At 41.9% G+C, this 144179-nt stretch overlaps 2 protein-coding genes across 3 annotated transcripts; one reads left to right on the plus strand and one right to left on the minus strand.

The window, feature by feature from the left end:
* The first annotated feature begins 240 nt into the window (after positions 1-240).
* On the plus strand, positions 241-16394 carry Inka2 (inka box actin regulator 2). Its single transcript, XM_004658989.2, has 2 exons — positions 241-368; positions 12033-16394. The coding sequence occupies exons 1-2, from the start codon at positions 312-314 to the stop codon at positions 12867-12869; spliced, it is 894 nt and encodes a 297-aa protein (XP_004659046.2). The 5' UTR covers positions 241-311; the 3' UTR covers positions 12870-16394.
* A 7172-nt stretch (positions 16395-23566) lies between these two features.
* Positions 23567-65180, minus strand: Rap1a (RAP1A, member of RAS oncogene family). Of its 2 annotated transcripts, XM_004658990.3 has the most exons (8): positions 65162-65180; positions 49318-49401; positions 43477-43545; positions 40839-40895; positions 38065-38205; positions 35303-35446; positions 29926-30041; positions 23567-25280 (listed from the first exon to the last, which is right to left on the minus strand). In XM_004658990.3, the coding sequence occupies exons 2-7, from the start codon at positions 49372-49374 to the stop codon at positions 29955-29957; spliced, it is 555 nt and encodes a 184-aa protein (XP_004659047.1). In that variant the 5' UTR covers positions 49375-49401; positions 65162-65180; the 3' UTR covers positions 23567-25280; positions 29926-29954. The 2 variants fall into 2 exon arrangements, with proteins under 2 accessions (XP_004659047.1, XP_044994574.1); XM_045138639.1 differs by lacking the exon at positions 65162-65180 and having other exon boundaries at positions 49371-49391.
* Positions 65181-144179: the final 78999 nt, after the last annotated feature.

The following is a 144179-nucleotide window of genomic DNA, read 5'->3' on the forward strand; positions in this document are numbered from 1 at the left end:
AGGCGGGGGGCTGTTGCAAACGCCGGTGGTGGCTTATTCACCTGGGTAGCCCAACCCTCGCCGCCCGCTCCCCGAGGCCGCTCTTCTCATTGGCTGAAGACATCTCGCCCCGAGCTCTCATTGGCTGCCGCGCTCTTCCCCCGCCCCCAGCCCTGGCGGCGCGCGGCAGCGGCGGCGGACTAGCTCGGGGTCCCGGCAGACGCGCGGAGAGGCTCGGCTCCGGCTGCGCGAGGCGGGGAGCGCGCGGGGATCACCGCCGAGCGCGCAGCGTTCCCGACGCGCCCGTGCAGCCGAGCCCGGCAAATGGGCGCATGGAGGAGGAGAGCGGGGACATGGACTGCTATCTGCGTCGCCTCAAACAGGAGCTGGTAAGGAGTGCCGACGGGCGCTGGGGGACCGGCGTGACTGCGCGGCTCCACCCCGACGGGTACCTGGCCGGTGCCCAGACTCCGTGCAGCGGGCGGGACTGGGGAAGAGTGGATGCGGGGGATCAGGCCGGGGAGGGCGTTCAGGGGCAGCGGTCCTGGGGAAGACTCCAGCAGAGTTGTCATGAGAAGTAAGTAGAGAGAGGCAGAGCTGCCAACTAGGCTGAAATGTGACAGCGCGACCCAGAAAGAAGAGAAGGGAAGGCACAACACCCGGAGAGGCTCAGGTGCCCGCGGGCGCGGACGCCCATGCCCGGGGCTGGGGTTGCGCTGCGCTCGTGCAGCCCGGGGCGGGAGGTCACCCGGGACCGCTCGCTTGCTTGCCGGGAGCTGGCACCGCCCCGGGTCCCCAGTTCTGCTGGGCCTGGTAGAGCTGGCGCGGCTGTGGGGGTAGCTTGGCCGGCTGTCTGCCCGGGCTTGTCTGCCAGCAGGGAGGGGGCTGGCAGCTGTAAGGACGGAGGAGGAGGGGAGCCGCCTGGCAGCTCGCGAGCGGGAGTGGTGGAGGCCACGCCAGATGTCAGGTCTGGGCTTGGGGAGCGCGCTGGGAGCGTGCGGAGCTCACCCCCCCACCCGCCGCCCCGGGGGTACTGGGACGGAGACGAAGTGGCCTGATCTGGGGAGGGGTGTCAGTCACCGAAGTGGGAGGAGTAGTGACTCCGAAAGCTGTGTTGGAGAGGCCAAGTTGACTCTGGTGTCATACACCTACCTCCCTTGCCCTAGCCCCACCCTTACTTAATATTCCTTCAATACCTAAGAACTCTGCACCCCATTCTCTTCTTCAGTCAGCCTTTCCGTCAGGCCTTGGCTTCCTCCTCTCATTTGTCTCACGTGGAGTGAACTTTTCTGTCTCACTGTTTCCCTCTTCGTTCTTGTTTTTAGAGCCAGGGCACCCAGGCATAATGCAGACCGGATCCAGAAAGTGCCAGGGTATGGCTGTCCACATGCTGTGATGGCCTTCCCACTACGGTGGGCAGAAGCTCTGCTCTTCCTGTTTTGGAGGGAACTTGGCAGTGTGTTAGGGGGTAGCTTTGATAATGGGGCTGGGCAACCAGCCTGAAGTAGCAAGTGTTTCATTGATGCTCTCTCACCAAGCCATCCTGGCCCTCATCCCGTCCGTCCTATTCTTAGGTTAGCAATTGCTTCTTTAGTCCTTCCCTCCAAAAGGTGGGGGGGTTCAAGATAGATAGGGTCTCGCTTTAGCCCAGACTGACCTGGAATTCACTCTGTAGTCTCAGGGTGGCCTTGAACTCACGGCGATCTTCCTACCTCTGCCTCCCAAGTGCTGGGATTAAAAAGGTGTTCGCCACCACATCTGGCTCTGAAACCCTTTCTGTGGGGACACTCAGATGTGAAAGTCACTGGCCAGGAGAACCACTTCTTTGGGGAGAGCTGAAGTGTACAGTTCTGCCCTTCTGAGATTATATACCATGCCTTTCCTCCTGCCAGTTTTCATACACATCTCATGCCAGTGTAGGACAGAAGTCCCAGCCCACAAATAAGCAACTCGTGTGCAGTACCATAAAGAAAGGTCAAGTTCATCACAGATAATGAGGCCTAAGGCCCATGCTGAGAAAAGAATCTAATAGAATCCTCCTCTTTGTGCTTGGAAACTAGGACCACACCACCCACATCAGGATCTGCCTTTATGGAGGATTTGTGGGTGTTCCTGGCATGGGAAGGAATTTAAAAACCCTACTGATTTGCATGTTTCGCAGCACCCTAGGTGGGAGGTGGTGAGGGGAGGAAGACAGTCTGTGATGCCAGCAGCAGAAAATCCGCTCGGAGCACAGCTCCAGATCTGGATGCGCACCCTCTTCTGCCAAGACCCCAGCCCCTGTGCCTGGGGGTGGGCAGGAAGGGGAGAGGCTGAAGTCACCCAGCTCCCCATCAGTTTTCATTTGGCCTTTTGTCTGAGCAGCTCCAGCCTTTGACTCTCTTGGAGAGGAAGCCAAATGCCTGGCCTGGGGCCCAGAATGACACTCTGAAGGGAGGCCCCCCCCCATGGTGTTCCACCCCCTCCCCAATGCCAACTTGCTGGGAGAGGAGACAGAGCAGAGTGACAGGCAGAGCTATTTGAGTCTCGCTCACTCCCTGACACTTCAGCCCAAGGCTTAGGAAACTCTATCAAGCTCTGGGCCGAGTGGGTACTGAGCACAGGGGAAAGCAGAGTTCACTTAGCCCAGGGCTCACCCCTCCTTTACCTCCTCATAGGACCGTGGATTGAATTCGGTGACGCCTGACTGTAGCTGGGATAGGAAAACTTGGGTTTCTTTACACATCGGGGTGTCATGGGAAGGGCAACACTTAACAACTGATTCATGCTGTGAATGGGCGGCTTTTGCCCTGCTGAGAGTTCAGTCTAGACAGAATCTCCCATGCCACCCTGGAGGACTGTATTTTACCTGGACCTGCCCTAGATTGGTTTGTGCCTAGGAATGGCTTCATGTAAAACTGGTTAAGTTCCACATTCACTTATTTCACTGAAGCTCCCTCAAGAACCAGGCAACTTGAAGACACCGTGGACAACCCTGCTGCAAAAGGCAACATCAGTGGGCCGTGAAATGCCCCTTATCCAGGATGTTCTGCACTCCCCTCCTGCATCTTGCCCTTGGCCCAGAAAAAGAAATTCAGCCAAGAAGAGTTTGTTCCTGAAAACCAAAGCAGCTGAATGTTTCCAATTTCCTAAAGAAAAAAAAAATTGCATTGTAACCAGCGAACCCTGGAAGGAGGTTAAGGATTCAGCTGGAATACTGGCCCTTTCTCCCTGCCTCGAGTGGAAGGAGAGTCAGGTTTCAGGGATGAAACGAGGCTGGAGGAGTAGCAGCAGCTGACACGCTTCTTCATGAAGAAAGAGCCCTGCTACAACGATTCAGCAGGGAGCACTTCCTCTTGCCTCTTTTAGCCACCAAACAGGGCCCATGCCTGCATGCAGGCCTCAGGACCAGCTGTTCTCTACACGGCTCCCTTGCGGACCTCCAACAAATGGGGTAGACATAGGCACACCATGGAAGCCGACAGAAGCTGCTCTCAGACCATTCCTTGTTGAAGCCAGACCAATGTGGGACGCATTGAGTGCATAAAGGCTGAGTGATCAGAGCTTTTGAAGTTCAGCCAGGAGGAGTATCAGGTTAGAGGAGGCTGTCTTCTGGAATGTTCTACCTAGCTGAGACATAGGGAAGCAACTTCTTATTCTAGGGAAGGTTCTTCTAGGGAGCCTGGTGTTTACAGAAAGCAATTCTGTCGTTGCTGAGTAGTCGTAGTTCCAGAGGTGTTAGCACACAAGAAAAGAGTGTAGCCTAAAGGCAAAATAAGGATAAAAGAAGGGCTAGAGAAGCCATGGTAGGTGCTTTCAGAGCTTGGGTAAAATAGCAAGAACCAGAAGAAATTTTTTGCTAAAGCATCTTACACTCTGCTTCTTGATGTTTGAAACCAGTGGGGGAGAGAGGCCATCTGGGCCACTTAGTCTGGGTCGATTGATAAAGCATTAGGCATATGCTTTGGGGTAAGGCCAACTTGAATTCAAATCTTGATTCTATCTGAGCCTAGCATATTACTTAACCTCCATTAGTTTTCTCATCTATAAAATGGGTTCTTAAGGTCAGGCGTGGCTTTAATCCCAGCACTCCAGAGGCAGAAGTAGGAGGATCGCACCAAGTTTGAGGCCACCTGAGAATACATAGTGAATTTCAGGTCAGCCTGGACTAGAGTGAGACCCTACCTTGAAAAACCAAAAATAAATAAAATAAAATAAAGTAAAGATACCGACTTCAGGTTGGCGAAGTGGTTCATCATTTAAAGGTGCTTACTTGCAAAGACTGACAGCTTGGCTTCAATTCCCCAGTATCTATATAAAACCATATGTGGCAGGAGACCCTGGCATATCCACATTCTCTGTCTCTCAAATAAATAAACATAAAAGTTTAAAAATACCTACTTCATATAGCTATAGTGAATAAAAAACAGTAAGTAAAGTGTCTCCAGATTGTAAGTCCTTACAACAGTGTACAATTTAACAGTGCCTGATGTGTTACAGGAACTTAGTAAACTTTTTTTGTGTGTGAGACAGAGTCTCACTGTGTAGCCTAGGCTGCCCTGGAACTTGCTAAATAGCCCAGGATGGCCTGGATCTTGAGATTCTTTCAAGTGCACCAAGGCTACCTTTTTAGTAAATTCTTGATGTTGGGTTTACCTAACTAATTTCATAGAAGATGTTTACTGAGTTCATGCTATGTTTAAGGCACTATCCAGACATCAGTAGTATTAATACAAAAACAAAACAGAATCCCAGAGCAGATTTTATATTCGGGGAAGCTACCATTTAATAGAAAGGTAATAACATTGATATTCCAGGGCTGAGGTTGTGATGCAGTGATAGGGTGCTTGCCAAACATGTTACAGACAGGATCCTGGGCTTAATCCTCTAGTACCACATAAAAACAGTTGATATGCCAGGTATACAACATATTATGCACAGTTTCCAAAAATAATCCAAGAAGTTGTACTTTTGCTACACTCATATTTTAAAGCAAGCAAACAGACAAAAGGGAAGTGACTTGGCTGAGGTCATAGTGGATAAGCAGCAGAGGTTGGATTCAGACCTAGTCTGCCTACTGCAGAGCCTCCACTCCTGTCAGTAGAGTATGCTGTCCATGCACAGTAAAGGGTACAGGCTCAGCACTCTGACAAGGGAGAGGTGACCTCCAGCTGTGAGATACAGACAATGTCCTGTCCTAGGAGAGATAGCATGTGAGCGCGACCTGGGGGATCCGTGGGGATGTGCACAGGAGGAACCAGCATTCCAGGCAGATAGTGAAACATGGGTGAACAGCGGGACAGTGGTGTGGCTGTCTCAAGACCAACTTGAGTTCGGCTGGAACACAGAGTATGTTTGGAGAAATAATGGGCAGTGGGGGCTGAAGTGAGGGCCGTGGCTGTCACACTGGAGAGTCAGGCACACTGAAGAGCCATATGGTAAGAGATACACTCTGATAAGGAGTAATAAGGAGGAAACTGACTCAGAAGCATGAGAAGAATCCAGGCAAAAGAATATGAAAGCTTGAACCAGGGAAAAAGAAAAAGGAAGGTAACTTCTTGGGGGGGGTCTCTTGGTAGACCATAGGGAAGAGTAGCTAAAGCTGGTCAGTGAAGAGGACTGGTTGAGACCGAGAGGCCAGCTTCTAGAGGAGGCCACATTAGGATTTCTGTCTGTGCCTCTGGACCCATCATGTGACCCCCAGTAGATGGTTCGGTTGGGACAGTGGCTCATCATTTCACATCCTTTCCTCCTCTTTCTACCCGCCTCCATCCCGCAGCTTTTGGCACAGTTTCCGTGTTACCTTCCTGTTGACAGTCCCAGCCAAGAGCCAAGAAGGTCCCTATTCACTGAGCTGGAGAATGGGTCACTTGGCAAAAGTGGGGCTTTTCCCATTTCCGGCCCTGAGCCTCCTCCTAGCTTCCCCAGGGCCTGAAAGGAACTGTGTGGAGATTTTGTGAGTAATGGGAGGGGGGGGGGAGGGAGGCAGGGCACTCGGCCAAGTCCATGGGCAAAGCTGAGCCTGTGTCAAAGGATTCTGGCTGAGCTGGGAGAGGGCGTGAGATGGATGGATGGAGACAGAGCACAGCTGCAGGATCAGCCGCGGGCCCAGGGCAGGCCTTGGGACCGGGGCCGAGGATGCTGGCATCGCCTTGCAGAGTTCCTCCTCCCGAACCACAAAGGGCCCAGCAAGTGCTGAGGGGGAGGGGGCTGTCTATGGACAGCTGACCCCAGACCCTCCCCCAACAGGACTTGGGGCTTGGGCTGGTAGGATCTCCTCCCCAATGGCAGGCAGTTGCTCTTCCCTCTGAGGAGCCTTCAGCAGGGAGGAGCTGAACTGGACCTGGAAGGCCTTCAGAAGATGGTCTCGTGTGCTCTTCTTCCTCACCTGGTTGTAACTTCCCTCGCTCTTCCTGCTGCCTGGACTGGTTCCTCTCAATACTCCATGGTGCTGTGTGGTCAGAATTTTGGCATTGACCTAGAGGCCAGGCTTGGGGTTCCAGTCCTCCCACCAAGAAGCCTTTGAACCTGAGGCAATAGAGCAGTGTGTCTCCTGGGGCAGGGTTCATGATACCGGTATGCTTCTAGCTACCATCTGTGTTGATGGTGCATGCCATACTTTTCATGCAAACCTCTTTATAAACACATTGATTCGCATAAAGTGCATAGCTTTAAATAAGCTATTAATAGGAATGGCAATCATGTGTTGATACTGTGAAAATAGTGAAGTCCTAGGGAAGAATGCGTGGACAACACTGAGGGACAAGACAGTTTGAGAGGATCCCTGGCTGCCTTGCTAATCCATCAAGTGAGGCTCCTTTGAGAGACAAGGATGGGCGATGCCTAGGAAAGGGCAGATGCCCCCCACAGAGGAGAGGTGACACTTCACAGATTCTCCACCTAGAGGACACAATGGCCAAGTGCTGAGTTCTTCAGCAAGGACTGCAGGCCAGGTCCAGCCTAGTGTCCAGACTGTCTTGTGGGGCTCGTGACCGCACCAGAAGGGCACTGGCAGCATGGACAGGCTGGAGCAGATGACAACTGGAGAGCTTAAAGTTGTGCTGGAGGTGGGAGATGGACCAGTAGTAGTGTGGAGCAAGAAGGTGGGTGAGGAGACCCCTCAGAGTCTGTCTCAGAAGAACTCATGTGTCTTTCACTGGGGTATGCTTATTAAAGATTTTGCATTTAGTGGTCGGTACTTAGTTCTCTCATTCTCATTTTCTCTCTCTGTCTGTCTTTCTTCCCCCCATCTCCCTGCACTGGGAAGAGAGAGACAGATGCTGTAGGATCCATTCTTACACGGATTAAGACCAATCAGATCCTGTGGGGAATCCCTGGGAGCAAGTTGAGTTTGACTTAGTCCTTGTCCGGAGGAAGAAGTGAAGGTGTCGTGATAGTTCCTGGGAGGCTTCTAGCCTGGAGCCTGGGATTCCAAGTGATTCACTTCTGGCCCAGCCTAAGCTGCCTTCCCCTTAGCTCCTACCCCAGCCAGGAGAAGCCCTGGGATCCAAGAAGGTCCCACGCTCTGGGTGAAGAGAGCAGTTGGTCTTTGGCTCTCTCTGCATGGGTGACATCATCCCCTTGGGATTGGTGGGAAAAGCTGTCCTGCTGGCTCCCCTTGCGGAGGGCCCGGCGGATGCTCCTGTTCCCACTGGCCCTGGCCCCCCAGCTTCCCACACTTGGCTTCCTTCTGTGTCTAGCCCTCTCACAGCTGCCTTCTGTTCATCAGCATGCTGGTGCTTCTGCTGGGCTTGAGGAGGGCAGCGTGAGTGCGCAAAGGGAGACTTAGGCGTCCTTTTCCTCATCTCCCCTTCCCCTGAGTGGGGCAGGACTGGGGCAAGCAGCTGTTGGACAAGAGATAGGGACTTTGGTTGGACAAATGCAATGCATTGCATGTTATGAAATTTCACAAGAGAAGAAACGTTCTGCAAGTACACAGGAAGTCTGAACAGCCAACATTCACCTAATGTTCTCTTTGTGCCACGTAGATCTATATTACCTTATCTAACCTGCACAATAGGTGTCAGGACTTACGCCTCCTTTAAAGAACTGAGAAATTGAGCCTGGTGCAGAATAGAATAGAGTATGCCTGTAATCTGAGCACTTGGGAAGCTGAGGCAGGAGGATTGTGATTCTGAGGCCAGGAAGGGCCACATAGCATGCATGACCTTGTCTCAAGAAAACAAAACAATAAGCAAGGAAAAACTAGGGAGAAATTGAAAAACAGAATTTAAATAACCTGTCCAAGTCAGAACTACCCTGTGGCAGGGCTGGGATTTGAACCCTCTTCCTTTTGTTGCCAGAACCTAAGTTCTGAACCACTACAGAATGTTATTTTTAATATGGGTGGCATTTCAGCCCTTGTAAGTTACAAAGGGCCTCTGTTTTGTGGACAGCCCCAAATTCATGCATTCCCACACATTCTCACTGGAAAATTGTATAAAAATGTCAGCATTATTTCTTATGGATTTTTCCACACTGGAAGAGACTGAATGGGGTCACTTCATTCCTCCCACTGCCTCTGACCTGAACTGCGTTTCTCCTTCTTGTAAGGAAGCCTGCCAGCTCAGACTCCTCGCTGCTCGGTGAAATGAAACCTTGGGAAAAATGGCCTCACAAGCCTAGCGAGTGACTGAAGGTAGCAGACAGACAGTCTGGAGGGAAGATCTATCAGTCAGTGGCCAGACAGGCTCTGAGGTGAGACACTGATGTATAGATCTCACTGTCTGCCTTGAAGTCATAGATGCAGCAGCTGAGCATTTGAACTCCTCTGGGGCTTGGGGCCAGTGCATAACTATGGCTTCAGGGTCCAGCATCTCAAGGACCCAAGATGAGCCCCTAATAGGAGCATAGTGGGGATGCATAAGGGGCAGGGATATGCCTGGGATTCAAAATCCTGCCTTAAGTCTCTACTACAGGTCCAAATAGTTTGCATTTGACTCTCTTGGACAGCAGAGAGCCACCGACTTAGGTGGTGGGATGGAGGTGTGCATCGTGGAGGCTTCTGCAACATTTCTGGCATGGAAGGAAAGACTCGGGACATCTGGGGGAGGAAGACTCCAGTCTGGTACATGATTAAGTTAGACAAGAACTGGGTGATTCAATAGAGAAGCTAAAAATGAACGAGTTTCCAGGTGGGAGTGGCAGGAAAGAGGATTGGACAGCGTGGAAGAATAGGCAGTCGGAGGCAGAAGCAATTCGACAGGAAGGAACTGAGTTGGGTTTGCATCCCAGAGTCTCTGGTTCCGTTCTGGCTCTTAGCAGCTGCAGCTGAGTGTTCATGAAAGGAAGGGGTCAGGGAAGCAGAAGCGAAGAGGTCAGAGCCAGCAACGACAGGCACAGCTACCCCCACGGGGCTCCGGGTCCTCTCTACTGTCACCACCGCCACGCAAATGACATATACGAGCCTCTAGCAAGCCCTAGAGCTGTGAGAAGTCACTTCTCAGCCTGTCTCAGTAAAGTCTACAAAGCAAGGGCAATCACTGTAGCCCAGTATAAGCCTCTTGGCCCTCTAGGACAGCCAGTCCTCCACTGACCCTTAGTGCTGCTGGCTCACAGGGAGCCAGGATGGATCCTCTCTCCATGCCAGGCCAGGCTTGGCAGAAGATTTGACCCAGAAGCCTGAGAAGATCAGCTGCCAGCCAGCCCACCCTTGCTATGCCTCTCTGTCCCCCACCACTGCTGTTCCCCCCTACCCGCCCCTGAGCTTAGCTCTGGGCATTAAGACAAGCCTGGGAGGTAAGATGATCCCGTGGGTCTCTGGGGGGGCTTAAGAAACAGATGGTCCCTGCGTACTGAGTAACTTGATCAGGATCTGGGGAGGGAGCTGGCAGGCACAAGGCGGCCTGGGCCCAGGGGCTGGAAACCTTGTGAATGTTATCAGAAGTAGCCTCTTCTCTACAGCTTCCAAGTGGGGCCTTGACCCAGGTCGGTTCCATAGCCCCTTCCAGATGGTAGCTAGGACTCAGGCCCCAGACACTCCTGGAGAACTGGCCCAAGGATCCCATCTCTAGCATGACACAGTGACAGAGCTGGTAAGGTTAAGAAGTTAGGAAGACTGTTGGAGCCAAGTATGAGGGCAGCTGAGGGGGGACAGGTGCTGGGGAGGGAGAGATTGAGAAGCAGGGACTGGACAAAGGCTTTCAGCACACAGGAGTTTCCTGATGGCCTGCTCTCTCTCCTGACCAATCAGATGTGAAGGACAGATAAAGGAAGCCCAGGCCTACCCTCATCTATAGTGGCCCTTTTTCCCCCTCTCCACTGCCCTGTCGAGGACAGAGTAGACTTCAGGCCCAGCCATCTGCAGGCAGTGGCTTACTAGTCTGAGTGATAGCATTTGGAATGAGGCTGTCCTGGGCTTGAGTCCATAGAGCTGCCTAACCTCAGGTGACTTCCTCCCTCCCTTCTTCCCTTCCCATCACAATTCATTCACTTATTAAAGTGAGCATACTGACCTCCCGGCTTCATACGGACTGAATGAGATGGTGCAGCTAGAGTGTGTAGCATGACTCCTGTTACATAGTGAATGCTCTCACTGGTTACTGCTACCAGGGAGCCAGGACATGAGGAAGGACAGCGATGGCCACTGCCACTTTGCGCATCTTCAAGCTGATCTCAGCTCCACTCTTTATTGTCTGATCGAAGCAAGTCACTTATGCATCTCAGTTTCTTCCTATCTCAAGTAGAAGTAATAAGAGCAGCTGGGGAGACTATACATAATTTATAAAGGTAGATTGAATATGTACATATCATATATGTATATATACATACGGGTATGCTTATGCATATGCATGCATGTGCATACACACACAGAATTCTGATTTAATGATATTGGGACTTTACTATGGTGCAAAGGCAAACTATAAAACCTTTTTGGGATTGTTGGGTTTTTTTGTTTTGTTGTGTTTTGTTTTTTTAGATAGGGTCTCACTCTGGTCCAATCTGGCTTGGAACTCATTATGTAGCCCAGACACATGGAGGTCCTCCTGCCTCAGCCTCCCATGTGCTGGGAGGACAAGTTAGTTCTGAAAATCCAGGTCTGGATTACCATGCTTGGCTTACCATTCTGATTTTTGCTTTAAATCAATCAATCTATCTATCTATCTATCTATCTATCTACATATTTTTTGAGCTGTAGTATCACTGTAGTCCAGGCTGACCTGGAATTCACTATGTAGTCTCAGGGTGGCCTCAAAGTCATGGTGATCTTCCTACCTCTGCCTCTCACATGCTGGAATTAAAGGTGTGCGCTGGCATGCCCGGCTTTGTTTTCAGTACGTTATATGAGATAGTCAACACCTCATTATAATACAATAGACTTTGTGTTGGATGGCTTTGCCCACCTATAGATGAATGTAAGTTTTGAGCACTTTCAGGTAAGTTAGACAAAGCTGTGATGCAGGTTAGGTATATTGAGTGTATTTTCAACTTTTGAGAACTTCCCAACATGCCATAGGGTTTACCTGGCGTATTAGTTACTTTCTCATTGTTGTGACTAAATACCTGACTAGAAGAAACTTGGAGTAGGGTTTATTTTGGCTTACACTTCAGGATTACAGTCCATTTGGGTGGGGAAGGTGAGCTGGTCGCACATTGTCAGTAATGCGGGAGCCGAGAGTGATGAATGCCAGTGGTCAGCTCACTTTCTCCTTTTGATTCTGTTTAGGACCTCAGCCCACGGCATGGTGCTGCCCACAGTTAGGGCACCCTGCTTGAGACAAACCCCTCACAGGCATTCCCAGAGATTTGTTTCCATGGTGATTCTAAATTCCATCAAATTGACAAGATCACCCATCACACCTGGCCACGACCCCCTCATAAGTGGAAGAATATTTGTATAGCTTCTCGGCCAGAGCGCTCCTTGATTACTTCATTCCCAGTAACAGTCTCCTAGCCAGTCACAGCGGTGTTCGGCTTCCTCCACTGGCGCGGCATGGGCTTGCCCTGTAGCGGGCTGCAGCGGCCAGGTTCCAGAGCGGCGGGCTGGATGACCCTAGGACTGTGTTTTCGGGCTGCCAGGGAACCCTTCCTGCTGCTCTGCTGCTCACTGGCCCTGTGCTCTCTCTCCCCTGCAGATGTCCATGAAAGAGGTGGGGGACGGCCTACAGGATCAGATGAACTGCATGATGGGGGCGCTGCAAGAACTGAAGCTCCTCCAGGTGCAGACGGCATTGGAACAGCTGGAGATCTCTGGAGGGCCTCCTGCTCCCAGCTGCCCTGGCAGTCCACAGACACATGCGCACCCTTGCTGGGAGGGTGGCGGAGGTCCTGCCGGGCCTGCAGCCCACCCCGCCTCCAGCCAGCCTTCTTTTGGCAGCAGCACCAAGCTTCCATGCCAGAGGAGGGTCTATGGGAAGGATGTCACTGCTCTGTCTAGGACACAGCTGCAGGACTACCAAAGCTGTGCCCAGCAGGGGCCAGAGTGGGTGGAGCCCGATGACTGGACGTCCACGCTGATGTCGCGGGGAAGAAATCGGCAGCCCCTGGTGTTAGGGGACAATGTTTTTGCAGACCTGGTGGGCAACTGGTTAGATTTGCCAGAACTAGAGAAGGGTGGGGAGAAGGGTGAAACTAGGGGATCAGGTGAGCCCAAAGGAGAGAAAAGTCAGCCCAGGGAGCTGGGCCGCAAGTTTGCTCTAACAGCAAACATCTTTAGGAAGTTCTTGCGTAGCGTGAGGCCTGACCGCGACCGGCTACTCAAAGAGAAGCCAGGCTGGGTGACACCCATGGTCTCCGAGGCCCGAGCTGGACGCTCCCAGAAGGTTAAGAAGCGAAGCCTTTCCAAAGGCTCTGGACGGTTCCCCTTCTCAAGCCCTGGGGATCCCAGACACGAAACCCCGGCCACAAGTAGCCCCAAGGCCATGGACCTCTCCCGCACGCACTTTGACATTAACACAGCTGTTTGGGTCTGAATTCTAGATGGTCTGGCTAAATGTGAAAGGCCAGTCCTGATGCTGGGCCCCAGGGGAGGAGGGAGGGCAGGTGATAGGGCCTTCAGAAGCCCAGGTTCAAGTTTGTTTCCCCCAGAAGAAGGGAGAAACCAAAGTTCTCAGGGAGGGCTCACCAGAAGACGGGCTGGTGGAGGCAAGAGTTTCTGGAGGAGAGAGAGAGAGAGAGGAAGAGGTGTGTGTGTGTGTGTGTGCATGTTTGTGTGTGTGTTGTATTGTGTTGAGTTCTCTTTGGAGCTGGAGGTGACAGTTGCTGGGAGAGTCAGGAGACCAGGAAATGTCTCTGACAACATCCCTCTACTACCCTCCCAGACCCCAGTTTAACAATCTTATGGAGTGGGGCCTTGGGGTCCTAGGTTCCCCAGAGATGCTCCCAATAAAGATTTGTTTTGGGTGCCCCCAACCTTTTAACTGTCTGCTTTCCTTGGAAGGCACTGCTGCGGGCCCAAGCATTGACAGGCAGGCCTCCCAGGCTAGAGGGAAATCTCCACCCTGAGCCCCTCCTGGTGCCAGGGAGATTTCAGCCCATGGCAGGGTTCTGGGAAAGAGGCTGAATAAGGAGGGTAGTGTGCAGAGTAATGGGGAAGATGGGTACATGCCCATGTGCCCTGTGCTTCACAGGAGATAGGCGATGTGAGGGTCTGGGTACATATGTTCAAAAGCTACCACCATGCTGTTTTGTAAGCGGGCCCCAGCCCTTTTCTACATGACACAGCAATAGGCTCATAGACCTCAACAGGCCCAAGAACTCAAGGCTGCCAGAAGGTGAACAGTCCAGGCCGAATGCACACAGTGGTTGGACCCTGAAGTTCACACCGTCCGACCCGAGCAGCTCTGAGCATCTCTGTCCTGCAGGGGCGTTGCCATGCAGTTTATAGGTAAATACTCCAGCGAGGCAGGGGTGAACCCAAGAGAAACACCCACTCATTTTAAAAATTCCCATCCCATGGCCCCTCTGCCCTGGACAGAGCCCAGGGCTGCCTCTGCCCTCTACGTCCCAGAGTCAGTGGAGCCAGCCGGGGCTCTGGTTTCCTTAAAGCAGCACCCAGGGCCGCCGCCTCAGCCCATGGAGGTCCATCTCTTCCCTCAATCCCCCAGAGGGAATGCCTGCTGGCAGAGAGGGGACAATGCAGGTCCCTGTTAAAGCCTTACTCCTCCCTCATCCCCTCCTAAGGCCACAGCTCAGCCTGATGGGGTGTGACAGCTGCAATTAGAGGCAAACTGCCTGCCCGCCCCTGGAGCATTAAAAACAAATCGGGGAAGAAAAATAACAAGAAAGGCTCTTCTGCCTGCAGACTGGACCCCTCAGGGGACGGGTGGAAGGAAGGGCTTAGAGCCAGAGCTGGGGGTATTGGCCCAGCGGAGGTGGTGAGGGTCAAACAGTCAAATGGTAGATGGTCAGTTTGGGGTGAGGTCAGCTAAGGAGGGGAAGGAAAGATTTTTATTATTCTGCTTTTGAGCTGTCAGGATTGCCAGGCAGTGTATCAACCCTAGGATGCCCCAAGAAAGAATTAGTTTCCAGATACATCTGTGGAGGTTCTTAGAGGGTCAAAGGGTCATGCCATACAAGGAGCCAGCAAATGAAGGGAGTGCCGTTTGAATCTCAGGGTTCTGGGGCTCCCAAACCCCTGCTGGCCCCGTCTCTGCCTCGTGTTTGCCCACTGACCTCCCTCCTTCTGCCCAGGCAGGCCCTTGCCCATTCTGTCTCCCTAAGCACTCTGACATTGCTGTGCTATGAAGGACTGGGACTGTGGCCCCTTGGTGACACTGGTGATGTGTGTGTAGACATTGAGCATGAGAAGAATCCACACTGTCTCCCAAGAGGAGGGAGCCACCCAGCAAGTCATTCAAGAGGACACTAGCAATGACATTTCATGTGGGAAATCAAGCCAGCCCTTTGGTCATTCATCTGCGACCCATCTGTTTTTGTGGACTGATCATAGCAATTCAGCTGAACAAAACGATAAACCCCACCCAGGGCCAGAAAGAACACTGATAGAAAAGAACCTAGCTGCTGACCTCAAGAGGATACCATGGCAAAGAAGTCAGACTCAAGGGACTAAGACTCATTTTAACTTGGGACAGGGCAAAAACCACTGGGAAGTGACTTTGGCTCCCAGCGTAACCCATGGGTGCCAGCCACCTTTGCTAGCCCCATTTCCCTTTTCATGGCCCCCTGGAAATGATCTCTGTTATCTTCTTTTACCTAGATAGGCCCAGAGAAGTTAGCTTGTCCAGCTTTCACACAGTACAGGCTGGGATTAAGACAGTGCTCTCTGACTTCCATCCAGTCTTGTGCCTGCCCGTAAACTGTTGGTATCTGCTCCACAGCAAGCCAGGGACTACAAAACCTCCCATGCTACCCATATCCCTGCATAGGTAACAAAGGGCGCGCTGAATACCTGTTGGAGGAACTTTGCCTGTGCCTTGAAGGGGCCAAAATAATGTCTCAGCCACTATGTCATGCTTAGCTAGTGAAAGAGTATGGTAATTCACTTACCCTCCTATAATTTTTATGTCTCTTTCCCCATCTGGCCTCCTGTTGAGACAATGTGGAGATTTTTGCTGAAGCTGAGTGAGGCGGTGAGTGAGAACGCCTAGGGCTCAGCTCTCACGGGAGAGGGCAGCGTGTACTGGAGGACAGTGAAACTGAGCAGAAAGAAACTGACAGCTGGATTTTGCCTCTGGGGCTCATTTTATAGTTAATTAGGACATGCAAATGAACCGGAAGCTCATTTACTATCTTCCCTGGCAAATAGCCCCCCCCTCCCCCCCACACCTGGCTTAATTCCTGGGCAGGTCCAGGTGGCCTCTGCCTGGACCAGGCTCAGAGCTCTACCTGCTTCCCGGTGGCTCCTGGGAGTTCATAGATGCTCTAGTACAGACACTAGAAGACTGTTGGACTCGATTGGTGGATCCTGCCTCCTGCTTCCTTTTGCCAGCCTCGCAGAACAGGGGTCTCTTCTCCCCTCGTTCACATGTCTCTGCTGCTCAGTCTTTCGGAGCCCAAATTAGGCTCTGAGGAACAGAAGCTCAGCCCTAGTCATCATCCCACTTGCTTAGGAGGACCTTGAGGGCAGAGTCTCCGGGATTCCTCAAGGACATGGTCAAGCAGGCGCCTAGCACAGCTGGGGCGCCGCAGCATACTCAGCTCCTTCAGAGCAGCCCTGCCTCGGGTGACCTCCCCACAGGGCACCTCATCATTCCTGCCAGTGTTGGTACAGGACCTCCTGATTTGAAACCAAACAGGATTTGAGACCCATTCCTGTCACGGTGTGAGCTTGTAGATGTGGTGTGATCTCTAAGCCTGGTTTTCTCATGTGGGAAGCAAGGATGATGCAAGGCTGCTATGAGGAACGGATCACAAGGCACCCAGGGGTGAAGCACACTGTGACACACAAGCCCCTCCCAAGAAAGACTGGCCCCTCAGTGCCGTACGAACCATGTACCCCAAGGGACAATTCTGAAAATAAACACAGCACTATCTGAGCCTTGGTGGGTTTTCTGCTTAAAAAAAAAAAAATGCACTGAATCTATTACCTGGCAGGGTTGGGGTGAGGATCAGTGATGACAGGTGAGAATGTGGTTTCACACACTGCAGGAACATCGCGTAGTTGTTTTGTTTGCCAAATGGCTTGTGTGCTTTTATAATTTGAGAGGAAGAGGCAGAATTTAGAATGGGCATGCCAGGGTGTCTAGCCACTGCAAACATACTCCAGATGCATGGGCCACCATGTGCATCTGGTTTACATGGGTAGTGGGGACTCGAACCTGGGTCCTTAAGGCAGGCAAGCATCTTGACCACTAAGGCGCCTCTCCAGCCCCACATAAACTTTTCGTGGAGAGGACAGGACAACAACCTGGGCCACACTGGAGAGGTGCTCAAGGAGCCTCCTGCCTGAGGACCTGCTCTGGGTGGGCTCCCACTGAGCCACACTCCAGCTCTCCCTCTTGGTCAACCTAGGGCATCCGTGCCAGGCCAGACATAGAGTTGGATGAGCCAGGTCCTGCTGATTTCCAGAAAAACCGGCTTCTGGTCTCTGCTGCTTCGGCCTGGTGGTGCTAAAGTCCCCTGCCAGACCACATCTCTCCCTTCCTCCCTTGTTCCAGGCACCCTGGAGGCCTTCCCTACGGAGGGAGAGGTCTCCAGACTCAGGCAACTCTGAAACCTCACGCTGTGACTCTCCCTTCAGATCTATGGTGAGGGTGGCCCTAACCTTCCCCATCCTCTGTCCGGCCTCTAAACCACTGGGGAAGCCCCTTGTTTAGGTCCTATGTCAATCTGACAGGCCCTCTTGTCCTTCCCCGTAACTCCTCCAGTTGGTCCTGACATGTTGCCTGCCTCTTTCACCTCCAAGTTGTTGATACACACCCACAACCACATAGCCATTATAATGGAGCTAGCCTTGCTGACGGCCCTGACACAAAGTCCTCATTCTTACATTCCAATCCCCCACTGACGTCCCCCCCCCCCCCCAGTGCTCCCTGAACGCATCTCTGTGCTGCTGGTCAGAGAGGCCACTGTCTGAACACGGCTTGGGGCAGTAAGGGCTGACAGAAAGCCATGAATCAGGAAGGCTTTTTGCTCTGCATCTCAGGCAGGATCACTGACGACTCCCCCTTGTCCGGAGGAGTCAGGGCTCCGCACCTCTGCTATCTGGTTCCCAGCTTCCTCACACAACCCAGCTCTGGGCTGTCTGCCTGTCTCTTGGTGTCCCCTCCCGCTGTGTCCCCTCTTCCTCCAAATGCCAGGGAGAGGTATTTCAGGCATTTAGTGGGAAGCTACATGTGGGTGCTGGCTTGCAGGGGAAGCTGTCCACATCCAAGTTCTTGTTGTGTGGATATGACCCACCCCCCTCATCCATCTGTCCATCCCGAGATTCTCTTTCCTGACTCCCTCTCCTTCAGTCCTTTTCCACACCTCTTCTGGAGGTTGTTGCCTGATGCTGCCAGAAAATGTCATCCAGGGGCTGCAAGGACACACGGGGGGGCATAGGAGCTGTCTGAGCTCCTGACCTCTTTCTGTCTGCCCTAGGTGCCAGAGTCCTAGCCCTGCCCAAGCAGACCCCAGATGACTTCCTGGGCCTTGTTTCTGAAACTTTTCACCCACTTTATCTTCCAAGGAGATGGATTACTGTGAACACTTCATGCTCAGGTTTTGGAGGCCACTGTCTGCTTGTGCCGTTTCCCAAGGCATCAAGTTCCTGCCTCCGATGGGCCTTTCCTTCAGTGTGCATCCTGAAGGTCATCTACCCCTGAAGTCCTCCCAGAGGCCTTGTGTGTGTCTGTACAAAATGCAGTACTACTTGGCAAGTCACTTCCATGTATGCGTCCCTTCCCCTCCAGGCTCTGAGCACAACCAGAGCAGATCAGGCAGCGTTTCTGTCTGTAGCGCAGGGCTTCCCGTGTGGCCTCTATTCCTGATAACCCTTGGGTAGAGTACACCTCTAGCTCCTCCTGCTTCAGCGTCGTCAAGGCCTCCCTAGCCCAGTCTGTTCCCCAGGAGAGAGAGGAGTGGCTGCCGAAGTCACTTATCAGAGCAGGAAAACTCAGTCCCCTGTCCTTAGTGGCCTGGCTTCTCAGGCCAACTCTATTTTAGTAAATCCCTCTGGGGAGCCGTAAGCCGTCCCCACCACCTCCCTGTCCCTATTGTCCTGCTGTCACTAGGCTGCTCTGGGTTTCGGGTCTTCAGATGATTGACACTTTTTCTGGTGCCTGCTCAATCCCAATCACTATCCTGGAGGTTGTTGGGTTTGTCCCGGTCCCTAAGTTTTCTCCCTTTCTGGTCCCTTTCCACTGCCTTGCGCTGGCTCATCTCCATGTCCATTTTTGCCAATAACATCTGGTACCTGACTTCCTTACTCTAGGGTTTCTTTTCTACTTGTTCTATGGAGGCCCTTCACACTTACTGCTAGGTTCTCCTCCCCTCATTGTGACTGTTGAGGGAGGGGTGGGTGGGCAGGGCAATAGGGAAGGAAGTTGAGACTTGGGTGGTTAGCACCCTCTCTACCTCCAGCCCACGTCTGGCCACGCTCCAGGCATTGTCCCCCCACCAGGCGCTGCCGGCCAGCAAGGCGGTGTGTGCTCAGCCACTTGTGGACAAGTTGTGGGAGAGGAGAGGACACAGGGCATTTACACAAGTGATTATTATTTTGGTGGTGCTAGGAATGGAACCCAGGGTTGGGCAAAGACTACCACTGAGTCAAACTTCCTGCTCTGGCATTAGACACATAGAAAAAAAAGGTTGTTCCAAATGAGGCAAGCATGGCAACTGAACCCCTGCACAGACTTGGCTCTGTGAGCAGGAGGGCAGAGGCCATGTCATCACAGACCACCCTCATGTGAGACTCCCACATCCACTAGTCTAGGCACCTTGTTCATGCAGTACTGGGCCAGATCGACTGGAGCAGCTGTTGAGACCCTGGATTGGTGGGTCTCTCACATATACACAGGAAAAAAAGAATCAAAGTAGGACTAGCTGTGAAGAAGGGGGTTCAGTGGAAGGGGAATGGGAAGAGAGGACAAAAGAAGATAATGGGAGGGGATTATGATCAAAATACATCATATATGTATAAAACTGTCAAAAAATAAAATTTGCCAAAGGAAGGACTTTTAAAAATATTTTTATTTATGTGAGGGAGAGGGAGGAGAGAGAATGGGCGTGCCAGGGCCTGTAGCCACCGCAAACAAACTCCAGATGCATGTGCCACCATGTGCATCTGGCTTACATGGGTTCTTGGGAGTTGAACCTGGGTCCTTTAGACTTCACAGGCAAGCTTCTTAACTGCCAAGCCATCTCTCCAACCCCACAAAGGACTTTTGCCTGAGGTTCCAAGCATCTCTTTAGGTAAGTCAACTCATATACTAAAAAGAAGGGATTAGCTTTGCACCAGTGGTTCCACCCGCCCCCCCCCCCATGCTAAAGCTTTTGGCATGTGCTTCAAGACCCTAATAGCAGCATATGGACCCCACAGCTATAATCTTTAAACTTCTCCATTGTGTACTCCTGCCCCAAGGAAGGTAGGGCCTGAGAGAATGCTTACTATCTCTTTAATTCTGGCAGCTCTTTCAAGCGTCCACCCATTCAGTTGCACAGGAAGATGTCCATGATGTTTAGGGGCTGCATAAATAAGCACAGCCTGGCTGTGGCCTTCTCACCTGCAAGGCAGGCCTGATGGAGGGCTCTTGGTGGGAAAACTGATGTCTATCTGATAGGGGTGGTGGATTAGTTCCAAGCATTGGTAGACTATACAGTAGGACCTCAGAAGGGCTGGAGAGGCTGCTGCTTCACCGGCAGAGTAAGGCTAGACAGAACTAGAAGTTATCAAATGTTCAGTCAGGCCCTGTGCTAAGTTTGAGGGGTCTTGTTAGATACAGCAGGAGTAAGAGCAAGAAAAAAAAAAAAAAAAGCTCTCTCTTTAGTTTTCAGTATGGGGAACTCTACTCCTACTATAAATCTCTAGAACCTGACACACTTGCCATTTACTTCCTTGTTCCTCTTCCAGTCTATCATAATCTTCGAAACTTAATAGCCCCAAACCGTAGTCAACCTTGAGCACTCTCTATCCCAAGCATCTGTCAGAAAATCTTGTTGGCTCCTCCTTCCAAATAGACTGTGAATACCCACAGCTATCAACAGTTCACCGGACTCAGTCTTCTAGCTTCTGCTTCTTCATTTGTCCCTAACTAGGTAATTGCCAGCAGTATTCTGGTTGAGTCAATCATGCCCTACCTCTTGCTGAAATCCTTTCCCTGGACTCCAAACAGAAGAAATGCTGAAGGGAATGTCCGTCTGCATTCAGCTCCCCTACTTTTACTTAGGTTTTATTTAGCTCCCTTCAGTTGCACCTCTTGGCAAGGCTTCCCACACGACTGGCATCTGCACTGACCCCTTTGCCGGGTAAAAACCCTTCTTTCCCCTCTGTAGTTGCACGGGCTCCCCACTTCAAATGTTTCTTTAAATGCCCAAGTAGGGAGATATAAACTTTCACCCACTTATTCCTCTTGCCCTTTACCCTACATAACTTTCTCACAGTCATGACCACCAATCTCACTTTCTTTATCTCACACCCAGAGGTCTTTTCAGTTCTGTAAAGGTTCTAACTCTATAAGGCAAAGCTTTGCTAGGCTTTCTTCACTCAACATCTGGATCAGCACTTGGTATACAGCAGACACACAGTAACTGTTGTTAGACCTATAAAGACCATGTGTTATTCTGCTCTGAATACATGCAGCCTAAGAATTTGGATGTGGCTAAGCTTAAAATTGAAAGCAACAGTTGAAAACAAGTCACAAGACTGTTTAAACTGGTAAGGTTTATAAGGTTTTTCCTCAGGAGGAACAGCCAGTCTCTTACTTCTTAAGGGAAGCAATTAGCAGGAAATGTATGTCACATCTTGGGCCCAGAACCATAGAAGGCTGCCTTTCTTTTCCCCCTGAGGTAGGGTTTTTACTGTAGTCCAGACTGACCTGTATTTCACTAGGTAGTGTCAGGGTGGCATTGAACTCACAATGATCCTTCTATCTCTGCCTCCTGAGTGCTAGAAGACCGCTTTTTAACAAGCCAAAGAACTTACAACCTCAATATCCTTTTAAATGTGTTGTCTGTGAAATAGACCTAGCCAGCCCATTTAAAGCCTCTAGCTGTTCTCACAGAATATTTAAGCATGGATAGGGATAAGAGGATAGCACACTGAGTAAACCCAAGATGAAACTGCAGGGAAAAAAATTCCTGGTTTCTGTAGCATCTGCACTGCACTTGCAGGAAGAACTTCCAGCGTTTATGCTTCTGGAGGATCTAAATGCTAACAGCCGGGTGGGAGACGGTCTCAAAGCTCACATTCCCCTCCCTCAGTGCAAGACAGGCCTCTTCAGACTCTGGAAAACTCAAACCACCTTACCTTTTTATGTTTGGAGCTGGCTCAGCGGGGCTACTGAATTACGTATTTAGCACCTTAAGTAATTAAGCACAAGACCCAAATGAGAGGCTATTTTACAAATCATTTTTCTCCTCCAAGTTACCTGACAATTTCTTTATATGTTAGTTTCAGCACACAATTTATAAAAACACATTTTGTAACACCCTACAAAGATTGTTCAGAAAGGAAAACATTATGGTCTTCATTAATTTGCTTTCTGTTTCTCAGTCCCTAAAACAAAACTTACACATATGAACTGACAAACATGTGTTTCCCCAGGAGGGTATGGAAGAAAACTATTTAAAACAGTTCAGGTACAAAACATATGGAATGTTTTATTACTATTCATATGTGGAAAAAAATAACTAGAAAACCAAGTCATTTTTTTGATGAAGCTGATAAAAGTAGGCATTTTTCCCAAGCATTACCTGTCCAAGTACATTATGACTGATTCACTGAGCAGAAGGGATTCACTGATGATGGCTGATGAAGGGGCCAAACACAAATTTCAGAGAGGAGAGAAGATTGGCAATACACCACCTACTGTTTCCCCAAACATCAAGAGAACGAAGATGGCCAGCTAATTCAGAAAGGCAATGATATCCGTTATCTTTAATAAATTTTGTTTGCATACCCTTCCTGCCCAATTAGACTGTGAACTGCCCAGGAGGAGCGTTCATGGCTCTGTACGGAATGTGCATAAGGAGATGGCCAGAAAGAGCACTTGCAAGGGACTGTTTACAGAAGCATCAACTGACGCTGAAGCTCCCCCTGCTGGAGGGCATGATCTCAGTTAGATAATGTATTTACTGTCAATTCCAAAACTTGACTGGGGGCACTGACAAGTCATTTGTGCTTTAGTTGAAAGAAAAACTGTCGATTGTGGCACGAAGCTACCTTTAAATTGTTTCTCATGAAAGCAAAGCTATTATACATGAAATGGTACAAACACTACTATTAGTTCCTACATATTTATCATATGAAATTCAAATGAATACTCCAGAAACATTTTTGTTACCTTTTTCTTCTTTCTCAGCTACAAAAATACACCTTGTCCTCATGCATCTTTTCCACTAGAGCAAAAATCAAGGAGTTCACACGAGGACAACATAAACATACACCTCTAACAGGACACTTTTCCAGCTTGCTCAGCAGGTGCAGATTGCCCACAGAAAACATTGTCCATCTCTGATATCAGCCAGTCCTACCCTGGATACCAATGGGTGCCAAAAAGGTGTTTTTCTTGGTGGTTTCACCTCTAACCCAAGTAGACTAAGATGTAACAAAGGAATGGATACAAACCACTGTTCTCCAGGACATTCCCAACAGAACAGTGTGCAACTAGTTTTAATACAATTCCTATGTAATGTCGCAATTAATGACACAACCATGTAACAACGTGTATAGAAAGTTTCCCTGGTTTATGAGCTGTTTATCTATGATGTGAAGTCCTAGTTAATGTGAGAGCACTATTTGAAAGTACAAAGATGTGTTCCTATAGCTTTAGCTACTCGAGAGGCTGAGGCAAGAGGATCACCTGAGCCCAGAAGTTTGAAGCCAGCCTGGGAAATATATCAAGACCCCGTTTAATTTAGTTTAAAACAAAACAATACAAAACAGCAATAAAAAACCTCTCTGACTTGGACAGACTGGCATTAACATTTCACTTATTTTAAAATATTTATTACATATTTTTGCACCTCAATTGCAGACATATGTATAACTGGATCAGGAGAAGGGAAGTGTCATATCACTAAGTTTATTAGAAACTCCAAAGAGTACAATTTCCAAATTTTTCAAACAGTATCTTTAACATGTCCTCAGGTTGGTCAGCTCTCACATATGAAAGCTGACTTTTAAATTCCAATTTAGAAACTGATGGGCTGTCCACATGCCTGGCAAATTTCAGTGAGGCATGAACACTTCTTTACACATAGCTGCAACGAGACAGTATCTAGATCCCTGAGCAAATTATTGACTTTCTAGGACTGGTCTCCTGAATATTCGGGGACAAGGCACAGGGTTTCCTAAGCTTGCAAGCTGCTTTCTTCTCCAGCATGTGATTGGCTAAGAAGCCATTTGCTCTACCTCTATGAAGAACATATGGTAATGACACCCTGGGTCTATGTCCTACCTACGCCCTACCTTTTGTAAAAATGCAAATACCTGGGAAGGAAAAGAAAAGCACCACTATCTAGCCAGCTAAAATATTAACTTAGCAGTCTTTTTCATATGATTACTATTATACTATTTCATATACAATCAAAGCAAAAGTAACACACCCCTTTGGGTTTTAACCTTTACTTGCTTCTCTCAAGTTCTTTAATTTATCATAAAGCAAGGTAAAAATTTTCATATATACTTCATTGGTGAACCCATACCAAGAAATTAACAATGGCCAAGGATTCCCTTGATGAAATCACAAGCTATGGAGGATTTGAAATAGTAAAAGTTAAACCCTGATACAGTATTAAACTATCATTTTACATATAAAAATAATACACAATGGGATATTTTATTCAACAAGATACAATCTTAAGATCGAGAGAATATACAAAACTATTCTATGAAATCTGACGTATTTCACTGTGATCTAGAACAGGAAGTGCGAGGTCTGCTCCTAGAGGAATCACCAGTAGGTGTGGGTAAAGCCAAGGGTTCTGTAGGTTCCAGGCAGAGGAGCTACTGCTGCATTTAAACAGTGTGGTCATTATAAAAGAAAGGCGTTAAATCTATAAACAATAACAAAAAGACACAAACCAAATGAAAATGTACTAAAATTTAATCATCCATAAAAGCTGTAATTTAATCTGACAGTAAAACACAAGAAGCAATATTAGAGTTGGTTTAGTATATTATATATTTTAGCTTTGAAAGCCATAGAAATCAGTTATCCCAGTTTTTTCCCTATAAAAGACCCATTTTTCCAAAGCATTATGCACAACAATTTTAATTAGAATATAATGACAGATGATATTTCATAATTTTTAAATATAAAATGAAGTCAATGACTTGAAAAAGTTATCTGCTGCAATGAGTTTGACGGGAAATTTCATAATCTATATCATTTACAGATATAAAGTATAATGGTTTGACTTTTTAGTGCTTGACAGGGAGGAATCATGATAAAAAGGTCAATATGAAATCATTTGATTATAGTAGTAATATCTAATGTTTGAAATGCATCCATGCTCTTTTGTGTAATTGTATTAGAGTCAAGTATATTTATTTTCACATCTGTTATAACTGCTATTGCAAAGGAGAAATACTATTGTCTTATTTTCCAAGAGATATACACAGAGCGATTTTTTTTTTCTCCAGGGAACTTGTGCAAACCAATATAAGATCTAAATTCTTCACATAATATATAAAACAGGAGAAGCCTCTTCAGATGTATTTTTTGAAGTCTGGAATGCTGGCACTTCCCAATTAGGCAACAGTTCTTCATTCCTGTAATCTAGAACAAGAACAGGTACAGACACACATACAGAGTACATTACGCCAATGTCAGAAGATGGCAGTAATTAAGCAGGTGTCCAGCAACTCCAATACATGCAGACAATGATGTCCTTTGATCATTACTAGGAAACTCAATGATACCGAACAACGGCACCAAAGGGTTCTTTGATCTTTAAAATGATCGAGCTGGGCATGACAGATGAAGATCAGGAGTTCAAGGCTGCCTGTACTACTCGATGAGTTTGAGGCCAGCTTGGGGAATATCTCAAAAAAACCAAAAGTTCCAAATGACTGGGTTCACAGGGAGTCTATTAGTCAATTTTTAGCTTATCCTTGGTGGTTTTTTATTATATCCAACAGTCCTATTTACAAAGAGGAAGATAGTGATATTTCATTTATATACCCCATTATCATATTTTCCACTATGGAAATGACATCTGCCTACAGAAACTTTCTGTGGGTAATTCTTTATTCAACCATTTTCTGATACCACATGTGGGAGACTATCACTTCTAAAACAGCAAAGGCAAGAGGTGGTACACAGAGCCCACTCAAAAGGGCAGAAGAATCCAGTATCAAGTCGTCAAAAGCCAGTTTTTTTTTTTTTTTTTTGAGGAACAGTTACTTTTTCTTTTAAAACAAAAAAATTATTTATTTATTTGAGAGTGACAGAGAGACTATATGGGTGCTCTTACCACTGTAAATGAACTCTAGATACATGTGCCACTTTCAGCATCTGGCTTTATTGTGGGTACTAAGGAACTGAACCCACACCAGCAGGCTTGGTAAGAAAAGAACTCAGTCTTCTAGAACTTTTTCTTTAAACTTTATTTTTATTTATTTATTTGAGAGAGAGAAAGAGGCAGAGAAAGGGAAAGAGAGAATGGGTGTATCAAGGCCTCCAGCCACTGCAAATGAACTCCAGATACATGCACCCTCTTGTGCATCTGGCTTATGTGGGTCCTGGAGAATCATACCGAGGTCCTTTGGCTTTGCAGGCAAATGCCTTAACTGCTAAGCTATCTCTCCAGCCTGAACTTTTTTTTTTTTGAGAGAGAAGTTGGCCTCAAACTCACCATGTAGTACAGACCAGTCTTGACCTCCTGATCTTCATCTGTCATGCCCAGATTGATCACTTTTTAAATTTTTATTTTATTTTGGTTTCTCAAGGTAGGGTCTCCCTCTAGCCAAAAATGACCTGGAATTCACTATGCAGTCTTAGGGTGGCCTTGAACTCATGGTGATCCTCCTAACTGTGCCTCCCAAGTGCTGGAATTAAAAGTGTGTGCCATCACGCCTGGCCTGATCATCCATATATATACATACACACACATATGTACATATAATTTTTATTTATTTATTTGAGAAAGAGAAAGAGGGGGAAGAAAGAGAATGGGTGCATCAGGGCCTCCAGCCACTGCAAACAAACTCCAGATGCATGCACCATCATGTGCATCTGGCTTATGTGAGTCCTGGGGAATTGAACCTGTGTCCTTAGGTTTTTCAGGCAAGCACCTTAACCACTCAGCCATTTCCCCAGTCCAAGAGGAACAGCTTCAGATGATAAATTTCTCTCACAGGTCTTTAAAAACTGGGGCATATAAAAGAGATTAAAATGCTTTAATACAATTCTGCTAAAGGCTATAGACAGATAAGCTGCCCTTAAGCTCATGTGCTCTTACTAAAACACTTGTGACTGTTATTTAACTCAATCCTGTGATGTTGGAACTTTTCATCCAGTCTTACAATGCTGTCCAGGCCAATCTCAAAACTCCAGGGGTCAAGTGATTCTTCAACCTCAGTCTCTTAAGTAAGTTTAGACAAGCATGTGCCACCATTTCAAGTCAGTACTTCCGAAAATACAGGAAAAAGGATGAGGATATAGCTTAGTGGGTAAAGAACTTGTTACACCAGCATGAGGACCCACATTTGGGTCCCTAGCACCCACTTCAAATGCCAGGCAGGTGTAAAGGCCCCTTTGTAATCCCAGTGCCCAGGAAAGGTAGAGATGGGATTCCCAGTGCAACATCACTAACTAGACTAGCTGAAATGACAAGCTCTGGGTTCAAATGAGACTTTGCCTCAATAAATAAGGTGGAGGGCTGGAAAGATGGCTTAGCAGTTAAGGAGCTTGGCTGCAAAGCCTAAGGACTCATGTTCAACTCTACAAGGCCCATGTGAGCCAGACACAATGATGGAAGCATGCAATGTTGCACGTGTACACAAGGGGTGCACATGTCTGGAGTCTGCAGTGGCTGGAGGCCCTGGTATGCCCAATTCTATCTCCTGTATAAAAAAAAGGTCAGTTTGTTGGGCTAATAAATAAGTAAATAAATAAATAAGGTGGAAAAGTTGAGGAAGACATTCATTGTCAGCTTCTGGCCCTTACACAGTCGTGTACACATGTGCAAGTGCACCCGCACATGCCCATACATGTGTGAACATGCACACACACGTGAAATAAAGAAAGTACAGAAACAGCACGGCACTTGATTACTAAGTGTTTCTATTATAAACTGTCCACCAAGATTTCAAGGGGACTATTGTAATAATTGATGCAACCAATATGAAAATCTTATTTCTAGATCTAAGCAAGACTCTCCTCTAAAGTAAAACTCAAGAATAAATGAATTTTAAAATCACAAATGGCCCACAGATGACATCTTTTCTTTAAGCATAAGCTAAAAGGTCATTTTCTTTCTTCTTCTTCTTCTTCTTCTTCTTCTTTTTTTTTTTTTTTGTTTTTTGAGGTAGGGTCTCACTCTAGCCCAGGCTGACCTAGAATTCACTATGTATTTTATGTATTCTCAGGGTGGCCTCAAACTCATGGTGATCCTCCTACCTCTGCCTTCTGAGTCCTGGGATTAAAGGTGTGTGCCATCACGCCCAGCTAAAAGGTCATTTTCTGAGAATGAAGAGTAAAACTACGGTTTGCTAAGTTAACAGTGTCAATGAGCCAGGAGTAAAATGATATATTTATGAACTAGAGTTCTCATTTTCCCTAGGTTTGTACCCCCCTAAACAAACAGCAACACCAGCAATCTTGACAACACTCACTTCTACGGAACTACTAATTTAAAGTTACTAAATAGAATCTCACTCAAAGCCAGAAGCTGACTTTCCAAGTCTAAGTCTCCATCCATGCTCCTTTCTCCTATTTTTCCTTTATTCCCACTTTTAAAAGGGTACAGTTATTCAATTGTTTTCTTTAAGAGATATTTATTCACTCCTATCTCTAAGGAGTACAGATTAGTTAATTAGGAACTCTGGAAGAGCTAATCTACTAAATCGGCCCAAGAGACAATAGTTAGTGTAACCAACTCCCAAGTGGGAAACACTGGCTTTCCTATGACTCTATAAGGTTTAGTCACATACATATAATTAGCATCAAACTACATCATAAATTTACTATACAAATACATTCTGTCAGGGAATTACTTATAGTTTACATAGGAGAAACTTCAGGGGACTTAAGTATATAATTAATAGAAGACAAATACTTGGTCCCACAGGCCTGGTTTTTCACCTGACAGGCAGTATAAATGCTGCCACTAACTTCACTGCAGTGGGCTCACTTAATGAAAACTTAAATGCTGTCTGAAGCCAACTACTGTTTGGATGCTGACTGGTGGATCAGTTATCAGAAAGAAGTCAATCTACACAGTTAAGAAATAACCACAAAATTACAATGATACGCCATCACACGTCCCTCAGAATGACTTAAGTTAAAAAGTCTGAAAATAGCAATCTTGGGAAGGATGTGGAACTCAAAAATTGCTAGTGCATGTACCCTGGTGCAACCACTGTGAAAAGCTGTTCAGTAGTATCTATGGAAGCCTTCCAAATGCACAGTGTATGAGTTGGTCACTGCTGAGAGATACACACCCAACAGCAACTCATGCATGTACAGAAGGCATTACACAGATGAGCACAGAATCATCTATGGAATTTCCTTAAAGTCCCTCAGTAATAGAACATATATATTATTAGTTTATCATAAAATACTGTCACATAATAAAAATAAATTGTTGCTTCATGTAACATGGATACTTCTCAAAAACAAATTTTCGTGTGAAATAAGTCAGATATAAAAGAACATATACTTCTATTTAAGTTCACAGAGAAGCAAACTAGTCCATGGTATAAGAAATCAGAGCAGGGTGCACTTGAGGAGGAGAATAGATATGTGTTAAGATAATCCATCAAATGTGTATTCATGCCTTTCATTTTCCAGAGGAACCATCATCTCACTGTAATTCAGCATGAATTTGGAGTCAAACAGGAAGGGATTTTATTCATTCAAGTCCTGTGCATATGTTCTCTGGTGACTGAACAGAGCTGTGCACATTACAGTCAAGCACTCAACCTCAGTCCCCAGCCCTATCGTTTTGCATGCTGATTTTGTGGCAGGTGTTGGGGACATGGAGGTAAGCAAGCCAGTCCTCACTCTCACAGAGCTTAGTTCTCATGGGGAGATGTCAAATTATCCAACACATGAATGCATATTTACAAGCACATGTCACACGTACATGTTACAGAAGCTCAAAAGTGCACCAAATAAGTAAAATGGGAAGTGGTGAAAGTTGGGGAAGAATCACAATGAGAAGACAAGACAGACTTTTGCTCTGGTTTCCCCATCTTACCTGGCTCAGAGCTGCTGCGGACTTCAGGTCTAGAGCAGCAGACATGATTTCTTTTTAGGCTTCTTCTTTTCCACTGGTGTTTTCCTATTTATCTGTCTGACCAGGTCATAAAATATCTAAGTAAAAACAATACAGGAGTACTTACTATTTGTTCCACAATAAATTCTAGTTGTGTTGATTATTACTCTATTATTGGATATCTCTGGGTTTTGCAGCTTTGAAGTCAAGTTCCTTATAAGTCTCAGCTGATTCAGTCAGGGTAAAGCAAGACTTACCTACTCACGATGAAGCATTTATACTTGTTCTTGGACATTCGATGTTAAATAAAAAATATAGATAATGAGAACTTAAAAATTATAGAAATATTCTTCCTAGACCCACAAAGTAGTAACATTTTTCTACTTTATGATTTTTTCTTTCTCCACACATTTGCTTTCTGAATCATTTGAGAGCAGTATATATATACCACAGGACTCTTGATAGTTGAGTATATGGTTCCAAGGAACAAGGATATTCTCTTATGTTATCATAATAGTATAGTCAAGGCATTTAAACATGGATATATTTCTTTGTATTATCTATAGTACAGAAATCCAATTGTTTCACTTAGTTCAATGAAATTCTAAAGAGTAACTTTCATTTCAGGGATAGAATCCATCAGGATCACATATTACATTGTTTCTTAATCCTGTAGTCTGACTGTTTGCTTAGTTATCGATTATTAAAATGGGGAGGTGAAATAGGGACTCATGTACTGAGGCTGGTTTTGAACTATGTGGCAAAGGCTATTCTTGAATCCTGATTTTCCTGCCTCCACCTCCCAAGTGCTGGGATTATAGGCATGTGTCACCATACCCAGCTGATTTTAGCTGTTTAAAATCAGGAACAGTTCCTTTAGGGAACTGTCATTTGTGAACAATAAAGGCTGGTAACCTTACAACATTTCTCTCAATTTGAGTCTGTCTGATGTTTCTTCATGATTAAATTCAGGACATACATTTTTGGCTAGGAAAGGGAAAAGTTTGTCTTCAGGCATCACATGGACAGGCCCATGGTATTTCCCTTTTTTGGTAGTTATTTTGGTTAAAGCAAAAAAGAAACAGAAAAAAAAAAAAAACCTCACTAACCCTTGGTTTGAAATAACAAATAATACATTAATAAATTCTGTAGATTCGTCTATGGAAAAGTATAAACTATTAAAGACAAAAATACAATACAACATATTTGATAAACAGCTTTTTTTAAAAGTTCTGGTGTGTTTATATATAGGTTCACTGTGCTAAACACACCAGTGTTAAAAAAAAAAACACACCAGCTAAATTTGGTTATTTGCTACAAAAATGGAGGTTACTCACTTATTAATGACATAGAATAAAAGTGAATACAGAAATAAGTAGTCTTGTGGAGCTGGTTAAAAAATGCACTGGCTTTAAGGAGCACTACTGGGACCAGCTGGAAAAACGTGAACATGTACCAGACAAGCTGTGTTGATGACAATTTTCCTGATGCTACTTTTTCTTTACTTTGAAGTGTGAGCACTGAGCCCAGTTTTTCTGATTTTAATAGCTGTGGTTTTGTTAGAGAATGTCTTTGATCCAAGGTTTTATACTAAAATATTCAGAAGCAAAGGGATGTGATTTTGATTTTGGCAGTTAGGTAGCAAAATGTTAGCAACTGGTATATCTGAGTGAAGAAAAAAATATGTCTTTTAACTAAATTTTAAAAGTATTGTCTTTTTTTTTTTTTTTTTTTTTTGGTTTTCTGAGGTAGAGTCTCACTCTAGCTCAGGCTGACCTGGAATTCACTCTGTATTCTCAGGGTGGCCTCAAACTCATGGCAATCCTCCTACCTCTGCCTCCCGAGTGCTGGGATTAAAGGCGTGCACCACCACACCCAGAGAAAAGTAAGATATTTAAAATTATTGAACTCAAAGCCTTGTACATGCTAGGCAATGCTCCTCCACTGAGTTATATATAGTTCCAGCCAAATTACATTTAAGATGATAATCATCTATTGCTTTTTAAAATGGCTCAAAGGTTCCAAGACTAAATTGTTGAAAAGAAAAAAAAATGGATTTATTATAAAGCTATAAGTACCTCTAATATTCTTTTCTTTCTGCCCCATCAACCTGACACCTATGTCCTAAAAACCACTTAAGTCTATAATAATATTCTTTCTCAGGTAAGTTAGAAAATAAAATTTATGAACAAAATGGTAGGCGTTTTTACAACCCCAAGGCTCCAAAGTTAAAGTTGTCCTACAACTCTGAAACCTTCAAGACCTTAATGTGCACAAGGCATGAAGGAGCTGTCACTAGTCCCCGAGGCTCAATGTGAAAGCTACAATACAAAAACAACAACAAGAGAAAGCAGAACAGTGAGCTCATCAAACACAGACACAGGTTCTACTTCAGTTTCTTCATGCCAGGCAGTTTCTAGTTTCTGGTACACCTTTTAGAGAGAGGCAACTATTTTTGTAGATTATTCTAAAGTACTTCTTTTGAAAACATTGCCTACCTCACAGCAGCAGATGTTGAGTGATGAGGGCAAGTTCGAACTATAATATTTGGTTAGAAATGCTGAATGTTCCCAGCCTAGGTTCTTCCTCATCTCTCTGAACTATAGAAAAATCTAAAGGGAACACAGAATAGAGTTTCTCAATCCCTCTCCCATTCCTACATTGGGATGTCTTGATTCCAATTACTACTCCAGCCTGAGCAAAGAACAAGTAATTCTTGATTCAAAAGGATGAGATTCTGTCATAGCTATTGCTACTTACAGAACACAGGAAAAGTGATATAGAAAAAAAGCAAGTCACAAAATGAGAGGCTTTGGGGCCAGGCACTGCATCTTTATGTCTTTACAAAGTTAAGGTCAAGAGCTGAATCTCGTGAAAATATTATCCCTCTGTCTTCAGGCACTCAGAAATCATACATTTGCAAGCTTAAAAACTGTCCGAACAACTATAAACTATTCAAAGAATCCCATAGCTCAATTATTAGACTATAAAGAGGGAAACCTTAAAAAACCCTCTAATTATTATACTCTCATGAATTTTTCACATGTAATCTTTTTTGTTTTCCAAAAAGTAAAGATTGTGAAGATGCCTACAGCAGTTCATTTTTATTTCCTAATCCCTCATGTTAAGTTTGGCACTACACAGACCACTGTGAAAAAAGCCAATTCTACTACACTGGAAACTGCAACCCAGGGAGGTTTACTAGCTTGTACAGGTTGCGGCAATCTGTAAAAATGAAAGATGAGGAACACTTCTGCCCCCTGAGCTCTAGCCCAACTCAGCCCAGCTGACTTGATAAAGGGTGAGACAGGCTGGGTGTGGTGGCACACACCTGTAATCCCAGAATTCAGGAGGCAGAGACAGGAATCACTGTGAGTTCCAGGCCAGCCTAGAACTGCAAAGTGAGTTCCAGGTCAGCCTAGGCTATAGAGTAAGAACCTATCCTGAAACAACAACAACAAAAATGAGGCTGGAGGGATGGCTTAGCAGTTAAGGCACTTTCCAGCAAAGCCAAAGGACCCATGTAAGCCAGCTGCACAAAGGGGCACATGCATCTGGAGTTCATTTGCAGTGGCTGGAGGCCCTGGCGTGCTCATTCTCTCTTTCTCTCTACTTGCATACTTCTCTCTCTCTCTCTCTCTCTCAAATAAAAAAATTAAAAAAACATGGTGTGACAGGGATAGTAAGGAACCAGATCCCCAAGCCAGCCACCCTACCTAAAGTGACCTTGAACCACTGTTGTGCTACTCAAGTACACTCACCACGGTAGGTAAAGTATTCTTCATATTCTTCGTCAAAGTACTGTTTGGTTTAGACATGGTATTGTGATGCAGCCCAGACTGACCTGGAACTCATAATTCTCTTGCTTCCGCCTTCTGAAGGCTGGGATTATAGCTGTGTGGCTCCCCCTCCCCCCAAAGTAGGGTCTCACTCTAGTTCAGGCTGACCTGGAATTCACTATGAAGTCTCAGGCTGTCCTTGAACACATAATGATCCTCCTACTCCTACCTCTTGAGTACTGGGATTAAAGGTGTGTGCCACCATGCCTGGCTCCTTGTTCTTTTCTTTCCCCTCCCTCCCTTATTTCCTTTCCTTCTAAAATAGACTATTAAATATCAAAATTTTATCTCAGTCACTTTTTTCCCCCCAAAATAAGTTCTAGGCAACTCTGACTCTACAATAGAGAAAGTTGAAGCTGGAGGCATATCGAATGTCCTCTCATTTTTCTGGTGGTGGCTGAGAGGTGGAGGCAGGAGAATCATCAGTTCCAGATCAGCCTGGATTAAGTGAGACCCTGCCTCCAAACCAAAAGAACAGAAAAAAAGGAAAGGAAGGAAGGAGGGGAGGGAGGAGAGGTTGGTTTATAGTAAATGGAATTTTTTTTCCTGATGCTAGTGTTTAAAGTAATTTGGTTATTTGAAAAGTTTGATATTATCCTTGTAAATTATTATCCATCAGGTAAAACCAACACAGAATCAGAGTTCAGAGAGGAATGGCAAGTGCAAGCCAGGTCTCTGGTGACCCCGCAGACTCTTACTGTCTAATCATCTGTGATGTGTGTGATGGGATGCTACAAATATCAGGTAAACAGGCGAGGGAAGGAGAGAGGCTCACTCTTCCCTTTTGTTTTTAAAAACCCTTTCTGTTTTCAAGGCTTTTGATAACAGTAACAAATGCAAGGGGAATCTCAAGATTTTACTTGATTGGTGGGAGCAACTGGGAACTGCATTAATATTTTAGGGGCCCTTTATGCCCAGGCGTGAAGCAGATCTATAGTTAGGGTCTGAAGATGGCGGGCTGCTTAGTTTAGTCCTGTGAACCTGGCCTATCAGGCCACAAGGACTGAGAGAGAGAGTTACATATCCATGCTCAGATTACCCACTTTCAGGCATATAAAAAGTAAGGCAAGACTCACCACCAAATTCTGTAATATGTAACATACCTAAAGGTACTAACAGCTCTCTGTAACAAAATGTTCAGTATATCTACTTAGAGGTTTTATATTTTCCTATGGAAGTTTACCACCTGGATAAGTAACTTTTACAATATAAGGGTGTGGTGACAAGAGTCACATGCTACTTCTGGAATGTTACTTAAAGGGGGTTAGCAGGAGTTTATACAGTTGTTAATTTTAACTTCCCATTGGAAAATAAGGTAAAATTAAATGTCCTCATCGAGGTATCAGAGTGACTATGCAAGCTATGGGCCATGGTTTCTAGAAATCACTTACTGTTTTTTGTAAAGTAGTAGAATTTAGGTTGTTATAAAAGACAGTATTTTTCTTTAAAATCTTGGCTATTAATGTAAAACAAAGAAATGAAAAAGTCACTTTTTGGTCCATCCAATAGTTGTATGTTACCTCATTAACGTTGATTTTTGACTTTGCAGAAGATTCTAAAAAGGCACAGTTACACCACTGTCTTGCTAAATTCTGGCCTTGTTCTTTGCCAACTACTCGTTCATCTTCCAGGTCACATTTATTGCCAACCAAAATCATTGGAACCTGTGGGAAGAGAACAGCAAGATGAACAAGATACTCATTGCTTATACTTTTTCACAATAAGCAATTTCCTGCTTGCAACTGAAATGTGCTAGAGCTGATAGCTTTACTGAGTGCTTAAGAAAGGCATTCTGTGTATGTCTCTTGGTAAAAGAGAGGAAAGAAGAGAGAAAGAAAAGACTCAAATGAAGAAGAAATTCTACTAGATTCACATGTCAAATCATCTGAAGATCTAACCCATAAGTTCTCATGTGAACTATGACAAACAGTCCAATTCCAAGTAGAAAAACCCAAAGGAAAAAGAACTTCTTATGACAGAGAGAAATGTACTCTCTGGGCATCAGTGATTTTGACGCTTCTTCCCCTATGTTTAGTAAATGCCCAAAGTACTGATAAGACCAACATATTAGTGGCTTCTGCTCCTGTTTAGACATTTAGACCTTGAGACTATTTAGGAAAGTTAGTAAAGGATTAAGAATAAAATTATGGGCTGGAGAGATGACTTAACAGTTAAGGTGATTTCCTACAAAGCCAAAGGACCAAGGTTCAATTCCCCAGGACCTAAGTAAGTCAAATGCACAATCATCTGGAGTTTGTTTGCAGTGACTGAAGGCCCTGGTGTGTCCATTCTCTCCCTCTTGTATATATGTATGTATATGTGTGTACACACACACACACACACACACACACACACACACACACACACACCCCTAATTCTCCCTCAAATAAATATTTTTTTAAAAAGAATAAAATTACAGGCATAAAACAGCTATGTCTTCCCTTTCCTTTATATCATAGCTGCTTGGGCTTGTCCCAACACAACTCCCTACTTCCAGTAAGACATATAACTAACAAGCTAAATGTTAACTTCTTCCATTACAAAGTGTTTAGATGAGCCAGGTATGATGGCGCATGCCTTTAATCCCAGTATTTGGGAGGCTGAGGTAGGAGAATCACTGACAGTTCGAGGTCACCCTGAGACTGCATAGTGAATTTTAGGTCAGCATGGGCTGGAGTGAAACCCTACCTCAAAAAAAAAAAAAAAAAAAAAAAAATCAGAGCCAGGTATAGTGGTATACACTTTTAATTCCAGCAGAAATAGGAGGCAGAAGTAGGAGGATCACTGTAAATTTGAGGGCAGCCTGGGACTACATAGTGAATTACAAATCAGCCTAGGCTATAGTAAGATCATACCTTTAAAAAACAAAAATATGGTTTAGTGATTAAGTGCTTGCCTGTGAAGTCTAAGGACCCTGGTTCAAGGCTCAATTGCCCAGGACCCATGTAAGCCAGATGCACAAGGTAGCACATGCATCTGGAGTTCATCTGCAGTGGCTGGAAGCCATGGTGTGCTCATCCTCTCTTTCTCTGCCTCTTTCCCTCTCTCTGTGTCACTCTCAAATAAATAAAAATTAAAATTAAAAATAAGAAAAAAATAAAAAGGCTCCATGACCTTGCAGTACCTGAAGAAAAAAAAAACCACACTGGGTCTATTTACAACTCCATTTTTTCCCCCTTTATTACACGGGATAAAGAGATCAGCACTACTAGGACTCAGTGTACAGGACTGCCTATGAAAACAACTCTCTTGGATAAATTAGTCACAGGAAGGAAGAAAACTATTCATTAGGTTGCAAGAGTCATGAGTCATATGTGTAAATCCTTCCTACCTACAATGTTATCAAGATTAAGGTTCTGAACAGATGAATATGGTCCCATTGATAATTAAAGAGAACACACAAAAATAGAAAGTTATGATTGAAATTTATATCCTAATTTATATTCTGAAAAGGAATTCCCTGTAGCCCAAAAGTGAGGTAAACATTTAAATCATATACTTTATTTTTCAAAAGACCAGAAATAAGGAATATACCACCAACAAGGTACTATTTGTAGTGGTGTGTGCCTATAATCCTAGTACTTAGGAGGCTGAGGTATGACGCTTAAGTGTTCAAGGCCAGCTTGGCTACATAGTAAGACTCTGGGTCAAAAACCAAACCAGGGCTGGAGAGATGGCTTAGCGGTTAAGCGCTTGCCTGTGAAGCCTAAGGACCCTGGTTTGAGGCTCGGTTCCCCAGGTCCCACGTTAGCCAGATGCACAAGGGGGCGCACGCGTCTGGAGTTCGTTTGCAGAGGCTGGAAGCCCTGGCGTGCCCATTCTCTCTCTCTCCCTCTATGTGTCTTTCTCTCTGTGTCTGTCACTCTCAAATAAATAAATAAAAAAATTAAAAAAAAAAACAAACCAAACCAACTATATGAATATAATTTTAGGGACAGAAACAAAACAGTTATTGTTCTTAGCAATGCTCTGTGAACACTCAGTTTTTGATACAACCAGGCTCAAGTGGAGTTCCACTTCTTCCATGAAGCACTTTTTGAGTCCTCTTCTCTGCTACACTTTTTATCCATATAGCCAGTGTGTACTTTTCCATGTGTCCTCACTGTCTAAACACTCCAGCATAAAGTCTTTGGGTTAATTTTGAAAGCTAACCTTTATTTTGGTCAGAGGGGCTCTTTTTGGCACATGGCAGATGTCTTTCAATTCTTTTACTGATGAGAAAGCACACTTTATTTGGCTGCAGAGAGATGGCAATATGTCTAATAAACAGAAAAGTACTTACATCTTCTGTGTCTTTAACCCGTAAAATCTGTTCTCTCAAGTCCTGTAAGTCATTAAATGTAGACTGAGCTGTAATTGAATATACTAGTGCAAACCCTTGGCCATTCTTCATATACAAATCCCTCATTGCTGTAAATTGCTCCTATAATAAAAAAATGCAATTATAAATATATATTTTTTGAATTCATATTAGAATTATTTTAAAGAGAATAATCACAAGTTAGATGATACATTTTTTTTTATCACATGTTATCAGATATAATAGAGTCTAGCAACTCTGGGGTGAATATTTATGCTTGCTACAACCAGGTGACTAGAAGCAATGATAAACTATATAATTAGGAGAAATTCTGAACTGCCTCAATTTACTTCTGTGATTTAGTAGACCATTATAATTCCTTCTTAAAAAAATCATTTTATTAATAATTTTCATACTTTTATATCATGTATTTTAATTATAATCACCTACCCTTATTTTGTTCCCTACCCAATCATTCCCTTTCCACTGAACCCCTTTTTTCCAATCAGTCCCTCTTCTATTTGATGTCACTTTTTTCCCCTCTCCTCTATCATACATGACATGTTAGTAGACTCAATACTGCACAGACCTGGTGTACATGATGTAAGCCACTATGAGGTCATGAATGCAATGGCCACGTCAGGTCTCAGAGACAGCATTCTAAAGCATTCCTCCTCATTCTGTGGCTTTTACATTCTATGTATGTAGAACTATATAGATTCCAATTGATTTTGTTTGAAAAATTTATCATACTACTGCCTAAACAGAAACAGAGCTGCAAATCCAGTACTGAGCTCTATCATCCAGCATGGTCAGTCTCAACTCTTTCTCCACTAACAAAACTTTATCATCCTGATAAATCATTACAACCTTAGACTGGACTTTTATAAGAGCGTTTTCATGTATTTTACACCCCTCTTATCAATTTTAGACACTTAAGAATATGAGAATAATGCAATGACTGTCTCCTTCAGTTAGATTCACTAATTGTTAACATTTGGTCATTGAGCCATAGTCACATTAAATTAAAAGTACTTGTTTAGGTTTTAAATCCATTTATCTTACTTGGTGACAATCATTACTATGTAAGTGTAAATAACATTTAAATAAAGCAGACTCTTATTTAAAAGTCTTTGTGTTTTACATTTAGTAAGACTTAAATCCACAAGGTTTTATGAACTTTTTGCTTCTTTGGTTGGCTGCCTCCCACCTCCCACTACCTCTAGTCTACCACATCCGAAATCGTCCTAGCTGTTTCATCATGGCTGATGCAATGAACTTGTATTCCAAGGAGTTGGTCCACTCAACCATTCCCTTAGCCTTAAATTCTAGTCGTTTGTGTGCTTGGAACTACAGCGAGGCAATACAAAACTGTTTCTTTTGGTCTCATGGACTTTATTTATAAACTTGGCTAGAAACTTAGCACTAGTATTCCTACAAGTACTCTTAAGACTACGGTCCTTATTATTCATTAATACAAAGTGCAAACAGACATAGGTAACCTGGGGTTTGAAAACTCAACCTAAGAACAGCCTTTTCAGAACTGCTGTTGATACTGCCTCTCACCAAAAATCCCAACCTGCTTCCTTAAGGACACGCTACAAGATTCACCCACTCAACAACTACTGTAGCATGGGGATATGCTGGCAAATATGAGGGGGGTATACACAGGGACAAATAAAGTATGAAGATCAGATGGTAATGCTACAGAGGAAAATGGAACAGGGAAAGGGGAAGAAGGTCAGAGTTTCTTTGGAGTGGGATGGAAGTTTTGTAATGTAAGAGGTGGCTCACAGGTCATAGGAGGGTTTCAGGAAGAAGGATGAGGAAATAAGCTCTTGTGAGGATGTGGAGAGAGAATGGAGACAGCGGAGTGACACCACTGGGACTCGCTGACAGCCAGACCCTCACTTGAGTGATCGTGGCTGAGGCGACAAAGGCCATCAGTCCCTTCAAGATCCTCCTGGCCAGTGGTTTTGTCTGGTCACAGTGAAGGTGCACAGAGTCCGGGATGGGGGCTTGGGGAGAAGGCCTGAGGGAGGCGGGCAAATTAGGACTCTCCCAGCTCAGAACTGGGGACTGTGGGACCTAGAGAGGATTGGGAGATTTAGCTTACTGGTCAGAGTGCTGGCTTAGCAAGCCACAGGACCAAGATTCAATCCTCCCCCACCCCCAGCACCTCAATAAGGGGGGGAAAAAGGCTGGGCGTGGTGGCTAACACCTTTTAATCCTAGCACTCAGGAGGTAGAGGTAGGAGGATCACTGTGAGTTCGAGGCCACCCTGAGACTACACAGTGAATTCCAGGTCAGCCTGGGCTACAGCGAGAGCCTACTTTGAAAAGCCAAAAAAATAGTGTGTCCCAGGGTAAGGGAAACAAGTGGACAATAACTGAGAAGCTGTACAAATCAGTTAACTAGTGTGTGAGAGTGCAGCCAAAGAGGGAAATACCCCATCTTAACTAAAAGTCTGAATTCAAGTAACTTTTTAAAAATAAGCATTTACAGCATATACCTCACTTCACTCTAAGATCCTTTCCCCAAAAGATAATGATGCTGCAAGTGAACACAATATCTGATTCAATCATGATATGTGGGTATTAAATGCATCACCAAACAACTTTATATATCTAACAAAATTTAAGAAGCCCTATATTCAGAGAACTTAAAAACAGTCAGATTCATCACTTTTACACAGAGAATTATTTAGATGATAGAATTTGCTCACAAAATCTGTCTTAAAAAAAAAAAGTTCTTACTGTCCCTGCTGTATCCAGGATTTCCAGCATACACTGTTGGCAATCTACTTCAACTTGCTGTGGGCAAGAAGGAAAGAAACAAAAATGAAAACATAACATCAAAATATCATTCTCTTTCCTTCTACCTCTTTACCCAAAGTACCTATTAACAACTACAAAGTATTTTTCTGATCATATGCTACATCTGCAGGGCTGAACTTGGAGTTACAGTATAGAACAGGCCTCTTCAAGTATACTCAAGTAGAATTACAGAAGCCAGGTGGTTAATGTTAATTATATTTTCTGACAGTTGTAATGATACTCATTTGCTCTGATTGAAAGGCTAAATTTAGGACAGATTTTATAATTTAAGAAAATAAACAGAGTTTTAATATAAAAATACATAATATGTATATTTGTATTACCTTCATGGAAAGTAAGGAATTAAAGGGTTGAGGCCCAATATGGTAGAGTGCATGCTTATAACCTGAGCACTTACTGGGAGAGGCTGAGGCAGGATAATCTTGAATTTAAGGCCAGTTTGAGCTACACAGAGAGGCCTTGTTTCAAACAAAAACAAAACAAAACAAAACAAAACCACCACCACCAGAACAGAGGCCAGGTTTCCCTGTGCCACCTTAAATGAGTCAAAATGCATACAAAGGTTTCAGAGAACATAAAAATTTGCTACAAATTTGCTAAATTAGTCACAAAATCTGCAACATAAGGAGAATACAGAAGTGATAAAGTATTACTGAGCTCACACATTATTCAAGACTTTAAGGGTCTTCTTTAAAAAAATTGTATAAATGATGAAATTTAATTTAATATATTGAATTCTATTTCCCACTGTCTAATAAGAGAAGACTGGCTTAAATAAAGTATCAACTATTGACTATGTGGGATACTTTTAATAATTAAGGTATTTAGAAAGTTAGTTCCTTGCTGGGTGTGGTTGCTCACACCTTTAATCCCAGCACTTGGGAGGCAGAGGTAGGAGGATCAAGGCTACCCTGAGACTACATAGTGAACATAGAAAATTCCAGGTCAGCCTGGACTAGAGTGAGACCCTACCTCAAAAAAAGAAAGTTAGTTCCTCAGCATTTTAGCTTCTGACCTTTCTCAGTGGTTAAAGATTGAACTAGCAAGATATTTAGGGAAGTGTCAGTACAGCAACACTGAAAATAATGCATTGCCCTCCAGCCTGTTTTGAACCCTGCCCCCGTGTCAGACAGGGATTGATGAGGTGAACCTCTGGTGGTGCCGCAAGCTTATCACTCCACCAGGCATGGGCAGATGTGGTAAGCAGTGTAATGCAAAGTTAGACCTGGAATTCTGCATGGATCTGTAATCCACGTTTGTTTCCATTTTGGAGACAGTGAAATTGTTCTGCCGTACTTCCTAAAAGGCTCAATTCAACAAAAGCTATAGTACTATTAAAGATAAATTCTAAAAAAAGATCCATAACAAAACCTTCATTTAGTATCTTTTTCCTGGGAGCGGGGGGAGATCGTAGCTGATATTAGTCTTTTATAATCCCTAATATACTTAGAACATAAATCATGAAGGTTTTCTATAATTCTAGCTAGTCCTATAATGAAGTATTAATTTCTGTCAGACCAAGTATTTAGTTATCTTTTTAAAAATATACTTTACTGTTTAAGAGCCAATTTTAGGTCCAATACAAACCAAAAGGGAAGTTCAGAGACACTCTCTTTGCACACAGAATGCACAGCTCCCTCCTCTTAATAACATCCTGCAGAGTGGATGTTTGTCACAACTGACAAACCTACAGTCTCTGTTTGATATTAGGCACTCTACAGGTTTTAAGAAATGTGTGGCATGGATCTCCATTATATTATCATGCAGATTATAACTAATTTTTTGATAACTGAAAGGTAAATATCTTTATTATATAACAAAAAAAAAATCAAAACGTTCATTCACTAGATAACTTCAATCATGAAAGTGTTTTTAACTTTTGCTAACAAACAGTACTTGAAGATACACCTATTATTCACAATGAAGTTTTCTACTTAAGTTCTTCACCAGGAAAATGTGTACATTAAAGAACTAATTAGTGATCAGCAGCAGAACATGGGAGTTCTCTGTACTTAGGCAGGGTTCTGTAAGAAACATGTTGTCTAGGTGAAACTTCCAAAAACAGATACAGAGGCTGAAGAGATAGCTCAGTGGTTAAGGTGTTTGCCTGCAAAGCCTAAGGACCCAGGCTCAATTCCCCAGTACCCATGTAAAGCCAGATACACAAGGTGACATATGCATCTGGAGTTCCTTTGCAGTGGCTGGAGGCCCTGGTGCATTCATTTTATCCTTCCTCCCTCCCCTCTTTCAAATAAATAAATAAATATTAAAAACAAAAACAGTCAGGCATGGTGGTGCATGTCTTTAATCCCAGTACTCAGGAGGTAGAGGTAGGCAGATTGCCATGAGTTCAAGGCCCCCTTGAGACTACAAAGTTAATTCCAGGTCATCCTGGGCCAGAGTGAGACCCTAATTTGAAAAATGAGAGAGGAAAAAAAAAAAAAAGACAGGGTCACAGGACATTTCTATCATCTCTAACAAGCAATTCATTGCATGCATCAAGTGTGAGAGCTACCAGAACTACTACTCACAAGGACGCACAAAGTGTTACATTTACCTTTCTGTAGGAGTCTTCTATCGTTGGGTCATATTTTTCAACAAAAATTCCCTGAACAAATTGAACTGTCTGTGGGGGGGGACGGACAGAAAAGTTAAAAGATTTGAAAGCAAAGCCAAACCTTCCTGAATATTATTTATTTAACCTCACAAAATGGTAACGATTAAAAATAATCATGTTGAAATTCTGGGTAAACACATGAATATAAAGTAGCATTCTTATTTTCCAATATCACTTATTACTAGAGGTGCTCATGTTAACTGTTTAAGTACTGCTATAACACTGTTGAGTTTCCACATCAAAGGTATAGACTGGGCATGGTGGATTACACCTATAATCTCAGCAGGAGGCTGAGACAGGTGGATTGCTGTGAGTGTGAGGCCATCCTAGGCTAGAGTGAAACCTGCCTCAAAAAACAAGAGTGTAGTCAGGCAATGGTGGTGCTTGCCTTTAATCCCAGCACTGGGGAGGCAGAGATAGGAGGATTGCTATAAATTTGAGGCCACCCTGAGATTACATAGTGAATTCTAGGTCCGCCTGAACTAGAGTGAGAGCCTATCTTGAAAAACCAAAGAGCACAAACAGTGTAAGATTCTAATTCATTGAAAAGTAAAAAAAAAAAATCAACTGCATTTAATTTCTTGAATACTTTCAAAGGAGAGAAACAACAGTTCTAATTTTTCATCTTTTTAACTGTAGGAGAAAAGGGAATTTAAATTTATTGAATACCTGTTTGTTTCAGATACTGAACTCTTCACTTTTAGTTTATAATCACATGGAAGTTTCACTTTCAGTCCAGACATACTTTCCCCATTTGCCAGCTGAGCTTCAAATATATCATCTTTCTGGTTCCCAAGTCTTAAGTCTTTCTACTGAAAACATTACCTAGGCATCTTTTTCAGGTGATACTTACTACTTATAGTAGTCCTTCTCCTCTACGTTTTTATTTTTCACAATACTTACTTGAAGTCAGCTATGACCCAAAAATATTAAATGAAAAATTCCAGGAATAAACAATTCATGCTTTAAACTGCAAAACATTCTGAGTAGTGTGATGAAATCTCACACCATATGGCTCGGTTACACACAGTGTGAATCACCCCTTTGTCCAGGGTGTTCATGGTATGTGCATGACTCTCAACTCACCAGTCACTCTGCAGTCCCGTCAGTTAACACATCAACTGCTAGGTATCACAGTACTTGTGTTCAAGTAACCCTTAACGTACGTAGTAACAGCTCCAAGTGTAAGGGTAGCAATGCTTGCAGTTTGATGTACCAAAACAAGGCTGAAATGTGTTTTCTTTAAATAAAATGGTAAAGCTCTCAAAGAAAAAAAAAAAAACTTTGTGGTAAATTACTGTTCTTAATCTCTTCCCATGCCAAATTTATAAACTAATCATTGCCACAAGTATGTGTATATAGGGGAAAAACTACATATTGAATTCAAACTATCTATGGTTTTAGGTACCCACTGAGGGGCCTTGGAAAATATCCTTTGTATATATGAGGGGAGGGCAATAGTTTACTTTATCTGTAAAATTCTTATTATTTGTCATTAAGTAAGTGAGAAGAAGTGAAAATGATGGCCCTGAGGTATTCCTTTTATGGCTTTACAACAGGGATTAGAATATGACTGCCTAAGAGCAAAGGTCAGATTGTAGACTGAAGTCATCTATGATTACATTACTCAAATAAATCTTCATATACTTGAGATGAGAATCAACTTAAATATAGTAAACCTAAAGCCTCTTTCCCTCACTAAGCTTTTATTATTCCAAGAAAATTCAAGACATAATCACACCAAAAACTGTTATCATTAGTTCTTCCCTATGCTTACCCATCTGCCTGCCCTGCAGTGTTGGAGCATGACCTAGGGCCTCACATGTTAGGTGAATATTCTACACCATGCATGCCTGCCCTGCAGTGTTGGAGCATGACCTAGGGCTTCACATGTTAGGTGAATATTCTACACCATGCATGCCTGCCCTGCAGTGTTGGTGTGTGATCTAGGACCTCACATGTTAGGTGAATATTCTACACCATGCATGCCTGCCCTGCAGTGTTGGAGCATGACCTAGGGCTTCACATGTTAGGTGAATATTCTACACCATGCATGCCTGCCCTGCAGTGTTGGTGTGTGATCTAGGACCTCACATGTTAGGTGAATATTCTACACCATGCATGCCTGCCCTGCAGTGTTGGTGTGTGATCTAGGACCTCACATGTTAGGCGAATATTCTATACCATGGTTGCCTGCCTTGCAATGTTGGAGTAGGACTTAGGACCTTACATGTTAGGCAAAAATCCACACCACCAGGCTATACCCCAGTCCCTTTCTTTCACCTTTCCTTTCCTCCCTTTCCATGGAGTCTGCCTGTTTCCCACCACCTTAATTAATTAATTAATTAAGGTAGGGTCTCACTCTAATCCAGACTGGCCTGGAATTCACTCTGTATTCTCAGGGTGGCTTTGAACTCACCACTATCCCCTACCTTTGCCTCCCAAGTGCTGGGATTAAAGGCATGCGCCAACATGCCCAGCCACTTCTTTTTTTTTTTTTTAAAGAAAATTTTATTTACTTGCACATGCAGGGAGTGGGGCAGAGTCTCTTGCTGCTGCAAATGAACCCCAAATATGTGTGCCATTTTTTTTTTTGCATCTGGCTTTCTGTAGGTGTGGGGGAACTTAACCCCATCTCCATAGCTTCTCTCTTGGCTTCTTCCAGGCTGGGATTATAAGAGCACACAACCATAGCCATCATCTCTGTGTGGGTTCTGGAGATAGAATTCAGGTCCTGATGTGTGTGAGGCAAGTACTTTTGCTGACTGTGCTGCCTATTCAGCCCTATCCTGGTCTTCATCGTTTTTGCTGAAGGTTTAATCACCTCATCTTTATATTATGAGGTAAGTAGAAGAGAGCCTGAGATGGCTCCCTAGTATACTTTAGACTAGCGCATCAGGTCCATGAGCTTCCAATTTCTTAGTGATTCTCCTCCCTCTGTAAACTTATATTACTTATACTGGGGTTTCCAGAAGAATATAGAACATGCTACTGCAAGAGCTTCGGTACAGAAAATATGAAAATGCAGGCACTTTCTATAAGCTGCACAGTAATGAGACTTTCAAAAATGACAATCTACCTGGCACTTATTACTGCTTTTTCACTAAATGTAATCTTTCACTATTCTTCTGAATTCTATTTTCTCACTTCTCAGAGAACAGTTTTAAAACTTTTAAAAAGATTTATTTTATTAAAGAGAGAGACAGAGACAGAGACAGAGAGAGAGAGAATATGAGAATGGGTGCTCCAGGGCTTTCAGCTGCTGCAAATGAACTCCAGACACATGTGCCGCCTTGTGCATGTGGCTTATGCAGGTGCTGGGGAATTGAACCAGGGTCCTTTGGCTTTGCAGGCAAGTGCCTTAACTGCTAAGGTAACTCTCCAGCCCCATCCATATCAATTTTAATTTTATTCTTTTGGTTTCCATATGGATCTGCTCCTCTCCCTTTGTGGTTCTTAATATTGAATTGCCAACTTTGACAAGTTCAAGAATCACCTAGGAGACAAATCTGTAGACATTTCTATGAGGGAGCTCTAAACTAGGTTGAGGTGAGAAGACCCACTCTAACCAGGGGCAACACCATTCCATGGGCCAGGGTTCTGGACTGAACAAAAAGGAAAATGTGTGTTGAACACCATTATCACTTTCTGCTTCCTGACTTCAGACTGAATGTGGCCAGCAGTTTTGCACTCCTGTCACCATGCCTTCCCCCCATGACTGTACTTTGGGATGTTAAGTTGAAATAAACCTTTCCTCCCTTAGGTTGCTTCTTGTAAGGTATTTTGTCATAGCAACAATAGTAATTAATATGTGCTCTTTTGCCATCATTTCCTCTCCTCTAGACTGCTGCCAAGATACAACATGCTTTATTACCTCTAATCCCTAAACAAAAGTCTCCCTTTATGCCATCATCACCCAAGCTTGGCCCTCTATTCCCTCTCATAATCAAACTTACTCAGCTAGGCTGGTGAGATGGCTTAGCAGTTAAGGTGCTTGCCTGCAAAGCCAAGGACCCAGGTTTGATTCTCTAGTACCCATGTCAGCCAGGTGTACAAGGTGGCACATGCATTTGGAGTGGCTCTTGTGTGCCCATTCTATCTGCCTCTCTTTCCTAAATAAAATATTTTACAAAAATCTTCATCTATCCAGATGGTGGTCCATGTCCTCAGCTCTCAGTTACTCAGTCTCAACTCTCCCCAGCATCAGCAGACCAAAGGTGCCTCTTTCAAAATGTGCATCAATCTCCTTGTTCTAGTCTTCTTTCTCACTGGACTTGAGCAGTCAAGTAAACTTGTTCCTTTTTTCCCAGTTTATGCAAAGTTTTATTTTGGTCAGGATCCAATCTAAGTCTGCATTCTTCATTTGATTACATTTCATACTACCTCTTATAGTCATTGCACTCAAAATAACACAAGATAGCTTCTTTGATGCTAGATCTTCCAGTCCTCCCGATTTTATACTAGTTGACACATATGTTTACATTTGGGAAATTTTCTAGAAAGGGAACTGAAAGCTATATGCAAAGCCAGGTGTGGTGGTGCATGACTGTAACCTTAGCATATGAAGCTGAGAAGCAAGAGGGTTATAAATTCAAACCCAGCCTGGGGTGATAGATCCTATCTCTAAAAGCAAAAAGTTACATGCATTTGAAAAATTATTTCCACAGAGGTACTAATTTATGCTCACCACCTAATGGTAATGTAATTGTCATGAAATTAAATCCATATAATGATGACACCTAAAATCATACCACAGGCTTCTCCTTTAAGTTTGATGATCCACTTGTTTATTTGATGTATGTATTTGAATATCTTGTAAATGTTCAGATTTGGCATGTCTGTTCCTTCTTTCCTCCTCCACATACCAATCTAGCACTAAGTCATTTCAATTTTAACTCCTACTGAATCATCAAACATCTGTATGTCCCTTCTTTACTACTATAACCCTAATCCAAGAGTCCATGATCAATACCTAATGGACGTAAAATATACATCCAATTCAACTGCCCCCTTTCCCAAGAACTCTCCATTGTCTTCTCACTGTTATTAGAAGTTCCAAACTCCTATGGTCCTTCACATGATCTGGCCTCCTGTTACCTCATTCCTCCCACTTCTCTACCTTCTAACTCCTGTCACAGCTCTCTCGCCTTCTTTGCAGTTGTTCAAATCTAACAAACTCATTTGTCATGGGCTCTCCTTTAGCAATTTGCATTTTTATTTCAGAGAATCTCCCTCACAATTAGAACCAAGTAATTGTGTATTTATTATTTATTATATCTCTTCCTCCGCTATAATGTAAGCTCCATGAGAGACTGTTTCTATTTACTGTTGTGGCCCCAGAGTCTGGCATGACTGAGGTTCAGTAGTTATTTCTGGAATGAATTCAGCATATATGAAAAAATAACTTTTATTTCATGTAACTTTGGGTTGGAGGCATGGAGGACCTACTTACTAGAATCTATAATAAGCACTTCCCTCCACTGGAATGCAAGCTTCCTTGAAAATGAGAGTACTCACGTTCTACTGTGAATTATGAAACTGGTGCCTAACATACAAGGTGGCCAAGAAATAACTGTTTTTTTTTTTTTTTTTTTAAGTAACCACTAGTATATATAAAACAGTAAATTTTTGGTTACTGAAGGATTCCCTGGTCCTTGTGGTCTAAACACCAGGTCTACAAAATAGAATGTCACCTTTTTTCTTTAGTAACTAAGTCTGAAAGCAAGCCAAGGCCAACACTGTCTGAGCTACGCTAATTCATGATAGCTGGTACTGACTTACCAGAGCAGACTTCCCCACGCCTCCTGAACCAAGGACCACTAGCTTGTACTCACGCATGATGTGCTCTGTTAAAATACTGACAATCTGAAAAACAAGAAATAAAAACTAATGAGCAAACATACAATGAGCAGCCCAAGACTGTATTATCACATGAAATACATAGTTTTTGCTTAGTTTTACGCTTTTTCCTTCAACATTACCATATGGACATCAGAGGCTATCCATTGAAAGTCAAAGATTTTAATGTAGGCTTATAGGACTACTACCTGACATTTTAACTTGCTGAAGACAGTGTGTGTGGGTGGGTGGGGGCGTATACGTGTGTATGTATGCACGCATGCATGCATGCATGTGTGTGCAACGACCAGAAGTTGATAGTGGGTATCTTCCCCCATGGCCCTCCACCTTTTTCACTAAAGCAGGAGTCTCTCACTTGGATCCAGGGCTCACTAGTTTGGCTAGTCTACCTATGCAGATTGTCCCAAGTGATCACTTCTCTACCTCCCAAGCACTGTGGTTACAGATAGGCCACTGTGACACAAGGATTTACACAGGGATCTGAATTCTGATCCTCGTGGTCAGGTGGTAAGCACTTTATCCACTGAGCCATCTCCCCAGCCCCACAGAAGATGATCTTTGATTAGGTACCAACCTGTTCATATTGCTTCTAAAAGTGGCTAGGAAAACAAGATGGCAAAAGCAGCACTTTTCAAATAATAATTATAAACCCTCCTCTTTGCAAAAACCATAATTTAAACCATCTGTACACTTTCTCAAAATGTCCACACATGAGCTTTAATATATTATACATGCTATTTTATTTATCTAAAATATCATATAGTAATTCTATATTATTTTGTCTGTTGTTCCATTATAGCTGAATCATGTAGAATGTCACTTTGGAAAATTATTAGGATACAAATAGAAGATTAAAAGAAATTCTTAAACTTGTACTGGGAGGCAGTAGTAAAATACTCCATAAGGTCAAATTTGATACAGAAAATAAAAGGAATATAAGCTTTTCAATTTCCATGGCTAAAAGGTAAAAGCTAGAAAATAATCTCTAGTGGAAATTATGGCGTAACAAGAAGGAGACTTTTCACTCCATGACAAACTGCTAGAACACGGAGGGGAAAAAACAGCAACTATTTGAGACACTGGATAATAAGCAATGTAGGACTGTGATTTCTGGGAGATAGAACAGAAATGAAATGAGACCTACAAGCATCCTGCCTTTCTGCCTGAAGATACTTTTCAGGTTGTGGTATAGGAAAAAAAAATTCAGACAAAGTTCTGGAAATATACTAGAGAAAAGGGAGTTATACACAGAAATTTGAAAAGGGATTCACTTGAGGCAGTGACCAATAGTAAGTCAAGCATGCAGGTTGAAACTCTATGAGATAAAGCAAGAGCAGAGACCTATAAGCTAAAAAACTCCCAGAGTCTATGCAGTTGGGAAATGTGGTTCTGAATAGAAGTCTTTCTTGTTGGAAAACAAGGGACTCACTAGAAACCTCAAAAGATTTATACTTTAGTAGTGGAGCTAAACAAGCACTGAGATAATGAAATTCATGATACTTCCATACAAAACTAAAAATCAAGCCACATGTAATTCAACTGCTTGTCCAAAACTCTTTAAAAATAAGAAAAAGTTCTACCACCCAACAATATAAAATTAACAATGTTCAGCATCCAATCAAAAATTAACAGAGGACTCGAGAGATGGCTTAGTGGTTAAGGCCTATCAAGCCAAAGGACCTAGATTCAATTCCCCAGAACCCATGAAAGCCAGACACAAAAGGTGCTGCATATATCTGGAGTTCATCTGCAATGGGTGGCTAGAGGCCCTGGCATGCCCATTCTGTCTCTCTCAAATAAATAAATGAAAATAAAATATTAAAAAAATTAACAGAGGACTGGAGAGATGTAAATGAGGAAACCACTTAACAGAGTTGTAGATTTAGAATGCCTATGCTCAGAATAAACTTCTTTCACCTAACCTCTTGTCATGGAAAAATATAACTTTTTTCAGGGCTCAGTTCTAATTTCTCTTTTCACTGAGTATCCCTTAATTAAGTTAATCTACTGTTGTGTTTTTTAAAAAATATTTTTTATTTTTATTTATTTGAGAGCGACAGAGAAAGGGGGGGGGGAGAGAGAGAGAGAGAGAGAGAGAGAGAGAGAGAGAGAGAGAGAGAGAGAGATAGGGCACACCAGGGCCTCCAGGCACTGCAATGAAGTCCAGATGTGTTCGGCCCCTTGTGCTAATATGGTCCTGGGAATTAAGCCTCGAACTGGGGTCCTTAGGCTTCACAGGCAAGCGCTTAACCGCTAAACCATCTCCCCAGCCTTACTGTTGTGGTTTTAATTGCAACCATTTCTAAACAAAAATGCCTTCCTTTAAAAATTTTCTCTCTCTTTTGCAATCAAATGCATTTAACCACTCTCTCTCGCCTCAACAATGCCTTCTGAGTTTGTATGTCCAGTCCATTGCTCTTCCACTCTCAGGTTTTAAAAATGGTTATTAAAAGGGGGAGATGTAGGGATGGCTTAGCGGTTAAGGCACTTGCCTGCAAAGCCAAAGGACCCAGGTTCGATTCCCAAGGACCCATGTGAGCCAGATGCACAAGGTGGCCATGCGTCTGGAGTTTGTTTGCAGTGACTGGAGGCCCTGAGACACCCATTCTCTCTGTTTGTCTGTCTCTCTCAAATAAATAAATAAAGAAAACTTAAAAAATAACATAAAAAACACTTATCAAATTCTGCTACATGCTTTTCTCATAAGGATCTCTCACACTTAATCTCCTCAAGAAAGTGTGATCTTAGGCCTTTCTGCTTTAACTGCCTGCATTTCCTATTCATTGTAGTATGCTCAAGCTTGATACCTAGAAGGTGTGCTTGACTTTTCTTTACAGTGATCTCTGATCAGTTACAGAATTCTGTCAGTTTTACTTCAGAAAAGCACTGTCCCCTCCTGATCCCTAGTGCCTTCCGTATAGTTCCTCATCTTCTCTCATTTGTACTCCTGTCGTAGCTTCCTAACTGTTCTCCATTGCCATTGGTCTCTCCTTCAGTCCATTTCATGCACTACAATCAATTACTTTTCAAGAACATAAAAGTACTCATCATGACTTTATTTTTATTTATTTATTTGAGAGAGAGAGAGAGGCAGATAGAGAATGTGGGTAGCCAACAGCTCTTGGATTGGCTAACAGATCTGCTCGGTGGAAAGGGACCCATATATGGAACTGGGAAGCAAGTCAGAATCATATATAGATAATGATTTGCTTTCCAATATCAAGTTCCCACTAATCTTGGGCCATAAGAGGGTATACACCCATTAATTTCTCTCTAACTTAATAATGGTTAACCCATTTATCCTGTGCTGACTTCACTTCCTGTTGGAGAATCTGCTTCACATTTTCAGATGGGAGCGGGACCTGAAGAGAGAAATGACCCATTGCACTTCACCCTGGCCCCAGCTGAAACCACAGATAAATTGTGGAAATGAGCAAGAGTGCTGCTTTCTCAATGAACCTGATATCAGCACAAGGGTGAAGGAGGTAAGACACTGAGGATACTCAACACCTACCAAACCAGAGAGCCAGAGGCTTCTAAGAGGCCATTACTGAAGTAGACTTAAAACACACCCAACATGGCTCAGGGAATTTTGCGGGAGAGGGGGCGGAAAGATTGTTAGAGCCACAAGTTGGGACACTAAGCACAGAGACATTGCCTCTCCACCATAACTGACTGCTGCCCCCACAATGCATGACCCACAATCTGCATGGGGATGACCTGCATCCCCAATGAGGAGGGTCCATTTGGAAAAGAGACAGGAATGAGGGAAAGAATGGTACCAACATATGCTGTTTACATACTAAGTATGTCCATAACTAATAAAAAAAATTCTGACAGCTAAATATAAGAGCATAATATTTCTTGCACAAAGATGGTCCTATCCTTAACCCCATTTCCTGGTCTCTGGAACTAAAGGTTGCTGTCATTATTTACAACAGTATGTGAATTCATACTAATTACAACATGTGTATCTTCAAAAGGTAGTCTTAATACAGCAAACTTATTTATATTCCCCAAATGCCTCCAGCTTTTCTAGGGTAACATGAATTGGAAAAAGAATTCAGAGATGATCAAATCATTTAGGGTATCCTGAAACAACAAAATTCCTGGCCTCTGTACTTTAACACAAGTAGTAAGATGTGTGACTTCCAAACATTTACAAACTGCATATACAAAAAAATTCTTTATACCCAACATGGGTTATGACTGTGCACATATAAGCATATTTATAAAACACAACAAGGTAGCTCATGCAACAAAACACACTAATTCTCAATGAGAATAACAGGAGTTAATATTTTCTAAGGGCAGTTAGTTGTAATTCATTACCGCCAAGTTAGAAAACCATTGTCTCTTCCAAGCAAACTCTATGCCTTTTTATGGAAATTTCTTGTGCCCTGTACTCCCAACAAAGCATCAGAAAATTTCTCCCTCTGGTTAAGATTTCTTGACAAATATGGGGGCAGGAATAAACATTACCGCATGTTCAAACTTTAAGTCAATCTTAATATTATGGTTCAATATTAAAAGTCAATATAAATATTATGGTTCAAGTTATGACAATTTCTTCATTCTTCCTTCAGCAAAATTATTATTTTATAAAACAACATAACTTGGTTGTCTGTATGAAACAAATGAATCCTAAATTTGTTTTCTCAATTTTTAAAATCCATAAAGAACTATAAAAGTTTTTCTTGTACAAGTGAACCTAAAATACGAAAATCATTAAAGAAAATTTAGCTGCAATGAGAAATTTTAGAGCAAATCCTTTGACAATAACAAACACCATAGACACTCTCATAACAATATTGTTTGTTCTCTTTCAATATTTACAGATGAAAAATTATTTTAAAACTGACAGGTAGGGCAGGGGGTGTAATCAGTGGTGGAACACAAGACATGAAGCATGTCAAAACAAAACTGAACAAAACCCTGACAAATGACAACATGCTGAGAGGACAAGGAAATGCAAAGAGAAGCCACGGTAAGACTTCACTTGACGCTGATGGGAACATGTACAGGTACCCCTGGTGCAAACACGGGATTGGTTCCAATGCTAGCCCCTCACCACAGATGCCAAGACCCACAGAGGCTCAAGCCCCTCATATGGTATATAGTTTTTTGCATATGAACTATGTGTATATCCCATATATTTAAATCATTTCCAGATTACTTATAGCATCTAGTATAATGTAAATATGATATAGATAGTTGTCATTACTGTATTATTTATGGCAAACTGCATTATTTATGGAATGATAACATGCATGTTTAGCACAGACACAATTTTCCTTTTCTGAGTATTTCTGACTTACAGTTGGTCAAATCCATGAATGCACAACCTGAGAACAGAGTGTTGACTGTTTGATTCAAAGACCACATGGGCCCTAAAACCTCAAAAAATGGATTATCTGGATGCTTAAGAACATGTTTGCTAATCCCTGCTCTAGTTTCTTAATTTAAATATTAATTTCTCAGAAGGACTGGGAAAGAAAGAGTAGAAATGTTAGAACAGAAAACCTAAGAAAAAGAAGAAATTAGTTGTAATGATGACTGCCTACTTGCCACATTCAAAATACTATTTTGAGCACTTCATATGTATTAATATTTTTAATTCTTTTAAAATTATCATCCCCACCTTTTATTTTTTTTTTAATGGGAGCAGAGAATTGGTGTGCTAGGGCCTCCAGCCACTGTAATTGAATTCCAGATGTATGTGCCATCTTGTGCACATGTGTGACCTTGACCTTGCATCACTTTGTGCATGTGGTTTACGTGGGATCTAGAGAGTCGAACGTGACTCCTTAGGCTTCACAAGCAAGCACCTTAATACTAAGCATTTCTCCAGCCCTATCCTCATTTTCATAGATTGAGTCAGAGAGGCTGAAACTAATCCAGCTCAAAAGAGGAGAGGTGACTAGACTAGTAGTTACATTCCACAAGTTAGTCGTCATACTTCTAAAAATTTTTATTTACTGGGCTGGAGAGATGGGTTAGCAGCTACGGCACTTGCTTTCAAAACCAAAAGACCTTGGTTTGATTCTCCAGGACCCACATGAGCCAGATACACAAGGTCCACATGTCTGGAGTTCATGTGCAGTGGCTGGAGGCCCTGGTGTACCCATTTTCTCTCTCTCTTGATCTCCAATATAAATAAATTAAAATAAAACTATTTAAAAATTAATTTATTTGAGGGGGAAAGGAGAGAGAGAGAGAAAGTGTCAAGGCCTTTTGCCATTACAAATTAACTACAGGCTCATACACTACTTTGTTTTGTACATTTGGATTTACATGGGTACTAGAGAATAGGACCTGGGTCAGCAAGCTTTGCAAGCAAGTGCCTTTAGCTGCTGAGCCATCCCTGGAACCCAGTCTTTATACTTTACAAAGCAGCAAGGGGCTGGAGAGACGGCTTAGCTGTTAAGGCACTTGCCTACGAGGCCTAAGAACCCAGGTTCAATTTCCCAGAACCCACATAAGCCAGATGCACATGGTGGTGCATACGTCTGGAGTTTGTTTACAGTGGCTAGAGGTCCTGGCATGGCCATGTTCTCTCTCTCTAATAAACAGTAAATAAAAATAAAAAATATTTTTAAAAAGGCAACAAGGGCTGGAGAGGTGGCTTAGCAGTTTAGGCACTTGCCTGTGAAGCCTAAGTAGCCAGGTTTGATTCCTCAGGACCCATATAAGCCAGATGCACAAGATGGCATATGCTCTGGAGTTTGTTTGCAGTGGTTGGAGGCCCTGACACCTACCTACCTACCTACTTACCTACCTTCCTTCCTTCCTTCCTTTCTTTCTTCTTCTTCCTTTTTTCTGAGGTAGGGACTTACTCTAGCTCAGGCTGACTTGGAATTCACTATGTAGTCTCAGGGTGGCCTTGAATTCACAGCAATCCTAAGTGCTGGGATTATAGGCATGTGCCACCAAGCCCAGCTTCGTTCTCTTTGTTTTTTTCTTTCTTTGATCTGTCCCTCTCCCTCCTTCTCTCTCTCAAAAAAAAAAAAAATAAGTAAAATTAAAAATTCTTTTTTAAAAAGGAACAAGAATGCTCTCACCAGAAGTTAAGCAGATGCTACTACTGTGCTCTTGAACATCTTGGTTTTCAACACTGTGAGCCCAAATAAGCTTGTTTCCTTTACAAATTACCCAGTCTCATGTATTTTGTTCTATCAACAGAAAACAGACTAAGACAAAAGTTTTAACCAGCTACTTGAACCCCAAATCTGAAGCTTAAATACTTGAAAAGTTTTGGGTGTTAGAGCATTTTTGATTTTCAAATTAGGGATGCTCTACCTGTATTACTTTTTGCTATCAGTCTCACAAAAAATAGAGAAACTGCGCCAGTACACCTACATTTTCCCTAAGCTGTCTAGTTGAGCTGAATAGCATATATATTTAATATTTCAGAGAAGCTGATAACGCTTGTTTGACAAGAGAAAGAAAATGTTAAATTGTAGCTTATTTTCAGCATGGTGCCTTACTAGAAGTACTTTTTTAAACAAGGCACTTTTATTTTCATTTATTTATTTATTTTTCATTTTTGGAAGTAGGGTGTCACTCTAGCCCAGGCTGACCTGGAATTCACTATGTAGTCTCAGGGTGGCCTCAAATTTAGGGTGATCCTTCGACCTCTGCCTCCTGAGTGCTGGGATTAAAGGCGTATACTACCACACCTGGCCTAATAAAGCACTTTTAAAATCATTTTCCATTAATTTCTCAGGCTCAAAACGTATCTTCCACATCTTCTTTACATACACATTAAAAAAGAACACAAACTTTACTGTTCTAAAGAATTGTACCCAAATTCACTAGAGTATCCAAATCTTTAGCATTATATTTATTCCATTCACTGATTCCTCAGAATTCTTCAAGTATTCAAAGATTTAAAAAAATCAGTACTTTTGGTAGTAAAATTTCAGGAAACTCTGACAAGGGTTCTTGAAACTTTTAATATACTATCATGGCAACAGATGAGATGATCTACCATTTGAATTTATTCCCTGAACAAAACTGTTAGTTTATGAATTAATCTGTCTCTGTCTGTTTACCTTCCTCCCCCAACTCCTTCTCTCTCATTTTTGTTGGAGACAAGGTCTTTCTGTATAGCCCAGGCTAGCCTTGAACTCACAACAATCCTTTTGTCTGTTTGGTATTAGGATTACAGGCCTTTTTTTTTTTTTTAGTAATAAACTTTGTAGCATATTTAATTATGTCTCTTTTCATTATCTGTGCCTTCTCATGTTTTCTTTAGGTCAGTTTCACCAGGTTGATTAATTTTACTAATTTTTTTATGAAAGCAATTTTGACTTTGTTGATGTTTCTTTGTATGTCTCTTTTACATTTCTCTAATTTCTACTAAATTTATCTTCTAGAATTTTTCTCTGGTATGTCCATTGGTAAAAGCTTCCAGTTTTGTTTGAAAAGTTTCTTTGTGTTACTTTCAGTTACTATCAATCTTGAAGGACATTTTAGCTTTAATAGTTACTTTTGGAACACTGTAGTTAATGTCTATTGTGTCTTGATTTCTAATTTCCCTTCAATACAGTAGTTGTTGGTATAATGGCAGAGCTTTAAAAAGTAATTTGTAAAAAGTAATTTGTGGGCTGGAGAGATGGTTTAACTTCATTCCCCAGTACCCATGTAAAGCCAGATGCACTATGTGGCACATGAGTCATTTGCAGTGGCTAGAAGCCTTGGTGTACCTATTCTCTCTTTCTCTTAAATAAGTAAATATAATAAAATAATTCAGAAAATTTAAAGTAGTTTGTCTTCCCTTCTGGTTATTTAAAAAAAAAATCCTTATTAATTTTTGTCTGTCCCTCCTCCCCAGAGGTAGGGTCTTGCTCTAGCCCAGGCTGACCTGGAATTCATGATGTACTCTCAGGGTGGCCTCAAACTCATGGCAATCCTCCCTAACTCTGCCTCCCCAGTGCTGGGATTAAAAGCGTGTGCCACTATGCCCAGCCTTTTTTGTTTGTTTGTTAATTTCTGGCTGTTTTGATTGTGGCTTTAAGTACAACCTGTTTAAGCTTAGATTTCCATTTATCTTGCTCAGGATCTGATTTTTAAAACATATTTTATTTATTTATTTGAGAGAGAAAGACAGACAGACACACAATGGGCACTCCAGGGCCTCTGACCACTGCAAACAAACTCCAGATGCATGCACTATACTGTGTATACAGCTATATGTGGGTATTGGGGAAATCACAACTAGGTCCTTTGACTTTGCCTGCAAGTGCCTTAACTGCTAAGCCCTTCAGTCCTGATTTCTTGAATTTGTGTCTTTTTGTAGTTTGGGAAATATTCAGGCAATCTCCTTAAATATTCTCTCTGCCTGACTTTTATTTTTTTATTTTTTGGTTTTTCAAGTTAGCTCTCACTCTAGCCAACGTTGACCTGGAATTCACTACATAGTCTCAGGGTGACCTTGAACTCACAATGATCCTCCTACCTCTGCCTCCCAAGTGCTGGGATTAAAGACGTACACTACCACACCTGGCTTTTCTTTACATCTGATATTTGGTTAGACAACTGCTAAGTCTCTTCTTGTTTTAGGATGTAGGCTAGGCTACTGTAATGTAATTAATACTGTAATAGAGTATATACTAGCTTAAACAATATTTAAGCCTTTTTCTTCTCAGTAACAGTTGGATAGGGTAGTCCACTGCTTGTTTGGAAGCTCAGCAATCTGACAGCCAAAATTTTACACCTTACTGCTCTGTGGTCCTTAAAATACTGCCATACACACAGCTCGAAACATCTTTCCAACCATGCTGTGTCCTTGTCAGTCCATGGGAAGAAGTATATACCCTTTCCCCTTCAGGCATGTTCTACAAGTTGGACTTGCACCTCCAGTTGCTAAAGCCTTGTCACACAGTTGAAGGCAGTGAAATGGAGCTCTTGCTGCCCCAATATACCCATTCATTACTAGAAGGAGAAAGGGAAATGGGGAAAACCAGTAGCCATAATTTCAGATCTTCTCTTTTCTAAAAAATTTCTATTCTTCTCAATTGGTTTTAGATTATCTTCCTGTTCATTAATATTCTAGCATAATCTACTGCTAACCTGTCCATTTAACCTAATCTTTACTTATTTATATTTTATATAATAAATTCATATATATTAGATATTTCATTTCTAGAAACTGTTTTCTGAAGCTAATTATAATCTTTCTTCTTACTTGCTTTTTTCATTAGTATAGTAAAACAGTCAAACACCTGAACCTAACATCCACACTAGCTAGCTAAATTCTAGCTTAGTGAATTTATCTCCTCATTCTGTGCTTCAGTTATTGCACCTGTAAAATGGGGATAACACTAGTTCCTGCTTGATGAAACTGCGAGAATTAAATAAATTAACACGTATAAAGAATTAGAACACTATGAAGTTCATAGGCACCCCTATAAAATGCTAGCTAACATACTCCTATCATTGTTATAATTCTCAAATTTCTAGACATATTAATTTTAAAATTCTGTATCTAATATTCTTAAATATGGAATCAATGGGGTCCAATTCAGTCATCTGAACTGTTTGGATTGGTTACTGTTTGCAGTGAGCACCTTTTCTGTTTCTGAATTGTACTTAAAAAAATATTATTTATTTATTTATTTGGGAGAAAGTCGGGGGTGGGGGGGGGGAGAGAGAGAGAATAGGCATGCCAAGGACTCCAGCCATTGCATACAAACTCCAGATGCATGTGCCTCCTGTGCATCTGGCTTACGTGGGTCCTGGAGAGTTGAACCAGGATCCTTTGGCTTTGAAGGCAAGTGCCTTAACTCCTAAGCCATCTCTCCAGCCCATGAATTCAGTACTTTTTAATTATGATATGCATCTGCTTCTGTCAGATGCTTGAGGCCTACCACTGATCAGAATTACCTTAAATCATATTTTTACTGTAAGATATCTTGGGAATAATCTATAATGTGTGATTTAGACATACAAATCTCACACAGAGACTGGGTTGTGACTATATAATATCAGAGAGTAACTCTGCCTCCTACACCTGTACCACCACTTCCACTCAGTTCCAAAATTTGAAATAGTAAATTTTCCTTGTAGCTGTTGGGGTTTAGAGTTCACACAGACCTTGGTAAGCTGTCTATTAACATGCTGAACTTAGTCTCCTATCCCCTACCTCTCTCCAGACAATAAAACCACAGTTCATTAAATAGCCTCAAATCAAAAGCTGTGGTGTTTTTTTTTTTTTTTTTGAGGTAGAGTTTCACTCAAGTCCAGGCTGATCTGGAATTCACTATGTAGTCTCAGGGTAGCCTCAAATTCATGGCTATCCTCCTGTCACTGCCTCCCAAGTGCTGGGATTAAAGGCATGTGCCACCATGCCAGGCTCTTGCTTTCAGCATTGAGATACCTGTTGCAGTCAGGTTCGCATTGCTGATAGAAATCACCCAACCAAGAGCAGCTTGTGGGAAAAAGAGGTTTATTTAGGCTTACAGGTTTGAGGGGAAACTCCATGATGTCAGGGGAGACTGTGGCACAAGCAGAGGGTGGACATCACCCCCTGGCCAACATAAGGTGGACCATAGCAACAGGACAGTGTGCCAAACACTGGCAAGGGGAAACTGGCCATAATACCCATAAGCTGCCCCAACAATACACTCTCTCCAGGAGGCATTAATTCCCAAATCTCCATCAGCTGGAGATCTAGCATTCAGAACACCTAAGTTTATGGGGGACACCTGAATCAAACCACCACATTCTGCCCCTGGTCCCCATAAATTGATACCCATACATGATATAAAATACAATGCATTCAGTACAACTTTAAAGAGTCCCCATAGTTTTTATCCATCCCAATGATGTTCATACATCCCCATAGTCCAAGATCTTCTAACTGTGCCTTAATACCAAAAAATCCCCCCAAAACCCATAATGGCACAGAATAAACATTCACACTGCAAAATATGGCACTGGGCATAGCAAATAAATACTCAAGCAATTCGTGATTTAAAGAGGGCAAACACCAAACTCTGTAGCTTTCCAACAACTCTAGTTAGTGACAAATCTTCCAGTCCGACAACTCTAGCCAGCAACATGTCTCTGGACTTCCAATTCCGTTCCTCCAGCTAGGTTACTCACAGTCCTGGGAAACTTCATCTGGGGCTAGCAGCTCCTTAGTAGCCATCTCATGGTCCCAGCGTCTCCACTGCAATCCACAGTTCATCCTCATGGCCCTATGGGGTCTCCATACAGTCAACCAGCAAACCTGCTTCACACTGCCCATGACCATTTCCAAAACACATGACTGTGTTGCAAACTCAATGACCCTCTCTTTCCTGCATTTCTAATACTCCACGATACCAGGTAGGGTACCAATTTGTTAATCCAGGGGAGAATAAAGCAGACTTTGAAGAACAGGACACTTGAGCCCTCAGGCCCCTTCAAAAGAGTCTACGTTCTTCCTGTTGACCCAGTGCAGGTCAGCTGGCCCAATCTCAAAGATTGTAATCTCTCAAACAATTTTCAGGTGAACGGGCAGCAGTTTAGGCCCAGAGATTTCATTTTTTTTGTGTCTGTGCCATATCCCTCTGCTCATACCAGTCCATTTCCACGCAATGCAACCCTCCACAGCTTCTCAGGACATGGGCATAACAGCAAGCTTTTCACATAAACTGCTAGCCCAGTACAGGCAAAGCTCCTTCTCACCTTCATAAGCCAAACCTCACAGTCCATAGTTCTTACCACATTTAGGTCTTTCAACTCTGACCAGAATAGTCCATCAAGCTGTACTTCAGCACTGCAAGGCATCTCTTAGGCCAAGGTTACAAATCCTTTCACATTCCTCTTGAAAATCAGCTCCAAAAAGGCCACAGCCACACAGTCAGGTGTCTAGCAGCAATACCACTCCTTGGTACCACTTTACTGTTGCAGTCAGGTTCACATTGCTGGTAGAAATCATCCAACCAAGAGCAGCTTGTGGGAAAAAGAGGTTTATTTAGGCTTACAGGCTCGAGGGGAAGCTCCACGATGACAGGGAAAATGGTGGCATGAGCAGAGGGTGGACATCACCCCCTGGCCAATACAAGGTGGACCATAGCAACAGGAGAGTGTGCCAAACACTGGCTATAACACCCATAAGCCGCCCCCAACAATACACTCTCCAGGAGACATTAATTCTCAAATCTCCATCAGCTGGGGATCTAGCATTCAGAACACCTAAGTTTATGGGGGACATCTGAATCAAACCACCACAGTACCTTATATCTGCTGTAGGGCGAAAGGTTTGCCTCAGGAGAATTCTTGCCTAGCATGTGCCTGAACCTAGGTTGGATCCCCAGCACTACAAAAATTTGAAAGAATTTAGATAATAAAACAGAAGTTTTTGATATATAAAAAATGTTCTTGCATATCTTCCTGTGATTTTCATCTGAAGATTAAAGATACTTTATCCCTTGGCCAAAAATGAGTCCCCTGAAGTTTTCCTTCAGAACCCTTATTTTCAATTTGTAGAAAATCAAGATTTTCAAGTTTTTCTAGAGTGTAGGCAATGAAACCCATGTATGTTTGTTCCTTATACTAAATGTTATAATCAGGTCCTGTGATGTTTGTCAGATCTTAATGCTAAAGGTAAATTTTTCTGGTGAAGAATACATCTTAAGTAGTGGAAGAATTAAGATCCTCCTTATAAAAAAGAATCTGCCAGCTAGGCATGCTGGCACACACCTTTAATCCCAGCACTCATGAGGCAGAGGTAGGAGGACTGCTGTGAGTTCAAGACTACCCTGAGACTACATAGTCAATTCAAGTTCAGCCTAGGCTAGAATGAAACCCTACCTCGAAGGAAAAAAAAAAAAAAAAAGAAAGAAAGAAAGAAAGAATCTATCAAAAACATGTAACTTCAGAGTCAGGGAGCTCCCAGATGCCCCCCAAACATTATAAGCCATAGCCAAGGCTCTTAGTTTCCTACTAGAAACAGATAGTAAGAACGTATTGCTGAAGACTCCACATGCTTGCTTGGGCTACAAGGTCACTGAGAAATCAAGCTGAAGCCCATGGATCAGCTGACAAAGAACTGGAAAAAGTGATAAACAACAGTGGATATTACAAACCTTAAATTTAACCAGGCTGAATGAAACAACAGGTGCAATAGTGGCATGTCTGCTTAGGGGGAAACTAATTGCTCTTTAAAATTTTTATTTTATTCATTTTATTTTATTTATTTGTGATAAAGAAAGAAAGAGGCAGAGAGACAGAAAGAGAGAATGGGCACGCCAGGGCATTCAGCAGTCATATGCGAACTCCCGATGCATGTGCCACCTTGTGCATCTTCTTGCTTACGTGGGCCCTGGGAAATTGAGCCTGGATCCTTTGGCTTTGCAGGCAAATGCCTTAACCACTAAGCCATCTCCCCAGCCCCTACTCGCTCTTTAATTGGGCTGGAGACCTGCTCCACGGGAAGAAATACATGCCTGGTACTGAAAACCTAGTCAAAAGCCAATGGTGAGCCAGGCGTGGTGGCACATGCCTTTAATCTGAGCACTTGGGAGGCAGAGGTAGGAGGATCGCTGTGAGCTCAAGGCCACCCTGAGACTACAGAGTTAATTCCAAGTCAGCCTGAGCTAGAGTGAGACCCTACCTCAAAAACAAAAACAAAAACACAAAACAAACAAACAAAAAAGCCAATGGTGGAGGAGGTCATGAGCCCTAGGGGAGTAATGTCTGCTGTTGTCTGGTTAAATACATACATTATGCTAACCAAACTGCCCTGCAATCACTTTTCTTAATGTTCATTCCCATTTATTAACCCTTCTCTCACTTTTGATTAGAGAAGCTTTTCTTTTCTGATGGTAAGACCACTTGGATGACTCAAAAAGCATCACAGTGCTGAGAAGAACTGACAGAGTGCTCAGCACTGAGACTTCTCTATCTCACCTTCCAAGGCTCAGGATCCATTGCAGAAGAGGTGTCAGAAAGAATATAAGAGCTGCCGGGTGTGGTGGTACATGCCTTTAATCCCAGCACTCGGGAGGCAGAGGCAGGAAGGCTGCTTTGAGTTTGAGGCCACTCTGATAATACTACATAGTGAATTCTGGGTCAGGCTAGGCTACAGTGAGACCCTACCTTAAAAAGAAAAAATAATTAAAAAAAACAAAGAGCTAAAGAAGGGTAGGACTGTTTACAATGCAGTCTTCCAAACACAAAATGGTCTGGATATCCATGACCTCACAGTGCCTGGTACTATCTACACAAGACCATCATAATAGGAGGAAAAGATGACAACACCAAAATAAAAAAGAGACTAACTGAGAGGTGGAGGGGATATAATGGAGGGTGGATTTGTGAAGGGGAAAGTGGGGGAGGAATGGGAATTATCATGGCTTATTGTCTGTAATTATTAAAAAATATATATACAGCTTTCATTCTAATAGTGTTATTGAGTTTAGACTTGCAAAAGTATCATTTTTTAAAGATTGTTTAAATTTTTATTTACTTGCAAGCAGAGAGAGAGAGAAGAGCGACCAAGAGAACGGGCACAGCAGGGCCTGTAGCCACTGCAAATGAACTCCAGACACATGTGCCACTTGTGTATCTGACTTATGTGGGTACTGGGGAATTGAACTTGGGTCCTCTAGCTTCACAGGCAAATGCCTTAACTGCTAAGCCATCACTCCAGCTCCATAAGTATCACTGTTTAAAAATCCATGTGTCCAGAATGTACATTTTCACAAATGACCAAAAAAATTTCATATTTTTGGTAGGTTATTATAGGAAAATACCAGTTCTAGGGATAGGATACCTGCCAGTGAGCTGTTGGTCAGGGAGGCCTGTATGGTCTTCAAAACAATATAGGCTATTGCCATTGCTCTTGATTGCTGAAATTAAGCTGGAAGCTTCCTCCCTGCTGGCTAGCTGTCATAGTGCTGAAAGGTGATAGCAGACTGTTGGGGAAAAAAAGTTATGAACAATATCACTCAGTAGTGGACCTGTGTATTATACAACCAACCAACCAGGCAAGAGGCATCCACTGGTTGAAGTAGCAAGACTGTTAGGAGAGTAACCAACTGCTCTCCGATTAGATTTGAGACCTGATCCACAAGAAGACATTCATATCTGACACTGAAAATCTAGTCAAAGAGGCTGTGGCCAGGAAGGTCATAGGCCCTAGGAGGGAAGCCACTGCTATTGCTTGGTTAAATGGATATGTCGTGACCATCAAATTGCTCTCTATTTATGTTGATACCCATAGATTAGTGCTGTTCTCACCACTGGTCAGAGAAGCTTTTTGCAGCTGGCAGTGACTATGGAGTGTTCAGTGCTAAATGTAGTATCTGTATCAAGCCTTGTAAGGCTCAAGGAACACTGTGGAAGAGGGGACACAGGATGAGGTGGAGTGCTGTGGAACACTCACCATTTTCTGGACATGGCTTTCAGGTTGTATTCATGGCCTCACAGTGACTGTTGTCACTTGCATAAGACCCATACATTGGGTTGAGGATTTAGCCCTGTGGTAGAGTGCTTTTGTCTAGCAAGTTCAAGGACCTACATTTAGTCCCCAGCACTGAGGGGAGAGGGGTGGAGGTGGTGAGGGGAACCTTCACAATATTGAGCCCATCAACATTTTATAGTGGATAAGGGAAGATATGATAAGGCTCCTATTCCTCCTTGAGGAGTTACTGGCACTTAATGGTTGTTGGACAGAGCAGAAGGCATGTTCTGCTGTGGTTTAGCAAATGGTAAGTTGCACATGCTCTGGTATATAATACTACCTATGCACAAGCAGGTAACCTTAATTAAACTCAGTGGGTCACATAATACACAAAAGGAAAAAAGTGGAAGAGGGACTAGTTGGGAAGAAGGGCTTCAGTGGAAAGGGGAGGAGGAACATGAGACAGTAATGGGAGGGGATTATGACCAAAATACATTACATCTGTTTACAAAAATGTCAATAAAAATAAATTTAAATTTAGCATTCATATTCAATGGAAATTTCCTTTATTTTATTATTATTATTATTATTATTATTTGTTTTTTTGAGGCAAGGACTCACTCTAGCCCAGACTGACCTGGAATTCACTATGTAGTTTCAGGGTGGCCTCAAACTCATGATGATCCTCTTACCTCTGCCTCCCAAATGCTGGGATTAAAGGCATGCACTAACATGCGTGGCCTTTATAATATTTTAATGATGAAAGAACACATATATAACCAGTATTATAAAGAATCCCACTTCAAAGTGATAATGTAGTCAAGACAATGCTTTGTATTTTGCATCACTTTTTTTTCAAAGGAAGGAGGAACCCAGGGTTAAAATCCTGAGGGCAGACTTTACTCCCCAGTTACAAAATTCAACCATTCCTTTTCCCTGTCAACAAGCTATCTAACCACCACTACTGCTCTCCTAGGACTACTGAAACCCCTCTTAACTAGACCATCATTGCTACTCTACATAGTTCACTGGTGCTACCCTGCAGCCAGAATGGTCTTTTCAAGATAGAAATCTCACCATGGTCACCATCCTCTTAGACAATTAAATGGTTTCTTTTTGCTCTTCAGAAAATGATTAAATTGCAGAGCAAATCTTCAAAGCTTTTAGTAACCTGGCCCCTTCCTACTCCATCTTGTTCCATACCACTATTCATTCTATGCCAGCCAGCCTAGCCCTCCTTTCAGTTCCTTAAACCTGGCATGCTTGCCTCTGCTATAGGGCTTTTATGCACAAGCTATTTCTTTTGGCTGAAATGCCCATCTTCCTTCTCCACTTAGTTAATGCCTGCTGCTGTCCTTAGATCTCAGCATTAAGTTATTACTTCCATGAGATATCCTTCCCTATCCTTTTCCAGTTAAAACCTTATATACTCTCATTACACCAGGAATATTTGCCATTGCTGCAAATCAGTATTTAATTTATTTTTTGAGGTTGTTTTTTGAGGTAATGTCTCACCCTAGCCTAGGCTGATCCGGAATTCACTACATCATCTCAGGGTGACCTTGAACTCATGTCGATCCTCCTACCTCTGCCTCCCAAGTGCCTGGTATTAAAGGTGTGTGCCACCACACCCAGCTCAATATTTATTTTTTTGAAATCTGTATGACTTAACTACCTAAATAGGAGTGTACCATATGAGTATGTCCATTTATGTCATTCATCCAGAATATTAAAATTCACATACAGGGGATGGAGAAATGGCTTAGCAGTTAAGGCAGTTGCCTGTGAACCCTAGGACCCAGGTTTGATTCTCCAGTACCCATGTAGGCTAGATACAGAAAGTGGCACATGTATGTAGAGTTCATATGCAGTGGTTGGAGGCCCTGGTGCACCCATTTTCTCTATCTGCCTCCTCCTCTTTCTGTCTCTCTCCAATAAATAAATATTTTTTGGGTGAACAAGTAAGTGAATAATACTTAATAGGTCAATATTAATTGATTTATAAGGGACCATTTCTTCTTGATATATACTTTAAAAAAGAACCCCTCCCAAACATAAATATACTTTATAGCATGGCTTTGGATATAAATTAGAGTAAATTAGACTGTGAAATTAATAAAATATAGTATCACTGAAAAAAATCAAAGGTCACACAAATTATCTGACATATACAATAAACTCAGGATTATTGTTAACAATCTACTTTACATTCCATTTCTAGAATATCTGTTTTGTGATCTGAATTCTTATATCCAACTAGTATAATGATATTATGAAAACCTTTTCATCTCGTTCTTTTTTTAAAGACTTAATTACATTAAGAGAAGGAAAGAGAAACCAGAAGTTGGTGGTATACTCCTTTAATCCCAGCACTTGGGAGGCAGAGGTAAGAGGATCGCCATGAGTTCGAGGCCACGCTAAGACTACATAGTGAATTCCAGGTCAGCCTGGGCTAGAATGAAACCCTACCTCAAAACAAAAACAAAAACAAAAACAAAAACAAAAACAAAAACAAAAACAAAAACAAAAACAAAAAAAAAAAAGGAAGAAGGAAAGAGAATGGGTTAGAGAGATGTAAAAGCCTGAAAAGCGTAACAACACAGGTTCGATTAAGCCAGATGCACAAAGTGGCTCATGCATCTGCAGTTCATTTACAGCTGCTAGAGGTACTGGTATACCCATTCTCTCTCTCTCTCCGTGTGTGTGTGTGTGTGTGTGTTTGAAAATAAATACAAATATGTTTTAAAAAGAAAGGGAAAGCTGGGCATGGTAGTGCATGCCTTTAATCCCAGTTCTTGGGAGGCAGAGGTGGGAGGATCGCCATGAGTTCAAGGCCACCCTGAGACTTCATAGTGAATACCAGGTCACCCTAAGCTAGAGTGAGACCCTACCTCAGAGAGACAGAGAAGGAAAGAGAAAAAAAGTACATAGAGCTCCTGCCATGTAGAAGGCAGAAGGGGGCAGAGAGCCCATACAAGAGTAGGGTTCCCCCATCTTAGCCCAACAGGACTGAGATGAGTGTGTGTGTGTGGGGGAGCTTACCAGAGCAGGGACCTGTAAGCTCAGGAGAGGTGAACAGCAAAGAAGAGTTTATCTCATTCTTTATTGACAAAGTCTTAAGACACTGTTTTAGTAATTCATTCTAGATTTTAGGTAGAGAGATAAGAACAGGTTGCATGGGTGAATACTCTACATTGTATCATACATTAATTGCTAAAAGGATAGCTTTTGTGCCGAGTAATAGATTCATCAAATTAAAGGAGAGATTCATCTTTTTAAATAGTTTTTCTGAAAGTCAACTAGGATTTAAACTTCAGCCCATCTCCCCTTAGAACAGAAATTTAAGAATTACTGTTAATGCTTTGTCACGGTCTCCTTGCATTGATAAAGTAATGGCTTAACTTGAGCTGCTGGTGAGCAAGGATATAGAGTTCATAATTAAATCATCAGACTGATCAGCTTTCTCTTGTCAAGAAACAAATATTTTGGAATAAAGATACTTTAAGTCAAATATTAAATATGAAATTTTATTATTTAAATTAGATTAGATCTCTATAGTTCTTGGATTAAAATGATCAAAAGGTCATAGGAAAGAGATGCTCTTTATCCAAGTCTGTATTACTAACTTTCCTCTTAAATGTTAAGTACTGGGAATGCCTCTTACAGAAGAAGGGTGACTACTACCGCATCCAAAAATATACTAAACTCTGCCTTTCAGAATGACATGTGCACTTGGATCTGTGAGCTGTCAAAAACAGTAAATGGGGCTGTAGAGATGGTTTAGCGGTTAAGCGCTTGCCTGTGAAGCCTAAGGACCCCAGTTCGAGGCTCGGTTCCCCAGGACCTATGTTAGCCAGATGCACAAGGGGGTGCACACATCTGGAGTTCGTTTGCAGTGGCTGGAGGCCCTGGCATGCCCATTCTCTCTCTCTATCTGCCTCTCTCTCTCCCTCTGTCATTCTCAAATAAATAAATAAAAATGAACAAAAAAATTTAAAAAAACATTTAAAAAAACAGTAAATGCCTGTGTCCTGTTTTAGCAACATAATAAACCATCAAATGGTATACACCAATAAACTCTGGCCAATAAATATGGAACTGTCTTTTTCATGTATTACTACCTCTTAGTAAAATGAATATTCTTCAGTAATTATTATCATCAGGAAAATAAGACATATGTAAACCAAAATACATTTTTAAAGTATTTTTTAAGCCAGTAATGGTGGTGCACACCTTTTTTTAAAAAAAATATTTTTTGTTTATTTTTATGTATTTAAATGCGACAGAGAGTGAAAGAGACAGAGAGAGAATGGGCTCATCAGGGCCTCCATCCACTGCGGACAATTTCCAGATGTTTGCTCTACCTTGTGTATCTGGCTTATGTGGGTTCTGGGGAATCAAGCCTCGAACCAGGGTCCTTAGGCTTTACAGGCAAGTGCTTAACCACTAAGCCATCTTTCCAGCCCCAAACTAATTTTCTTTAACTAATACTTTTGAAGTTGGCCCAAACATTGTTTTTTCCTTTAAAAGACATACTTGGAAGCTGGAGAGATGGCTTAGCAGTTAAGGTACTTGCCTTCAAAGCCAAAGGACCCAGGTTTGATTCTTCAGGGCCCATGTAAGCCAGATGCAGTGTCTGGAGTTCTTTTACAGTGGCTGAAGGCTGTGGTGCTCCCATTCTCTCTCTCTCTCTCTCTGCCTTTTTTCCCGCCAAACAAATAAAGTGTTTTGCTTTGTTTTAAAAAAGAAAAAGATTTACTTGGGCTGGAGAGATGGCTTGTAGGTTAAGATGCTTGCCTGCAAAGCCTAACAACCTAGATGACCTGGGTTTGATTCCCTAGTAACCACATAAAGCCAGATGCATGAAGTGGTTCAAGTATCTGGAGTTCATTTGCAGTGGCTGGAGGCCGTGGTACACTTATTTTCATTCTTATTCTCTCAATCTATATTTGCAAATAAATAAAAGTATTTCTTTTAAAAAAAAAGATATCCTTGACACCAGGCATGGTGGCATGCACCATCAATCCCAGTAATCAGAAGGCAGAGGTTGGAGGATCGCTGTGAGTTCAAGGCCACCCTGAGACTACACAGTGAATTCCAGGTCAGCCTGGGCTAGAGCAAAAATGTACCTTGAAATAACTGAAAAAATAAAGAAAAAAGATATATTTGACCAAACAGTAAATTCTGCTGAGTACATCTAAGTATAAACAATTCTGGAACCTCTTGATAGATATACTTCCAAAAATGAAGATATTTACTGTAATTTTACTCCCTTAACAAGATAGCCACATACTTATAATCTTAAAATAAAGTATATGAGTTTAGAATAATTTCTAAAACAAAATGGCAAAGTTCCTGGCTGCTTTATTTTTATTTTTTGAGACACAGGGTGTAGCATGACCTTTAATTTGAGCTCCCATCTGCCTCAGCCTCCAGAGTGCTGGTATGCATCACCACACCTAGCAATATCCTCTTTCTTTCTCTTCCTTCCTTCCTTCCTTCCTTTCTTTCTTTTTATATAAAGAATGTTTCATTTTTTTCCTACTCAATTGAAAGGCTGTGATCTTTCCTAAAGGGGAAAATAAAAACCACATGGCCAATAGCTACTGAACTTTATTTATACAGCATTCTGCCATTTGTAAAGCTCTCTAGTAATCCAAAAAAAAAAAAAAAATCCCCAATGTAAAGATGAGAAACCACACAAAGTTTAACTTGAGTTAAATGGCTAGTTGTATAAAACAACTACAAGGCTGTATTCAAATCTAAGTCTCCAGATTTTAAATGATTTTCCATTTTTTGTGGATGATGATCATTTAGTTATTTTTGAATGAGAGAGATATCTAGAGAAAGAGGGAGAAAATGAGGGAGGGGAGAGAGAGAAAGAGAAAAAGAGAGAGAGAGAGAATGTGCACACCAGGGCCTCTAGCCACTGCAAAGAACTCCAGATGCATGTGTCACTTTGTACATCTGGCATACATGGGTCCTGGGCAATCTAACCTGGGTCCTTCTGCTTTGCAGGCAAGCACCTTAACCACTAAGCCATAAGTCTCCAGATTTTAAATGACATTCTCTTTTCGATATATTATGCTTTGTTATATAACAACACAAAAATAACAGCAAACAATTACTGAGTACTGACCAAGCACCAACAACTGCTATAAAGCAACCTCATAATACAGGGTTAAGAGAGGTGGCTCCAAGGTAGAGTACCTGCTTAACACGTACAAGGACACTGGTTCAACCTCCAGTACCATGGGGGTCACAATTAGCTTAACAGCAAAATACTGGTTAGTACTATGATTAAAATCCCACACTTATGAAGAAAAACCATGATTCAAACACAGGCAGCTGGTCCAAGTTACCATGCCTCTATTCATTTGTGTATATAAACTTGATTATGCACAGAATATATTTAGAAGGAAAGTGAAGACTGCAGAGACAAGGGAACAAGAGAAAGTAGGTGGGAGTGCAGGAGGGCTACAGAGATGGCTCAGCAGTTGAGTTGCTTGTCTGCAAAGCCTTACAACCGGGGTTTGATTCCCCAGTACCCATGTAGAGCCAGATGCACAGTGGCCCATGCATCTGGAGTTCATTTGCAGCAGACAGAGGCCCTGGTGAGTTCATTCATTCTCTCATTTTCTCTTTCTCTCTTTTACACTCTGTCTCCCTCCCCCCGCCACGCTTGAAAATAAATAAGTATTTTTTTTTTAAGACCGAAACTGAACTATTACGAAAAGAAGTCTTGCTGGTCTGGATATTTACTGAGTGACAAGTGAAGCAGGAGAAGGAATGAGCACATATGGTGTTTTTAACGGCAGGCTAGCAAGCTATGGTGGTCTTTCCATCATATACTAAGAACCTGCCACTTTCCTATCACAGAAGGAAGCCACCTACAGTTTTTCAGTAAGAGTCTGAGAAAAAAAAATAGTCATATGAACATCGTATAGGATGAAACAAAGGAATGGGGAACTGGAAAAGGGAGACCAGTTAGGAGGGTAAGAAAAATCATTTTTAAAAATTGTTAATACATTTTAGTTTTTAGCAACCTTTCAAGGTAAACTGTATCTTCCCCTGTAAATATAAATAAAAATGTCATTCCTAGTGTCCTGAATAACACTGGGGAAACAGTAAATACTCATAAATATTTACTGAATGAAAGAAATAGCAGAACCTGGATTCAAGCTAGACTTTACTGACTATGACCTTTCCTACTATATTCAATAGTTCCTACTTTAGTAATCCAGGCTGCCTTTTAAAATCTGATGGGAAGGGGTCAGGACTTGAGGAAAAAAGGGCTAATCTTAAAGCAAGGAAAGCAGTTCAACCTACACTGGTCTGATCCAGAAATAACATAATGAATAAATAAGTTAGCACAAAGTCTGGTGTCACCACTTTACTCTGTAACAGGAATATTACTGGTATTTTGGAAAAATTGTGCAGAGGTAATAAAAAATGAATAGTGTTATCTGTTTAGAAACCACAAATTAGGAGGAAGCATAATAAAATGTATTGATTCTTAACTTCCTTAAATTGAAGCGCCCACAGTTCTTTGAAAAATACACACACATCTGAGGAAGTAGGGGATGTGCTGGTGACCAAGGAACCCAAACCAACAACCTCTAACTGAAAGGAAAAACCATCCTCAGACTTAATTTGGATCCAAATCAGACTCTGTAAAAGTCTGAGCAAATCATGGGTCTCATTAGTATTCAACTTCCTTATTAAAATGAAATTAGATTAAGACATGTCATTGGCTGTTGATGTTAAATTTCTAAATCATGTTATACTGTTTAACACTTTTGCCCTCCAAACTAAAGGCAGAGGATCAATGTAATAGTTGAGTTTTAAAAAGTCACATTAGGAAACTACTACTGGAATCCCCATTTATTAGTCTGTTTGCTTTAAGAGTTTTAAATCTGTGTTAGCACAGCCAGTGTTAGGCATTATGTTTATTCTCACAGATGTTCTGGTTCTATACAAATCCCAGTTCCCAGAGATTAGGCTTTGTGAAGGGAAGAAAACATAAGCATAGACCTCTATGTTAAAAAAAAATCCTAGTGAGAAACAATATTGTTTCAATAGATGTCTTATCCCCACCCCCCTTTTTGAGGCAGGGTCACATGTCCCAGGCTGGCCTAAAATGTGCTATGTAGCTGAGGATGATCTTGAACTTCTGATCTTCCTGCCTCCACCCTGAGTGCTGCAATGATAGGACTGTACCACTGCTACTTAGGCCATGGAGGGGATCACACAGGGCTTTGTATATGGCTAGACAAGCACTTTAGCAACTGAGTTCCATACCTAACCCATAGACCTCTTAATATTTTGTTTTGTTTTGTTTTGTTGTTTGTTTTCTGAGGTAGGGTCTCACTCTAGCTCAGGCTGACCTGGAATTCACTATGTAGTCTCAGGGTGGCCTCGAACTCACAGTGATCCTCTTACCTCTGCCTCACAAGTGCTGGGATTAAAGGCATGTGCCACCACACCGGCTACAGTTCATAATTTTTAATGATGAGATGAGGTTAGGAAAAAACAAATTAAATCACATCAATGACTACCTTCTTACACCCTGAGAAAACATATTTCAGTGACCTGCCTTTACCTTTACAGACAAAACTAAAGTATTTATAAGGTCTACATGGGGATCTGCATAGTTTGTTCCCTAAATTCGGCCCGTCCCCCTCCACTTTAAGTGACAAGGAGCACCCTTCTCTTTTCAATGCTAAAACCAAAGTGACTATTTTTTCTTTCTCATTTTCTCCAGTCCTTCCTCCTTCCAGAGACAAGTTTCCTGGTAAAGAAAATATTGCACAACATCAAATTTAAAACTTAAAAAAATAAAGTAAACCACAGAAATAGCCAGGTGTGGTAACACACACCTTTAGTCCCAGCACTTGGGAGGCAGAGGTAGGAGGATCACCATGAGTTGGAGGCCACCCTGAGACTACAGAGTGTGTTCCAGATAGCCTGGGCTAGACTGAGACCCTACCTCCAAAATTAAAAAAAAAAAACACAACAACTTTTGTATATTAAATGGTGTATCGTCAGACTTGATCCTACCCTCTCCAGTGTCTTGTGGTTCAGGTGTTTCTAACCTAAATCTTCTACATCTTCCCCCTTCCCTCTCCTTCTCCTCTCTAACTCTTGTATATTAGTTATGTTTTTCCTCATTTTCTTAGTGGGCACTGACCTGCAACCCCCACTACCAGCATGGGGATATCATCCACAATGAGCTTTTGATCAGAGAAACCTACAGGGTTCCCTAAAAGAATGACAGACTTCTGTCAGAGTACTTGATGACCCACCATAGGTCAGTGGTAAGACCCTATTGCTGAAGACACCATACGCAGCTGACACGTAAAATGGAATGGCATGGCTGGAAGCCAGGAGAGAGTCACTCCCCAGACAGTCAGTGTGTCTAGTGCCAGAAGGTGCTACATGGGCGACTGGGGAAAATGACCAGTATCTGTCCAAGCAACTCATGGTCTAACCTACTTAGCAACAAATAACCTGGTGTGATGCCCACACAAGTGCAATAGTGGCACACAGCCATGGTGGGGAACCAACTGCTCTTGATTTGGCTAACTGATCCCCTCAGTGGTACGAGACCCATAGCTGGAGCTGGGAAACAAGTCAGAACCATATCCAAACATAAGCCCACTCTACAATATCAAGCTACCATCAATCATGGGATACAAGAGGGCCTACACCTATTAAACTCTCTATCAAAAAAGTAAGTGCTATCTCAATTTTCCGGGTGCTAACTTACTCTCCATTGGAGAATCTGCTTCTCTTTTTCAGATAGATGCAGATCCTAAGGAGAGAGCTGCCCCATCATACCTCAAAAGGGGCCCGACTGAAACTAAGGAAAATTGGCGAAACAAGCAAGGGTGCTGTTTGCCTGATGAACCGGATACCAGCACAAAGGGGAAGGAGACCAACACAGAGAAAAATCAACTCCTACCAAATCAGAGAGCCAGAGCCTCAGAGGCCCCCAACACCTCAGCACTGAAGCAGACCAAAAATGAACCCAACATGGCTCAGGGAAATTTTGCAGAAGAACGGGTGGAAAGAATGTCAGAGTCGCATGTTGGGTCATGATATGCAGAGACATTTATTGTACCAATAACTGTGGGCTAATTCCATAGTACATGACCCATTTACATCAACAAGGAGGGGCCATTGAGAGTTGGTAGGTCATGGATGAGCCTAAACAATGGTACCAAACTGCCTGTATTTGTTGAAAAGAAAACTAATAAATTAAATTTAAAAAAATTATTATCTTCTCAAAAAACAATGATCTCAAAAAACCACTCAACTTTTAGGTAAGAAGAAATACAGAAAAAAGAAGAAGAAAACATCCATTCAGTCATTGTAGCTATTTGGATTTATGAAATCCTATTTCCCCAAAACCCTTAAAATTCTCTCTCAATAACTTTGCTGAACTATATTTTAAAAGTACAAACTAGACTTACCAAAATATTATTAACCTTGAAATATCTAATTGTACTGAAGTTCCTGAGTCTCAAGATTTTAACACTGACTCTAGCTGCAAGGTTTAATAAACTGGGAAAGTAAAAAAAAAAAAAAAAAAAAAAAAGTGTATCTTCAAGCACTGTGGTGAACCAAAACATATTATAACAGAAATACAGAGGCTACAGAGAAGTCAACAGCAACTGCTAACACACCTACCAAGGCTCAGGGACTACTGGGAAAGAAGGGGTGGGAAGATTCTAAGAGCCACAAGGCAGGTAGAAACAACCTGAGGCACAGCTGCCCCAGAGACAGAGGCTCTCACCCCACAGAGAATATCAATGACCCTTCTGAGGAGGGTCCTCAGGGAAATGGAGTCCAGGAAAGAAGGGATATTCTACAACCTATGTAAAAAAAAGATGAGAATGAAGATATAACCCATGGAATAAAAGTATTTATAAGTCATACCTGATTTAAAAAAAAAAAACCACTACAATTCAACAACTAGGAAACAACACAGTTAAGAAAAATAAATAAACATACAACCACCACCAGGGGTGGGGAGATGGCTCAGTGAAAAGCACTCACTACTCAAGCCTGAGTACTTGAGTTTGATCCTCCCCAGACCCCATGTAAAAAGCCAAAAGCTGTGGAGGGCTTCTGTAATCACAGCATGCTGACAGTGATATGGGAAGCTAAGATAGGAGAATTTTCTGGAAACTTATGAGCAGCAAGGAACAACAACAGAGTAAAATCTAAACACCAGAATGAGTTCCAGGGACAAACCAAGAAACACACACACACTCACACACTCTCACGCTCGCACACACACTCTCTCTCTCTTACACACACACACACACACACACACACACACACACACACACACACAGTATTTTTAAAGAAGGAAACAGACTTGGATGACACTTCTCCAAAGAAGATATGTAAATGGGCAACAAGCACAGGAAAAGATCAATATCATTATCACTATGGAATGCAAAACAAAAGCACAATAAGAGCCGGGCGTGGTGGCGCACGCCTTTAATCCCAGCACTCAGGAGGCAGAGGTAGGAGGATCTCCGAGAGTTCGAGGCCACCCTGAGACTACATAGTGAATTCCAGGTCAGCCTGAGCCAGAGTGAGACCCTACCTCGAAAAACCAAAAAAAAAAATAAAAAAAATTAAAAAAAAAAAGCACAATAAGGAGACACTACTCCATATATATTAGATGGCATTAAAGAAATAAAATATCAGTGAAAATATGGAGAAACTGGAGCTCTGGTAAAATTCTGATGGTAATGTAAAATATTACAGCTGTAGGAAAAAATAAAGTGATTTCTCAACTAATTACAAGTAGAATTATGTGATCTAGCAATTCCACTTCTGGGTAGAAAGAACTGAAAACAATGACTGATTTCAAAAGTATCTGCATACTAATGTTCATAGCAGCCTTAGTCACAATAGCTCAACAGTGGGAGCAACCCAACTACCCATCAACAACTGAGTAGATCACAAAGAAAATATGAACTGGCTGGGTGGGCATGGTGGTACATGCCTGCAATCTCATCACTCCAGAGGCTGAAGCAGGACTGTGGGCTTGGGGCTAATGGACTATACAGGACTGTTGCGGGGACAAACTCCCAACCAGAAGCAGCTTTTGGAAGGGCTTGGTTCTGGCTTATCGTTTCAAAGAAAAGTTTCATCATGCCTAGGAAAGCCTGGCAAGAGCAAATAGCCAGGCACCACATGTCCACAGCAGCAGTGGGCTAAGTGCAGCAAGTAAGGCTGGGCTGTAACCCCAATGTCTACACTGACACAGCTACTCCAGCAAGGCTCCACCTTTAGAGATTGGATATAGTTTATTAGATAGGTAGTTTCTACTGAATGTGTGCCACTTTTGCACCACTGTAAAGTCAAAAAATTATAAGTTAAATCATTTAAGTCAGGGGTAACCTGTAAAAGAAATCTAGTTAACCTTAAAAAGGAGGGGCTTGAAGCCTAGTAGAGGCCTGTGACTCAGCACTTGGGTGGGTATGGTAGAAAAAGGACAGGAAGGAAACTGTGACATTTGTTGTCTATGATATGGATGAACCATGAAGTCGGACTCAATGAAATATGCAAGTCAGGAAAATTCAACTGATTCCACCCTATATGAGGTACCTAAAGCAGCCAGGTTCATGGGAACATAAGATAGCAAGGGTGCTTGCCAGAAGGTCGGAGAGGAGAAAATAGGAAATAACTGTTTAATGGGTGTAGTTTCATTTTCACAATTTTAGAGAGTTCTGGAGATGGGCAGTGGTGACACTTACACAACAATGAATGCACACTTGATACTACTGAAATTACACACTTAAAATAGTGATGGCAAATTTCAAGTTACCTGTACTCTACCACAAAACAAAAAAAAAATGCAGTCCAATTTACCATATTAACAAAAACAAAAAAGTAAGTAGGGAAAATAAGGATGAAAAGGAGCAACCAGTAGGGTAAGGGGAATAAAGAGAATAGAGTATGTCAGAGGAAGTGGTTGACTGTCCCAAGCAAGCAGATAAGACAAACAAGAATGAGAAGTGACCACTGGAGGTCACTGGAGACTTGATAAACAGATTTCAGTAGAATAACAGGGACAAAAGCTTTCAGGAAAGAATGGAAGGCAGAAACTAGAAACAGCGTTATAGGCCTTTTTTTTTTTCTGAAGGAATATGCTTAGAGAGGGAACAGAGAAATGGTGTAGTCATTACAATTAGGAGAAAAATTTGAGCTCAAAAGGAATTTTATTTTATACAAGGTAGAAGATTAGCATATCAAACAAAAAAAGCTATTCAGCATATAGTTATCCAGAATGAATAAGCCTGAAAACCAGGTTTATTGCTTAACATTAGGTTATAATGCTGCAATTCAAATTTTGCTTTAACAAACCTTTTTTAAAAAATATTTTTATGTATATTTATTTATTTATTTGATGGAGAAAAAGAGAGAGAATGGGTGAGCCAGGGCCTCCAGCCACTGCAAACAAACTTCAGATGTGTGTACCCACTTGTGCATCTGGCTAACGTGGGTCCCAGGAGAACTGAACCTGGGTCCTTTGGCTTTGCAGGCAAACACCTTAACTGATAAGCCATCCCTCCAGCCCTTAACAAATCTTTTTGTTGGAAATGTCAAAACGTTCCCAAATATTATAAATAACATGCAATGAATCAGAGGTTTTTGTTTGTTTGTTTTGGTTTTTAAATTTTGATATAGGTTTCACTTCATAGCCAAGGCTGGCTTAGAACTTGTGATTCTCCTTGTCTCAGGGCTCAAATACTGACATTATAGACATGAGCCATCATACTGTCTCACCCTCCCAAAGACGGCTATGTTGAGAATTTTTTTTTAATCCAATTTTATTCCTTTGCAACACTGATTACTAGGTCAAATGTTAGGAATATTTGTAATGCTGTCTATGTAGATTAATGGTTTTATTAATTTATATTCTCATCAGCAATATGCAGGCCTCAGTTTGCCCCTCCCTAATAGCCACAGACCTTCAACTCAAATGTTTTCATGCTAGTTTCATCATCAAAAAATTATTATCTTGACTGAAGACATGGCTCAGCAGTTAAGGTGCTTGCCTGCAAAACCTAAGGACCCAGGGTTGATTCCCCAGTACCCACGTAAAGCCACATGCACAAAGTGGGACATGCATCTGAAGTTTATCTGCAGTGGCAAGAGACCCTGGCACCCCCATTCTTTCTATTTGCCTCTTTCTCAAATAAATACCTGAAATATAAAAAGGTTTTTAAAATTTTATTATCCTACTTTAAGTATCTCTGATTTACTAATAAGGATTAAGAAAAAAATTTTAAATACCAGTTGCATGAGTTTTGTGTATGTTTGTGTGTGTGTATGTATGTGAGAGAGAGAGAGAGAGAGAGAGAGAGAGAGAGAGAGAGAGGAAGACAGAGAGAGAATGAACTATCTGTCCTTTTCTCATTTTTCTTTGAAAATTCATTTTATACCAACTAGTCTGTTCTTTGTATTAAGAACAGACACCACTGCCATTATTTCACGCACACCACCTGCCCTAGGAGTTATCTGCTTTTAATAGTATTTGGATTTTTGTTGTTACATTAATATTAAATGTTTTTCTTTGAGATTTTCCCCTACATAATCCATCATTCTCTTTGTGGTGTGTGTGTTTCAGCAAGAGGTTGAAGGTCTTCCTCCATGGCTTTCCACCTTATTTACTGAGACAGGGTCTCTTATTTAAATGCATGGCTTGTTGATTCAGCTAGTCTAGTTACCTTGGATCTTGTCACCACTTCCTGAGTGTTGGGATCATAGGGTCCAGCATTCACAAGCATGGGGATCTGACCTCAGGTCCTCACACTTAAGAGAGCAAACACTTTATCCACTAAACAACCACCCCCCCCCCAGTCCCCATAATTCTTAATTCTGGTTCATAACTGTTAAGAACTGGGCACCAGAAAGGTTACATGAACAGGTGTGTGTTCTAAGAAAGAAAGTCTTTTTTGCATTTATAAGGTGGCATATTTCTAATCAAATCTGGGTAAATTAGCAAGTAGGAGTTGGATTGCGAACACTTAGAATTAAGTGCTGGCCTCAAACGGCAGCTGGAAGACTAATGGGACTTTTTTGTAATGCTGTTTTGAAAAAATATTTTTATTTTCAAGGAAAGGGAGGGAGGAAAGAAAAGAGGGAAAAAGGGAGAGAGGAAGAGGGAGATAGGGGGAGAATGGGCACTGCAGGGTCTTTAGCTGCTGCAAACGAACTCCAGATGCATGCATCCCTTTGTGCATCTGGCTTTATGTGGGTACTGGGGAATCAAACTTGGGTCATTAGGCTTTGTAGGTAAGTGCCTTAACTGCCGAGGCATCTCTGCAGCCCTGATGAGACTTCTTAATCTCTTTTCATTGTCAAAACTAGTAACAGTAAGGCACTTCTTGAGGTCTTACTATATGCAGGTATTATTCATTTTTATCATATTTTACATTAAGAGAAAACATGTGATTTATATCAAATAACTCAATAAAACTCATACACATCTAGTAAATGGTGGAACCAGGATTTGAACCTCGACTTTCTGGGCCCTAATCACTCTATTAAATGTCTTCTTTCACCTTTCACAGATGTAGAGAGGATATATTATGGTACTAAGTCATAGATATAGGGAGGATTAACTACAATAATACACATGAAAGAACTTTACACAATGGCAAGTATAAAGGAACAGTATTAAGCATTTCTTTTTGTTTTTTGTTTGTTTTGTTGTTTTCCGAGGCAGAGTCTCCCTATAGCCTGGGCTGACCTAGAACTCACTCTATAACCCAGACTGACCTCACAGCAATCCTCCTACCTCAGCCTTCTGAGTGCTGGGATTAAGTGAGTGCACTACCATGTCCGGCCATTTTCATTTTTAGTAACTGAAAGCAAAAAAAAAAAAAAAAAAAAAACCTGAAGACTTAAGTAGGTTAGAAAAAGAACAGGATGGTATTCAAATTCCTCAAAGCATATGCTGTGAACTAAAATTCTTATACACAGAGTATATCTTGTGCAAAATACTTAGGAGAAGGAGTGTCCTAATTCAGATTTTTTTTCTGATACTATGAAATTTACATTCACATATACATGAGGAATTTTGGGGGGGAACCTCAGATCTAAACATAAAATTCAATATACTTTATATATACACAGGCACAGGAAGATTTTATACAGTACTTTTAGTGTGTCTGTGTTCTAACTGCAACTTGTCTGTGACATCAGATCAATAGTCAAAGTGTTTCCAGCTTTGGAGCATTTCAGATGAGGTTGAGAATCTGAGGGAATTGTTAAAGCATCATGGTACACAGCCCACTAGGCTCTTGCTTTCTGTCTGAAGTTAAAAAAAAATTCTTGCTGCAGGCTAGAATAATATGCAATTTGTGTCTCTTCCCCTTATGTCTTTCCCACACCCCTTCTGTAGAACACCAATACCTTAGTTTACACCTATTGATAGGATCTGTAATGCCACAGCTGTGTCATTTATCTACCCAAATCCTTCATGTACTTTCCAAGCTCTAACTTCAAAGCAGTATCCATTAATCCATGCCTGTCCATAGTCTTCCCCTCTGTAATATTTAATCTTTAGTTAATTTCAATTTTGAAGGTACAATTTACATGATACAAAATTCACAGCTTTGACGTGTACAATTCAGTGGTTAAAAATCACATTCACAAAGTTGTATAACCATTACTACTCAATTGTCAAACATTTTTATAACCTTATCCATTAGCAGATAGCCCACCTCTCTTCCTACTTGTCAGCCACTAATCTACTTTGTTTCTATAGATTTACCATTTCTGGGTACTTCATGAGATCCTATACAATCTGTTTGGGCCTTTCACGTCTGGTTTCTTCTATTTAGTTAATGTTTCCAAGGTCCATCCATGTTGTTGCATATGTTAGTACTTCATTTCTTTTTATGGCTAATATTCCATGAAATGCTATGCCACATTTTGTTTATCCATTCATCAGTTGATGAACATCTGACTGAATCTTTTCTTTGTTGTTATTAACATTTTCATGTATGTTTTTATATGGACATGCTCCCTATTCTCTTAGGCATTTAGCTAAGAACAGAATTGCTAGGTCATGTGACAACTCTGCTTAGCTTTCTGAGAAACTGTCAAAACTGTTTTTGAGGGCAACCATAGCATTTTACATTCTCACTAGCAATGCATGGGAGTTGTAATCTCTCCACATCCTTGACGACACTTGCTGCTGGGTTTTGTTTTGTTTTTTTTGCCACACAACAGTCATCCTAGAGGGTATGACATGATATGTCACTGTGGTTTAGATTTGCATTTTCCTAATGCCTGGTATGAGGTCCACATTTCTCACAGCAAACCTTCTATACAGGGAAGGTAGCAAGCATTTTATACTTTGTGAGCCACACAAGGTCTATATATTGGTCTTTGCTATTAAAAATGAAACCCTCTAAGAAGGATAAGGCAGACTTAGCTTGAGGGCCACACAAAGCAGGCCTTGGACCTGTCTGGTGACCTCTCCTCTACTGTTTCATAACTAGTCTTCCCTTCTTGGTCAGTCTCAGCTTTGTTGGGATCAAGAGAAGGATTATTTTGCATTCCCTCCTTGTATTCAGAGACCATGAATACAGGAGTAGGTCCTAAAAGTACCTGAACTGAACTTCTCCCAAAGAATGCCCTCAATTACAACATACTTGTATCTCTCTACAAGCATTATAGAAATAATGCATACTAGCTTTCTAAGTGATTTTTGAAAGTACAAAGTCATTTATTTTTACAAAGAGCAAGAGTGACAATTGGCATGCCAGGGCCTCAGCCAACTGTAATCAAACTCCAGACACTTGTGCCACTTAGTGGGCATGTGTGACCTTCTGCTTGCCTCACCTTTGTGCATCTGGCATACATGGGATCTGGAGAGTAGAATATGGGTCTTTAGGCTTCGCAGGCAAGCACCTTAACTGCTAAGCCATCTCTGCAGGCCACAGAGTCAGTTTTAGTTTTGAAACAGAGCAGCTTAGCCCATTGTACCGGCACACAACTGTAATACTAGTGAGACTCTGCCTTCAAACAACAGAAAGACAAAGTGAAGGGGGAGAGAATCAGAGATAAAGAGCTGGGTAGCTTGTCTAAGAATATTTCAATACCCAAAACTATCATGCAGAGTGAAAAACTCTCCCTCAAAATGAGGTAGACAGGTGAGGACAACCCATAAATTGCCCTCTAACTTACCTCCACTAAGTGTATCATGGCACGTACATGTCCATACTCACACACAAACACATTCACAAACACACACACAAATAATAAAATGAAAAAATTTTAAATTATACTAATATAATATGGTGACCTAATTTTTTTTCTTATTTGATATACAGTCAAACAAAAAGAGGAGTACAATGGACATTTATGTTACTGCCACTACTTGGTATGATACTACAATGTGGACACATCACTCACACATCTATCCACACCGACAGAACATATAACTACATGAGTGATCATAACAAACTGTGGACCGAGTGATAAAAATATGCCAATATATACCCATCCATGAATGCATGACTCATAGGACACTGCTAAGAATGGAGGAGTACACGCATGCATGAAGCATCAGTACATGACAATCTCTATGTTGCTCAAGTTTGCTGGGAACCTAAAACATGCTTTTAAAAGATTGACTGCTAATGGAAACTCATATACCTCTATGCCATCAATCTCAACAGTCTTTCACAGTTTTGGAAATCACAAGCAGGTCATACATCAGAAAGTGATTTTACAGATGCTCTTTGACCTAACTATCTCTAGGGAAAATTCTGACCTTCGTAAGAGTAGGAGTGATGTCATCTGTCCTACCTTTTTACAGGAATGTGAAAACCAAATAAAACATACTATGACCAATATATACTATAAGAAGAGTTACAAATCAAAAACTTTGTTTTGGCTGGAGAGATGGCTTAGTGTTTAAGGTGTTGGCCTGCAAAACTAAAGGACCTAGGTTCAATTTCTCAGGACCCATGTAAACCATATGTTCAAGGTGACTCATGTCTGTAGTTCCTTTGCAGTGGCTGAAGGCCCTGGTACACCCATTCTTTCTCGTCTTCCTCTTTCTCTCAAATAAATAAAATTACATAAATTAAAAAAAAGTTTTAAAAACTGAGTCTTTATAATTAAAGTATAAATAAGAGTTCTCTGATATTTACAGTCATAACAATTATTTTTCTTAATAGTCCTAATAGCATCACTGAATAGAAGTCTTTATTTTTTTTTCAATGTATTTTCATTTGTAAGCAAAGGCGGGGGGGGGGGGGGGGGAAGGAGAGGGAATGGGCATGCCAGGGCCTCTTGCAACTGCAAACGAACTCCAAATGCATGTTCCACTTTCTACATTTGGCTTTACGTGGTGTTGCAGTCAGGATCGCATTGCTGGTAAAAATCACCCAAAGAAGAGCAACTTGTGGGAAAAAGAATTTTATTTTGGCTTACGAGCTTGAGGGGAAAGCTCCATATGGCAGGGAAAATGATGGCATGAGCAGAGCGTGGACATCATCCCCTGGCCCACATAAGGTAGACAATAGGAACAGGAGTGTGTGCTAAACACTGGTATGGGGACACTGGCTATAACACCCATAAGCCTGACCCCAACAATACACTCCCTCTAGGAGGTGTTAATTAACAAATCTCCATCAGCTGGGAACCTAGCATTGAGAACACCTAAGTTTATGGGGTACACCTGAATCAAACCACCACACATGGGGAATCAAACTGAGGACAGCAGGCATTGTAAACAAACACCTTTACCCACTGAGCAATCTTTCCTGGTCTCTTAAAAAAACAAAAACTTTTCGTATTTGCAAGCAATGGGAGAGGGGAAGAGAAAGGAAGAGACAGCGAGCAGCAGGGGACACACACACACACACACACACACACACACACACACACACACACGTTACTATGTCTAATAAGGGGATGGACATCAGCAAAAGTGGTTTCACATTCTGAAAGGCATAAAGGTGAACCCAGTGCATATAATCATCAGGTCCAGGTCCCCAGCTCTGGGGGATGGAAGATGGTATTCATTCTTCGGCATCTTTAGCTGATTCTGGGCAAAGGGATATTCTTTTAAATATTAAACTGCCTAATAGAACTTTGATGAGCCTCAACCAACAGTTTCAAATATGAAATCAGAATCAGTGGTAAGTTTGTGATCAATAACAGAAGAAAGGGATTATATTTAATGTTATATAGTAAGGACTTTATATGGACTATAAAATTTTCATGTAGTGTACTAATATCATTCCTATCCTTTTCTGACATAATAATTGCATATATTTATGGGGTACCACATGAAGTTTCAGGTAAACATACTAACTCATCAAACATGTATTATCTCCTTGTGGTGAGAACAATCTAATTTGTGTGGGGTGGCATATGCCACAGTGCACATGGAGGTCAGGGGACAACCTTGTTTGAGACAGAGCCTCTCTGGTTGTTCACAGCTGCATATGCCAGGCTAGCTGACACTTAAGCTTCCAGAATTCTCCTGGCTCCACCTCCTATCTTGCCCAAAGACATGAACAGATAACACATGTAGGCTTTATGTAGATTCTAGGGATATGAATTCTGGTCATTAAGTTTGTGCAGTAAATGCTTTTAACTACTGAATCATTTCCTCAGCCCCATATTGCTTTCCTTAGCTTCAAAAAATACATCCAGTGCGTTTTCATTATCTATAGTTACTCTGCTGTGCAACAGGACACGGGAACTTCTTGTTCCTATTAACTATAATTTCATATCCATTAATCAACCTTACTTCACCTCCCCCCCTCCAGGACTTCCCCCAGCTTCTGGTAGCCACCATTCTACTCTCAGCTCTATGAAATCAACCTGGTTATATTCATGCATGTATGAGACAATGCAATACTTGAATTTCTGGGTGAGGATCACCACCAGATCCATTCACATCCCTTTTATAGCATCCTTCATGCTTTCCAGTGTGCGTGTGTGGGGGTGGGACAAAGCTAAGAAACGGGGAAGTGTTTAACACCTATAACCCCAGCAGCGCTATCTGCAATCCCAGTACTTGAATCACTAAGGCTGAAGGAGTGCCCCAAATTCTAGGCCAGCCTGACTCCCAGCTATAGGGCTACAGAGTAAAATCCTGTCTTGGAAAACAAAGACCCCATCAACATTCTGTCTGGATATTCATGAGGCCTCACCCCCTCCCATTGGACCTATTGAAAATTAATGGTTTCTAGGGGCAATGGAGACATTTTCTTTAGTGGTGCAATCATTGCTAAGGTGTCCATGCTCCAGTCACCAACCCCCACCCATGATCATGCACACAATCATAATTAAACTCAGCAGGCCACCAAAAAATAAAAAGATAGAAAAATGTGAGGGGACTAGTTGGGAAGGAGAAGGGTTTCCACAGGAGTTGGAAGAGGATATGCGAGTGAACATGTTCAAAATACATTGTATACATGTATTAAATTGCCAAAAACCAAATAGAATAAAATTTTCCAAATAGTGAAAATAAATACATAAATAAGGAAAGAAGGAAGGGAGGGAAGGTAGGAATAAGGCTAAGAAAAGTAACTTACCAAGGGTCACACACAGTAATTTATGGAATAGTTTAAGGATCAGGTCTAATAATAAGACTGGTGTTCTTAGGCTTAAATTAAACTCTATGCTCAATGTTATCTTCTCTACATAGTAGCTAAATGGCGTGCTTATTAAATTGTTCTAAAGTAAGAGAAACAAACAAAAAGAAAAAGGCAAAGCTGCCACATGTGTGCCTCCATTTTCATTACTTATCCAAACACTGGAAACGGGTTAAAACAAAATTCATGACCAAAACACTAGGCAGCAGCACAGGGTAACCCGTGAAGGGCTCAGATTATACTTCTACACATGCTGTTAATAACCATTCCTCATATTTTATTTTACTTATCATGTAAGGTGTTCTTGCCTGTTTGGTTTGGTGTTCTGAGGTAGGGTCTCACTCTAGCCCAGGCTGACCTGGAATTCACTATGTAGTCTCAGGATGGCCTCGAACTCACGGCAATCCTCCTACCTCTGCCTCCCGAGTGCTGGGATTAAAGGTGTGCGTCACCACGCCCAGCTCTTATTTTGTAAGTTTTTGTACAGGTACATATTATATGCACAGTCCCTACCTACCCTCACCCTCCCTTTCCTCATCCTTCCCCTCCTAGTAGTCCCTTTTGTCCCCTAGACAGTTCTACTTCTACATTTTTGTCATATATGTACATGTCGATGTAATGTTTTAAAATTCAAAAGTAAGTCCTATTTCAGTAGATTTGTTTACAGTAGCTAAGCTATTTTAATAAAGCCCAACTAAATGACTTTAGGTCTCTTGTCACTGTGGTTGAAAATGTGCCAGAGTACTCGCTGAGTAGGAGGACATTAAATACTTGAAACATTGTCTGTTGGTAGAAATAGCAACAGGAAATATTTGTAATTGTTTAGCTCCACCTACTTTCCATCAACATAATCAACTGCCTCCAACTTCACTTTCTCTACTCCTCCAATTATTTATGTATTCATCAATGCAAGGCCTAGTTCATGAGATACTGCAGATAAAAAGGCAATTCTGGTGAACTTTAAAAACAAACAAAACTGAGTTGGAGAGATGGCTTAGCAGTTAAGGCCTTTGCCTACAAAGCAAAAGGATCCAGGTTTGGTTCTCCAGGACCCACGTAAGCCAGATGCACAAGGAGGCACATGCATCTGGAGTTCGTTTGCAGTAGCTGGAGACCATGGTGCACCCATTGTCTCTATCTCTCTGCCTCTTTCTCTCCCAAATACACACACGCATACACATACACAAACAAGCAAAACTTTTAATCATGAAAATTATGCTCAGTACATTTCTGCTGGAAAAAATTCTATCAAGAAATTAATACTCAAAAACATCTGTTTGAGAGAAAAACTCCGTGATGATAGTATCTAATTCTAGTTATTAAAAATTACAACTGAATACTGTACTTTTCTTTTTTTAATTGTCTTTAAATTTATTTGGCAGAGAGAGTGAGTGAGTTTGTATGTGTGCATGGGCATTACAGGGCCACTTGCCATTGCAAACAAACTCTGGATACATGTGCCCACCACTTTGTGCATCTGTCTTTAGATGGATACTGGGGATTGAACTTGGCACAACAGACTTTGCAAGCAAGTACTTTTAACCACAAAGCCATCTCCTCAGTCTCTTTACCTTCTCTTATCTATAGATATTATGTAGGGAAATAAAAAGCAAAACCTTGTATTATCTATCTACCTCTTCCCCTCTAATAACTAAGTAAAATATTTTAAATTTTAAAAAATGTCAAAAATAGGACTGCTCCACTCTTGGGAGTCAGTCCTGGCAGCTCATGTCCCCCCCACACACCCCTGAATAAAAACTTCCATCTTTGCCTCAGAAAAAAAAAAAGTGTCAAAAATAAGATAGCGTGAGTTACAAAGTGAGATCCTGCCTCAAATAAATGAATAAGTAAAAAATATCCCCTTATTAAATGATAAAACTTCCAAATACATTCTACTAATTATATCACAAAGGGGCAGTGACTTTGCTATATACACATCTGAAAATAAGACCAGACAGAAATCCATCTGTCCACATATCCATACATCTACCTAGGTATTTATTTTTGAGAAACAGTCTCATGTACCCCAGGTCAGGCCTTAAACTTCCTAGGTAGCTGATGATGACCTCAAACCACTGATCTTCTTGTCTTTATCTCCTTCCTACGTGCTAGGATTATAGGTGAGCACCATCACACCTGGTTTATGTGGTGCTAAGTAGAGGACCCAATGTTTTGTGTATACCAGGCAAACACTTTACAATGAGTGATAGCCCTAGCCCCTAGAGAAATTTATCTGTAAAGTTAGTTCTGAGTGCCAAATATACCAGCTATTTTCACTAAAGAGTGAAATTTATAATACAATATGGATTAGAGAAAGAATGATAATGTTATCTACAATATCTGCATAATTCACATCAATAAGCAAAACTTTCTCAGTATCAGGACCTATAGTAACCTTCTGGCATATATAAAAGTATCAGAATAACATACAAAGGGAAATTTTTAAAAATGCTTTATGCAAATAAATGATGAAATAAAAATCACTAAATGATTATTTAACACTCTGCTGAAGTATTACACTTCTGAACTTATAATTTGCAAGATTCTTCAAAACTGTATTACTGTAATTTTTTTTTTTTTTTTTGTGGTCTTTCAAGGCAGGGTCTTACCTCTGGTCCAGGCTGACCTGGAATTCACTCTGTAGTCACAGGATGGCCTTGAACTCAGGGCGAGCCTCCTACCTCTGCCTCCCAAGTGCTGGGATTAAAGGCATGCACTACCATGCCCAGCAAACCTTTGATTATTGTAAATTATCAATATAACTAAATTGATATTAGTTAAGTAATGTCAATCAGTAAGTATTCAAATTCTTCATGAGATCACAAACACCTTTCTTAGAAGATTAGATCTGATCAGAGAATGTTAACTGGAAAAAAGCTCGTTTGGAATGATGATGCATACCTTTGATCTTAGCACTCAGGAGGCTGAATTAGGAGGATTGCTGTGAGTTTGAGTTCAGAGCCAACCTAGGCTACAGTGAGACACTGACTCAAAAAAGTATTTAAAGCCAAATAAGAAATCACCTCAATACACTCCTTAAATGTACAAAAAAACTTGGGGTTTAGGGCTCAAACAGAGAAATCATAATTAAATACCTATTATTAAATACTTTAGAAGCCATTCTAAAATATGCACGAGATCTAGAGCCTCGATTCTTATACTGTCTTACACTGGCAAGAAGTAAATAATTTTAATATTAGCCCATATCAATCAGGATGGCACAGTGAGTCCAGCAAGCAACTCAAAGCTTACCTCAGTAGCTAGAGCAATACAGAAATACATTACAATGGTCTTAATACTGTACTTACCTATTATGTTTATCTAGCAGGCTATGACATCGTGAGAGATAAAGCAAAATAGAAAGTTATTCAAATACAATAAGAAAATAATATAATTCCATTCTTTTTGTTAAAAAATATTTTTTATTTAGTTGCAAGAAGAGAGACATAGAGAATAGGTGTGCCAGGGCTTCTAGCTGCAGCAAATGGACTCCAGACACATGAGGTACTTTATGCACCTGGCTTTACATGGGTACTGGGGAATAGAACTCAGATTGTCAGGCTTTGCAGGCAAGTGCCTTAATTGCTAAACCATCTCTAAGCCCTAAAATTCCATTCTTTTGTTTTTTTTTTTTTTTGAGGTAGGGTCTCACTCTAGCCCAGGCTGACCTGGAATTCACTATGGAATCTAAGGATGGCCCCAAATTCACAGTGATCCTCCTATCTCTGCCTCTTGAGTGCTGAAATTAAAGGGGTGCACCACCATGCCTAGCATATAATTCCATTCTTAAAAGATTAGTTTATCAGTTATTCAGACTTTGGGCTTTAAAAAAAAAGCTACTGGGAAAAGCCAAACATTCTTCAAAAGAACAAGCTGAGTTCTGTACTGAGAAGGCATCCACCCTGATGAATGTATCTACAATGTATTCCCTAAGTCTTTTTGTTGTTGTTTTTCAAGTTAGGGTCTCACTCTAGCTCAGGCTGACCTGGAATGTACTCTGTAATCTCAGGGGTGGTCTTGAACTCACAGTGATCCTCCTACCTCTGCCTTCTGAGTGCTGGAATTAAAGGTGTGTGCCACCATGCTTGGCTCTGTATTCCCTAAGTCTTTATGTGTTGAAATTCACACAATGGGCATCAACTTAAATAAAAGAAAGATAACTAGGCGCAGTGGCTCACATCTTTAATCCCAGCACTTGGGAGGCAGAGGTAGGAGGAGTGCCTTGAGTTCAAGGCCAACCTAAGACTAGAGTGAATTTCAGGTCAGCCTGGGTTAGAGTGAGACCCTATCTGAAAAAACCAAAAAGAAAGCCGGGTGTGGTAGCGCACACCTTTAATCCCAGCACTCGGGAGGCAGAGGTAGGAGGATTGCCATGAGTTCAAGGCCACCCTGAGATGACAGAGTTAATTCCAGGTCAGCCTGGACCAGAGTGAGACCCTACCTCAAAAAATAAAAGACAAAAAACAAACAAACAAACAAACAAAAAACCAACCAAAAAGAAAAGGTACAATAATGGAGAATTGAAAAGACAGATACATGCCATCTCTCCAATTAGATCAAAGCATCACTAGCATTAAGTGGAGGGCCTAGCACCTTAAGTGGGCAGCGGTATGGTAGTAGACACAAGCACATTACAATTAAAAGCCTGCCATCAATGTTAGGTTATGAGAGAAGAGGATAGAAAATATCTGGTCATATACTAGAGTGGTGGTATATGATGACACACACCTATACTCCCAGAATTCAGAAGGCTGAGGCAGGAGAATCAAAGCCAACCTAGGCTAGTTGATTAAGACCTTGTCTCAAAGAAAAGGTGGTGGGATGGGGGAGGGAGTACAAAAGGAAAAGGAAGTTTGTTTTTAAAGAATGCCTTGCTGCCTTCCACTTCAGGGAACAAAGGAACTAAGCAGAGCCAGTGACTAATGAGTAAATGTTCTTGATCATTTAGAATTTCTGGTAATTGTGGACATTTTCTTTTCTCAACACTTGACCTGAAATGTGTGTATGTGTGCGCGTGCGCTTGTGGTGTGTGTGTGTAACTAATGAAAATCCCCACAGCACAGGATTTTTACCCCCATTGAGCCTTCAGATTCTTCTGAGCCCTTTAGCTCCCAGTGCACCCTCTCTCTCTTATTCCCCTAAACCTGACATCACTTCTACTATGGGGTACATATAGCCTTTGGAACTTAACTTGCTGGGTTTGAAACCCAAATCTGCCTGCCACTTCCTAGTTTGGCCTCACTGTGCCTGTATGCCATAGGGTTTCTTTGAATAAATGAATTTATATTTATAAACCACACAAATATGTATTGTCAGCACACAGTAAGTACTCTCTAAATGGTCGGCCCTACATTATCTTTCCCTGGAATTCCTAAAAGCTAGAAATTTACAATTCATTCTTGACCCTGCTCTCCACATAAAATCAACAACCACGGTTAGAGAGATGCTCAGCAGTTAAGGCACTTTGCTGCAACGCCTAAACACTGGGGTTGATTCTGCAGTAGCCATGTAAAACCAGATGCACACAGTAGCGCATGCATCTGGAGTTCGTTTGCAGAGTCTACAGGCCTGGTGTATCCCTTCTCTCCCTCTCAAATCAATCAATAAATAAAATATTTTAAAAAATCACCAACCAAATTACTTCTGTTGATTGGATCTCCTGAATTATTTCTTTTAGTAGTTCATACTTTTCATCACTATTTGCATTAAGTAAAAGTCCTCATCAGAAGGAAGCCAGAGTAAACACACTGGAAGCCAAGGGAAGAGCTGGGATAATTTGAACTTCTTTAATCTCCAGTCTTCTACCTCTTATATTCATCCTCCAATTCAAGCCAAAATAACTTAATGCAGTTTCAGTGTTGTCCTTCTCAACAGCAAGCAAATGACATGTGTGGTCTAAACTCAAAGTAGGCCAGAGAGCCTATTTCCCAGGATGTATTCTACAGACAGGGAGAGTCAACTACGTGCAAACAAGAATAATAATACTTACAATCTAAAATAATCTAAAATAATTATTAGGTAGGTCTCTTACAGAAGAAGTTTGCTAATCTCTACTCATTAACAGAAGCATTAGTTTAGTATCAGGAATAATGGACAAGCAACAGGTAAGAAAACAGTAGGGAAAAAGACACAAAGAAAGGCATAAAGGTGGGTATGGTGGAACACACCTGTAATCCTGGTACTAGAGAGGCTGAGGCTAAAGGATCATGGGTTGGAAGCTGGTCTGGCCTACCTGGCAGGACACTAACGAGCAGGAGTAAATTAGCTGTAACTATTATTTACTGCCTACCTAACCAAGTATAAAATACTGTTTTGGACACTTCACATGTATGTTTTTATTCCTCACAACATTCCTATGAGGTGAAGATCATTATCCTCATTTCATATGAGGCAAAGAGGTTAAAATTAATTTATCAAGCTGGGTGTGGTAGTGCACACCTTTAATCCTAGCACTCAAGAAGCAGAAGTAGGAAGATCGCCATGAGTTTGAGGCCACCCTGAGACTCCATAGTGAATTCCAGGTCAGCCTGGGTTAGAGCAAGACCCTACCTCAAAAAAGAAAATAAATGACCTCGTCAAAGTTGAACAGATATAATATATAAAATCAGGACTACAATCCAGGAAGTTTAGCTCTAGCATCAATGTAGTTAACCACAATGCCAAACTGCATTATCAGTCATCTTGTCTACCTAACCTGTGCTGCACAGTCATTTAAAGATGGGGAAATGTTCTGAGGAATTAGCCATTAGGTGATTTCACTGTTATGTAAAACCATAGTGTACTTATTCCCACCTAGATAGGATATAGTCTATTGCATACACTGGCCAAATGGTGTGTGTGTGGCATAATTTATTGCTTTTAGAGTTGTGATGTACAAAACAATAGGAGATTAAGCCAAGCAAAAGAGAAAAACAATAATTGTGGTTGGGGCTAGGGAGACGGCTCAGTGGTTAAAGGTGCTTGCTTGCAAAGCATGCTGGCCTGGCTTTAATGCCCTAGGACTGAAAGATGCCCTAATATGCCCATGCACACACATACACACACACATACACACATTCTATCTCATAAGTAAATTTATTAATTGATAATAAGTAAAATAAATTTGGGCTGGAAATATTTCTTAGAGGTTAGGGTGCTAGCCTGCAAAGCTGAAGAACCCAGGTTTGATTCCCAGGACTTCCATAAACCAGTTGCACAAAGTGGCCCAGGCATTTGGAGTTTGTTTGCAATGGCTAGAGGCCCTGGTATGTCCATTCTCTCTCTCACATAAATAAATAAATAAATTTAAGAAATAAAAATAAATAAATAAATTTAAAAGAGCAGAAGAGTGCTTTAAAAAAAAGAATTGTAAGGGCCGGGCATGGTGGTGCACACTTTTAATCCCAACACTCGGGAGGCAGATGTAGGAGGATTACCGTTAGTTCAAGGCCACCCTGAGACTATATAGTGAATTCCAGGTCAGCCTGAGCTACAGTGAGGCCCAACCTCAAAAAAAAAAAAAAAAAAAAAAAAAAAAAAAAAAAAAAAAAAAAAAGAACTGTGGTTAACATAATATGTAGTACAGAGCTGCTGCCAATGAAACATAGCATCTTGTTTTATAGTAAGCATAGACATATACTTAGAAAAACAATGGTAACGATGAAAGAAACTTGACAATTTGTCTTTGAAGGTAATTATTGACTAGTATGCTGGTATAGAACATTTCTAGTCTCACAACTCACTTCCAAGAGTATAACATAATCCAGTCACATGTTCATTTATTGTCACCATTTTTTTTCAAAATAAAAATTTTTTTTTTTTTTTTTTTTTTTTAGTTTTTGCTTTTGTACAAGAATTCATAGTAGCTTATACACAATGGGCTCAATGTCGCCTTTCCTCATTGTCACTGCAGCTCCATGTGTTCAGGCTGTAGTCCCAACTATTCATACTGATAAATATGTCACTACAGTTCATTCTAAATATAGATATATTATATCATATTTACCTCTGGAAAAAAACCAAACTTTCATATGCAAATATTTACATAATACAAGAATGGAAAAAACCTACTGTGGGCACACAACCTACTTATGACTTACAGATGATCTGTGTGCTCCCGCCGGCACTGCACGTGAGTGTTTCAGACCTCGACTGGAGGTCTTGTTTAGACGTGCACTTGTGTCCCCTTATCCCACATTCTCTACATGTCTACCGACAATCTGGGAATTTAAAGGGGCAGCCCTCAAGAAATTGTTTGATCGGGCTGGAGAGATGGCTTAGCGGTTAAGCACTTGCCTGTGAAGCCTAAGGACCCCGGTTCGAGGCTCGGTTCCCCAGGTCCCACGTTAGCCAGATGCACAAGGGGGCGCACACAACTGGAGTTCGTTTGCAGAGGCTGGAAGCCCTGGCGCACCCATTCTCTCTCTCTCCCTCTATCCCTCTATCTGTCTTTCTCTGTCTGTCACTCTCAAAAAAAAAAAAAAAAAAAAGAAATTGATCAAAAAAAGAAATAATTAGCCTCTATTGGACATGGCAAACACTCACAAAATTTCCAATTTAAAATTTCACAGCAGTAAGAAAATATTAAAAATAATTTTCTGTATATAAATAAACATATATGTATATATTGAATTACACATGCCTCACATTATCAATACAATCCAAGTGGAGGCATTTTGGTGAGATATTTTCCCATTAAATGACCACTGTGCCAAAATTCAAAATTATCTTATTTCATCATTAAGTTAATTCATTTACCATTTCAACAGCTTATACTACTTTTTTTTAATTTTTAAAAACTCTTCATTAACTGAATTCCCTGAACCCTAATGTTAGTTTCCTATTTAAATTAAAAACTTGGGCCGGGCATGGTGGCACACACCTTCAATCCCAGCATTTGGGAGGCAGAGGAAGGATGATTGCCATGCGTTTGGGGCCACCCTGAGACTACATAGTAAATTCCAGGTCAGCCTGGGCTACAGTGAGACCCTACCTTGACAAACCAAAAAATAAAAAACTTGGTATTCTTTGTTACTCAGAAACTCATACATAAAATCTGTTTCAACTTCTATCCATTAAATACATTTTATTACCTGATTTATTAGAGTAATATCTCAGCTCTGAGCATATTCATCTAAGTTTTTCTCCTTATAAAAAATTGCAAGGAGCCGGGCGTGGTGGCGCACGCCTTTAATCCCAGCACTCGGGAGGTGGAGGTAGGAGGATCACTGTGAGTTTGAGGCCACCCTGAGATTACATAGTGAATTCCAGGTCAGCCTGAGCTACAGTGAGACCCTACCTCGAAAAATCAAAAAAAAAAAAAAAATTGCAAGGAAAATATCCTAAAATAGATGGGAGGTGACTTACATGATCACACAGCACATATGATACATGATGATTAAAGTGCCTGATACAAACTTTTCAGAGACACCTAAAACTCATTGTCAAAACTAACTTTAGAAAGAAACCATTTATTTTTCACCCTAACATAAATTAATATGTATTTATGTACACACACAAATATCAAACAAAATTATTTAGTATTGAGAAGCTGTTTATGAGTGGAAAAAATGGTTACAAATTGATGAATTTGCTTAATTTTATACTAACAATTCAGTCCTTTGGGGTACAAACAAAAAGTCGGTGCATTCAATGACTCCAGAGTCAGATACTCAAGCACACAGTAGAGGAGACCCCTCCTCGGCATCACAGGCACTACATAGCAACAATGTGTGTTCCCTGGCGCAATTCCTGCTCCAAAGCAGACCAGACAGTACTTGGCTTACTTGTGAAGTAGCCTGGTAAAAGAAATAGAGTATCTAAAGAAATGCAAGTTTGCTAAAAGTGTTTTTAAAATAACATCAAAACAACATTAAAACCTACTCACTGAGAAGAGCCTGTTGAATGTATGTCCTGTTTTTGAACTGCCTAGTTAACAGTTCAGCACATTGCTTTGTGAGGTTGTAATAAAGATGTGGTTGATGTAGAGACCCAGAATCTATCACTCCGCTTTCATCTGCCATGATCACAATTTAGATACAGTCCTCTGATCAGCTATAAGATGTAAATGGACCCCCCTTAAAATAGCTATACACCTTAAAATTATCTATAATAAACAGTTCCCTAGTAACCATTATTCTTCATAAATTGAAATGCATTGATCTTTCAGAAAAGATTTCTTTCAAAATATATAAATAACTGTAACTGCATATTTTCTGCAAATATACTTAACATTGCTAGACTAGACCATTAAGGATGGGCTGCTGTATTTCAGTTCTGTGAGTCAAATTTATTAGAAATTTAAAGAGAAAAAATTCTTAGGGATTAGCTGCCTTTGTTGGTTGGCTTTAAAATGTGTAATAAAATAGAAGACAATATCCTCTCATAAATACATGGAGTCAATATGGAAAAGCAAAATATACAACAGACAAGATTAGAGAATACCAGAGTACACCAGACTAATTACCAGAGTGAAAATTCTCCCAGTACAAAAAAGGGAAGAACTCTATATACCTAGTTGTAGTGATTTTAACTCACGATGCAGCTCTCTCTCACTCCTGGCAAGAATTAATCAGTAATGGCACTGTTTCTCAGCAGTGCAAAAATATCCTGAGAAATTATTCAGATTACAAAAAAAGACAAGGCTCTCATTACTAAGTTTTTGCACAAAACACAGCTCTATCTATCACAACTAAATTAATTTTAAAAGCAGATAGTCTTCACTGTGTTAAACACAAATGGGGGTAGGATCCAGACACTGTTAACTCTCCCATTGGTTAATACCAGGACAAAACAAAAAATGAGTGAATTAAGTGTCTATTTATAACTTTCTATTTAACTATGGCCAATATACATGGAGGTACTTGTAGTTCAAGTTTTTCATTTTTTTCCCAACTAGCTATAAGCTGAATTTTAAAATTTACACTGAAATATACAATTCCAATTTTCAAAACATTCTCCTTGTGGAGGAGTGGTATTTCAAAAATTTTTGTGCAATCTTGGTGCAGAGCCCAAACAGTCCTATAAAGACAGTATTGTCGTCAAGCTTTATGAACTATACATAATTGTATGCGCTATACTTTCATGAGACTGGCAGTGTAGGTCTCTTGTTTGTTTGTCTGTCTGTTTTCGTTCGAGGTAGGGTCTCACTCTAATCCAGGCTGACCTGGAATTCACTATGTAGTCTCAGGGCAGCCTCCAACTCACAGCGCTCCGCCTACCTCTGCCTCCCAAGTGCTGGCATGAAAGGCGCATGTGCCACCACCCTGGCAAGTGCTGGCATGAAAGGCGCGTGTGCCACCACCCTGGCAAGTGCTGGTCTCTTTACACAGCACCACCATAAACATGTAAACTGAGTTCAGTTACCATGTTATGGCTTCAACAGTTCCTGAAAATAGGATTCTGTCTGCTCTATTATGATCTGATGAGATAGTGTTAAATACGTGTACCGTCACCGATTATAATGCCATTATGGGGCTGGAGAGATGGCTTAGCAATTAGGACATTTGCCTGCAAAGCCTAAGGACCCAAATTTGATTCCCCAGCACCCATGTAAGCCAGATGCACAAGGTGGCACATGTGTCTGAAGCTTGTCTGCAGTGGCTAGAGGCCCTAGTGTGCCCATTCTCTCCTCTCTCTCTCTCAAATAAATAAAATATATATAGTTTTTAAAATGTCATTACGGACTGGAGAGATGGCTTAGTAGCTAAGGGTACTGGGGAATTGAACCTCCGTCCGTAGGCTTTGTAAGCAAATGCCTTAACCACTAAGCCATCTCTTCAGCCCTGTTTTTGTTCTTTTATGTAGTCGACTGGCCTCATACTCCTGGTGATTCTCCTGTCTTAGCCTCCCAAGTACTGAGATTATAGTCACGTACCATCACACAAGGTTCCCAGGCCATACTTGACCTCTGAAGGTCAGAACTATGCATAACTCTGCAGTGGTGCAGCACTTGGCTGGCAAGCATAAGGCCTTGGATTTGTTGCTAACACTATTTTTAAAATTAAAAAAAAGTAGTAAGGGAAAAGAACAAATGTGGACAGGGGGACACTTGCCAAAACTTGTCTGTAAAAAATAGCATTTTTTAATTTACTAACATGCCACGCTAAGACACTTCCAGTCTACAGCATTTACCACATTTGAAGACTTGATATATGTTGTATAGGCAACTTCTATAAGAACATGTAGCAAACTGAAAAAAATTTTTTGGTTTGTTTTGTTTTAAGGTAGGGTCTCTCTCTAGCCCAGGCTGACCTGGAATTCACTATGTAGTAACAGAATGGACTTGAACTCATAGTGATCCTCCTAATTCTGCCTCCTGAGTGCTGGGGTTAAAGGCATGCGCCACCACACCTGGCTCTGAAAATTATTATTTTTGTCTTATTTGTAATATTCTGCATTGTTTGCATTACCTGTATTTAATTTTTTCACAATATATTACCTAATAAAAATTAGCTTTTCAAAAACTGACTGAAAGAGCTGGGTGTGGTGGTGCATACCTTTAATCCCAGCACTCGGGAGGCAAAGGTAGGAGGATGAGTTTGAGGCCACCCTGACACTACAGAATGAATTCTATATGAGCCTGGGCCAGAGTGAGACCCTACCTCAAAAAACCAAAAAGAAAAAAAATGACTAAAATGTTTCAGATTGCTTTAGTAATACCCTGAACAGGAAAATAATCATAAAAATGGCTACTATAAATGATAGTAAAAAGAGGCTAGTGAAAATTACTTGATACTTTCCTGAAAGGTAGCTTACTTTCAAAAAGAGCACAAAAATGCAATCTCTCAATATCTATGTGCAGTGAAGATGTATATTCTTTTTTTTTTTTTTTCTGAGGTAGGCTCTCACATTAGCTCAGGTTGACCTGGAACTCACTGTGTAGTCTCAGGGTGTCCTTGAACTCATGGTGATCCTCCTACCTCTGCCTCCCCAAATGTTGGGATTAAAGGCATGTGCCACCATGCCTGGCTAAAATGTATATTCTTAAATAACCCTTGCAACCAAATGGCTATTACTAAAGTCCAATTGCTACTAATTTATCACAATATTTAGAGAGGGGGAAATATTTTAAGTTAGAATGAGAGAATGGAAATATTTGAAGTTTAATAAGAGACAAATGTCCATCATACATAATTTTTGTAATAATTTTAGCAATTTCAGGTATTTTTTTTTGGTGGTTTTTCAAGGTAGGGTATCAATCTAGCCCAGGCTGACCTGGAATTCACTACGGAGTCTCAGGGTGGCCTCGAACTCATGGTGATCCTCCTATCTCTGCCTCCCGAGTGCTGGGATTTAAGGCGTGCTCCACCACGCCTGGATAATCTCAGGTATTTTAGCTTAAAAATCAAGTTAAAATTTAATATCTTCCTTACATGATGTATTTAAATTAATCAGAAGTTTCTATATAGCTTCAGTCTTCTGGAAACAAAGCAGGCAAGTAGTGTGGGTAAGAGCTATATCTAAACTCCACCAAAAGTTTGGCCAAAGGTCTAAAGACATAATAGATTAATACTTAAGCATAAGTTATTAATTATGGCTGTAATTCTAATATAAAGGACAAGCCTCATGTATATATTTGTACAACATCAAATTTTGCAACAAGGATGAAATCTTTAGCTTGACAGTTGGGCATGGTGGCGCACACTTTTAATCCCAACACTTGGGAGGTAGAGGTAGAAGGATCGCCGTGAGTTTGAGGTCACTCTGATACTCTGTAGTGAATTCCAGGCCAGCCTGGGCTAGAATGAAACCCTACCTTGAAAAACCAAAAAAAAAAAAAAAAAAAAAAAAAAAAAAATCTTTAGCTTGGATATATGGTAAACTCAATATATAAAATCACAATTGAGATGTTTATGTTAATTTTTAAAATAATATTTTATTTGAGAGAGAGAGTGAGAACATGTGGATACTGGGGAACTGAACCTGGGTCCACAGGCTCCACAGGCAAGCACCTTAACTGCTAAGTCATCTCTCCAGCCCTATGTTAATTTTTGTGTTTTTTGTTGTTTGTTTTTCAAGGCAGGGTCTCACTCTAGCTTAGGCTGACTTGGAATTTGCTCTGTAGTCTCAGGGTGGCCTTGAACTCACAACGATCCTCCTACCTCTGCCACCCAAGTGTTAGGATTAAAGGCATGCACCACCATGCCCAGCACTATGTTAATTTCTAATAAATATGCCATTAAGTAAAACCACTAGCTGGGCAGGGTGGCAAGCCTATGTCTCAGCTACTTGGGAGGGTGCAGCAGCACGATCAAAATTGGAGGCCAGTCTGGGCAACACAGTGAGACTTCATCTCAGAAAACCAACAAAATCAAACAAAACAAACAAAAAATTTACTATGAGGAAAACAGTTGGTTTTTCACTTTGACAGAGGAAGAGGCATGTCTGAAACCAAGATGAGTTTGTCTGCAACAAGCCTAACCTAGATGTGCTGACAACTCAATTCCATAAAAAGACTGCTCTGAGGCTGTCAAACTGCCGGCTACATATTTATGTTTAGACCCAGATCAGTGTGGCTCTCAGCACTGCTCAAACAAGTTTCTTTCTGCAGTGAGCACAGGACAGTGTAGAGATGTATTCTGGCCAAGGTGCTGAGAATAAGTGACTAGTATGTGCTCAGCTCTGAAAGGACATCAACATCCTCCTCCAAGGCACAGGCAATATTGCAGAAGGTGGGAGGAGAACAGAAAGAATGTAAGAGCAAGAGGATGGGGACAGTGCCATAGGACACTATCTTCTGGACACAACATGGCTATTACTCATGAACTCACAGCAGCAGTGGTTTCCCGCAAAAGGTTGAGCCTGTAAACATTCCATTATGGATGGGATAGGGGCTCATGAGATCCTACCCCTCCCAGAGGAGTGATTGACAGTTAGTGGATGTGGGGGGGGGGGAATCACATTCATCTGGTATAGCTACTGGTAAGCTGTTCCAGTAAATAACCTCCTACCATGCTCATTCACACTGACTAAACTCGGGGGGGGGGGGAGGTGTGCTGGAGTGATGGCTTAGTGGTTAAAGAGCTTGCTTGCAAAGTCAAAAAACCCAAGTTCAATTCCCCAGGACTCACGTAAGTCAGATGCACCAGGTGGCGCATGCGTCAAGTTCATTTGCAGCAGCCAAAGACCCTAGTGCACCCATTTTCCATCTGTCTTTCCCCCCCACTCTTGAATAAATAAAATAAAATATGTGTTTAAATAAATTCAGTGGGATACACCCCCCCACGTGACATGAAAGAAGGGGACTAAATGGAAGAAGGGGTTTAGCAGGAGTGGGAAGGGAATAAGACAGGGTAATGGAGGAGTGAGTGTAACCAAAATGCATTATATTCATGTACAAAACTGTCAAAAATAAAAGTGAAATAAAATTAAAACAGAAATAATCATTTCTGAATTGGCTTGGAATTGAATGTCATCTATTCTATTTATTATAATCAGCCTTTACCCCAGTGGTGAACATACCAGAACACAAAGAATAGCAGTGGAAAATCTCATGTGTTTGTTTTAATATAGCAATTGTGTTTTTTGTTGTTTGTTTTTCAAGGCAGGGTCTCACTCTAGCTTAGATAATAAGACAATAAGCTCAATATGGAGCCCAGGCTGGTCTCACACTTGCATTATTCCTCCGGCCTTTCTGCCTCTCAAATGCTGGGTTACAGGTGTGTGATGCTGATTTCCCCTAAAAACTCACTTCAGGATATCTTTTAAAAAATATGGGTAAGCCAGGTATGGTGGTGCACGCCTTTAATCCCAGTACTTGGGAGGCAGAGATAGGAAGATCACCATGAGTTCAAGGCCACCCTGAGACAACATCATGAATTCCAGGTCCGCCTGGGCTAGAGTGAGACCCTACCTCAGAAAAAAACATATCTATATATACAAACAAGTACGCGCGCGCGCACACACACACACACACACACACACACACACACACACATAATCAAAATTAACCATTCAAGAATTTTTTTGGTGGTGGGGATTTGAGGTAGGGTCTTGATCTAGCCTGGGCTGACCTGGAATTAGTCTCAGGCTGGTCTTAAACTCAGAGCAATTCTCCTACCTCAGTCTCCCAAGTGCTTGGATTAAAGGCATGCACCACCATGCCCAGACAAGTCAGGATTTTAATAAAGGTGTAAGTAACTAAACTGATAGAAGAAACAGTCTTTCAAAGGCCTTTTTAAAAACTAAATATGTCTCTTTTAAAAATCAAAGTATAATTCTTTTGAAATGTTTGCTGGTTTCCCATAATGGAGCTCCGCTTGAATACAGCACAAGTACTACTTAGATTAAGATTCCATGAAGATCAAAAGTGTTACTTAATAACATCTATTTTGCTGTACACTGAATGCTATTATATTACAAACTTTAGGAAAAATGCATGAATAAATGAAGATAATACATGTGCAATCCAACTCCATGAAAATAAGCAGAAGCAGCATACCTAAAATAAGTATAATGCCAGAAATGTAAAAAAGAAAATCCTCCTTAAACAAGACAAATTATCTGACAGAAGAAGTCCAAAATACTAACAATAAACCAAAAATGAAAAGGCATGTAACACAATCTGTTGTGTTTTCAGGTATCCACAAAAATCTCACAGCTTATCTGTTCACTGTGCTTAGAAATGCTTTATAGCACTGTCACCAACCTCAGTGGTGATTTTAGAGTTCTAAGTTACTGTCAGGCACTACAAATTTCTCAAAACATGCATCACTCTAATCTATACACACACACACAAATACATATGTATTATCTTTAAATATATACATACCTTTAAAAATAATTTTTTTAATCTCATCAAAATGAAAACTATTCAGGTATACCTGCATATTTATAGAACATTTTGTATTTTCAGATTTAAGAGTGTATAAACTACTGTAATTTGGTACCAGGGGCTCTTAGAGATGGCTTAATGGTTAAAGTGTGGTCTGCAAAGCCTAACAACCTAGGTTCAATTCTCCAGAACCTGGGTAAGCCAGATGTACATGGTAGCACATGTGTCTGGAGTTCGTTTGCAATAGCTAAAGGCCCTGATACATGCATTCTCTCTCTCTAATAAACAAATCAAATTTTAAAAATTGTACCAATAACATAGGAATGAAATAATAAAAATATCAAAAATAACTTAGCATGTAAAATATTTCCAATTCGTTTATTTTTATTTATTTATTTGAGAGAGAGAGAGAGAATATGGGTGTGACAGGGCCTCCAGCCACTCCAAACAAACTCCAGATGCATGTGCTCCTCATGCATCTGGCTTACGTGGGTCCTGGAGAGTCAAACTGGTATCCTTTGGCTTTGCAGGCAAACGCCTTAACTGCTAAACCATCTCTCTAGCCATATCTTCAATTCTTAAATGTCATAGAAATTCTATCACAAATGGGAATTTGTGATACAAAAACAAGCAAAGATATAGAAAAAAAATCCTTCAATAGAAGAAAGGACAAATTATCACATACCAAACAGTGGAATATAGTTTAAAACAACAAGGAAAATTATATGCAGTGATATGAAAATCTTGGGAAAGCACTTTTCTACACTTAAGATACAATCAATTCTTCTATTTCAAAAGACATATATATTAGAGTACACACAAGAGAAAGCTGGATAGCTTAATGGTAGCTGCCTGTAGAGAAAGGAACTTTCACTTTCTAATTTAAGTCATGTGTGTCAAAAATGTTCAAATGTACAGAATAAATCTAGTTTTTGGAGTTTATCCCTAGGAAGTGATTAAATCAAGGACAATGACACTCATAGTGAGCCACCACATCTGGCTAGTCCTGTATTTTTTTTTCAAGTGGTTAGTGTTGTATTTGTAAAGCTGTAGGAATGAGAACTTTTTACATTTAATAATGAAAGTTAATACTATGTCAACTTTTTATGTATATTCATTTTTAACCTTTCAAATTTGTTAAATGTGCACAGATTATATAGGTCAAACCCAAATTTTACCAAGTTTATTGTAGGAAATAATGAGGGCTAGAGACATAACTCAGTGAGGAGCATTTGCCTACCATGTGTGAAGTCCTGGTTTTAATCCCTTGCACCATGAAGGGAAAGAAGAGACGCAGACATGAATTTATTTTCTATGTACATCTGTGCTTTATATTGAAATAGTAAAGCTAATTTTTGCAACCCCACCCTCAAGAGCCAGTTTTTATCCCTTTGGGGGTGAAATAAGCTAAAAAATGAAAAATAAAACAAACCTTTCACTTCACCTTCCCTCCTACTGACTTTCTGGTGTCTAGTTTTGTCAATAGTATTCCATATATAATATAAACTTTAATAGAAACCAAATCAGACGCATAAAATTTCATATTCCCTTATTAATATGTGGTAGATTTTCATGACAAATATATTTTATGATACCTAATGTAGATGTATAATTATTTTATCTGAGCTTACTATCATTTAATTAAGTGATTCCCTATAGTTTCAATTTTTTATTATAAAAGCTTTGCTAGGAATATTGTTGTGGTCAATTTTTCCATGCCTCATTAATTAATTTCCTTGGAAAGTTAAGATCCTTGCCTCAAAATACATATATGCATGCATGCATGCATGCTTACAGACATACATACATAGATACTGCCAATAATTGCATGATTTGGAAGTAGTCCTTTTGTTATTTCTCTATCATCCATACTCTATACTACATAGATATTTTTATAAAATCTGACAGTGATTTTAGGAATGCAGATTATGAAAACAGAGATGTGTATTTTTCCCTTAACAGCAGAGCACTTTTTATGGTTGATTTTTCTATAAAGAAGTTTGGCTTATAAGACTAAAACAAACAAACAAACATGCTATAAAATTTAACCACAGGGTAGAAGGGAATGTTGGTTTTTAATATAAAAAGAACTCTTATACAGATATTTGAATGCTACAAATAATTTTCCCTCATTAGGCATTTTTGCTGCACTATTAAAAACACTCACATGTCTATCTTCTACATGTCAACATATGGGGATACTGAACACATGGTTATAAAAGCATTATGGTTGCAAAATCTCTAAAGCGTGAAAATGCACTGTAAATACAAGCTCAGCCCAGCACATGTGAACCTGAACAGAGCCAGCTAAGAGAACCACAAAGCTGCACTTCTTTACAGCTGTTATCTAAGGCCCACTATGTCTTTCGTACACGTGTAAGCAGATGGCACTGAGTGGTGACACGATCTCAAGCTTGTTCTATTGATGACAGCAGTCCAAGTCAAAAACATAATGGGAATAATAGGATGACTACATCTTCTAAAACCATCCTTGCGTATGGTTCCAACTACAGATTTGGGTTGGTTCTTAAATTATAATGCAATTTCAGTGTAAAAATTATAACACTTGAATGAAAGACTAGTCAGCAATTACTAAACCTTCACTTAAAACTCAAAGGAATGTTTACAATTGAAGTTTGTCACAAGTGGGAAACTCAGTATTCAAAAGCCACAGGAGCTTTTCAGCTCAGTGGTAGACTGCCTGCCTGGCAATGAACAAGGCCCTGGGCTTGGTCCTTATCACTGAAGGAAAAAAAGAGAGCAAATACTACTATTTGACCAGTTTTGAGATAGTTAGTTTGTAACTTATTACATGTTAAAGAAACACCACCAATTTCAAATAAAAATAAATAAAAGGGGGTCTAATTGTAAGATTCACCTTCCAAAATCACTTGGCTGTGGTTTTCCTTAAATCCATCTGACAATCTTGTATAAATGAATTTATAAAGGTTTAACCCACATCAATAAAAATACAGATACATATTTATATGGAAAATTGATACTGGTATTTATATGTGAAACAATTCACTGAAGCATGAACACTTCATACCAGAAGGCTTATATGCCACTATTAAACCGTACAATTAGAATGAAAAATCATGTAGTACAGCAGTCTAAAAGCTGTTAAGAGTCTAGCCAGAAAAAAAACAATTTGACAATAGCAAAAACCAAGTTATCATAGTTTTATAAGCCTGTCATATTACAACTCTAATCTCAGACAATTAAAAATAAAATTTAAGATATATTCCTTCTTCACAAGAACAACACCCTCATTCTCTCTAGGTTGACTATACTCTCAACTCAAACCAACCAGATAGACTGTACAGTTTATGAAGCAGTGAGCATTACACAGCTACAAATAATGGTAACAGATGCACCATCTCCTCTCCGAGGTACAGTAAGCTAGAATCTCATCCAAAGTTCTATCCCTTGGCTGTCATTTCATCAATTTCATTTCTCCCTTTTGTGAAAACAAATTTCTTCTCTATAGTCCAGTGAAACAACTTTCATAGGTCACACACCCTCCTATGGTGTTTCATGTGATTCCCTTCCCTTTCTCAACCCTTCTCTAGCACAACTTATTTCAATTTTTACAATAGGTACCCATTCGTGTAAATGGGTAATGGTAAATCTTAAATTTTCTAAGATTTAAATTTACTAATGTTAATGTTGAAAGACTGGAAATGTTATAAAACTGAGGTTTAGAGATCTTATACTATAAGTGTGCCTAGGTGTAGAAGGGATTTAAGAAAAAAATATCCTATTACTATACACATATTATAAAAATCTGCCAGGTGTGATGGCACACACCTTTAATCCCAGCACTCAGAAGGCAGAGGTAGGAGGATCATTGTGAGTTTGAGGCCACCCTGAGACTACACAGTGAATTACAGGTCAGCCAGGACCAGAGTGAGACCCTACCCAGAAAAACTAAAAAACAAACAAAAAAACTTGTGTTCCTGAAGCAAGTCTTTACTTCTCCAAGAATCCAGCATGTCATGACTGACAAAGTCTGTCTCCAAATGATCTGCATGGCTGTGTCTCTTCCAGATTTTCCAAATGTACAAAAGCCTATAAATCTATCAAACCAACCTGTCCTTCACCTTCTGAACATTCTAACATGGCGCACATTCTTCCTAGAACAAAGGACATCTACTTCTATTTCACTCCCCATGTCACTGTGCACTACAGCCCATTTGCATCTCTATTCGCATGAAAAATAGAGTATCCCCTTTTTTCTCACTGGCAGAAGAAAGTGCATGTAACAAAATGGCTGATTTTTGAAAATAACTACTATATGCCAAGAGGTCTTATATATTATTTGTGATCCTTTCAACAATCCTATAAAGTAGTATTAATTCTTCACCTTTTAAAATAAGAACATCAATACTTAGAAACACCAAATCATATAGTTAATAAGTTGCCTCAAATAATGCACCTAGTAAGTGAAGTAAGGATTTGAAGCCAGGCTGCCTAACTCCAGAGCCATCAGTATATATTGTGTTTTTTTTTTAAATTTTTTGTTCATTTTTATTTATTTAGTTGAGAGTGAGAGGAAAGAGGCAGATAGAGAGAGAAAGAATGGGAGCACCAGGGCCTCCAGCCACTGTGAACAAACTCCAGATGCGTGCGCCCCCTTGTGCATCTGGGTAATGTGGGTCCTGGGGAATTGAGCCTTGAACCAGGGTCCTTAGGCTTCACAGGCAAGTGCTTAACCACTAAGCCATCTCTCTAGCCCTTAATTGTTTTGTTCTTTTAAGGTCAGAATAATGTGACTATGCCCCTCATCTATTGAAACAATTTAGTTTTACATAATATTACATATTATAAAACAAGTTTTCTCATTTGTTATTTTAGTAAAAAAAAAATGAAAATTCTCTCTCCAAAAAAGTAATAACCAATGATCAAAGTTCAACTTCAATCAATGCATCCTTTGTCACAGTTATCATTTTTACCTAAAATATATTTAGCTTGTGTATGTGTGTATATGTGTTCATATGTATGGGGGTGTGCGTGTGTATGTGTGAATCCATGTGTATGGGTGTGCCTGTGGGCAGAGGCCAGAGGCTGGTATCAAGTATCTTCTTCTACTGCTTTCTACCATATTCTTTGAGACAGGCTCTCTTGCTGAGCCTAGAACTCACCAATGAGCCCCCGGGATGCCCTGTCTTTGCCTCCTCAGGACAGAAATTACAGGCACACACCTTATGTGACATTTTATGTAGTTTCTTGGGATCCAGACTTGGGTTCTAATGCTTGCATGGCAGGTACTTTACCCACTGCACCATCTTCCAGTCCCTAAAATATTCTTAAAATCATTTCAACCAACTTTTTATAAGAAAACTCTAAATTACAACTCATACATTATCATGGGTTTACACATAATTAACATGAGGATTTCATGATAATAACTCAAGAATGTAATATATACCTATCAAATTGGCAAAGACTGTAAAAAGTGACCTACTCACCAGGTGCAGTGGCACATTCCTTTAATCTCAGCACAGAGAAGGTAGGAGGATCGCTATGAGTTCGAGGCCACCCTGAGACTACATAATGAATTCCAGGTCAGCCTGGGCTAGTGAAACCCTACTTTGAAAAACAACAACAACAACAAAAAAAAAAACCACTGACCTACTCAATGCCTTTCAAGGTGTAGTTAGATGCACTCATACAGGGTAACTAACTGCCAATTCAGTTACGCCATTTCTGAGAACCTATCCTAATGGAGAAATAAAGAAAAATGCAATCAAAGATAAACATACAAAAATGTCTTTATTTAAAATAGTAATATAAAGAGTCAACTTTCAAGTTCCTTACTAGGAGACCAACATCCCATTCAGGTGGGAAAAGAAATACTGAAACAGTGTAAGTTCAAGTATAATTCCAGTGTATGTGTATAGAGTATGTGTGGGGTGTTGTATGTGGCGTATGTGCGCATGTGTATACTAACGCATATGTCCCAGGCATGGGAGCCAGAGGAGAACAGGTGTGTACCCTTTTCACTTACTGCCTGCCTCCCTGAATCAAAGTCTCTCACTGTCTCACTGAACCTGGAGCTGCCACTCTTCAGCAAGCTCAAGTGATTTTCCAGTCTCCACCCCTCCTCCCTGCCACCCAACGCTGGGGTCACACATGTGCATGGACACACTGCTGAGACGTCTCTCCAGCCCCTAATTTTGTTTTGTTTGTTTTCTCAAGGTAGGGTCTCACTCCAGCTCAGGTTGACCTGGAGCTTACTCTAGCACAGACTGGCCTAGAAAGAACTCAGTAATCTTCCTACTTCAGCCTCCTGGGTGCTGGGATTAAAGGTGTGCACCATGCCAAGCATCAGACCCTAATTTTTACAAAAATTTGTGTATTTTTAGTAATTTTCCCTATACAACAGAATCATAAGTGATTTTTGCTTTCTTCATTATACTTTATTTGTCAAAATGTGCCACAATGTAACATGAATTATTTTAAATAGGAAAAACAAAGCACAAGTTTTTTCATCTACTGAAATAAAACAGAAATGATACTGAAGGTAAAAAAGGCAGATTAGTTAGACTATTCCACATTTCCCTAGACAAAGGAAGCATCAGACTTGTTCTGTTTCCAAGTCCTATTCCACTCATGTTTACTTGCACATCGTGGAAAAGATGTCATCCAAAAGTATTTATAAATCTGTACAAGGCCCACTAACCTAAAGGGCAACCAAGACCCCCAAAAGAAAGCACCACACTTAAATAAGTGTCCAATTAGTCCCAACTCACAAGATGCTTAAAATGGACAAACTAGAATAACTATTCTCTTTTGCAAACTAAAAATACCATTGTTGTCTTATAAGCATATCACAGTCAGGTCTGAAGAGTTTGAAAAGAATGGAGAGCTCCCAACTTTTGCCAAGAATGCAAACTGATGCATTCTGTCTATCTACATGTTTCTGTCCTAATAGTTAACTTGGTGGCAAGGAATGATTTAATTAGTGAAAAAAAGTATTAAAAGCTGTTCTCCTCACTGCCTCCTGGCTCCCCCCCCCAAAAAAAAAGCTTCATAGTAAATAGGATTAAAATCATCAAGGCTGGAGAGATGGCTTAGCATTTGTCTGTGAAGCCAAAGGACTCAGGTTCAATTCCCCAAGATCCATGGAAGCTAGATGCACAAGGTGGCACATGTGTCTGGAGTTTGTTTGCAATGGCTGGAGGACCTCTAACCTATTCATTCTGTGTCTCTCTCTCTCTATATCCAACCCTCTCCCTCTCAAACTACACACACACACACACACAATGGTTTTTTGAGGTAGGATCTCACTCCAGCTCAGGCTGAACTGTAATTCACTATGTAGTCTCAGGGTAGCCTCAAACTCATAGCAATCCTCCTACCTGTTTCCCAAGTGCTGAGATTAAAGGTGTGTGTCATCATGCCCACTTTCAAATAACTAAATTTTTTTTTCTGTCTCTGAAAGTTCTTTTTTTTTTTTAAATTTAATTTATTAGTTTTCATTTCAGTGAATACAGGCAGTTTGGTACCATTATTTAGGCTCATCTGTGATCTACCCCCTCCCATTAGACCCTCCTTGTTAATGAAAATGGGTCTAAAAGAATTAAAATCATCAGTTCAATAACTCCCATATGATGTGGAGAGTGGGTGTATGTATTATGCACATACCTAGAAAACTAACTTATAAGAAGTCTTGGCTAAAACCAGTAAGCAAAGTAAAACAACTTCTCCATTGTCAGGCAAGTTGGTATAAACCTACATAACTCCAGTATTTGGGAGATGGAGGCAGGAGAATAAGGAGTTCAAAGTCATTCTTGGCTTTATAGCAAAGTCTAGTCCAACTAGGGCTTTATGAGAACCTGTCTCAAAAAATAGGGCTGACCATCATGAAAACAAATGATCATAAATGTTGGCGGGGATGTGGGAAAAGAGGAACCCTTCTACACTGCTGGTGGGAATGCAATCTGGTCCAGCCATTGTGGAAATCAGTGTGGAGGTTCCTAAAACAGCTAAAGATTGATCTACCATATGACCCAGCTATAGCACTCCTAGGCATATATCCAAAGGACTCATTTCATTTCCTTAGAAGTACATGCTCAACCATGTTTATTGATGCTCAATTTATAATAGCTGGGAAATAGAACCAGCCTAGATGTCCCTCAACTGATGAGTAGATAATGAAGATGTGGCACATTTATACAATGGAGTTCTACTCAACGGTAAAGAAAAACGAAGTTATGAAATTTGCAGAAAAATGGATGGACCTGGAAAGGATTATACTAAGTGAGGTAACCCAGGCCCAGAAAGCCAAGCGCCACATGTTCTCTCTCATATCTAGGATATCTCATATCTAGGATCCATATGTGGATCCTAGATACAGATGATTGGGCTTCTGCGTGAGAATGAAAATACTTAGTAGCAGAGGCCAGTAAGTTAAAAAGGAGACATAAAGGGAAGAAAAAGGAAGGGAGGAGGGTACTGAATTGGTTGATATTGTATATATGTAAGTACAATGATTGAGATGTGGAGGTAATATGATGGAGAATGGAATTTCAAAGGGAAAGTAGTGGAGGGAGGGAATTACCATGGGGTATTTTTTTTATAATCATGGAAAATGCTAATAAAAATTTTAAAAATTAGGGCTGGAGTGCTGGTGAAATGGCTTAGAGATTAAGGCATTTGCCTGCAAAGTCTAAGGACCCCAGTTCGATTCCCCAGGACCCACGTAAGCCAGATGCACAAGGGTGCACATGTGTCTGGAGTTCATTTGTTGTGCCTAAAGACCCTAGCACACCCATTCTCTCTTCCTCTCTATCTGCTCCCCTTCTCTCTCTCAAATAAATGAATAAATCAATAAAATATTTTTTAATAAGAAAAAATAGGGCTGTAGAAATGGCTTCATGGTTAAAGTGCTTGCCTGGAAAGCCTAAGACGCAGGTTCCATTCCCCAGTACCCACAAAAGCAGATGCACAAGGTGGTGCATGCGTCTGGGGTTTGTCTGCAATGGCTGAAGGCCCTAGCTTGCCCATTCTCTATGAGCTCCTCTCAAATAAATAAGTATTTTTAAAAATTAAATAAATAACCAGTACAGTGATGCACACCTTTAATCCCTATACTCCAGAGGTAGGAAGATTGCTGTGAGTTCCAGACCAGTCTGGCACTATAGAGTGAGTGGGTGAACCTTGGATAAAGTGAGACCCAGCCTCAAAAAAAAAAAAAAAAATAGAGCTGGAAGGATGGCTTAGAGATTAAGGTGCTTGCTTGCAAAGCCTAAGGATCCAGGTTCGATTCTCCAGATTCCATGTAAGCCAGATGCACATGTTGGCCCATGTATCTGGAGTTCATCTGCAGTGGCTAGAGGCCCTTGCACGCCCATTCTCTCTTTCTAATAAATAAGTAAAAAATAAAATAAAAAATAAATACATAATAAATAATTCCCCTTCCCTTTCGTCCCCCTACCACCTTCACTAAACTGGGAGATGAACCCAGGGCCTCACACACTTAAGCAGAGGCTATACCACTGAGCTGCATCCCCAGCCTGTCATTCTGATTTTACTGCTTTTTCTTTCTCTCCCTCTCCCTCTCCCTCCCTCTCTCTCTCTCTCTTTGGTTTTTTTTTGAGGTAGGGTCTCACTCTAGCCCAGGCTGACCTGGAATTCACTACATAGTCTCAGAGTGGCCTTGAACTCACGGTGATTCCTCCTACCTCTGCCTTCTGAGTGCTGGGATTAAAGGTGTGTGCCACCACACCAGGTTGATTGTACTGCTTTTGGACAACTGGAAATTGATTTGCTCTGCTACTAAAAAGTTGTTAGAAAATGAGTACACAGAAACAGCTAATAAGAGAATTTATACTCATTTCTCTTAGAAACTATAATTTTTTAATCTGCCATGAAAACACATTTACTTAATCAGCGAAAGTAAAATAACTGACTAGACCATATATAAATTTTTTTAAGGAAAAACTACAAATGTTCATGAAAAAGGTTAATAGGTCAATGATAAAATCTGAAGTCTAATAATAAAATTACAATATTTTCATACTGGAACATAAGGGATGTTCCAAAGGTATCAGTAGATTTGAATTAGACTGTAAATTGTATTTATTTAATCCCAGCACTCGGGAGGCAGAGGTAGGAGGATCACCGTGAGTTCGAGGCCACCCTGAGACTACATAGTGAATTCCAGGTCAGCCTGGGCTAGAATAAGACCCTATCTCAAACAAACAAACAAACAAAAAAACTTAAAGACTAGTGTTAAATTTCATATCTTACAAGAATTAACTTAGTGCTTGCTTTCATAATGTTCTATAACATAGCCAACCTGTCTATAACAGATTCTATTTATAAATGAATTTTAAAATATCCCTGAAAACACAGTGAATGAATCTGCTCTCAAGGTTTTTCACCTGACAGATCTGAAATGTTCAGTCTATAATAAGATTTCCTACTACCAACTTAAAAAAGTGGAGATACCATATGGGATCTGTCCAATGGTGGCATTAAGTTCTGCACCTCTATCATTTTGCCCTTGATAGCTAAACCACTCCAGAATAAGAGTATAACAAAGCATTACAAAAAAACCATGAATGAGTAGCATGTTATACCTATATATACTGTGTGGTCACAGTAAAACCCTTGTACAGTGCTAATTCAACAGTGTCTTTTACTATTTATACTTCAATATTTGTATGAAATATGGCCTAGTTTTAATATGTCCTAAAGCCAAACACAGGATTGCAAATCTCACTTAAGTTTGTTTAACTTTGCCACCCCATACACTCCAAATCACTATCAATATGAAATAAACTAGAGATATAGGACTAGGAAAATTGGAGTGATTTATAAAGAATTTTCTTCAGGGCTAGGGAGATGGCTCAGTGGTTTAAAGGTGCTTGCTTGTAAAGCCTGATGGCTCAGGTTTGAATCCCCAGTACTCATACAAAGCCAGATGCACAAAGTGGCACAAGCGTCTCAAAGTCATTTGCAGTGGGGAGTCCCTGGAATGCCCATGCCCACTCCTTTTGTTTGCCTCTATCTTTCTGTCTGTTTCTCTCAAATAAATACATTAATTAAAATTATTTTTTAAAAGAACCTTTTCAGATTAATCTACCATAAACTTGTAATAAAATAGGTAACCCCCAATATGTGTATCAGGTACCTCTGAATATTATTCTTAGTCTTCTTACAAAAGCATGCCATTTCTTATAATAGCTTTATAATCGCACACAATTTGCTTGTTTTACTGGGGCACGTGTGCATGCCCATGTTGGATCTCCTACTCTGAAAGGCCTATTTTCCGAGCAGAAATGAGAGCATGGCACAGTTCTCTGAACTGCTTTGTTGATCAGAGTATCATGATAATGAACAGAGCTAAGCTTATGGGTTCAATACTCATATGGATCATTTAACTTTAAAACAAATTGCCCTCTTAACCAGTCATCTCAAAACTGTGTGCCAAGGGGAGTGAGGCAGTATGAATCATTCAATACAAACCTATAACCATTAGTACAAAAAAATTCAAAATGTGAATTATCTCAGTGTATGAAATACTAAAACTCACATTAAATTACTACTTGTAATCACCAAATTTTGTGTACACACAAAAAATGGATACTTCATCTGTGACATTAACATATAAAAGTTTAAATGTTTTTGTTTAATGTTAGTATTTCCACAAGGTAAGAAACTACATTAAGTAATACAGTGATTATATGTCATTGGAATGAACAGAAATACCCAGAAATATGCCATAACTTTTTACAATTGATTAGCTTAATTTGAAAAGAACATTAGGAAGAAGTTTTATGTTTATACTTTTAAATGCACTATAATAAGATATCAATGTTTTGTATGGTTACTTTTACTGAACACCTAAAATAAGAGACTGGCAGAACTAAGAGCCCAGAGGTGACATAAGTTTCAGTGACCCCCACCGCACGTCCTGCACAGTGGTGGTACTCTCTGGGAACTTGCTCACTTCGGCTACATTCACAGATGTGGCAATCCTACCTGGATGTGAGAACCAAAATGCTGAACAAAATCTCACTGTAGTATAATTTCTATCAAAACAGACTGGCACCATCCTGCTCTTTAAATAAAACTTCAAAGATTCAGAGCTGACCTTCTATAGCAAACACCCTCTGTTTTTCTAAACTCTAAGGTATTATAACAAAATTTCAATGGTGAAAGTCCTCAACTAAAGACTACTTGCATAATTTATCACAAAGAACAAAACACAAGGGTGTCAAGCCTCTATGAATCTAGAAAACATCATGCAAAACAGAAATTACTCAAATTACAGAGACCACTAAAGAATCCCTTTGTTGGGTGGCAGAGGTAGGAGGATCACCTTGAGTTCGAGGCCACCCTGAGACTACATAGTGAATTCCAGGTAAGCATGGGTTAGAGTGAGACCCTACCTTGTAAAAAACAAACAAAAAAAATCCCCTTTGTAAGAAAAAAGTAATTACCAGTATAAAAACCTGGTTGCCTAATTGGAATGTCTATTTTCTATAAGAGATCATGTACTAAACAAAGACCATGAGTAACAGAAAACAGGTAAGATCTGGATCATTTGAGTATTATATTATAAAATATAAACAAGCCGGGTGTGGTGGCGCACGCCTTTAATCCCAGCACTCGGGAGGCAGAGGTAGGAGGATTGCCGTGAGTTCGAGGCTACCCTGAGACTCCATAGTGAATTCCAGGTCAGCCTGGGCTAGAGTGAGACCTTACCTTGAAAAAGAAACAAAACAAAACAAAACAAAACAAAAATACAAACAATGTAAGGCCCTAATTCATCTCTGTCTCCTCAACAATTAGCACTCTGAGGTTAAGTGATGAAGAAAGAGGTCAGCTAAATTCAACTTAAAAGATCTCATTTTTTGACCAAAACTGTTTTTCAAGTGTTAATAATACCTCCCGAAAATGAAATTGCCATGAAACTTATGTTCAGCAACCACAGCTGTCAAAATGAGTATAACCAATGCTTTGAAGGAAATCTAAACATATACCAGGAAAGATTATTCCTATATTGTGATCCCTCTGGAAATGAATCCCAGGGAAATACTCCAAAAGAAAAAAATATATATATACTGCCTAGATAAATGTTAATTTCATAGTTACTTTAATGGGGGAAAGAAATTACCTAAATGTCCAATGGCAGGATGGTGGACCATTCATAATCACTGGAAACAATGAAAAATGGAGATTTAACAGTAGGACAGAGCTCAGTAGTAAAAGCATTTGCCTGGCCATGTGTAAGGTCCTGCATTGCATAAAAAGTTAAAAAATAAAATTACCTACTAATTGGTCCTCCTGTCTCTATGAGGCCTGTCTCCCCTCAACCCAAGTTGACTTCCATACAGCAGCCAGAAGAATGTTCATAAACTTAGGTAAGATGAAGTCTCCTACTCAAATACCCTCCCAAGCATTCTGTATCTCATTCAAAGCAAAATCCGAAGTGCTTACTACAGCCTACAAGGCCTTACAGTGGGCCCCAGCTACTTCTCTAATCTCAAGCCCTCTCCTATTCCCTTTGCTTACTACTTTCAACCATGCTAGCCTACTAGCTGTTCTCAAAAAGGTCATGTATACTTAGGAGTCTTTGAACTGAAAGTCCTCTCTCTCTGCCTGCAACTTTCTGCCCTTACTTCCTTTGGGTATTTCCTCCAGTCTCATGTCCTCTCCCCCAGTATTATTCTCTAGCCCCTCCTACCCTTCACTCGGGGCCCTCAACTGACAATTTTGGTTATGCCTTGTCCCTTCTGATTACAATTTATGAGATCAAGAACTTTATTCCATAGATAGTAGACAATTAAGTAATTGTTGAATCAATATTGTATGTTGATATAGTTAACATAAAAACCATGCACATGAATAAACTTGACAGAATAAATCGTAAAATTTCCAAATGCTGATATTACTAAATAGTGTGCACAAATAAGAGTCCTATCAGACACGAGTACTATTGTAAGCTGCCAAAAGACACTAGACCAAAATTACTTCCTTAGAATATCTGGGAATAATCGTTTAAAAATGACTACTAAATATTCATCAAGAACTTTTCCTCATAAAATTGTACCCAAATCCCCAGAATTTAAAGTGCAGTGTAGATACTCAGGGCTGAAGAGATAGTTCAGCAGTTAAAGGCACTTGCTTGCATAGCCTGCAGGCCAAGGTTCAATTCCCCAGTATCCATGTAAGCCAGATACACAAAGTGGCACATGCATCTGGAGTTCATTTGCAGCAGCAGGAGCCCTGACATGCCCATACACACATACTCTTTCTCTCTCTCAAGTAATAAACAGTAATTTTTGTTTTTGGAGGTAGGGTCTCACTCTAGCCCAGGCTGACCTGGAATTCATTATATAGTCTCAGGGTGGTTCTGAATTCACAGCCATCTTCCTACCTATGCCTCTCAAGTGCTGGGATTAAAGGCATGTGCCACCACGCCTGGATAAAAATATTGTTAAAATAATAAAAGTACAGATACTATCATGCCTAAGGCCGCATATAAAGTGAACAAATGCTTTTGAAGAGTTTTAAAATAAAACTGAAGAATATCAGAAATAACAATTCACTTTTAAGTCAACTACTGGGCTGGATGGCTCGCGGTTAAGGCATTTACCTGCAATGCCTAAGGACCCGGGTTTGATTCCCTAGTACCCATATAAAACCAGATGCACAAGAACCTGACGCACCTACATTCTCTGTAAGGCACATGCATCTGGAGTGAGTTTTCAGTGGCTAAAGCACCTGGTGTGCCCACTCTCACTCTGTGTCTGTATCTCTCTGCTTCATATAAAGAATTAAGTATATAGTCAACTACCTGTGGCTGGCTTCAGAGAACTCCTGAAAATGGGTGCTAATTTTGTGGCAAAATGCTTGCTACTTTTTTTCTATGAAGAAAGTCCACAAATTTCATCATATTCTTCAAGGTGCCACTGGCCTAGAAAAGGTTAAGAATTGCCAAATTTATATTATGGCAGTGAAATTCAGTATTTAATACAAGGTACCTTTTAAAAAGATGTGTGTATATAACACCTAGACACATCTTTGTCATCATTCACTTGACAAGTACTGAACATGTATAACCCTTGATTAATGCACACAATCATAACTGAAGTAGAACAATCTAAAATGGCAAGGAAACTAGACAAGATTCACTAAAGCACCATAATATCCACATACATGCCATTGCAAAAAAGAAAAGTGCCAAGCAATATAAATTTAAGTTTAAAACAGAAAATGTGATAGGAAGACAAAGACATGAAGTCTGGAGTCCAATCTAGTGCTTAGAAATCAATGACATCAACAGAAAAGAAAAACTACCCAGAGGCATGCCCACCCCCACACATTCTGACAGGAAACCCAAAGAAAGTTTCCAAATCCTGTTTCCAGCATCTTCTGAGACTGGCCTTTAGCATGCTTTTGAAAGTAGTATCCCCAAGTTAATTCTAAGAACTGACACTTTTTCCTACAGTAGTACGCACAGAATCATCATTTGCCAACCAAGAAAGCAGAAAATAGCAGCTACCTGCAAAGCTATGGCCCATTAACCTCCTGCCCTGTTACTCCATTTTTTATATGCTACTCCCTTCAAAGCAACGACAAAATGATTTTCCCTTCCCAAAGCAATACAGGGCTCCTCAGTGCTAACTCTTTTCCTAAGAGATCAAAGATACCCTAAACTCTGGCTCTCCATACTATGGGGAAATCTCTTAAAAAAAAAAAAATCAACCCTCTTCCCCTCCTCTTCTACCTACAGCAGTAAATTACACAATCCAGCTGAAGACTAACTTCCTGAGGGGACAAGACAAGATCCCACCAAGCTGACACGCCTAACACAACCCTTGTTGGAAGGCAATCACACACTTTCTTGACAAAATTTAGGGAAGAAGCACAGACACCCCACCCCAGAAAGAGCAACGCTGAAAAGGCGAACACATGCTATGCCACAGAAGACTTAGGGGACCGAGGGCGGGAAAGGGGCTGGGAGATGGAGCGGAATGGAGAGATGTCAGCGTCAGCCTTGGGCACCGAAGGGATAAAGGAAGGAAAGGAGGGCCCTGAGCCCCGACAGAAGTGCCCACGGAAAGGACAACGCTCCAGGCCACCCGCACCTCTCTCACAGGGGACAGAAAGCGCAAAATCTCCTCGACAGTCCAAGCCCCTCCTCGCGTGTCCCCCAAAGGGCAAGCGAGGTTTGCAGGAGGCTCTCTCTGACCCTAGTCTGGGGACAGCGAGAGGAAAAGAAAAAAAGGGGGGCAGCGATGTCCAGTGTCTACATGTCAGGCGGCGAGCTCGGAGCCGAGGGCACCGCGTCCGAGCAGACGGCGAAGGAAACGGGTAGAAGCCGTGACACCTCGCAGAGTTGCAGGGTGGGGGACACAATGTCCTCTTTCTCTCCCACACCCGGCCGGCCCGGCCCCTCCTGGCCGCCCGACTCCCGCAGGCCCGGCCTCTGTACACCGGCTCGGTCCGCGGGCGTGGCTGGCGCTGGCTCCGGCCCCGGCCTCCCCGAGCCCCGGCCCCTCCCGCCGGCCAGGCCCCCGGGCCGCCGCCCCGGACACCGAGGCGAGCGGAGGAAGAAGGGGGAGCCCGAGGACTGACCGGCGACTCGAGCCGCCTCGGCCGACCCGCGCCCCCCGCTCGCTCCAGGGCTCGCCGGCTGGGGCTCCCCGCCCCTCACTCACCCCCCCGGGGCCGGCGCCTCCTCCACCTCCTCCTCCTCCTCCTCCCTCCTCTCGGCCGTGGCTCCGGCTCCGGCTCCGGCTCTGCGCGGCGACGGCGGCGGCGGCGGCGGCCTCGGGAGCGGCGGCGGCGCCTCCAGAACGCGCACGCACGCAGCACGCAGGCCCCGCCCCCAGCCCCGCCCCGCCCCTCCGAGGACGCGTCCGCGGGATTTCGGCTCCGCCTCCTGGCGAAGCTCCGGAGTAGTCTTAAAGGAGCCGCGCGGAAAGAGGTGGGGACTGCCGAGGAACCCTTGCACTAGACAGAGCTGGACTTTCGCCTTTGCAGAGGGCAGAGTGGGGGAGGTTGGTGGGAAAAAGCAAAAGTGAAATGAAGAAAGATCAGAAATTCAAAAGGAATACGACTTGGAGGGGATGTAACCTTTCAGCAGTTTCTAATTGAGCATCTAATAGGTGCGCAGCACTGTTCTAGGCACAGGTACGAAAGCCATAGATAAGCAATCTCACTCATTTCCCATGGAGTGGAAGAAGGAACACAAAAAAATACACAAGTGACAAAATTGTAGACCGCTAGGAAGAAGTTAGTGTACATTCACGCATGATGTGAAGGAATGAGCTTAGCAAATCCAAGGGTGAAAGAGAGGAACAGCCTCCGCGGGCTGAGAGAAAACCAACTTGTAAAGTCAGAGGTGGCGATGTGTCTGCAATATTGCAAGTGTAAGGAAGGGGTGAGCAGGAGTGAGGCTGGGAGGCGGGTGGCTAGTGGCCAGATCCTGGGGAGCCTGGGGGCCTTTGTAAGAGCAGCAGGAAGCCCTGGGAGGAGGGTGGACCCAGGAATGACTGTATCTGGTTCACATTTAAAAAAATTAGTCTTAAGATAGGTGTGGGTGGCTCACATCTGTTGTCACTCAGAAGGCAGGGAGCTTGCTGCGTTTGAAGCCATCCTGGGTGACATCGTGAGTTCAAGGCTAGCCTGCACAAAGAGACATCACCTAGAAAACAAAAATAAGTTTTGCTGTGTGCACAAAGGCCAACAAGGATTCCTGTCAGCTTAGACAAGAATGGTACAAGGTGAAAAAGGACTCTTGTTTTATATTTTGTTTATTGTAGTTTTAATTTAGAGAAAGATTTTTTTTTTAAAACTGAACTTTATTTGCAAGAAGAGAGAGAGAAGAGAGAAAAGGCACACCAGGGCCTCCAGCCACTGCAAATGAACTCCAGAAGTATGTGCCACTTTCTGCATCTCGCTTTACATGGGTACTGGGGAATCGAATCTGGGTCCTTTGGCTTTGCAGGCAAGTGCCTTAACCACTAAGCCATCTTTCCAGTGCCATAAAGATAGATTTTGACTGGGATGGATTTGGACTTGGGAGCAGTGTGTGAAGGAACAAATAGAGCATGAATGATTTTTAGATTGGGGCCTGTTTCAGTTAGGTTTGCCTTGCTGGCAGAAATCACCAGACCAAGAGCAGCTTTTGGGAACGAAGGAGTTATTTTGTCTTACAGACTTGAGGGGAAGCTCCATGATGGCAGGGGGAAATGATGGCATGAGCAGAGGGTGACATCACCCTCTGGACAACATAAGGTGAATGACAGAAACAGGAGAGTGTGCCAAACACTGGCAAGGGGAAGCTGACTATAACACCCATAAGCCCGCCCCCAACAATACAATGCTTCCAGAAGGCATTAATTCCCAAATCTCCATCAGCTTGAAACCTAGCATTCAGAACACCCAAGTTTGTGGGGGACACCTGAATCAAACCACCACAGGGCCTAATGATGTGGCTAATGGTGGTGCCATTTAATGAAACAAATGACCAGGAGGATCAAGCTTATGATGGGGAAAGTCAAGAGTTCTGTTTTTCATGTTATTATTTTTTTATTTTAAATTTGGTCTTTGACACAGGGTCTTATGTAGCCAAGACTGATCTCAAACTTTCCACAAAGCCAAGGCCGGTCTTGAATTGCTGATCCTCCTCTCCAGTGTTAGGATCATTCACCACCATACCTAGCCTTGAATATTATGTTTATAAGGTATTTGTTATATATACAAGTGAAGTTGTTGAGTAAACAACTGGATGCATGAACCTGAAGATATAAATTTGGTATTCATTGGCACATCAAAACTTTTAAGCCTCAGGTCTATAGAGGATCTTTTGGGGTGGGGTAACTGGAAGAGACAACCAGGAGGCACTGCAGCACTTGGAGGTTAGGGAGAAAACAAATTATGAGTCAGGAGCACCAGGAAAGATAAGGAGTTGTTTCAGGAAGAAGGGAGTGGTCCGTTTTATCAGCTATTGCTCAAAAAGCTAAAATGAGATGACCTGTCAGTCTCTCCAGTGCTGGAGATTGGACCAGGGCTTTGAAAGTGCTAGGCACATCCTCAGCCAACAACTGAGAATTTAAACACTGAATTTGGCCTGGTGAGGATGACTGATGACCCTGATGAAAATCCTTTGAGTGGAGTCATAGGGGAAAGGCCTGATTAGGGTATGTTAAGAGAAGGAGAGGTGGGCTGGGGAGATAGGTCAATGGTTAAGGCATTTGCCTGCAAAGCCTAAGAACCTGAGTTTGATTCCCCAGAACCTACATAAACCAGATGCACAAGGTGGCACATGCATCTGAAGTTCACTTGCAGTGGCTAGAGCCCCTGCTGTGTCCTTTCTCTCCCTCTCTGTCAAATACATACACACATACATATATATGAACAGAATGAGAGGGGAGTAAGAGAGTTCAGAGGAACTTTGCAGTGCAGAGCCACGAGGAGTGGACAGCAGCCAGAATGGGGTGGAGACCTGCATGGGTGTCTTAAGATGGAGATGCTTCCTCACGTTGCTATGCCGGGATGATGTTCAGAGAGGTAAAGCTGACCATGCAGAAGACAAGAAGAGACAGCTGGAAAAGGACCATCCACAAGGAAGGGAGAAGCAGCAAGTCGTGGCACAGTGGTGAAGGAGTTGGCCTTGAATTGGAGGGAGGACAGTGTAGTCACTGGGGCTGCTTTTGGAGAAGGCCCATGGTGCCAGTGCAGGTGAAGGTGGCAGTACCTTTGGTGGTAATGTGCCCAGGCCACTGCAGGACCAAGGGGGCCAGGGGAAGCTGAAACAAGCAGAACTTGTTTTCCCCACCAGACCAAGCACCTTCAGCCTTGGGAAAGGGGCACGTTTTCTAATTGCTGTACTGGAGTGGTGATAACTTTTTAAAATACTTTTTGTTTATTTTCATTTATTTATTTGAGAGTGCCAGACAGACAGACAGAGAAAGAGGCAGATAGATAGAGAATGTGTGTGCCAGGGCCTCCAGCCATTGCAAATGAACTCCAGATGTGTGTACCCCCTTGTGCATCTGGCTTACATGGAACCTGGGGAATTGAGCCTCGAACCAGGGTCCTTAGACGTCACAGGCAAGCGCTTAACCGCTAAGCCGTCTCTCCAGCCCCATGATACCTTTTATCAGTCCTGCACACAGCACACTCATGCGCACCAAAATGCACACACCTGTGTGTGTATCTTCCCCCAGTTGGCACCACTAATGTGTTATGTGCTGGCTGCCCACAAGGATGGGTGAGGTGAGGTCTCTGGTGTGCTTTCCTTTCCTCTTGCTCAGGGGATGGTGGCCATACATTGTTGCAGTCAGGTTCATGTTGTGGGCAGAAAACACTGGACCAAGAACAGCTTATGGGAAGAAAGGGTTTATTTCGCCTTACGGACTCGAGGCAAAGCTCCATGATAGCAAGGGGAAATGATGGCGTTAGCAGAGGGTGGACATCACTTCCTCCTGGCCAGCATCAAGTGGACAACAGCAGCAGGAGAATGTGCCAAACATTGGCAAGGGGAAGCTGGCTTTAACAGCCATAAGCCCGCCCCCAACAATACACTGCCTCTAGGAGTCTCCAAGTGTCAAACTGCCTCCAGCTGAGGACCCAGCGTTCAGAACACATAAATTTATGGGGGGGGGGGGACCTGCATCAAACCTCCACATACGTTTAAAATGAAACCATCCAACAAGGTGTGTGCTTCTCCTGGAGCCACACCCCATTGTTCCTGGGAGTTTGCTGATGAAAGCCAACCAACAAGAGAGAACACATGTTAGAGTGATTGCAGTGACAGACACTGGAATTTAACTTGAGAGAGAAGAAGGAGCACGTGGAAGGACGTGACCCTCGGTGGGAAGGAGTATTTCTGGAGGAAGCAATCGAAAGAGTGAGGGTGAGGGGACTTTCCAAGAATGAAGCAGAGGGAAGTGAGACAGTGGAGGAGAGGAAGTCTGAAGTGTCTGTGAGAATAAGGGGTTCCGGCTGGCACTGAGGACACAAGGACACAGCACAGCTTTTGAACCTGAAGCAGTTAACCTTCTTGTTGCTGGGACAAAACACCTGGCCAATGGGCTGGAGAGATGGCTTAGCGGTTAAGCGCTTGCCTGTGAAGCCTAAGGACCCCAGTTCGAGGCTCAGTTCCCCAGGTCCCACGTTAGCCAGATGCACAAGGGGGCGCACGCGTCTGGAGTTCGTTTGCAGAGGCTGGAAGCCCTGGCGCGCCCATTCTCTCTCTCCCTCTATCTGTCTTTCTCTCTGTGTCTGTCACTCTCAAATAAATAAATAAATAAATAAATAAATAAATAAATAAATAAATAAATAATTTAAAAAAAAAACACCTGGCCAAAAGCAGTTGATGGGAGGAAAAGGTTTATTTCAGGCTTCTAGTTTTGAGGGGACACCTCAGCATGGCAGGGAAAGCCTGGCATCACATACTGCCGTAGCAGCCGGGAGGTAGCTGGCTCTGGCAAGGGCTGCTTGGACTATAAGCCCCAAGTGACACACCTCCTCCAGCAAGGTTCCACCTCCCAAATTGCCACCAGCAGGGAACTCACAAACACATGAGGCTATGGGGACATTTCACATTCAAATCACTACCGGGCTCCTGTTATCACCGTGTGTATGAGCCGTTGGCCTGAGAACCAATGAGGAACAGGTCACACACAGAAAGCTAGCTCTATACACCGGGAGAGAGCAAGCGCAGAAGGAATAAGCCAGTTAGACACCATTGTTTTTGGAGGCACTTTGCGCCTGGAGTTTGACGGAGGCTAAGCATCTCCCACTAGGCGTATCTTCTACTTCTGCCTTGCTAGTCATGTTGCCACCTTTCTCAGTCACCAAGCCGCCAATGTCAGTGCCCTTGAATCCTTCTTCCTTATCTCTGTGCCCAGTTTAGTCCTTAAAGTGTAGAAATCTGCACTGTCCAATAGAACATTCTGCCAGGATGGAAATGCTCTTTTGGTTAGTTTGGATTGTGGAGACAGGGTCTTGCTGTGCAGTCCTGGCTGGCTTGGTACGTGTCATATCACCCAGGCTGGACTCAAACTTCTGTTGATCTTCCTGCCTCAGCCTATCAAGGGCTGGAATTATGATTTGGGACACTACACTTAGTCTGGATTTTTGGGGCGGGGGTGTTTTTTGAGGTAGGGTCTCACTGTAGCCCTGGCTGACCTGGAATTCACTATGTAGTCTCAGGGTGGCCTCGAACTCACGGCAGTCCTCCTACCTCTGCCTCCTGAGTGCTGGAATTAAAGGCGTGCACCACCATGCTCAGCTCTGGAATTTTTTTTTTTTCATAATCCACAAGTGAGCACTTGAAATGTGGCTAGTGCAATGGAGAGGCTGTATTTTAAATCATCTAATTTAAATTAGGTTTAGACTTAAATAACTGCACATGGCTGGAGGCTGCTGTCTGTATCAGTAGGGTTCTCTAGAGGAACAGAACTGATTGAATGAATATACATTATAAGGGGGAATTTATTAGATTGGCTTATACAATATGGGCTGGATAGTCTAACAGTGGCTGTCTACACCATGGGAAGGTTGAGAACCTGAGAGCTGTTCAATCCATGAAGCTGGATACCTCAGGGGTCCCAATCTGATGCTACAAACCTGGAGGATCTCTAGAGACCACTGGTCTTCAGGCCATGTTGAAAGGTTAAAGAAGCTGGGTCCTAATGTCAGTGAAGGTTGGCTGCAACAGGGATGGTGCACTCACCAACAAAAAGCAAGAGAAGTGAAGTAAATAGGCTGCTTTTTTTTTTTTTTTTCTAGAACCTCTTTCTATATAGGCTGCCCACTCTGGAGGGAGATCTTCCCATCTCTCCTTCTGTTAACCTCAGTTAATCCTTCCTGGAAATACCTTCACCTACCTGCCCAAGAGGTATCCCTCTTACTTGATTCCTGATCCAGTCAAGGTGACAGTAGAGATTAAACTTCACAGATCCTTCTTACCCAATATTTCTCCAGTTGCCCCTCCTCTCTAGCTCCATTGTCACTACCCCAGTCTAAGTCAAAATTGATCACCTCTTGTCTAGATGTTTGCTGTACTTTCTCAGTCTTCTGCTTCCTTGCTTTCTCTTTAGTCTGCTTTGTGTTCTTTTCTTTTTAAATGCCTTTATCTATGTATTTGTGAGGAGAAAGAAAAGGAATGGGCACAACAAGACCTCTTGCAGCTTCAAATGAGCTCTAGACACATTGTCCACTTTGTACATGGGCTTCACATAGGTACTAGGGAATCAAACCCTGGGCGGGCTGGCATTTAAAAAAAATATTTTATTTACTTAAGAGAGAGAGAGAGAGAGAATGAGCACAACAGGGCCTCCAGCCACTGCGCATGAACTCTAGACATGTGGGCGCCCCCTTGGGCATCTGGCTAAGGTGGGTCCTGGGGAATTGAACCTGGGTCCTTTGGCTTTGCAGGCAAATGACTTAACGGCTAAGCCATCCCTCCAGCCCCAGGGCTGGCATGTTTTGCAAGCAAGTGCCTTTAACCACTGAGCCATCTCCCTAGCCCTGTTTTGTTTTTTTGCCAGAACCATCCTCCTAAGCAGTAGTCAAATCCTGATCCCACCCTATTTTAGAAGCTACCTGTAATTCTGTGCAAATCACCAGGTCCAACACTTGGTCCACCACGTATCTCCAGCTCCCTTTGCCCTTGCATGTATAGCAAACTACTTACTATGAATTCTACCAGCTGGTTCAACAGTCTCTTTGCCTGTTATAAATGCCTTCAGACTTTCTACCAGCCCTGAATCTGTTGACCCTTGATTGTTTCATATTGCAGCTCCTAACTAGGGGACATTCCCCTTCTCGGAAGGCCCATGTTCTTAGTTTGTATCTCACCTATGTCACTTGTAGCTGTCTTGGGATATATTTTACCTATTCCTTTTCCTTTTTTTCCTTGTTACTAAATATCCCTTCTTGCAGGTCACTATATTTTAACCATGTCTGCCTCCCTTCAATGTGAGCCTTGTACCTTATGAGAGGAAATGCTCCCCAAAGAGCCATTGAGTTCTTGCAATCTGGAAAGTAGTTTTGCCTCTGTCTAGCAGTAACATCACTAATCCACAAAGAGAATGCCTTGAAACACTGGAAGAATTTGCCAATAAGAATTTATTTCTTTTCATGTTTATTATTGGCTGAGAATTTCTTCCAAATACTACCAAAACTTAGGATTCCTTTACAACGGTTATATCTTGTAACCCTAGAGAGCGTGATCATGCTTAGACCTGCAAGACCAGCACCAGCTACTTCCAGGGCAAATTTACAGAAAAGGCCTTCAAGAAGCATCCAGATTGTACTACAAATCAAATAAAAAGAGGCTTCTACCTAATGAATGTCCTAAAAAATGCATTTTTAGAGATTGCACTCTAGAAACCTGTACCCCAAGAGCAGAATCACATATGTTCTGCAATACTTAATGTTCTTTCTTTTTGTTGTAGTAGATTCAAAAAATTGAAAAGCATATATAGTCATTTATTAATCTTTTTTATTCATTTAGATTCTTGTGGTTCTGGGATTAAACCTAAGGCCATGCACATATCAGGCTTGTATTCTTTAAAAAGATGAAAGCTTTATATGATCTGAAGAGAAACCAGAGCATCCAGCATGGATTTGTTGTTATTGGTAAATGTACTTCCTATGTTTAGGACCTCGTGCACTTTAATTCAACAAACCTGGACTGAGGATTGCTCTTTGTCAAGGGCTCATGATTCTTGCTGAGGATGCAAAAATAATGAAAATATCCCCATACTCAAAAAGGTGACAATATGATAAAAATATGACTTGGGGGGCTGGAGAGGTGGCTTAATGGTTAAGGCACTTGCCAGAAAAGCCAAAGAACCCAGATTCATTTCCCCAGTGCCCACATAAATCTGGATGCACAAGGTGGCCCATGTGTCTGCAGTTGAGTTGCAGTGGCTGGAGGCCCTGGTGCACCCATTCACTCTATATATCTGCGCCCTCCCTCAAATAAAATAAAATAAAATAAAATAAAATAAAATAAAATAAAATAAAATAAAATAAAATAAAATAAAATAAAATAAAATAAAATAAAATAAAATAAAATAAAATAAAATGACCTGGCATTGGTAAGCCAGGACAACTAACTTAATCCTACCCGTAACAATATTAAATAGGGCTGTAGAGGGGATTGAATGAATTGTACAAAAAGCACAGAGCTACTCATATGCAAGACCTAAAACTATTACCTGAATATTCACATATCGAAATTTTGGTTGAATAAAAATGTAATGGTCTGGAAAACAGGGACTAGATCTGTTTTGTCCATTACTATATTCTCAATAAATATTCAGGATCATATAGCCACATATAGAGTAAGAGAATATAGGCCAGCTAATTTACTAGTTATTTGTGTCGTTTAATTATGTGCCAAGCTACTCTTATTTATGTCAGTGCTACTCAAAATGTGGCCCATGCCAGTCTACAAATTGTTTATTACCAGTGGACTTTGAGATAGTACAGAAAATGAGGAAGCATTTAGGGCCTTTTATTTTTGGCACCTTAACATTGCTTTGATAGCCAAGCAACTGATCCATGGACTTATCTAGTTGAACCTGGACACGAACCAGCACAGGTATTGTCCAACTCATGTGGTGAGTCACATGTGGGACATGTTGTGTACTAGTTACAGCATCTGATTTGATCCTACCATTCAGGCTGCTTACCGCCCACCTGCTCCTCCCACTAGAGAGATTCTTTACTGTTTAACAAAGACAATGTTTCATGCCCTTGAAGTGAAAGTTAGGAAGGTTCGAATTTAAAAATAAAAAAACTTATGTTATCGCCATTGAAGCTATATCTACTGATCTTAGGAGACAGTTATTGGCACAACAATGCCTCTAAGTCTATAGTTGCAGGGCGAGAAGACAAGTTTAAATACAGTGCAGTTTTTCTATCACTTAACAGTTGTGTGACCTTGGGTAAATTGCTTTACCTCTTGAAACCTCAGTGTTAAAAAAAAACAACCTAAGAGTAATATGTAAAGAACTATTCATAGAAAATGCATGTGGTAACTAAATGCTATTTCTATGTTACAATACATATTGCTGTTATTATCACATTGTGGGATCATAAAAATTTATGCTATTAAAAAATTTAATTCTTCACTATTAAGGAGATTCTGTAACTATCCAGGCTTACTTCTCAGCTATTCATATTATTCAAAGATAATAAAAGCTGGCTATTTTCAGAATTCTTTATATTTGTCTCTTAATTCATTGTGAATTGTCAATGCATTTTGGCTTCTAGGTATTCCTTTAAAGCAGTTTCTGTTTGGCATATGTTTATGATCTCAGCATTCAGGAGGCTGAGGCAGGATGGTTGAAAGTTTGAGAGTCCTGCCTGAGCTACATGGTGAGACTTTGTCTCATTTATAAAGAAATAATAAAATAATATAAAGGCAAGAAGTTCCTGTTTCTCCAGTTCAGGTTATCTGCGTGGTGAAGGAAAGCAGGCAGGTGGGGGTGTGGTGTGTATTTCATGCACGTTACATTAGAGTGGACAGAACACACACAACCAAGAGTGCCCTGGTGAGCTAGGGGAGTGGCTCAGTGGTAGTGCTTGGGCCTAAGTTCCATCCCCAGCAATCTCTCCCAACCCCTCCCTGTCAAAAAGTTACTTGTCTGGTGGCCAAGTGTCGCAGTCAGGTTCTCATTGCTGGTAGAAATCACCCAACTACCAGCAGCTTGTGGGAAAAAGAGATTTATTTTGGCTTATAGGCTTGAGGGGAAGCTCCACAGTGGCAGGGGAAAACGATGGCATGAGCAGAGGGTGGATATCACCCCTGGCAAACATAAGGTAGACAATAGCAACAGGAGAGTGTGCCAAGCACTGGCCTGGGGAAACTGGCTATAACACCCATAAGCCCAACCATACACTCCCTCCAGGAGATATTAATTCCTAAATCTCCATCAGCTGGGAACCTAGGATTCAGAACACCTAAGTTTATGGGGGACATCTGAATCAAACCACCACATCAAATAATATGTTTTCTAATTTATTTATTTATTTTTATTTATTTGAGAGTGATAGACACAGAGAGAAAGAAGCAGATAGAGAGAGAATGGGCACAACAGGGCCTCCAGCCACTGCAAAGGAGCTCTAGATATATGCGCCACCTTGTGCATCTGGCTTACGTGGGACCTGAGGAATTGAGCCTCGAACCGGGGTCCTTAGGCTTCACAGGCAAGCGCTTAACTGCTAAGCCATCTCTCCAGCCCTGATATGTTTTCTAAAACAGACTTTCCATGCAAGGTCCCTTTCTACTGAACTCCAGCCTGTTCATTCATTCTCACTTCCTCCTGTGAGTCTTGTTACCTGGAAGGAAGCAGCTACTCAGCCGGGCAGCTCTGAGCTCCTAGAAGGAGTCAAAGATTCCTGCAGCAGGGAGCTTGGATAATGATGAGCGTCAACAGGAAGGACACAGCTGGCCACTGAAGAGGCAGTCCAATGTTCGCAGGGGGCCAGAATGTGCCAAGAGTAAGCAAAGTCTTTCTTATCGGGGGAGACAAGATGGCACTATCAGGAAAAAGACGGTCACCAGACCAACCCTGCCTCCCATAAATGGAGGGAAAAGGAATCCCGGTGTGTTTGCCTAGCTCTGTGAAGGTGCACTAACATTATTTATTCGGTAGCAAAATTCAAGCACATGTAATCAACTTCAATAGAAAGACACCTGCATATATAGAAGGCAAAATACTGTAGTGTGGGCTGCAAGATTAAATAAATGAAAACATAAGAAGCCTGGCTGAATTTACATTTCAAATAAACAATAAATACATTATTATTTTTTTTCCTCTTGGTTTTTTGAGGTAGGTCCCAGGCTGACCTGAAATTCACTATGCATTCTCAGGCTAGCCTTGAACTCACAGTGATCCACCTACTTCTGCCTCCTAAATGCTGGGATTAAAGGCATGTACCACCATACCTAGCTAATATATACTTTTTTGGTTTTTGAGGGTAGGGTCTCACTCTAGCTCATGCTGACCTTGAATTCACCATGTAGTCTCCGAGTGGCCTTGAACTCACAGCAATCCTCCTACCTCTTCCTCTGAGTGCTGGGATTAAAAGCGTGCACCACCATGTCTGGCTTTAATAAATACATTTTAATGTAAGTATATTTCATGCCATATTTAGGATTTGTTTATCTGTAACTAGGTTATCATGTGTTTTATTTGATCACCCTAAGGTTAGCTAAACATGAAGCCCTGGTTCAGATTATGATCTTGCCATTTATTAGCTGTATGATGAAATTAACCTTTCTGAGTTTCATTTACCTTATGTATGATATTTGGATAACATTACTTTATAGAGTTGTTAAGATTAAATAATGCACACAAAATTTAGAATGGGAACTGAAAATAAGTGCCAAAAGATGTTAGCTTCTTTTACTGGAAATATAAGTGTATGCATTAACCAAATTACTTGTCCAAAATTGGCATTATAGGGCTAGAGAGATGGCTTAATGCTTAAGACACTTGCCTGTAAAGCCTGAGAACCTAGGTTCAATTCCCAAGTACCCAAGTAAGCCAGATGCACAAGGTGGCACAGGCATCTGGAGTTTGTTTGCAGAGGCTAGAGGCTCTGGTATGCCCATTCTCTGCCTCATAAATAAATAAATAAAACATTTTAAAATGGCATTATAAACTAGCTGCCCTTGGATTGGATTTGAAGCCCACTCTGCAAGTGGTAATTCCTGCCAGATACTGAAAACTTAGTCAAAAGCTGGCAAAGTCACCAGTCCGGGCAAGGAAGCTACTACTGATGTTTAGCTAAATAGATATAAATTCCCATCAAGTGGCCTTCTAACTGTGTATGTTTATGCCCACAGATTAGTGCTGCTCTCACTTTTGGTCAGAGATGCTTTTCTCTCTCTCTCTCTTTTTTTTTTTTTTTTTTTAACAGATGGAGTGGGGAGAATGAGCCCATCAGGGCCTCTTGCCACTGCAAAAGAATTCCAGACACATGAGCCATCATGTGCATCTGGCTAACATGGATTCTGGGGAATCAAACCTGGGTCCTTAGGCTTTACAGACAAGTGCCTTAACCTCTAAGCCATCTCTCCAGGAAGAAGCTGCTGCTGCTGCTGCTTCTTCTTTTTTGGTTTTTCAAGGTAGGGTCTCACTCTAGCTCAGGCTGACATGGAGTTCACTATGTAGTCTCAGGGTAGCCTCGAACTCATGGTGATCCACCTACTTTTGCCTTCCAAGTGCTAGAATTAAAGGTGTGCACCACCATGTCCCAGCAGAAGCTTTTTTTGATGATGGCAGTGACCACTGGGGAGACTCAAAACTCATCAAAATGCTGCTGAGAAGTGGCAGACACTTGAGTGCTCAGCACTGGATGAGACATCTCTATCACACCTGCCAAGGCTCAGGGAACTTTGTGCCAAAGTGGTGGCAGGGTGTAAGAAAAGGATCTGGAGGAGTACTTTGGCACGCTGTCTTCTGGATCTGAAGTGGCCATTGCATTCATGGCCTTACAGTGCCTATCATTACCTGCACAATATTGAGACCATCAACATGTCATCATGGATGATGGAGAAGGGCAACAAAAACAACAAAAAAATGATACCAAAATTTGCCAGGCATGGTGATACATGCCTTTAATCCCATCACTCGGGAGGAAGAGGTAGGAGGATCACTGTGAGTTCAAGGTCACCCTGAGACTACATAGTGAATTCCAGGTCAGCCTGGGCTAGAATGAGACTCTTACCTCAAAACAAGCAAAAAAAAACAAAAAACAACAACAACAACAAAAAACAACAGGATACCAAGATAGAAGACAGACTAATTGGAAAGAAAGGGTTCAGTAGAAGGGAGGGGAGGAGAGACAAAAGAAAGCAATGGTGGAGAATTATGATTAAAAATACAGCAACATTATGTATATGTAGGAAAATAGTCAATAAAAAGTTTTTAAGCCGGGCGTGGTGGTGCATGCCTTTAATCCCAGCACTCGGGAGGCAGAGGTAGCAGGATTGCCATGAGTTTGAGGCCACCCTGAGACTACATAGTGAATTCCAGGTTAGCCTGGACCAGAGTGAGACCCTACCTCGAAAAACCAAAAAAAAAAAAAAAAAAAAGGTTTTAAAATTGTTATATTTCATATACCTTTGAAAAGATCAGTGAATTTTTTTCCCTTTTCATTTCCACGGTGCTTTCAATTTAGTCTACAGCAAACTGAACTAGCATGATTGTTAGATCCACTAGCTGTGGATCACACAACCAAAATCTCATATTATCAGGCAGGCTTCCTATTCTTTCCTTTGATGTCTACAGGAGTGCATTCAATTTTGAATTTTTTTTTCAAATTTCCAGTAAGAAAGTTTAGTAAATATCTGTGAATAAAGAAAGCCAGGTACCTATGACAGCTCCTGACTGGGGGTTTGCTATAGGGGATTTGTTATAATAGCACTTTTGTACCCTGCAGATTATTTAAGAATGACTGACATACAGAGAATTCCTGAACTTGCATGTAGAGTTCTATTAGCACAGAGGTAAGCAACAGATAAGAAAAAAGTAGTGTGATAGAAATAGCAGTGTGCTTGGAATCTATATATCTGGTTTGTAACACTCAGGGCAAGCCAGCTAAATGCTTCTGAATACTTCCTTACATATGACTTGAGAATATTAACGTCTACCTTAAAGAATGAAATGAGATTCTATCAGGGGCAACATGGTACTGGATGTAGAATAAGTACTCAGTAAATGCTTGCTAACATCAATCTGTATCTCCATTAGCAAGATGCCCATATGCCAGAGCAACTTTAGGTAAAATTTCAAGCTTAGGGCTGAGCTGAGACTCTCCACTCTGTCCACATCTGCTTCTGGATGGGGCCCAGTAACACCAAACAATTATACAACCCAAGGGGAATGCAAGGAAGGACTCCATCCATCTTCCCCATCTTCGGCTGTGTGTGTGTGTGTGTGTGTGTGTGTGTTTGTGTTGGGGCAGCAGTGAGGAAGAGGAGATCAGTAGTAGTTGGTTTAAGGCCAGAAAGTGAGTTAGAAATGTATCGTTTTCCTTTTGATAACTTGTTACAACAGACCCCAAACTTGTACATAAAAACTATTCGTTTCATTCTCGAAAGTAGAAAATGCACTTCCATTTACAATATTAATTTTGAGCTGAGGAAGCAAATCCCAAATTCAAACCAGATTCAAAAATTATGATCTCATTTTTTTCCAGAGTTCTTACTGATTAAGTTTGTTATAGATTAACTGGAGATAGACTGTATTAGGGGAGGAATAAGAGAAAAAAAAGTAGACTTAAACCCAGAGCATGAAGTACTCTGTATTTTTATTTGCTCCTAACAAATGAGACTTGGTATTCTCTGAGGCACAAAGGGTAGTGTGAGGGTTTTGCCAAGGGGAGTACCAAGGGAACTGGTCATTTTGGACTAGAAGGTCACATAAGGACTGCTTGGACTTTCAGGGCAGTACAGGGATGACTGAGGTAGGAGAACAGAGCTGGTGGATGTAGAATGAGCTGGAAGACTGTACTAAACATTGACTAATCAACACTTATATGTTGAGTAACAGCTGTGTGCTCAATAACTGAACACATGCAGGGAAGGCAATGACGTAAGGCAGAGTGCCAGCACTCTAGGGGAAAGTAAAGACAGAAGAAAAAGACAGAAGGAAGGCTTGAACCAGAGGCTTAAGTCCTCTTGAGTGACCAGCATTTGAGTAAAAGAAGTAAGGTCTGTCTTCAAAAACAGACCAGAGCTACAATTTGCTACCAAGGAGGGGAGCTTTGACAAGAATTTCGAAGTAATTAATGAAGTGCCAGGTATGCGGTGGTGGTGATTAAAGGGCTCTTTTGGACTTTGAATGTATCAGGGGCAGAGTTGAAGCATGTCTGAGATCCTTCCCTGGCCTCCTGTGACTGAGGTGCACAGTGTGAAGGAAAAGAAGCCAGGGCATGTGTGTCTGCTGACAGGCATCTGAAACATATCATGATCCTCCTTGCAGGCTGCAGGATTTCTCAGCTCCCCCCCCCCCCGCCTCCCTTACCCCCAGAGCCTCAGTTGCCAAAATAGACAGATTAGCCCAATTTCAGCCTATGCCAAGTATCTCACTAATGCTCATTTGCTGGCTTTAATGATTTCCAGAGCCATGTTGTGATTATTACAATCAGCTCAGGTTTATCGTGGGAGGAAAGTCTGAGCGTCTGCTGGGGCTCCCAGTGAGGCATTGATAGGGAAGTCCATTCAAATGGATTTTCATGGTGCTTGTATGGCCCTGTCGTTCTCTAACGCCATTCGTGACAGGAATGTTACATGTCGCATGTCCTGATGAGCTGGCTCATGTACACTCCTTGTCTTGCAAACTTCACCTAAGGATCCTTTTGTCCTCTTTTCTGATTTCACAGCTTCCTCTACTCTGCCTGAGAAGAAAGCTCCCATCTTTAAGCTGTTCCAATGAAAGTACTGGCAGCCTGAAGAGTGAGAACAGAGCCCAGCCTTAATTTATTATGCCACACAGATTGATTATACTTCAGATTAATAATAATGACACCATAACTTGCCACCTGATCATGTCTTCTCTGCTCAGTAGGAGTGTGATAGACTGAGTGTGGCAGGCCCTGCACACTGCCCATGTGCTGCCGGGCACATTCTTGGCTCAGGGCATCAAGATGAGGTGGTAAACTGAGCTACGCAGTGCCAAGATGCAATGCTGCGAAGTTAAGGAGATGTTAATTGACAGAAAACACTGGAAGCCATTGGCCAAGGCTGAGAGAAGAGCGTTTCCACAGTTGCTCATTGCCAGGGAAAATAAGCATTCCCCAGCTACCTTCTTTTCATAGAACATTCTTCAACCTGAAACATCACAAGAACTCACCTTAAGAACCAGAGAGTTGAAGGAGATGTTTTTAAACAGACTGTCACTGTAGCCCAGGTTGGCCTGAAACTTACTCAAACTGGCAGCACAGTCCCCCTGCCTCGGTCTCAAGAGCTGGGATAAATCACCATGCTGGGCAGAAAGAGTCATTTCAGGGGAGTTCCCCTGACTTTGGACAATTAAATGATTTGGAACCATGAAAGTTAAATCCACTCAGAGATGTTGAAGAACAATTAACAGGAGTCAGGGATAAAGACAAAGACCCAAGGACCCAGGGTCTCCTTCAGTGCCAGGCCGGCTCCCCAGCCACCTCTTCACCATGGTTTTCAGGCCTTGGGTGTACGAAATCGTGGCTGCCTCCAGGGAAATGGCTCTGCAGCACTCAGCTCCCAGCTTGCCCACGGTGACAACAGTGACATCCTCACAGAGGGCAGTGTCCATCAGAGGTACCCTCCTGCTGCTTAGCTCACGCTAGAAGCCTTTCATTAGAGTTTCTAATTTTTAAGATAATGGGAAGTTAATGGGGATTACTTTGATTTCCTCTCACCAGCAAAGCTTTTGTGTCTGAAGCCTCAGCAGGCAGAAGCTGGGTCCTGGAGATTGCCCACTTGACCTCAGAAGGCACCATCAAATCCTATGGCAGCATTTTCTTTTCTGATAGGTCAAGACTTTGGCCTAAAATGTGTTTGAACCTCTGGCCATTTTGGTGATCACTTTGGACTCTCTTTCCTTCACCCAATAAACATATTAGAGAACTGGAGATATAGCTGAGTGATAGACTGTGTGCCTAATAGGTACAAGGTCCTGGGGTTTGATTCCCCAGCACCACAAACCTTCCTGTCTGCAACATACAAAAGTTCGTTTTTGTATTGCTGTGTAGGAATCTGTAAGGTAAATTGGCCTTTGGGGCTTTTGAACTTGCCAAAATGATTGTCAAAACACAAAACCACCATCCTCAGCAGACTATGTTCAACAACTCACAGGACAGGCCGGTTCGAATCTCCCTTTCTTGGCTACTAGTAATTAGGACCACAGAGACAACTTCTAAATCTTGCTAACCACTTCAGCCTTGTGCTCACTAATTGCTGCCTGGAAAGACAGCACGTCGTCCTTCTGTCTGATTTCGTGGAGAGTCATCACTGCTAACTGTGCGGACCGCATGGTCCCAGAGTGGTGGAGCAGCAGAGGCAGAGTGAAGCCACAGACGTGGAGACCAACGTGGTCCTGGGGGCCTTCACAGAGCCAGCAGGCCCAGAGTCCTCTGAAGAGTTAGAGGCCTCAACACTGTTATTTTTTTCATTCATTTCTTTGTTGTTTTCCCTTTGGATTTTAGAAATAAGGTTTCATGACAAATGGCTGAACCTTCACTAGACCCTTACAGGAAACACCTGAACCACAAGACACTGGAGAGGGTAGGACAAGACTAACCTAATTCTTCTACATCTTCCCTCCCTCCCTCCCTCCCTCTCCCTCTCTCCTCCCTCTCTCTCTCCTCTCTAACTCTTGTATATTAGTTATGTTTTTCCTCAGTTTCTTAGTGGGCACTGACCTGTAACCCCCACTACCAGTTTGGGTATATCATCCACAATGAGCTTTTGATCAGAGAAACCTACAAGGTTTCCCAAAACAATGACAGACTTCTGTCAGAGTACTTGATGACCCACCAAAGGCCAGTGGTAAGACCCTATTGCTGAAGACTCCATATGCAGCTGACACGTAAAATGGAACGGCATGGCTGGAAGCCAGGAGAGAGTCAGTCCCCAGACAGTCAGCGTGTCTAGTGCCAGAAGGTGCTACATGGGCGACTGGGGGAAATGACCAATATCTGTCCAAGCAACTCATGGTCTAACCTACTTAGCAACAAATAACCTGGTGTGATGCCCACACAAGTGCAATAGTGGCACACAGCCATGGTGGGGAACCAACTGCTCTTGATTTGGCTAACTGAGCCCCTCAGTGGTACGAGACCCATAGCTGGAGCTGGGAAACAAGTCAGAACCATATCCAAACATAAGCCCACTCTCCAATATCAAGCTACCATCAATCATGGGGTACAAGAGGGCCTACACCTATCAAACTCTCTATCAAAAAAGTAATTGTTATCTCAATTTTCTGGGTGCTAACTTACTCTCTGTTGGAGAATCTGCTTCTCTTTTTCAGATAGATGCAGATCCTAAGGAGAGAGCTGCCCCAACATACCTCAAAAGGGGCCCGACTAAAACTAAGGACAACTGGCGAAACAAGCAAGGGTGATGTTTGCCTGATGAACCGGATACCAGCACAAAGGGGAAGGAGACCAACACAGAGAAAAATCAACTCCTACCAAATCAGAGAGCCAGAGCCTCAGAGGCTCCCAACACCGCAGCACTGAAGCAGACCAAAAATGAACCCAACATGGCTCAGGGAAATTTTGCGGAAGAGGGGGCGGAAAGAATGTCAGAGTCGCATGTTGGGTCATGATATGCAGAGACACTTATCGTACCAATAACTGTGGACTAACTCCATAGTGCATGACCCATTTACATCAACAAGGAGGGGCCATTGAGAGTTGGTAGGTCATGGATGAGCCTAAACAATGGTACCAAACTGCCTGAATTTGCTGAAAAGAAAACTAATAAATTAAATTTAAAAAAAAAAGAGATAAGGTCTCATGAAGCCTTTAAGGCTTGCCTTGAATTCATTACAAGCTAAAGATAGCTTTGAACTCCTGATCTTCCTACCTCTATCGCCCAAGTGCTGGCATCACAGGTGTGTATCACCAAACCCAGCCCATAATACATACACAGGGGATTTGCCTCCAGCTCCTTGGTGACGTGGTTGTCAATAGGCTGACGGTGCTGGGAAGAGTGAGAAAGAAAGAGGGCCCCACAGAAGTCAAGGTGGGCAAGGGGCTGGAGCATTGTCAAGAACTGCAAACTCAGTGCATCAAGCGGTGGGCTCATTTGTTTTTAATTATTTGGATGAGGGTAATGACCTTTATTTAATTCATTTTTTTATTTTGTTTTATAAGGTAAGGTCTCACTCTCTAGCCCAGGGTGACCCGGAATTCACTATGTAGTCTCAGGGTGGCCTTGAACTCTCGGCAATCCTCCTACCTCTGCCTCCTGAGTGCTGGGATTAAAGGCGTGTGCCACCACGCCTGGTGACATTTATGTTTTGAAAAAATATTTTAATTTATTTATTTGAGAGAAGGTGGGAAAAAAATGGGCATGCCAGGGCCTCTTGCCACTGCAGACTCCAGACACATGCACCACATTGTACATCTGGCTTTACATGGGTACTAGGTCACTGAACCCAGACCAGTGGGTTTTCCAAGCTAGCATATTTAACGGCGTGCTGAGCCATGTCTCCAGCTCTGTTTATTTTTTAGGGATATATGCTAAACTCTAGACATTTTACCACTGGGAATTAATTTCTAGTAGAACCAGAGTCTAACAGGGGCCTCCCAAGGAGAACTCAGATGGAAGCGTGGCAGTGAGGGGGACTGTGAGAAGGTGTGAACGAGGCTTTGGGCTGACAAGAAACAGTCGCCTGACTTCAAAGTATGTCGTAGGACTGACAGTGTTAAGGAGCTGTGCACAGAGTTCAGGAACTTGGCAGTCAGCCCTGCTGATCGTCACAGATAGGGCAGCAGTTGTACAATGCTACACAGGTCCTGCGCCATCTTCCGAGGTCTGTGGGTGCTGCTGATGCTGGCGGAGTCAGGGGTGCAGCTCTGAGCCCCTCCTCTGTACCCACTTCCTCCTCTTAGTGCTGCCTCTCATCAAAGGGGCCAGGGCCCACTCTAGTAGCTTTGAATCCTACATCAGAGCGATGGCAGATGGCAAGTCATTCTTTTGTTGTTGTTGTTTGGTTGTTTTTCTTGAAGTAGGGTCTCACTCTAGCCCACGCTAACCTGGAATTAACTATGTAGTCTCAGGGTGGCCTCGAATTCACAGCGATCCTCCTACCTCTGGGATTAAAGGAGAGCGCTGTCACACTCGTTGGCAAGTGATTCTTAGAAACTGCGTGATTAGTGTTCTTGAGTTTGAGAGACAGAGAACAAGGGGCTACCTTTCTAAAGTGAGCCCTCAATAAAGTTTATTTGAAATTGTGATTGGAGGCAAAGACAAATTTCAGGTTCAAGTTGAGCAGGATTCCACAGACACAATCCTGCTATTTTACTTGTTTAAACAAACAAACAAAAAAGCTAAATAGTCCCTCTTTTGTTGGCATTGTACAAATAGAATCTAAAAGATGTTTATTATTTTTATTTTGTGTGTGGGTGTGTGCGTGGGTGGTACATGTCCCTCTGCGTGTGTGAGGTCAGAGGACAACTTTGGATGTCTGTCCTCCCCTTCTCCCTTGTGTGAGGTTGGATCCTGTTCGCTGCTGCATATGCCAGACTGGCTGGCCCGCCTTTCCAGGGATTCTCCTGCCTCTGCTTCTGTCCTGCTGTAAGAGCATTGGGATTAGACCACTGGGAATCCAAGTTCAGGTCTCCACCTTGCACAGCAAGCACTTTACTCACTGGACCATCTTCCCAGCCCTTGTTTAAAACAAAATCATAATCCTGAGCATTTTGATGGGGTATAGAGGGTTTTATGTCCCAACACATACCCCAATCTTGGAAGGGAATTAAAGGAAGTATTTTAAAAAGGAAAAAGTAAGATCATTGTCCTACCCAGACAAAAAAGAAAGTTCAATTTACAAGCTTAAAAAGAACAGTCTGTTGACACTAAGGCATCCAAAGAGGCCCTACTGATGGCCTTAGCTCTCTTCCTGTGTCTCAGGAAGCACAGGCAATCCTAATGAGTTCTCACAGCACTGTGAAGTTGGTCCAGTCACTCACACTTACAGTGACAACAAGTTGGGCAGTAGGTAGCAATTTCCTTTTGATGTCATTACCCTTCCTATGTGTCAAGAAATCAAGGCAGAGAATGACAGGGCTTCAAGGGCCTGGATCAATGCCAGGAAGCCAACTTCTAGCATCACTGTCATCTCTGGGAAGTGGCTTTTTGGTTGAGCACAGGTGCTTTCCAGTGTCAGCACGTGTGTGTGTGTGTGTGTGTGTGTGTGTGTGTGTGTGTGTGTGTGTGTATGTGTGTGTGTGTGCAGCTCCAACCCTCCCTGAGGAGCCTGGTGACCTCCAGTGCGCTTCATGTCAGGAAAGCTGTCAGGCAGTGAAGAACAGCCTGTCAGTGGGAAAGGACGGTGAGACCCCAGAGGGGAAGTGCTATGAGGCCTCCATGCAGCTGAAGGTTGGATGCTTGAGTGATCATCTAAAAGTGGAACTAGACTCGGTGGTGGTGATGGTGAGGTGTCTGGATGGGGGACTCAGTTTGTCCTTGTAACTCTGATAGGGACTGGCACAGGACTCCCTTCCTAAGACGGTGCCATTGTGCCATGGCCCAGGCAGACTCCACTGCTCACTTGTCCCGTCCCACCAGCGTGGGTCACGCCCCTTCCACTTTGGAAAGTGGCCCTGTTGGAGTAGATTTCCTTGCAACTTTATTTGTTCTCATCTTCCATGGAGATAAACAGAACACTCATTCCTAGGCCGACATAGTAGCTGAATTTTTCACAACCCACTGGACTTTGAAGTTTTGTTGTTGTCGTTTTGTTTTGTTCTGAAGCAGTCTCACTCTAACCCTGCTCACGTGGAAGTCACTCTGGAGCACAGGCTGGCACTCCTCCGACTTTGGCTTCTTGAATGCTGGGATTAAAAACATATTTCGGGCTGGGGAAATGGCTTAGCAGTTAAGGCGTTTGCCTGTGAAGCTTAAGGACCACAGTTCAATTCCGCAGGTCCCACACAAACCAGGTGCACAAGGGGGCCCGGGTGTCTGAAGTTTATTTGCAGCGGCTGGAGGCCCTGGCATGTCCATTCTCTCTTTCTTTCTATCTGCCTCTCTCTCTCTTTCTCAAATAAATAAATAAATATACATTTTAAACAATGTCATCATGCCTGACTGGACTTTGATGTTTTTTTTTTTTTTTTTTTTAGGTAGGATAAGGAGATAGACAGTGTTCATGTTGATAGGGTGAGGCCAATAGATTCCTTGTTTTCTCTCATCCTCACCATAATTTCTTTTTAACATTTTTCATATCTTCTGTATCATGATATCTTCCATAATTATAGACAGTAATCCATGATAATTCCCTTCCCTGCCCAACCTTCCCTTCACAAATCCACTTGCCATCATCTCCCCTTCCCCTCTCCATTAGACTCTTTTTTATCTTGATACCATCGTCTTTTCCTCCTAGTATTAGGGTCTTGTGTAGGTAGTATCAGGCACTGCGAGGTCATGGGTATCCAGGCCATTTTGTGTCTGCAAGATTACATTGCAGCCCTTCCTTTGGCTCTTGCTTTCATTCTGCCACCTCCTCCGCAATGGACCCTGAGCCTTGGAAGGTGTGATAGAGATGCTTCAGTGCTGAGCACTCCTCTGTCACTTCTCCGCACTATATTACCTTTTGGGTTATCCCAGTGGTCACCGCCATCTGAAAAGAGAAGCTTCTCTAACCAAAAGTGAGAGTAGCATTAATATATGAGTATGAACATTAAGCAAGCAGTTTGGTGAGCACAGTATATGCATTTAGCCAGATGGCAGCAGGCATTACACCCCTAGGGCTCATGCCCTTCCTGTCACAGGTTTCAGTACCAGGCATGGATTCCCTCTCATGGAGCGGGCCTCCAGTTCAATTAGAGAGCAGTTGGTTTCTCCCAAAACAGACATGTCACTGTTGCATCTGTTGGGTCATTTGGCCTGGCTGGCCACACTTAAGGCTTGTAGTGTCCGTCCACTGTTATTCACACTTTACTGATGACTTCTCTCTCCCCTATGGCTGAACGCAGCATAGTGTTTTCCAGCTGTCTGTCAGCTGGTCTACATGGAGGAGGTTTTCAGCTCACCTCCAGCTTGATTTCTCAGTGAACTTTGCAGCCCAAGCATATGGAATCTTCAGCAAGAGGGTCTTACCATCTATTTCTCTCACCATAATTTCTTTTTTTTTTTTTAATTTTTTTTTTTAAATTTTATTTGAGAGCGACAGACACAGAGAGAAAGACAGATAGAGGGAGAGAGAGAGAATGGGCGCGCCAGGGCTTCCAGCCTCTGCAAACGAACTCCAGATGC

Source organism: Jaculus jaculus, chromosome 19 (assembly GCF_020740685.1).
Source record: "Jaculus jaculus isolate mJacJac1 chromosome 19, mJacJac1.mat.Y.cur, whole genome shotgun sequence".
NCBI classification, from domain to species: domain Eukaryota; kingdom Metazoa; phylum Chordata; class Mammalia; order Rodentia; family Dipodidae; genus Jaculus; species Jaculus jaculus.

Bases quoted from the DNA above. Each gene is read 5' to 3' on its own strand.
- Inka2 (XM_004658989.2), top strand. From the start codon at position 312: ATGGAGGAGGAGAGCGGGGACATGGACTGCTATCTGCGTCGCCTCAAA. The intron at 369-12,032 runs GTAAGGAGTGCC...TCTCCCCTGCAG, and splicing joins GTCGCCTCAAACAGGAGCTG to ATGTCCATGAAAGAGGTGGG.
- Rap1a (XM_004658990.3), bottom strand. From the start codon at position 49,374: ATGCGTGAGTACAAGCTAGTGGTCCTTGGTTCAGGAGGCGTGGGGAAG. The intron at 38,206-40,838 runs GTAAGAACTTTT...TTTTTATTATAG, and splicing joins TCCTGGATACAGCAGGGACA to GAGCAATTTACAGCAATGAG. The intron at 30,042-35,302 runs GTAACATACAAC...GTTTTTACTTAG, and splicing joins CAAAAATCAACGTTAATGAG to ATATTTTATGACCTGGTCAG.